General features: G+C 57.4%; 2 protein-coding genes and 3 long non-coding RNA genes across 15 annotated transcripts in view; 1 reads left to right on the top strand and 4 right to left on the bottom strand.

The window, feature by feature from the left end:
• Positions 1 to 966: 966 nt before the first annotated feature.
• On the bottom strand, positions 967 to 3,967 carry LOC309857754. Its single transcript, XR_014307894.1, has 3 exons — positions 3,415 to 3,967; positions 3,053 to 3,185; positions 967 to 2,405 (listed from the first exon to the last, which is right to left on the bottom strand). It is a non-coding gene; the product is annotated as an uncharacterized lncRNA (long non-coding RNA).
• A 27,250-nt stretch (positions 3,968 to 31,217) lies between these two features.
• On the bottom strand, positions 31,218 to 36,499 carry LOC309857752. The gene is made up of 2 exons (XR_014307892.1): positions 31,762 to 36,499; positions 31,218 to 31,437 (listed from the first exon to the last, which is right to left on the bottom strand). It is a non-coding gene; the product is annotated as an uncharacterized lncRNA (long non-coding RNA).
• A 140-nt stretch (positions 36,500 to 36,639) lies between these two features.
• On the top strand, positions 36,640 to 119,910 carry LOC309857750 (trinucleotide repeat-containing gene 18 protein-like). 11 transcript variants are annotated; one of them, XM_082750500.1, is made up of 30 exons: positions 36,652 to 36,982; positions 38,962 to 39,394; positions 58,558 to 58,713; positions 60,809 to 60,934; positions 61,379 to 63,085; positions 69,835 to 69,937; positions 70,242 to 70,447; positions 70,889 to 71,035; positions 71,485 to 71,675; positions 73,012 to 73,438; positions 74,780 to 75,778; positions 80,933 to 81,108; positions 81,639 to 81,775; positions 82,001 to 82,129; positions 83,795 to 83,966; positions 85,383 to 85,743; positions 89,424 to 89,696; positions 94,339 to 94,587; positions 104,290 to 104,720; positions 108,351 to 108,503; positions 108,876 to 109,017; positions 110,681 to 110,798; positions 111,168 to 111,243; positions 111,330 to 111,438; positions 113,425 to 113,541; positions 114,122 to 114,286; positions 114,676 to 116,006; positions 117,583 to 117,819; positions 117,932 to 118,006; positions 118,306 to 119,910. In XM_082750500.1, the coding sequence occupies exons 2-30, from the start codon at positions 39,208 to 39,210 to the stop codon at positions 118,510 to 118,512; spliced, it is 8,907 nt and encodes a 2,968-aa protein (XP_082606626.1). In that variant the 5' UTR covers positions 36,652 to 36,982; positions 38,962 to 39,207; the 3' UTR covers positions 118,513 to 119,910. The 11 variants fall into 11 exon arrangements, with proteins under 11 accessions (XP_082606625.1, XP_082606633.1, XP_082606632.1 ...); XM_082750501.1 differs by having other exon boundaries at positions 74,780 to 75,790; XM_082750498.1 differs by having other exon boundaries at positions 73,009 to 73,438; positions 74,780 to 75,790.
• Positions 51,981 to 58,551, bottom strand: LOC309857753. The gene is made up of 3 exons (XR_014307893.1): positions 57,397 to 58,551; positions 55,032 to 55,169; positions 51,981 to 52,371 (listed from the first exon to the last, which is right to left on the bottom strand). It is a non-coding gene; the product is annotated as an uncharacterized lncRNA (long non-coding RNA).
• Positions 119,911 to 121,137: 1,227 nt separating the features above from the next.
• Positions 121,138 to 124,034, bottom strand: part of LOC309857759 (equilibrative nucleoside transporter 4-like) — a 5,894-nt gene continuing 2,997 nt past the window's right edge. The window contains exons 5-6 of the mRNA XM_082750514.1: positions 123,185 to 123,425; positions 121,138 to 122,189 (exon numbers count right to left, since the gene is read on the bottom strand). Of these exons, the coding sequence (XP_082606640.1) occupies positions 122,050 to 122,189; positions 123,185 to 123,425 (381 nt within the window). The 3' untranslated portion in view covers positions 121,138 to 122,049. The remainder of the gene's footprint in view (positions 122,190 to 123,184; positions 123,426 to 124,034) is intronic.

Here is a 124,034-nt window from a genome sequence, read left to right as displayed (position 1 = left end):
CGTGCTTCAGACACCACTGTGACCTGTGGTCAGGGTGACAGGTAAGTGGTGGGGGGATGCAGCCAGGGCTGGGAAACCACGGGAGAAGGCCACTGCTGCTGTCCTACAAGCCAACCCCTACATCACGGTGTGGACGAGAAAGTGGGAGACACTCCTGGCTTTCAGGAGGCAGGTGTTTGGACTGGGCACAGCGTGGTGTCTTGCCTCAGCTCCGTGATATCTAGACCTCTTCTGGGGGCTGGAATCTTCTGGAAGTGTCTTCACTCAGGTGACGGTGGTTGGTGCTAGCTCTCCACCAGGACCTCAGCCGGAATGCTGCAGCCGGAATGCCTGCGTGTGGCCTCTCCCTGTGGTCTGTCCATGTGGCCTAGTTGGGTCTCCTCAGAGCATGGTGACTGTGTCTCAGGAAAACCCCAGGGATACGCCTTAGCCTTGGACGTCCCATAGCGTCACCTCCACACATTGGGTTGATTGAGAAAGTCACAGGTCAGCCACGTTCAAGGGAAGGGGACAGAGGCCTGCTCAACCCCCACTCCCAGCCCCCTGGGGGTCCTGTCGAGGGAGGTCCCACTGTGGAGAGTGCGTGGAATGGGAATTAGCACTGTGGCGTTTTTAGCAAGTGCCTCGCGGTCCGAGAAGAGCCCCTGCATATGGGGAAATGCGTAGGGCCCGGCACTGTGCCGGAAAGACCGGGCCACGCACTTGGCGTTGACTTGACTTGGAATTGACTGGGAGGCAGCCTGGACTTTGTCAATAGGCTGAGCCTCCAAGAAAGCCATTCTTTGTGGCGGAGATGACAGCGCAGGAGTCCTGTGTGTGGAGGGTCTGTGTTAGAAGCCCCGACGGCTGGCAGTCGAGGCTGGAGGCGGGGGAGGGAGGGCGCGGATGACAAGCTTGGACTGTCGCCAGGCGCCTTGCGTAGGACTTATTTGTCCCCAGCTTACCCCTCCTGGCAGTGGAGGAAAGCGTCGCAGAACCCTGACCTTGGAGAGCTGAGGGCCTCCTGGGAGCTCCTGGGCCGCGTTTGGCCCTGCAGCGGTCGGGTGGTGAGTGAGTGAGCCACTGAGTGTGTCTCCCACTGCAGAGCCCAGGCCAGAGGTCGCTGGTGTCATCGAAGCTACTTTCCCTAGGACCTTTCCTGTCTGGAGCCGTATGAGGTTGCTGGGAGCGACTGCAGCCCCTTGTACCCAGCTTCAGAGACCCTACCCAGCGCCGCACACAGTCCTCAGCGAAGCCCTGAGGACCTCCCACCCCAGTGACGAAGGGGATGGGGCCCTGCATGGGGGGGGCAACCTGGGAAGCCCCCCGGCCCGTGGATTCCTGCCCTCCCTCCCCCCACAGCCCCTCCTGCTCCCGCTTCCACACACCCTCATGAGCACAAGCTCAGATTCACACGGACATACACACACACACACACGAGCACACACTCACTGGCTCGCACGCGACCCCTCGCACGCAGATAATCCCCACATTGTACACATGCTTACACACGCGCACACACATTCCTGCACACCTACCCTACACACCCGCGTCACGGTGCATGCCTGCACCCTCAGCGGTCATACTCCGTGTGTTCACACCAGCACTCACACCCACCCACCCCGCCACGCTTCACACCCACGCGCTTCCACATTCCCATTCAGGCCCTCACACTACTATTGTGGGCGCGTACCCTCGCACTCACACGCTCGCACGAAGGACTGGGTACTTTGACACCCCAGTTACTGAATACAACCGGTTCAATGCAAGGTAAACTTTTCTAGTATGTTTATCCCAGAAAGTCGGACGATTTCAGAGAAGTAGAGCAAAGGGGAAGAGCAGTGGCCCACATTCTCGGCAGCCGCCGCGAGCTTCTGTTGATATTTTAGTGAATGTCCTTGGAGTCCCCGTTCCGTGCTTTTAAAAAATGTCCTTTGGCTGCGCTCATCCCACTTGTGAGTGAAAAGCAGGATCCTGACGATAACACGATCCTGTGTCCTTCCTGGCTCGTCAGGCTAACGATGTGGTTCGCTGTCACACGGACGCTGGTCCCCCGTCGTTGGACAATTAGGTTGTCTCTAATTAGCCACTCTTCCAGAGAAAGCCGCTCTGATACCCTTGTGCTGGAGCGTTTTTTTCTATATTTAGAATTCTTTCCTTAGGAGAGACTCTCATTAGTGAAATTTCTGGGTCTACGTATGAATTTTTTAAGGCTGAGAGGCGCCTTTAGGGGACTGTGGAAGTGGAGTGGTATTTTGGGGTGTGGGCTGAGCCTCTTTCTACAGGATGATCTGGCTCGCATGTCAGTCCCTGGCTTCGGAGCTCCGAGGTCACCTCCCAGTTGCGAAGTTCCTTGATTCCAAATGAACTAATTACCCGGGACGTTGATGATTATCAAAGCATGTGAAGTAGCAAATGAAGAGAAACTGAAATGAATTAATGTCAGAGGATGTCAATCCTACCAAAGGGTGATACCCCACGACCCTCCAGGTTTGCTTTTGTGTCTAGGGGAGCCCTAACCTCCAGCTGGGCATTCCCGAATTTGCGGGGTGTGGTGGCAGCCAGAGTCCCAGGAGGGGACGCCCACGTGGGGCTTGGTCTGGGGTCTGGCAGCATCCCGCAGGCCATTTGTGGAGGTAGAATAAGGCCCCCCAAAGGTGTCTATGGCCGAATCCCCAGATCCCGTGACCGTGTTAGGGTCCACGGCAAAGCGAAGGTAAGTTTGCCCATCAGCAGGCTTCAGGATGGGGAGACTAGCCCCATGTAATTGCAAGCATCCTAGAAAGCAGAGGAGGGAGAGCCTGCAGCATTGCTGGAGGGAGGGACCAGGACCCGAGGAATGCGGTGGCCTTCCTGGTGCCTCCTGTCGCTGGGAAAGCCAAGGAGACGGGATCTTCCCTCGAGCCTCTGGGACGAGCCAGAGCCAGGTCTGGTGAGACCAGGAGTTTGGCCAGTGAGATTCGGGTCACACTCCTGACCTCCAGGACCGTATGAACATTAACTCGTGTCCTTGACCACGGTGTTGGCAGTGGGCAAGGAACTCCCCCTGCCTCTCTCCCCTGCAACCCCTGACCTGTCCTCCCTGCGCACAGAGCAGCTGGCCAAGGCATTTCCACCAAAGGGAAGGATTTCTGGTGACTTTGTTTCTTTCAGTTCTTTTCGGTCCTTTTCCAGATTCTCCACAATGGTCATGGAGGAGCTTAATTCTGAAATGTAAACAAGATAAGATACACACAGGGAAACAAAGTGAACAAAAATAATTTCACGAGAAACATAGTATGGAGCTCTTAACCAGAGCAGCTCGGGTCTCTGTGCCCTAAAAGGAGGGATTAGTCACAGGACACTCATCCCAAAGGCAGGTTTGGGGGGCGCGGTGCCACACAGCTGTGGTAACAAGATCAGGGTAAGTTTGTGCAGAGTAAAACCTGGGCTCACACAGTTACACGCTAGCCTTTGGTGGCGGGGTCTCGGGGGTCGAGGAACCCCTCTCTGGGTCCAGGAGGTGGGACCCGTTCATAGAGCCTTGGTGGGCTCTGCGGAAGTCCTTCTAAGGCACCAGCTGGGTTTTCTTCTGTCTCTGTAATCTGACCACTCCTGGGGCCTCCTAGAAGAGGAATCATTCAGTGCAATGGTCTCTTTGTATCCCCCCACCAAATCCACGTGTTGAAATCCCGCCCCCTACTATGATGATATAAAGGAGGTGGAGCCTTTGGAAGGTGATGAGGAACCCTTAGTGCCCTGTTAAAGGGACCCCAGGGTCCCTTCCCCACCAAAGATGGAAGATCGGACTCTGTAAGAGCTTCTCAAAGCCCCTATGAACCTTTCAGACCCCCGCTTTTCCTTTTGGACTGGTCTACTATTTATTTATCTATAATTTTGGTTAGTCTGGTGTTTGCGCCGACTGTGAATTGTTTAAGGTGCTGCACTACACTGAAGCACTTGTTTCGTAACTATTTTCAACAAATGCCCCCCGCCCTCCCCGGGAGAGGCTTTTTTTTTTTTTTTTTTTTTTAAGATTTTATTTATTTATTTGAGAGAGAGAGAGACAGTGAGAGAGAGCATGAGCGAGGAGAAGGTCAGAGGGAGAAGCAGACTCCCCATGGAGCTGGGAGCCCGATGCGGGACTCGATCCCGGGACTCCGGGATCACGACCTGAGCCGAAGGCAGTCGTCCAACCAACTGAGCCACCCAGGCGTCCCATCCGGGAGAGGCTTTTAGCAGGATGTGAGCTCTGAGTCAGGTCAAATAAAGAGAATTTCTCCAACGGGGACTCCAGGGAGGCAGCAACCGTATCCAAGGATGCCGGATTTTTGGAGAACGAGGCTTTGGAGTACCCTCCATTCCTCCCGGCTCCTCCGGGACTGGGAACATGGGCCGCTGGTTTTCAAGGCCACTGCTGAGCTGCCAAATGAGAGATGGGATGAGGCAGTCAAAACCCCACAAAATGCTGAACCTACCAAGATTCGTCACTTTTCTGGAATAAACATTCCCCCGGTTGCTACAGGCCTCTGGTTGATTTCCAGAGTTCTGGAAAAGTTGATTCTAATCATTTTGTGGGGGCCAGTTTTTTCCATTGCTTCTATGAGGGGTGAGTTTTAAAGGTTCCCACTTGGCCATTATTCCTCCCGTGACCCCTGTCACTTTAGACGGCTGTGTAATATTCTGCGGGTGCTGTATACTGTATTAGGACCTCAGCTTATCCCCTGTGGCTAAATTTTTGATGGTTTTCAGTCTTCTGCTCTTCCATACGATGCTGCAAATTAAGAATAGCGCTTGACTATTACTTTACACGTGTGGAAGGGTCTGTAACAAATTCCCGGGAAGTAAGTGCCCGCTCGGAGAGCATGTGCCTTTGTAATTAGAAAGGCACCGCCCGCGTCATCCTCCACAGAGATGGGTTGAACCAACTTACATTTCCACTAACAGTGTCCAAGAATCTCTGCTTCCCACCGTCTTGCCAATAGAGGATGTTCACTAGCTTTTGAATTTTGCCCATCGGGTGGGTGAAAAATAGTACTGAAGTGAGATTTCACTGAGCATTTCTTCTATGAGCAAAGTTGAGCTTCTTTTTACTTATTTTAAAGGCCATTGAGAGTCTCCATTCTATGTTACTTTTTTCTTTAAATATTTATCTGAGACAGAGAGCGAGAGAGCGTGCATACTTGCACAAGCAGAGGGGAGGGGCGGAGGGAGAGGGAGAGAATGTTAAGCAGGCTCCCCGCTGAGTGTGGAGCCTGATGCTGGGCTCAATCCCAGGACCCTGAGATCGTGACCTGAGCCAAAACCAAGTGTCGGCCGCTCAGCCGACAGCGCCCTCAAGGCACCCTTATGTTATTTTTTTCTTACTGGTTTATAGACACCCTATCTATAAGGAAGATGAGAGCCTTTGTTTTTTTTATTTTTTAAATTTTTAAAAAATATTTTATTTCTTTATTTGACAGAAAGAGATCACAAGTAAGCAGAGAGGCAGGCAGAGGTGGTTGGCGGGGCGGGGGGGGGGGCAGGCTCCCCAGTGAGCAGAGAGCTGGAAGCGGGGCTTAATCCCAGGACTCTGGGATCATGACTTGAGCTGGAGGCAGAGGCTTGAACCCACTGAGCCACCCAGGCTCCCCAGCTTTTGTTTTATATCCTTAAGAAGTGCTTCATTCCATTTCTTTCTGCTCCTACGGCTTGCTCTCTAGGGACCTGGAGACCGTGGGAGCACAGACTCCGTAAGTAGCCCCTGACCTCTGGGGACAAGCCCCCAGCCCTGGGCCCTCCTGGGGGCTTCGGCTGTCTGACAAGCCAGCCTCAGGGACCCACCAGGTGTCTCCTGCCCATTCCTGTGCTGCTCCCTCCACTTCAGTGCCCTGTTCAGTGACTGTGGAAACCCCCACCCCCCGCCTGCCGTGTCCCTCAACATGCAGCTGCCTTTGATGTTAGCCTCCTAGGGAGCTCTCCCCCTGGTCCGGGCCCTTCCAGACAGAAGCAACCCCCTCTTGTCCTGCACAAGACAGTGCAGGTGCCTCGCGCAGACATCACTGCGAATGGCCGTTATTGTCCTGCCTTTGGCTTTGGAAGCCGTCTTTCTTTCCTAATACAATAAAGCTCATTTGAGAAACAGCCAGTATAAGCAACGGAACACGAAAGTAATCCCAACACTAATATTTCAGCGCGCATCCTTCCAGCCTTTGTCTTTGGGCTGCGGAGATGTGTGCGTAGGTTTCGAAGAGATTAAAACGGGATTATATTCCACAAATGACTTCGCCCAGAGCTCTTTTCGCTTCCTGTGTACGTGGTGCACACGTTCCTGCCCCCCGTGGTCTGATACACGGTGACTTGTGATGGCTTTACTTACCAGACTTATTTAACTGATCCCCCATGGTTGGGCAGTCAGGTCACTTCCAGTTTTGTTGTTTCTGGAAACAGCTGCAGTGAGTGTTCTTATAAACGGACTATGTGTGTGTGTTTCTTTCTTTAGAACAGAAGGCGTTCCTAGAAATCCAATTTTAGGGTCCAAAGGTGTTTAGAATTTGAGGTGTCTGTACAGCAGGGACCGTCTCCCCCCCAGTAGCAAATAGAGTGTGGTTCCTCTCCTACAGCTCATCTGTTCCCTCCGTGGACGAGGACCTTCCCCAGGGAAGATGCTGGCCCGTCTCCCCTGCGCAAGCACCCGGTCTGGGCGCAGGCTTGGACCGGCTGTTGGAATGTTCGGTGACATGAACTCATTCCAACAAGAGAGAGACTCTTCAGTCTGGTTCGGTCCAGGTCGGTCTGTGCGGAATGCTTGTGTCTGCAAAAACCAAAACCAAAACAAAACAAACAACAACAAAAAAACTGACGCTAAGGACTTTTGTTCCTAAAATGTGTTTAAAGCCCTAAATGTTAAAACAAACCAATAACCAACAGCAGCAGCGAACCCTAGACGGGTTAGTGCAGTCGTCCTGGTCTTGGCAAGGTTGTAGGTCCTTCCGGGAGGAGGCGGCCAGGTCAGCTGTGAGCCACAGACCCTGTGGGGTGGCTGAGAAGAGAAAAGGTCTGGTCCCAGCAGTGCTGATCGCCACCCCCAACCCCAGCAAAGACAGGGCTGGTGCAGGGCCCCCAACCCAGGCCCCTCTCGTCCATTTGCCCTTGACCCCCGAAGCAGTCTAAGCTCCTTTTAGAACTCCCAGGGCCCAGCCGATGGGGGGTTGTCAGCGACCGTGTGACGCTGGGGCTGGCGACCCCATGTGTGTGGTCTCCTCCAGGAGGACTCTCGACCCCTCTTTGGGCTGATGAAACCGAGGCCCGGAGCAGGCCAAGGGGCGTGCATGTCCAGCTGCTAGGGCCAAACTCCTGCGGGGACAGAACGGTCCCCGGGAGAGAGGTGGGCCGAGGACAGCCTCATGCGAGGGGCAATTCACGCACAAACAGTACTCGCGTGTGGAGGAAGAATCGTTTCTTTGGACAAACAAGACTTTTGGCTCTGTTTCCCAGAAGCACCGTAGCTCGGAGCAGCGCTGCTCCCGCAAAAGAAAGAAAAGATATAGTGAGAGAGGAGAAAAAGCCTTTCAGTGGCCGAACAGCTGCTCTGAGGCAGAGGGCATCGGGCAGAGGGTAGGGGTGGTGTGGAAGGGCAGGCGGCTGCCCTTCTGCCTCTGCCGTCAGACTGGGCAGGCCCTGCTGCAGGGACTTCAAGCCCCCGACAGACTCCTCTGCTGACAAGGACCAGGCCAGGGACACCGACTGTCATGCTGGAATCTGCCACTCTGGCCCAACAGGCTGTTCTGAAGCAGACACAGACCACCCCCCGCTCAACCCCTGGCCAACAAAAAACCCACTAAACATGCATGCACGCACACACAGAGTCCTATCCGTAGCCGTCCCGACACACACGACGTGGGAGTAAAAAGCACACTTCCTTGTGTGGCCACCTGTCCCCTCCCTGACCTGTCAGCCACGGTACCACAGGTCTCTGTGAGCCCCAGAGGTGCCCCGTGTGCCCAGCTGGCCACACTCACCATCCGGTCAGTTTCCCCCGGGGCTGCAGCCCCTGCTGGTCCCATGTGTCCCCCTTCCCTCGTGTCCCCAAGCTGGGCACAGGGTCTGGCACGTGAGGACAGCCACCACGGTGCTGGGACTCGAGTGTGCCCTGCCCTCTGCTCCGGTTCCTGGCAGTGGCCCCCGGTGACTTGGCTGGGCCTGGCGGCTCAGAGTGAGGCCCGCCGTCGCCACAGGCACTGGCTCTAGAGGAGACGTGGGTGGGTCTGGACACCCTTCCCAGGCGTCTGTCCCTTCCATCTGTGCATATGGGTCCCAGGGTCTGATGGCCAGCAGGGGGCTCAGCGGGCCCAGGGCAGAGCTTCTGAGGGTCCCGGTCCTGACCTCTGCCTGCTCAGAAAACACCCTCAACAAGGTGTGCCCACCGCCAGGCCTGCCGTGCACGCTTCTTTGGGGTCCTCGCTGGGGCTCAGTCGTCTTACTCCTCATCCAGTGGCCGGAAACCTCCTAGGCCTTACCTCCGCCGCTTGCCCCATTCAGCGTTCGGGGCCCGGCCCAGGCCAGCTCACAGCGCCCTCCTCCAGCTGGGCAGTGGGATTGTGGGAGAGCCTAATGGAGACACTGCTCCCACTGAGCTTAGGGGCACCATCCCCTCCGAGGTGTGCCCTGCCTATAGTCTCCTTTACTGCTGGGCGTCTGTGGGGCACCAAGAGCTTCAGGACACCATGGCGGACAGACTGCGGACACCTGCTGGGGCGTGGCCACACATGTTCGCCTCCTCCTTCTGGCACACCCACAGGGAGCCCCCCATGACCCCCACCTCGTGTTTGTGACATTTTTTTCCTCCTGGGCCCCCAGTAAGACTGTACTTTACATCATAACCTAGAATGGAGAACACAGGCATAGTACCCCAAACTAGGCGGTCGGGAAGCGGTGGGCGCCCTAAGTGAGAGGGACGCACGCTGATACTTGACCTTGTCTTCTCCTGTCCTGTTGTTTTGTCCTGTGTTGGAAAACTAAACTTCAGTTGGACGGAACCCACTAAGTGGCTTTCATGGCTTCCTGGTGAGTTTTCCACATTGGCTTTTGGGAAGGACAGTTTACCGCGTGGGGTGACGTCTTACGTCTTTGGGACATTAGCTTCCCCGGCTCCCCCCCCCAACCTGCCAACTCCGTGCTCAATGCCAGGGATGCCTCATGTACCAGCAAATCAAAGCCCCCAAACATTTCCAGATGCCCCCCTGGTGTGTGGTATCGCCTCTGACCCCATGAGCGGAGGGTCGGCAGCCGGTCTTCAGGCTCCTTGGGTTGTCCAACATCCTCGCCAGCCCTTGGTTTGGTCAGTCTTTCGTTTTGGCCTGGTGGTGTGTGTGTGTGTGTGTGTGTGTGTGTGTGTGAGATATTGTTCATCCATCCACCGAGTAACTTCTGCCTTGTATTGCCATCTATGCTGCTATGAACATGTGCATTCACATCTCTCTTCGGGTCCCTTCTTTCCATCTTCTTTGCTGGATTTTAGGGTAGTTCTGTGTCGAAAAAAACTTTTTTCAAGTACACTCCACACCCAACATGGGGCTTGAACCCATGACCTTGAGATCCAGAGTCCTCTGCTCTACCAGATGAGCAAGCTAAGCACCTGGTGTGTTGAATTTCCGAGGAGCCGATGTACTGTCCTCCGTGGTGAAGGCACCATTTGTGTTCCCACCAGCAGGGAGATTCCGGTTTCTCCAGGTCCCCAGCAGCCCTGTCCAGATGGGTATGAAGTGGCTGCCCCTTCCGTTTGAACTTCCCCGATGATGAGAGATGCTGAGCATCTTTTCACGCGTTTATTGGCCATCGGTATGTTTCCCTGGAGAAATGGCCATTCGAGTTCATTCTCAATGTTTGGGTTAAGATGTCTGCTGTTGGGGCGCCTGGGTGGCTCAGTGGGTTAAAGCCTCTGCTTTCCGCTCAGGTCATGATCCCAGGGTCCTGGGATCGAGCCCCGCATCGGGCTCTCCGCTCAGCAAGGAGCCTGCTTCCTCCTCTCTCTCTGCCTGCCTCTCTGCCTACTTGTGATCTCTGTCTGTCAAATAAATAAATAAAATCTTAAAAAAAAAAAAAGATGTCTGCCGTTGTCGGGGTGGTGATCCTTTCTTAGTCTCACGCCTCACCACCCCCAGCTGTCTGGCTCCCCAAAACCATGTCTGGCTGAGTGCTAGGCCAGTGACCCCTCTTGGAAGGGGAGCCTCAGGCCGAGTTGAGCCTTTTGATGGCTGAAGCCCCAGCCAGCAGCTCGACTGTCATCTTGAAGGAGAGCCTGAGTCACAGCCACTGGGTTAAGGGGCTTCTAGTTACGCACCCCCCTCCCCCGCAAGCAGCATGAGACCGTGCATGCTTGTTGCGTAGAGCTGCTGAATTTAACACAAAACCCAGGCAGGTGTCTCTAGAAATAGCCGTCCACAGGGAGGCAGTGGTGAAGACGGACAAGGAAGTCCTTATAGGATCTGAGTTTCGGAAGGACGGAGATTTCGACACACAAGAATCAGGGGAGGTTTTGTGACAGAGGGGAGATCGCTAACCACCCCAAAGCCAAGGACAGCAGCGTCACGGGGAGGAGGGAGAAAGGTGGGTGGGGACACTGGAGAGGACAGGGGCCTGCAAGTGATGGATGTCACCCCATGTGTGCCTTCGGCTCTCAGCCTTTTCATTTTAGGACCGTTCTTTCTTTTCTTTTCTTTTTTTTTTTTCAGGTTTTATTTATTGATTTATTTAAGAGGGAGAGAGTGAGAGAGAGCATGAGAGCTGAGAAGGTCAGAAGGAGAAGCAGACTCCCCGGTGGAGTCGGGAGCCCTATGCGGGACTCGATCCTGGAATTCCGAGATCATGACCTGAGCTGAAGGCAGTTGCTTAACCAACCGAGTCATGCAGGCCCCCTTGTTCTTAATGACTATATTACATTCACACATTGTTATTGGAAGGACAGCAGTAATAGCTTGTGTTTGCGGGGGTCCTCACTGCGGACCACACGCTCTTTGAAGCCCTCTCTCCATGAAGTGCGTTAGCTCAACCGCACAGCCTGGGAAGTGGGTGGCGTCATGTCCGCCGCCCTGACCAGCTGACCACCAGCTCACACAGTCACACAGCCCACCCGACACGGAGCGTCCTGGCGGGGTTTCGTTGCGTTGGGTTGGGTTCGGTTGGGTTGGGGGTGGTGATCAAGTGAAAATTGTTTTGTTTTGTTTTGTTTTGTTTCTCCCTGTCTCTCCCGGCTTTTTGGATCAGCTGTACATTTCATCAGACAATTTCTATACCCTGTGCCACTTACCGAGGAATTCGTGGACCAGAGCTGGGTCAAGGCCGGGCCCTGTTGGCCTGAGGTCTACCAGCAGCCCTCCCAGTCGGAGTTCCCAGGCCCGATGTGCATTTCCCTTTGACTGCTTTCAGTGCACCAGGCCCCCGCCCCCAGGGGCAGTCGTTGTTGGCTTTCCTGCCCTAGTGACACATTGTCTCATGCCATTTCTGCACAGGCAGGTTCCTCCATTCTGCTCCTCATCCCTCTGGGCTCCCAAATACTTAGGGATGAAACCTCTCTAGAATGAGAAAGGCCTTACTGAGCCCTGGGCCTGCTCGTGCCCAGCTCTTTGGGGGCAGTGGGGGTGCCCCAGAAACGCCGGGCACTTCTCCCCAGCGGTTCGCTACCATGTTGCCTGGCAACAGGCTTCTCCTTATCAGCTCCGAGACAAACTCCAGCCAGATCCTAAAACGGTCCCACCTGTTTTTCAGTTTGCGGTTTGGTTTTCGTTTTTTGGGTTTTTTTGTGTTTTTTTTTTTTTTTTTTTTTTTTTAAATTTTAGGAAGTGAAATGAACAACACTCATTCTGGAAGGGGAAGATAAGGCTCGGATCTGCCGGAGCGATGTCTGCTGGAAAGAAATCTCTTTTAACTTGTGGGCAATTTTCCAGTGTGGCTCAGGTGGCGGGGAAGCTGGCGGCACAGTCATGGAGAGACTTGGACAGCAGGCTGTGGGCACAGGCCAGCCAGACACGGTAGCTGGGGTGGCATTTTCGTCAGGACCTGACTTGGAGATCCGCTGAGCAAGGGGGCCTGGATCCCATCACCAAGCCAGCCACCTACATCCTCCCCCCGCTCGCCCACTCGGAGCATTGCAGGCCTTTGCTGTCCAAGGGTTAAATTTCCCAGACCTTTTGTTGCTTTTTAAAATGCAGCTTGATCCTCCTTGACACTGGAGAGGCATTCCTTGCTTTATTGCCATCTGGAAACTGTTCTGTCTGGCTTCTGAGGTGGCCTCGTTGCTACCTTGAGTCTCTGGGAGAACACATTCCCGGGATGTGTTTGGAAGCAAATTCTAGAGGATAATAGAAAACTTAGTGCAAAATGGCTTAATAATAAAGGGAATTTATTTCAGTTAAGAACCAGTAGGGATGACTTCAGGTCAGGATCGATCCAGCAGCTTAGTAATAGTGTCTCCAAGGACTCCGTTTAGGATGGTGACTGGCCAACTGGGCTATGGGATTCCTTGTTTATTCCTACCCCTGAACCAATTCTTATGACCGGGGAGATGAGAACACCCTGATGTGCTAGGTCCAATTAGGGTCCACCCAAACCATGGGGGAGACTACAGAATGGGGGTGGGATAGATTGAATTTTATGGAGCACACAGTGTCTACTAGATCCTTTTCTGATACACAAGTATGATGACTGTCGTGGATCTGACCTGAACTGATCTGATTTGAGTTGTTCTCTGTCAACCTGCAAGTCTGTTCTTAGAGGGGATGGCCCTGGTCTGAGTCTCAGTGGTGCTGTCCCTTCCCTGTCTCATGTTCTTGCCTCTGTATGCTCTACTATCTGCATGCCTGTCTCCCTTTTGAGCCCTCTGTTGCTCTGTGCTTGGTCTACCACAGGGCCTTTGCACAGGTTGTTCCCACTGCCTGGAGTGCCAGAGACAGAGCAAGACAGAGAAGCAGAGAGAAATCAGAGGAATAGATGAGCAGGGGGCAGTCCTAGAACATACCACTCTTGATCTTGGGCTTATAAGTTTAAGCCCCACGCTGGGTGGAGAGATGACTTAAGATCTTTAAAACAAACCCAAACCCAACAGACTGATGTGGATGGAGAGAGGCCCACAGAGAGAGAGGTTAGAGGTGTTTTGGGAGGCAAGGTTGATCTACTGACCAGCCCATGGGGCCTCCCCTGACCCAACACATAGCTTCTGGTCACCACGGCCATGGCTATGGCCAGACTTGGCCAATATGCCCTGACTTTCTGGGCACGGATATATAGTGGCTGCCACCAGCTTTCTGGGTGCAAGACTGGGAGCAGGTGCTGGACCAAACCCCCAGACTGACTGGGTACCCAGGGTGTGGTGGGCATCTGGGAAGGACTGGTCTCCCCCTCAGCCATCAGGGTCTGGGGCATCACCAAGTTGTCTGAACCAGATGGGTCCAATCTGTTGAATACCGATGGGGACACTGAGGCCCTGGAGGTGGGGACCAACCAAAGATCCCCGACCACCTTAGGGCAAGACCAGGGCTCTCTTAGTCCTTCTGGCCCACTGCCCAATCTTAAGGGACCAATAGAGAAGGTGGCCCAATGTCCCATCACCAGGCCCCACCACTGAGTGGCCGGCTCAGAAGGCTTCCAGAAGGGTCACTGCAGCTCTCCGTTTCTGTGTACTGAGGTCCAGTGCAAGGTTCTGGGGGCAGGGAGCCCCAGGTGGGCTGTGCTGGGCGTGAGGGCTCAGACTTGTCTCATCTCAAAGGGCATGGTCAGCAGGGGTGGGAAAGGCCAGGAGGCACCCAAGTCAAAAAATGCTTCTCAGTGCCGGTGCTGGGCTTAGCCCAGGCATGATGGGGACCCCACAATCATAGCAGTGTCACTGGGGCACCATCGCGGGGGGGACACAATCCCCAGGTAAGGGCAGGGCCCAGAGAGGTCAGAGCTGGTAGAATGTCCTGGAAGGTTTTGCTGAACAGAGAGAGAGGGAGCTGGGAAAACCATTCTGGGAAGTGGGAATAGGATGCTTCAAGCCCCCATCTGGGAACAGCAGGCCTGTGTGGTCTGAGGGAGGATCTGGGACTTTCCCCATGGGACGCACACACGCACACACGCACACACACACACACTCATGACTTTGGGGATTACAGAAGAGCAAGGGCCTGGGCCTGGGGTATGACAGCCACCTGCATGAGGGGTGACAGACACCCAGGTGAGGGGGTAACAGCCGCCCAGGTGAGAGGTGACAGGCACACAGGTGAGGGGTGGCTGGCCCGGGCCCAGGCACAGAGGAGGAGGCAGGCCAGCAGTATGGAGGAGGGAAACCCGAGGAGCTGGGGTTGGGGGGAGGCACCCCCTGCCTGCCTTCTGGTGGCCCCAGTGGGGAGGGAAGGTTCATGGTGCCCGTCATGGGAACCCCTGAAGTCTGCACCCTGGGCAAGTCCTGTGGTGAGGACTGGGGGCTGGACGGAAGACCCTGGCTCCGGGGTCTTTGGGGCGGTGGGGTGTGGAGGAAGGGGAGATATGTAGCCAGGCAGGGTGGGGGCACAGCATTTTGTGGGACTCATGGGAAGCTGCCCCTGGAGTTGGCCTGCCATTCCTGGTGGGCCCCACGCTTGCGGGCCCACACTGCTCCATCCGCCAGGAGCCACCCCTACCCCATCCGCTCCTTGCTGGGGGGTTGGGAGGCAGGGTCCAGGTTGCTATGGTGATGGGACGCCTGGCCAGCAGGGGTCAGCAGAGCCTGCGAAATCTGGAGGAGTAGGTGTGGCTGCATGGGGGGTGCCCTTGGCACCTCTCCTGGGGCTTTCTCCAGCCCTGCCAGGCCCTAGGGTGGGGGAAGCTCAGAGCCACCCCTGCCAGGAGCCTTGGGCAGCTCCGGCCGTGGAGTGCACAAGCAGGGAAGGCAGGGCCCTGGGGTGGGGCCCTGGGCGGCTGCGAGGAGTTTCTACCCTCAGGAGGCCAGTGAGAACCCAGGCTCCATCACTGCGGGCTCTAGGGTGGGGCCGGCCTCTTTCTGAGCTTTGGCCTCCCGCTCTGTAGCTTTGTGCCCCGGAGAGCCGTCAGGGACTGGCATGGAGTAGGGGGCTCATGAAGAGAATCTGCCCTTGCTGACCCCTCCGATCTGGAAGCCTCTGTGTGCCAGGAGTCCTAGGGCACGCCGGGCACACCCCCACGTTCCCACGCGCCTGTAGACCTGGCTGCACCTCACTTAAGGGTCAGTGACCCAGGAATCACATTGTACAGGATGGTCACTGAGGGCCAGGGAGGCAGGAGCCTGGGGCAGCCCTGGCTTTGGCGTGCCGGCTGTCCCTTCTCTCTGAGCTTCGAGGGTGGGCCCAGGTCTCCATGGAAGGGGCCTTTCAGGTCTGCTCAGGCCACAGGACCGAGGAGGCTGCGGGACTCAGAGCTGGGGGGCCGGAGGCCGGCTGGGCCTCTGCTGGGTGGTGGAGGCAGCGGCTGAGGGCATGATGCCACACAGGAATGAGATGAATGCACATGCTCCCTCCTCCCCCTCCTCCTCCCCCTCCTCCTCCCCCTCCCCCTCCCAGGCATGCTGCCAGCGCCCGGGAAATGCTGAGGCCTGCTCTTTTTTAAACAAAGTCTCCGCTGCCTCCCTTAGCTTATTTTCTGCACAAACAAATTAAAGATGCTGCAAAGGGGCTGAGTTTGGGAGGGGGGGGGGAGCTGCTTCCGCCGAGTCCCTGCCGCTCTCCGCGTGGGTGCCTCCGGCCCGGGTGGTCTTTGCGGCCTCCCGGGACCATGTGGGGCCCCATCTGGGGCAGGGAGGCCCCAGCCTGTGTAGATCAGCTTGTAGATCCCAAGCCTGCAGGAAGCCCTCTCTTCCCCGGCCCCACTGGAGGGCTGATAGCCTGGGGGTCACAGGCTCCTAGCGGTTACCTGCCTGGAGTACCCCTCCCACCGCCTCCCTCCCCAGTGCCCAGCATTCATTACGGGGTTTGGGGGAGCAACGGGGTGACAGGAAGGAGAACCAAGCACTGGTCACTGCGTCCTGCCCATCCTGGGGAACCTGCTTCCTCCCTCTCTGCTCACCTGCCCCTGGCTCCCTGATCTCAGAGCCTCCCCCCCGTGGGGGGGGGCAGGAACCCACTTTCAGGCGCCCTTACCCCCATGTTCATTTGAGAAAAATCAGGAAGGACAGAGAATGCCAGGAAAAAAAAAGAAAAAAGGAAAAACCCTCAACAAAACCCAGAACCTCCTCCTCCCCCTATACTCTCCACCCTGAGAGTCTGGGCCTTCTCCTCCAGATGCTTTCCTTGGGTGAGAAAAATGAAATTCGGTTCAAAAGAGTGTTTATGGAAAACAGATCCTGTGCCCAGTGCGGGAGCGGCGGCAGGAACTTAGCCCTCGGGAGCTGGGAGCCGCGGTGGGGCTGGGCCTGGGGTGGAGGCAGCAAGCCCCCTTCCCCGTGTCCACCCTTCGGGGCCTGGCTAGGGCTTCCAGCACGGAGGTCTGTGACCCAGGTGTTGGCCGGTCCGTTCCTTCTGGAGGCTTCGACACGGCATCTGCTCCAGGCCTTTGCCACATTCTGGTGGCTCTGGCTCTCCTTGAAAGTCGGTGTTCCCTGGCTGGAGGGGGGGGGTCTCCCTCCGACCTCTGTTCCCCCCCCCCCCCCCCCGCACACACCGTGTGTGTGTGTGTGTGTGTGTGTGTGTGTGTGTGTGTGTGTGTCTGTTAACCGTATCTGCAAAAACTGTTTCCAAATAAGGTCATATCCTGAGGTTCCTGGAGAAGGTGTCTTTTGGGGGGAACACTGCTTAACCCACCACATCACTTGGCTCTGGTGGCAGGTGGACTGTGGGCTGGGCCGAGAGGCTGCCTGGACCCAAGACCTTCAGCGATCGAAGAGGGACAGCCTTGGGCCAGCGGGAGGCTCCACCACACTGGCACTGAGTGGAGGTCTGAGTGGGGGGATTCTGCCCCGTTGGTGGCTGGGCCGCTGGGTGCCCAGCAGCCCCTCCTGGAGAGGAGCGGTGTCCACCCACCTGGCACAGTTGTGGGTGCCCACCCCCCACAGGAACGGGCTGCTGATGGGGCTGTGGAGGCTCGGAAGGCCCCTGGGCCCAGAGCGGGCACATGTCTCTTGTCCCTGTGGGCACAGCGAGGGAGGCTTGGGACTTTGGGAACCTCCTGCTCAGGGCTAAAAATGCTCCAATTAAAATGGGAAGCTGGCATTGCCTCAGGCCAGGAGCTGGCCTCTTCCTTGACAAGTTGGAGACTTTAAAATCCCCAGAAGGGATTAGGTCTCCAGGGACGATCTGGTTCTGGGAGGAAAGGAGGAAAATGAAAGTCCCCACAGTGCCCTGGCCAGGTGGCTGGATTCCCCCAGGAGCGGAATCCGTCCCCATCCCCAACGCCCTGGGCCCCGTTCAGGGACGTCGGGCACAGTCCCCCTCTTTCATCTTCCCGAACTGAAACTCTGTCACCATTATACGTGCTTCTTACCCCTCTCCCTCTGCCTGGTCGCCTCCAGCCTACTTAGGACTCTGACCTGGCGTCTGACCTTAGATCTGTTTGACACCTGGCCTTTCTCAGAGGCCAGCCCTGGGGTCCCTGGGGCTGCCTCGTGGGTGTGGCAGAGCCTGAGCCAGATCCCTGAAAAGAATCCCTTACCTCGGGGCAACCCTGAGCCATGACGGGCTCACCCTAGCTCGGCCTCTCCCCCTGTCCCCTCGCGGGTACTGTGGGGGACCCTCCCTTAATGAGCCGGGTCAGGTCCCCAAAGAGCATAGTCACTCCTCTCAACACCCTGATGGCTGCCACGGCCCACGCAGCCAAGTCAAGCTCCCGAGCCCTGACCTCCAGAGCCCCCAGAGCCCCCAGAACACCAGGCGACAGGCCAAGGGGTCTTGGGAGGCTATAGAGCTCCAGAGACTGGCCAGTGAGCCTGAGGGTGTGTGAGTGGATACGAGGTAGGGGCTAGGGCTGCCCACCTGTCGTGTGTGATGTTTAGCAGCCTACCCTCTGCAGCGCCTCATTTGGACAACAACGCTGCTACCTCATCAAGCCCAGCCTCCTCTGGGGGGAGGCTCTGCCCCCTTCCTGGGTGGTGGGTGGCTGGTGGCAGGCACTCCAGGCATGGCGGGGGGTGGGGTGCTGTGTCCTGCAGCTGCTCCCTGCAGACCATGGCCCCGGGAGGGGAAGGACAAGAGGGTCCTGCCCCCCCGCCCCCCCGCTGCGCACCCCCCAATCCCCAGGGTGAGAAGAGGAGCTTGACGCATATTTGCTGTGTGGGACAGACCCCAGAATTTTCTCTGCTGTCAGGTGGTCCTCCTTCTCTTGTCCCCGCTTACAGATGGGGACACTGAGGCCCAGAGCCGACCTGCCGCTGAGCAAGGGTTGTGTAGCCCAAGCAGGAGCCTGAGGGTGGAATTTCAGGAACGAGAGAGGGCCACTGAAAGGCATTTTTAGAGGGAGGAGGAAGGGAAGGGGCGGGGTGAAGGAGAGGGGAGGGGGAGGGGAAGGAGAGGAACCTTGGTGCCCCTCAAGGCAGCTCAGGCCCCTCTACCTGCCCTAGCTGGCTGAGTCATCAGCAACCCCCAGGGGCCCCCCCTCTATTTCAGCGAGGCACCCACTCCTCCCCTGTCCGTTCCTCGGGCTGGAGACCTGGAGAAGTGCCTTTGAATCCCCTGGTTTCAAGCCCGGGGGTGGGGGCCTCTGTTTGAAAAGCCACAGGATTCGGGATCTTTAATGAGCACGTTCAGATCTCGGTGGAGATGGGGAGACCACGCAGACCTGGGTCTGGCCCGGCCAAGGAAGGTGCATCCTGGAACTGGCGGGGTACAGGGCCTGGGGACGGAGGCGGGGAGAGGGGCAGGTATTGGATGGACTTGATGGGGGGGGCTCAGCCTGCTGGAGCACGCATACAAGAGGTGCTCAATGTGTGTGTGTTTCCTTCCCAGTTTGTGCCACCCTCTTAAATGCTCACTGCCCCTCTCAGGGAGGAGGCTGGGCAGGTGAGAAGGAAGGAGGAACCAGCTAGTTCTGTTGTCAAAAAGCAGGCATTGACTGGGCTGTGGCAGCTGGCTTCAACGGACCCCTGAGGGCGCCGGGGGGGCAGAGGGGGTGGGAAGGGCAGGCAGTCTCTCTCCCTGCTCCCCTGAATCACCTCGTGTCAGCAGCGTTTCCTGCGTGCCCACCATGGGCTGTCAGTGTCTTCAGCCCCACCGCAGATGAAACGATCGGGCCCCGGGGGACCCGTGGTGGAGCTGGGCCCGATGCCCAGCGCTCCTCCCGCGGCCCCGGCCGTCCTTCTCGGGGACAGCTTGCAGAGCGGGGCCGGCTGCATCGTTCAGAGGTCAGCGTGCATGCGAGCACATGTGCGTGTGTGCGCGCCTGTGTGCACAGGCCTCTGCTGTCTTTGGGTGGGCTCAGGGGCTCTGCGCCGTGTTTAAATACCAATGTCAAGGCCGACTGAGAGGGGCCAGACGGGCAGAGCTGCTGCACAGCAGACACAATAAAGGCGTGGTGGCTGTGTTGTCACCAGGGGCCCCTCCGCCCTGTGTCTGGGACGCTGTGGGTAGAGCAGATATTTGTGCAGACAGCCGTCTGCGGGGGGCCACCGGGCCCTTGGCTCCCAATGGGGCCCTGCGGGTAGGGGGGCTCTCTCTCCCACAAGCAGCAGCCACGGGCAGCCACGGGAGACCCTCCCAGCAGGCCATGGGCCGTGGCCAGCTTCCCTTCTGTGTGGGGCAGGCCCGCCAGCGGGAGGTGCAAGGTGTTCTGTCGGGCCCGTCCGGGCAGCCCTGCACCCCATTGTAAGCCTTAACCACACCAGCCCCTGTGGCTGTTCTAGTTACTACTGCTGTGTAACAAATTGGGATGACGCGCAGCCACTCAGTACCAGCTTTTTTTTTTTTTTTTTTAAGATTTTATTTATTCATTTGACAGAGAGAGAGAGATCACAAGTAGGCAGAGCAGCAGGCAGAGAGAGAGGAAGGGAAGCAGGCTCCCTGCTGAGCAAGGAGCTTGATGTGGGGCTCGATCCCAGGACCCTGGGACCATGACCTGAGCTGAAGGCAGAGGCTTTAACCACTGAGCCACCCAGGTGCCCCAGTACCAGCTTTTTTTTAGCTCAGGATTTTGCGGGTCAGGAAATCAGGAAGGTGCTCAGCCCTGCTCCCGCCGGTGGTCTGTCACGTGGTCACAGTGGGCTCCGCGGTGGTCAGCACAGAGTGCGGCAGGCCTGGACCCAGGGAGGCTGGTGGCACGGGCAAGTGACCCAGTGACAGCGACAGGTGTGGGGATGCCAGTCAGGGCGCCGCCTGGTGGCCTCCTTGCAACGTGATGGTCCTAGGCTATGGGACCCTAGACTTGGTGGCCCTCCTTAGCCGCGCGCACGGAGAACCAGGGGGAAGTTACACTGGACCACAGCCTTTCCTGGCCAAGCCCCCGACGTCCTGTGCAGCACTCTGGCCCCATTCTTGTGGTCCAAGCCTTCCCAGGCCTGCCTTGGTTCAGGGGGTAGGGTCTCGGGGACCCTCTTGATGGGGATGTGTAAAGAAGGACGGGTTCCGGAACTGTCCGTGTCCGGAAAGAACATTCACTCCACGAGTCGATGGCCACGTGCGCCCAGTTCTTTGTGCGGCTGGGGCCCTGGGGGGACCCTGGATGCCTGGGTTCCTAGAGCTGCCCTAGCAAATCGCCACACACACTCAGTGGCTGAGAGATGGATTTTCCCATAGTTCCAGAAGCCAGAAGTCCTAGATTACACGCTCCCTATCCTGCCTCCCTCCCAGCAGCTGGTGGTGGCTGCCTGGTTTGTGCACCCCAGCCCCACGTCTGTCTCTGTGGTCACACGGCCCCTTTCCTCAAGGTGGGTGTCTGTATCCAAAGCTCCCAGTTCTTATAAGAATAGTAGTCATCGGATTAGGGCCTACTCCAAAAATCCAGTGTGTAAGTAAATAATAAATAAAATAAGATATAAAAGTGGGGTGTCTGGGTGGCTCAGTTGGGTGGGTGCCTGCTTTCAGCTCAGGTCGTGATCCCTGCACCCTGGGATCGAGTCCCATGTCAGGCTCCCTGCTTAGCAGAGAGCCAAGCAGAGAGCTTCTCCCTCTGTCTGCTGCCCCCCCACCGCTTGTGCGCGCTCTTTCTCTCTGTGCATCTTAACCATGTTTCAGTTGTAATCATCTTTTTTTTAAAAGATTGATTGATTGATTTGAGAGAGAGAGAGCATGGGAGGGAGGGGCTGAGGAAAGGGGAGAGAATTTCAGGCAGACTCCTCATTGAGCGTGGATCCCGACTTGGGACTCGATCTCACGACCCTGGGTTCATGACCTGAACCCAAACCAAGAGTGAGTCAGACACCCAACCTACGGAGCCACCCAGGTGCCCCTCAGTTGTCATCATCTTTGTGCCATCTACAAAGACCCTGTTTCCCGAGAAGGTCCCATTCTGAGGCTCTGCAGACGTGAATTTTGGGGAGAAGCTTCTCAACCCAGGACGGAGCTAAGGTGTTCTCCACACTGTGGCCCCGGGAAGACGACCGACCCGGTTCCCAACTCTAGGCTTTTCTTGAGCCCCGCCTCAGCAGCATCAGACAAGTCTCGCTGCCCAGTTCCTGGCTGAGTCGCTTCCCCCGAGCAGCCTCGGTCTGGGGCTCTGTCCAGGCTGGTTCCTCCACCTGGAGGGGCTGAGCTGTGTCCCTCCAAGCCCATGTGTTGGCATCCTAACCCCCTGTACCTCGGAAAACAGAGCTGGGACCGCAGGGGAGGGCCTTTGGAGGGGAGTTCAGGTAAAGGAACTTGTGAGCTGACCACCGCAGGGAGGCCCACAGGGCAAGTCTGGGCAATGGGTACACAGGGGGCGTTGGGCCCCCACGGGAGGCGTATGTGACGTAGCCTACGAAGTTATTTTCAACTGAACCTCATGTTTTACTTAAGCCACCCCAGTACTGATGGCCCCAGAACAATGACAGTCATTTATTTTGCTTGTGACTCCGCCGTGGGAGGGGTCTCGGCAAGGACAGTGCCTCTTGCTCCCCACGGTGCAACCCGCCCCCCCCCAGGGTTCCAAGGTGACACCACGCCCACACGTGCATGCAGGCTGGTGACAGGGCCCCCCTCTGTGTGGCCTTCTCCACGGGCCTGCTTGGGCTTCCTCGCAGCATGGCGACTGGGCTCAAGGAGTGTCACCCCCAAGACATAGGAAGCAGGAGGTGCCAGTTGGGGGAGACCTAGCTCAGACACAGCACCCTTGGTTCACTCCCATTCTGTCGAGAGGCCAGCTTCAACAGGGTGGCGGAAACCCCACCTTTCAGTAGGAGGCCCTGCTCGGGCCATGTTCTCACATCAGCCCCCTAGAGCAGCGGAGGCTGACCCTTCTGTGTTCATTTCTTGTTTCCTTTGGCATCTCTTCCCCCCTCTTTAGGCCTTACAGAGGGCCCCCTGCATGTGTCACACAGCTGGGCATGGGTGACAACCTGTGTGGAAAGCAGCATGGACAGTCTCCATGACAGACTTCCGTCAACACCCATTTTTCATATGGGAAGACTGAGGCCCATCAGGCTAAAGGAGGGAAAAGGGACAGAGGTGGGATTTGTTCCCCGATCACCCCCCTTGTATCCCTTCCCCGACCCCTGGCCCTAGTGACTCAGGGGACCATGATCTGCTCAGGCCCCTGCTCCCTCTAGCCAGACTTGGCTTCTAGAACATTCTGAGCCTCCTTTTCTTGGTGCTTGAGGTAGCCTCTGATTGACGGTGAATTGAACTGACAGATAATTTGTACCTTGTGTACAAAGACGCGGTCATTGCCAGAAGAGAACCGAAACCAGCCATGAATAATTCCTGGGCTTTCAACGAAAACACCAATAACATGCAAGTTTGAATAAATAGTGCTCGAGCCACCCAGGCGTGAAGGGGAAAAGAGATACCTAGAATCACTGAAGCTGGGCTCCTGGGCGCAGAGGCGCTGGGGCCCTGCTCCGTGTGGAGGCTGGATGGGCCTTGGCTTAGGTTAGGAAGTCGGCAGGGTGGCCTGTCAACCTGTGTTAACCTGGGGTGGCCAGTCACCTGGGATGGGTGCAGGGGGTGGGGTATGCCTGGCTCAGCATGCTACCAGGGAGCCACATAGGCCCTGCTGGGAGGTCTCTAGGCCTCAGCACAGACTGACTGTTCCTTTAGCCAGGAATGTCTGTCTCTGCCTTCTTTGCCTAGTGAACTCCTATTCATCCTTCAAAACCCTACCGGGATTATGTCATTTCATTTGTTCACTGGGTGGACATCTACTGAGGTCTACTGGGTTGAACATGGGGGAGAAGATGATAAAGCAGAGGGCCTCTGGTGTGGGCTGTATTATGGACTGAATGTTTGTATTCCCCCCAGATTCGTATGCTGAGATCCTAACCTCCAATGTGATGGTATTAGGAGGTGAGGCTTTTGGGAGGTGATTAATTCCTGAGGATGGAGCCCTCCTGAATGGGATTAGTATCCTCATAAAAGAGATCCCAGAGAGTCCTCTGGCCCTTCCACCATGTGAGGACACAGTGAGGACACGTGAACCAGGACAGAGGTTCTCACCAAACACTGAGTCTGCTGCTGGCTTGATCGTGGACTTCCAGCCTCCAGAAATGTGATAGGTACATGCCTGTTGTTTAGGACCCTCAGGCTCTGGGTTTTTGTTATAGGAGCCCAAACAGGCTGAGTTATGTTCCCCGGAATGCGTATGTTGAAGTTCTAGCCCCTAAGGCCTCAGAACGTATTTGCATTTGGAGATGGGGCCTTGAAGGAGGTAATTAAGTTAAAAGGGGGTCACTAGGGTAGGCCGTCAGCCAATAGGACTGGTATGCTTATGAGAAGAGGGGGTTGGGACACAGACATGCCCAGGGGGATGACCATGGAGAAGACAGGGAAAGGACAGTGTCCACACGCCATGGAGGGACGCCGCAGGAGAAGCCCGTGCTGGGTGCGCTTTGATCTCGGACTTACCGCGGCCTGAGCAGACTGACCTGGGCTCCCCTGCTTGTAGGCTGACTTACCGTGGGCAGTTGTGAGAGGGGTGCAGGGGCCTCTGGGAGGAATCAGCCAGGTCAGGAGGATTGGGGTTCAAGACCTTCTCATCGCCAGCCCGCCATGTGATCTCGGACAAGTCACTTGCCCCACCGGGGCCTCTGTTCCTGCATTATGGCAACACCCCCGGAAAGGAGAGGGAGTTGTACGAACAGGTGTACAGGCCGTACAGGCGGAACTCTGGTCCAGGCATCCCGGGTCTGAGCCCTGCCTCTGCCAGGGCCCTTGCAGGGTGTGGGACGTGAGGGTGGAGGACGACTTGACTGGACACAGTCACTGGCCGAGGGTTGCCCGGGTCCCTGGGCCTCCCTAGTCGAAGCCCCTGGAGCCACAGTGGCTTTGGGCTGGATCCCTCCAGTCGGGGCACGTGCCAGGGAATGTGTGCCTCAGGGAGGTGGGTACACGAGGAGGCCTCAGTCTCCCCCTCTGCTTCACAGAAGGCTGGAGGACCCCACGCCTTCTGAGGGAGGGGCTTCCGTTGTGTTCTGGTGGCAGGATGAGGCCGAGGGGCAAGGGCCCCCGGGTCGGGGTGGCGGATTGAATTGCGTGCCCCAGAAAGACACGTTCAAGCGTGTGGCCTTATTTGGAGACAGGGTCACTGCAGATGTGATTGAGGAAGATGAGGGCCCACTGGGGTACAGCAGACCTTTCATCAACTATGACTGTTGTCCTTGTAAGAAGGGGAGAAGGGGCACGGAGACTGACCCACGCAGAGTGGAGGGCGCCACATGAAGACAGACCCAGCGGGGAGGCCGCCGTGTGACGGAAGGGACAGAGGCCAGAGGGGCTCCTGCTCAAGCCCAGGAGGGCCCAGGAGCATGGTCATTCCAGCAGCCACAAAGAAGGGCAGTCTGGGGGCAGGGTGAGCAAACCGCACTGGGTTCCAGCCCCTGCTCGGCCACCCGCCCGCCCTGTGTGTGATCTGAGCCGTCACAGTCCCCAAGCCTCACTCATGCAGCTCTGAGGAGGCTCCTTCTTCTCACCTGCATTAGTCGGTGCTGGCGGGTGGCGGGACCTCACCAGGCTGTCCCCTGGAGAGACGACTCAGGGCCTCAGCATGGGGGAGGGGTTTATAGCTTGGTGGCCTTGGGCAATCCAGCTTCTCACCTCCTGGCTCACCACCACGTGAGCCTCTTAACATACAAGGGCGACCTGGCAGTCTTCTCTTCTGACCTGACCTCGGAAGCCATGCGGTGTCACTTTCGCGCCTCTTGTTATAGGCAACGCCACCTTGGATGGGAGGAATGTCAAGGTCACGCTGCAGCAAGGAGATACCGCGTGTGGCCATTGTCCGAGGTTACAAGGGATCGTGACTGGCGCTTTGGGAAGGCCGGGACCGTGCCCTATAGTGTGGCATGTTTTCACCTGGAGCTGGGATTGTGACCTGGTGTGCGGGTGGGTGGGGTGTGCAGAGACACAGGGAGGGCAGGAGAGACAGGTCAACAGGAGACAGGGAGGTGACTCTGCAAATGTCATGGGTCTAGCAGGTGGCCGAGTCAGAACTTGAACCCCTGAGGGGGAGACGGAGGGGGAGAGGGGGAGGAGAAGGAACACAGGGCTGGTGGCTACTGCAAGCCCCGTGGTGACTTTCTGTCTCCTTAGCAAGTCTCCATGGGGGGATCTGTCCCTCCGGCATCTCTCCGGTCTGATTTGATCTTGCCCTCAGAGAAGGGCTTGATGGGTAGAGAGCTGAGTAGGGTCTTCCTGCCTGGCGTTCTTCCTTTTACTACCAACTCTCCCTGTGTCCCTTTGGGGAGGTTCCTTTTTCTTGCTGCAGATCTGGCGTTGGCCAGGCCCTCCTGCACCACTGATGCTCCAGGGAGAGATTAAGGCCAGTAGAAGCGGGGGGAGAATGGAAGGGTTGGGGGAGAGGGAGGGTCCATCCGTCCCCACGGGTGTTCGGTTTCTGGGCTTTTTAGCTGTGGGCCCCAGGATTCCTTTTATTTAAGGAGGTTGATAACGGACTCCTTCCAATACCTCTTTCCTCCTTGCGGACAGAGGGCCTGCCTGGTCTGTCCTGCACCCCGCTCCCAGGCCCTCCGCTCCTCCTCGTCTGCACTCGCCACCCTCCCTGTAGGCCAAACTGTCCCACTCATTGGACCGCAGGCTCCCTGAGGACAGGACTCTGGGCCACTCTGTACCACTTAATCAGGGCTCGACCCTGTGAGTATTTGTGAAACAGACAGGAGGGTGTAAATGCAAGGACATGAGTGTGCGGACCTTTAGGAGTGTCCTGACAACTGGAGTGGTCTGAGCAGAACCTCCCTGAGGCTTGCAAACCCAGGACCCTCCGGTGGCCCACTCCAGTGTTCCAGTTTGGTGATCACAGTGTTAAAAACAGGGCCGAAGACGGAAAACAAAACAACAATTCAAAACATTAAAAATGAAAAAAACAGGAACAAAAACAACAACATTAAAAATGGGCAAACTTGTGCAGACTCTTCTCTAATGAAGATCTACAAATGGCTAACGAGCAAACCAAAAGGTGATCAACGTCACTGGTCCTCAGGGAAACGCCAATCAAAACCACAATGAGATACCAACTCCCCTACGTCGAATGGCAAGTGTTGGCGAGGATGTGGAGAAACTGGAACACTTGTGCCCGGAAAACAGCATGGACGTACCTCAAAAAATGAGACATAAAAATGCCACAGGATGGGGCGTCTGGGTGGCTCAGTCGTTAAGCATCTGCTTTCAGCTCAGGTCTTTTTTTTTTTTTTTTTAAGATTAATTTTAATTTTTTTTTTTTTTTTAGAGATTTTATTTATTTATTTGACAGAGAGAGATACAAGCAGGCAGAGAGGCAGGCAGAGAGAGAGGAGGAAGCAGGCTCCCTGCTGAGCAGAGAGCCTGATGCGGGGCTCGATCCCAGGACCCTGAGATCATGACCTGAGCTGAAGGCAGCAGCTTAACCCACTGAGCCACCCAGGCGCCCCAAAGATTTATTTTATTTATTTATTTGACAGACCGAGATCACAAGTCAGCAAGAGACAGGCAGAGAGAGAGGAGGAAGCAGGCTCTCCACAGAGCAGAGAGCCTGATCCAGGGCTCGATCCCAGGACCCTGGGATCATGACCTGAGCTGAAGGCATCGGCTTAATCCACTGAGCCACCCAGGCGCCCCTCAGCTCAGGTTTTGATCCTAGGGTCCTGGGATCGAGCCCCGGATCAGGCTCCCTGCTCGGCAGGATGCCTGCTTCTCCCTCTCCCACTCCCCCTGCTTGTGTTCCCTCTCTCGCTGTGTCTCTTTCTGTCAAATAAATAAATAAAATCTTCAAAGAAATAAAAATGCCACAGGCTCGGGCCATTCCAATTCTGCGTAGAGACCCCGAAGACTTGGAGGGTTATCTGTTCCCAGCGGCGTTCTTCACAGGGGCTATAAGGTGGGGGCAGCCCGAGTGTCCAGCAACAGACGCACGGATAAACAAAATGCGGTCCTGCCACACAATGGCACATTAATCAGCCTTAAAAAGGAAGGACGTTCTGCACCTGCTCCAACATGGGTGAAACCTTGAAGACATTACTCGAAGTGAAATAAGCCGGACACAAAAGGGACAGATCCTGTAGGATTCCACTTCCGTCGCGGTATTGAGAGGAGTCCCGTTGATGGGGACACGAAGCAGAAGGGTGGGTGTCGGAGGCACCGAGGGAGGGGGTGGGAGCTGCTTCTGGGGGACGGGGTTTCAGTTTGAGATGATGGAAAAGTCCTAGAGACGGACGGTGGGGCTGCCGGCACGGAAATGGGAACAGACTTGGTGTCGTGAAACGGTGCGCTCAGAAATGGTTACGATGGCAAATTGTATGTTATGTGTATTTTGCCACAATTTTTAAGAAAAGTGCCAAGGTCGGGGAGCGGGGGGCCTGGCTGGCTCAGCCTAGAGCACGAGACCCTTGGTCTTGGGTTGCGAGTTTGAGCCCTGTGTTGGATGTAGAGATTACTTAAAATCTTAGGTTCTTCTGTCCTTCCTGGGCACGGGGCGGGGCTGGGGGCGACCCCCCCCCTTCTAGCACTGTTTCATTGGGTGTGGCCACATGATTGGTGAGTGCAAGTGACCTACCACTTCTGGGCTCTGGCGGTTGAACCCCCACCCCCCACTGCCCCCGCCCCAGGACGGAGATCTTCCCTTCCCTGTGATGGTCTCCCGTCAAGGTCCACAACTCGGGTGCCCGTAAGTGGCTAGGGTGCCGTGACGCGTCGCCTGGGCTCAGAGCAGACAACGTGTCAGGGAGAATACATTTTTATGTGTTGGGCTAAGCCTTTGAGACGTTGGGGCATTTCTGTCCCCGCAGGAGAACAACAGACATTTACTGCCTCTCAGTCCTGAAGGCCAGAAGCCCATACAGTGTGAGCAGGGTGGGCTCCTTCAGGGGCTGTGGGGGGAGTCTGGTTCTCGCCTCTCCCTTTGTCTCCTACAGGGCCGTCTCTGTCTCTGTCTTTTCAGGCTTCCTCCTGTATCTGTCAGTGCCCCCCTTTCATAAGGGCCCGGTCATATTGGATTAGGGGCCCGTCCTACTCCAGTATGACCTCCCCTTAACCAATGACATCTGACGCTGTTTCCAAAGGAGGTCACACTTTGAGGTCCAGGGGTTAGGACTTGAGTATCTGCATTTTGTGGGTATTCCATCTACAACAGGCAGCCTCCCAGAGGAGAGGGCTGGGAAGAGCAGGGCTGGAAAGGGGAGTGGGAGGAAGAACCCAGACACTTCCAGCAGGAGGAACTGAGTGAGCAGGCCTTTCTGGCACGGGCAGCTCTGGAAGGTTCTTAAGAGACTCCCCGTGGCCACAGAAGGTGTGGGAGTGCATTTGTGCCTGTGCTGGGGGGCTCCCTCCTGTTCATCTCCAGGGTGGAGACAGGCTAAGACATGCAGGCAAAGGAGATGGATGCAGGAAGGGGGGGGGGTGGGCTGTCAGGTTTGATCTTCAGGATTTGTTTTTGACTTTCTGCTGACTCTAGAAATGGATCCACATGGGGGTGGGGGCGGGAGAAAGGCAGAGCGAAGAGGGAAGCTTTCAAAGCTGTAGCCATGGGAAATGTTTTTATTTTCTGCTTGAAAGAAAATGGCAAAGAAGAATAAAAAAAAAAAAAAAAGAGGTGAACAGAGAGACACACATTGTGTGTGTCTACGCATGCACACATGTGCGAGAGACAGACACAGAGGTCCTGGGAGCCTGAGGGTGTGGGAGGCTCCCAGGTCCCCGCTCTCAAGATGCCCCTGTGGGCCCTGATGTCACAGTGAGGAGCGCAGAAGGTGGAGGGCTGGGCAGAAACAGGGCTGGGGTTGCTTGCCTGCCACCCAGGCTGGGCGACCTTAGGAAGACCAGCCCATTTCTCTGGGTCACAGGGATCCTTGTGACCAGTGTATCTATGACAGGGGCACAGAGGCACAGGACAGATAGCCTGTCCTACGTGTGCAAATAGCAGCACAGCAACAGGCACACTTACAAGACCACTCAGAGATTGTGTGTGTGTGTGTGTGTGTGTTGTGTGTTAGACACCAGAAGACCCCCAGGGAGATGGAAAAGGTCTTTGTCCAGGTGTGTTCTGAGCCGGTATCTACAGCGGGTGTGGGGGAGCCCGGGGGTCTGCTCTCCTGAAAACTTCTCCTTCCGGCCCTGGAGTATGGAATTCGGGTCCTACTCTCAGGGAAGACCTGACCTCACCCACCCATACCTCAGGCCCAAAGGATGCTGGGCTCTACATTTGTCCCCTTGCTTGGCGTAGTTGAGGGTATATGGTGCTACGCCTGAGCTGTGCGAACTTGTCACTTCCCCTTGGGCTTCTCGTCTGTCCAATGGGCACTATGGTACCCAAGCCAGAGGACTGTCAGAGCTGGCACGAAGCAGGAGCCAGTTTGCATTAAAAGAAAAAGCCAGCCTGGAAAAGAAGAAACTGGGAGTTGTGTGCCATGGATGGGGAAGGGCTTGGGTGTGCAGAGGCACAGGGGTCAGGGTAGTGGGAGGGGACAGAGGTAGGTCCGGGGGGTGGGGGGCAGGGCTGGGGTGCACTTTGCTCCAGAAATCTGAGCACACACAGGCCTGCCAGGGGGTGCTCAGAGGTCCAGACAGAGCAGGGGCCAGGCGGCCAGAGAAGTGAGCCCCTAAAGGCCAGGCAGGAGGCAGCCTCCTCCTGGAGCCCTGACTCCCCACCTAGGTGCAGCCCCCTCCTCCCCCAACACACGTGCTGCCAAGCCCTCCATTAGTCACCCTGGCACTGACATTCATAAATCCCATTAGTCACACCCGCACAAACTCGCCTGCAGAGCACACCCAGTACACCCAGACAAAGAAGGAGGCCCCTGAAGAGGCCTTGTACATCCTAGAACTGTGTGGGCACCCCAGGCACTTAATAGACATGGGGCCCGCCTCCCCCAAAGCAGGCAGCTCCTACAATCACCCCTACCAGCCAGGCACTCCCAGCTCCCCCAAATAACCACCGCCCCTCAATTCCAAACCTTCCCCGCACCCTCTGGGCACACAAGGGCCACGGTAACGCCCACGAATGCCCTTGGCCTCCCCCATCTCCTGCCTCTCTCGGGAGTATGGCACCGTGGCCCTCTCCCCCTCGGGACCCGGCCTCGGTGGGGGTCTAACCAGGAAAACCATTCCCCAAGGTCAGCAGAGCTCTTCAGCGGGCAGCCCCGGGAGCTGATTTATTGGCGGTTTATTTGGAGAAACGCTATCGCTATCGCTCTTGGATTCCGGAGAGGGGAAAAGAAAAAAAAAAACAAAAAAACCAACACACAGGCTCGTGGTGGACTTTAACCTTGGGCTGAAACCGCAGCCTTTGTTTTCCGAGAGGCTTCCTGGGGCGCCGTGGCGGGGCTGGGGCCAGGGTGGGAGGCAGGGCCGGAATGCGGCCCTGCAGGCTCTTGGATCCCAGACGGCGAAGCCAGGGCTCCACTTCCTCCGGGCCCCGCAGAGCCCTCACAGTCTCTCCAAAGAGGCTTCGAGAAATTCTAGGAAGGAGCCGAGGCTCCCACAGAAAGATCATCTGGGGGCCAGGTTTACCAAACCTGCCTCCGGCCTCTGTCGCGGGCCGTTGCAGCAGTGTGTCACTGGCACGGGTTGGGGGAGGCGCCTCCGAGGGGTGAATGCCTCGCCTTTCCACGGCCGTCTCCATCGGAGTCCCGAGCAAAGAGCAAAGACCGTTTGGAGGTGCCTGTCCCCGATCGCGCACAGCCTGTGCGGCTTCTGAGAGGTGCCCGCGTAGAGGCCTGTTCCCTGCCCCTCTGGCAAAGAGATGCACGAGGCTGGTGACATTAAGAGTTATTATTGCAAATGCACCTTCTCTGGGTCTGTCCCCCAGATGCTCCGTGACTGTTCAGGTAGAAAGACCACCGCCCCTACCAGGTGGCCACTAGCGCCCCGCCGATCACCGCTCTCCCCATGGTTGGGCTATTTGCGCCAAAGCCGAAAGCTGGTGGCTGATGTGGGAGCCGACTCGGGGCTGATAGGCGAAAAGTCCGGAGTATGCCTGGCATAGAGGGAGGGATGGGCTGGTGTGGGGTGGGGAGCTGGATGAGCCCCCGCCTCCCAGCATGGCTCCCAGAGACACCCGGCATGGTCCTCATCACACGGGGGGGGGGGGGGGGGAATAAAGGGGGAAAAGCCCACCTCCCTATATCCCACACCGGAGGACGACTCAGGGCAGAACGATGGGGTGGCATTAAAGCAGGGTCAACAGAGAAGTGGGGCTGGCTGAACTCTGAAAAGATGATCTAACCCCAGTGTCACCCCATAATGGCGGTGCAATTGGGCTCAAGCAGGTGGCCGTGCGCCCATTCCAGCCTCACCGAACCTTCTTAGGAGCTAGTGCCTGGCCGGTGGCCCTTCCCCAGGCTGCGATCTGGTGAGGCCCGGGCTGGCTGGGGTCCGCCGACTCCAGGTATGGAAGGTGATGGCACTGAATGGGTGAGTCCGTTTCTCTCTTTGGTGAACGGGGAAGCTCCTGGCTTGATTCCCTGCACCGTCCCAGGGACCCCAGGCTGTGACCGGGAGAGCAGGGCGGATGGGAGGCCGGCCAGGAGCACCAGCGTGTGAGCAGCGGGAAAGGAGGTCCTGCATAGAGATTTATGGCTGCATCCGGCCCCCTGTGCACCCAGCACGTCTCTGACCTCTCCGAGCCAAACAGTGGAATGGAAGACCCGACCCGGGGCCGGGGAAAGGGGCCAAGGCCGGAGGCGGAGCTGAGACACATCGGGATCTGCTGCAGCCGAGCCTGGTGCTTCAGCCGCGGCTCTGCCCACCGAATGAGCACTCTTGTCCCTTTGGCGTTCCGGCTTTGGCGCTGCATCCTCTGGCTTTCTGGAGGGTTGGGACCCCTCGTGGCCAGGCTGGCTGAACCCCAGCTCCGCTGAATATGGCTGAGCCAGTCGCAGAAAACGGAGGGCGAGAAGGATGTCCCGGGTGCAGCCTCTCCGGGTTTTCGAGGTGCCCGGGTCTGGAGCTCCCTGGTTGCCAGACCAGGGACCTGGAAACAGGCTCTTTTAAGCCCCAGATCCGGCCAGGGCTTCCTGAGCGGGCAGCAGAGGCCGGTGAACGCTCGGGGTCCCCTTCACCAAGAAGCCAGCACAGCGTGGGGACATAGGTCCGTCCTCACCCCCCCAGACGGTTTGGGGCGACGGGTGGAGGTGGCTCAGGTGTCCTTGCTTACCAAAAAAATGCCACTTTTCTCTGGGAGAAGGGGAGAATGTATGCAGGTGGCCAGCAACACCAGGGTTCCAGAAAGCGCTGGGTTCTGCCCGAATAGGGAATAGGGCAGCGTTGGCTGAGGCTCAGGGCAGAGCCGCCGTGACAAAGCCACCACCGGGGAGAACCAGGCTCCAAGTTGGCCTGTTCTTTTTAAAAATTATTTTAAAAGATTTTATTTATCTATTTGACAGAGATCACAAGTAGGCAGAGAACAAACAGAGGGGGTGGGGAGCAGGCTCCCCGCCGGGCAGAGAGCCCCATGCAGGACTCAGTCCCAGGACCCCGAAATCATGACCCGAGCGGAAGGTAGAGGCTTAACCCACTGAGCCACCCAGGCGCCCCTGTTCTTTGGTTTTAAAACAAAGGGGAATAATTTTGTCAGTCGGTTCCCGTGCACAGAGCCCGACGCCTAGAACACACAAAAGGGCTCTCGGCTCCGCAGCCCAGGGTGGCCGCCGACGACTGCGCGGGCCTGGGCGCGTTCTCCAGGAGCTAAGGTTTGGGTTTCGAGGCGGTTCTCCCCGCCCCCCCCATCCCAGCCGATTTTCTGCCCAGTCAGTACAAAACACACACATATACACACACTGCGTCAACCCACTTTTTGGCCGCAGACCCCGCCGGGTAAACAGAAGTATGTTGGGGGGGGGAAGATGGCGGCCAGACCCGGGCGGACCGCGGACCGGGCGCCTCCACTCCGCCCCGCATAGGGTGCCCAGGCCTGGCTCTGACATCGCAGTATGGTCCGCCAGGGCGGGAAGAGTGCTTCCCCAGCCCCCGAAGCTCAGCAAGGGATCCCCAGGGGTGCCCTACGAATGGCAGGGGTCTCTAAAAGGAGCCCGGGCAGCGCCCACCCCTGGGCCTGGGATCTGTCCCTCCCCCCGCCCCAAGATGGCTCCCGGACGCTGTTTACCCCGCGACTGCGGGGGCACCGGGGCGCGGGCCCAGCGGCGAGGGGTGGGGGACGTGCAAGGACCAGGGTGCGCACAGGTCGGCCGCGGCGGGCAGCCCCTCGGCGGGACCCGCTGCGCTCCCACGCACGCTGCGCTCGGAGAGCCGGCGCGGGCAGGCCGCCCTGGGCACCGCGCCGCCAGGCCCCGGGAGCAGCCGCGGCGTCCCCAGGTCCTGCGCCGGGGCCGGGCTCCGGCGGTGACTAGCGCGGCCGCGGGCGTGAGTGTGTGCCGAGAGGGGGCCTGGGGCCCACAAAGGCCCAGGAGGAGGAGGTTGGGGGAGGGGGGTCTCGCCTGCCCCGAACCGCGACCCTAATGAAATGCAGGCTCGGTTCGCCACGCAGACAAGGCACATACTTGGAAAATGCAAACGCCATTGGCAAATGCAGGGCAAACAGGCAGAATTTTTATTAGCAACTAAATGATTTATGGCGCACATACTCCGCCATCACAATTACGGCGTCTTGGAGCATCCAGGGGTGAAAACATTAAACATTTATAAAAATAGGTCTTCCCCCCCCAACCCTCAAGTCCTTTGTATTCCCCACCTCAACTTTGTCAAGATACATATTTTTTTTGCCTGAGCTATGCGAAAATTAAATAAGAAAAAAAACACCCCCCCCCCAAAAAAACCCCATTCCAGATCCAGGGCGGGGATAATGGGGTGGGGGAATAGGGTCTGGGCTCCGAATATTGGAGGGCAACCAGGGGGGTGGGGAAACGATGGGGGCTCAGGCGTGGGAGGGCCTTTTAGGAACCCACAAAGGCCTTCGGATAAGGCTCAAGGATGCTCGGCGCCTACCGGGGCTGCGCCCCTACGCACAGACCCTTCCCCTGCTTCGGCCTCCAGCAGCCCCACGCAGCTCAACTGCACTTATTTCTGCAGTCAACCCCCTCCCCCAAGGCACACAAAACACAATACCTCCTTTTTCTAACCCCCCTCTCCTCTCCGTCTTTGCTGCTGGCCGTCCCGGGGCCGCACCGGGAACCTCCCGCCGCCCCAGCCGCCACTGAGACCTGCGCGCCCTGCTCCAAGCGCGGACACCGCCGCTGTTCCCCTCGGCTCCGGCTATTTTCGTTCCTTTCTTTACTTCTCACTCCTCCCTCCTCCCACTGCGGAGCTCTAGCTTCCAAAAGAGGGCAGCCTCGAAACCAGCGCAGAGGCTCCTGGAAGGGCAACTTGAAACTGCCCTCAAGAGGCTGAACTTTTTTTCCTCAAATTTATACTAGAATTAAATTAGACACCCCCAGTTCGCTTTCTCCAAGCCTATCCCCCCTCCCCGTTTTCTTCTAAAAGTGGAGAAAAGAAAATAGAACAAACGGGCGCTAACTAGCTCATTTTTCCCCCTCCAGAAAAGTTGCTTAAAAATGGATTAAAAAAAAAAAAAAAAGACCCAGCGATGCGAAAACGCTGAGTCCGCAGCGCGGGGCGAAAGAGCGGGCTTCTCTTGTTTTAATTAAAATCTAATCACCGCGGTTGCTCTCCGAGGCAGGATCGGCAAGGATTTCTGCCCCTCCAAGCTTCCATTTGAGGGTACGTAATGCCCAGCCGGGCATGGGTCCCTGCGGGGCTGTAGAGAGGGTACGGGGTCCCAGGGCGGCCCCTCCGACCGCGTCCGCAGTCCTAGCGCCCGCAGCCAAGTAGGTTGCCGCGGGCAGCTCCCGGCGACTCAACCCAGAAAGGATTTTGCTGAAAGCGCAAAATAAAAGTACAAAGTCTGGGGGATTGGGGCTCCCCTCCCCCTCCCGCCGCCGCGGCCAGCCAAGCACTTTTTGGGCTTGGCTTCTGCTTCCTCTGAGCTCAACAGATTTTTTTTTTTTTTTTTCCCGGTCTCGCCCTCCCTGGAGGGGGCGCGGCGGATGGAAGGCGAGAGAGGACCCCAGCCAAGAGGTTTTTAATATTACACTTTAATAGGTTTCAGAAGGCCCCGTGGAGAAATGCTAATAGGCTGAAATGTCAGAATCGAGAGGGAGTCAGTTCGCGCTCAGCCGATCTAATCCTTTTTTCTGCTCTGATTTTGGGGGGGGGGGGTAAGGGGAGGGGAGCGCCCACGCAAAGAAAGGCTTTGGGGAAGGGCGCGCGGTGCAAAGCTCCGCGGCCCCGGTCGGGGCCGAGCGGGGGGCGCGCCCGGCCCGCGTTTCTATAGGAACCCCTTTTAGAAGATTAGAGACTCACCCGCTACCCGCCGCCGCGGCCTCTCCAAAATATTAATCAGTAACCATCTGACACCGCGTTTCAGGGAGGGACCCGCAGGCCGAGGCTAGGAAAACGGCCTTCACGCCTGCCCATCCCACCCAACCGCGCAGCCGGGGGAAAAGGAATGAATCGCTGCTTTGTTTTAAAAGGGGGAGTTAAAAAGGGAAAAAGCAGCCCTTGTCTGTTTTGGCGTCTCCAGCGCGCGTTCTGGAAGGCGCGCCCCAGGGGAGGTAGGGGGCCAGGGCCCGGGCGCGGGGTGCAGCTCGCCGGGCCCCAGGCCCTTCCCGGCTCGCTCGGCTTGTCACCTCCTCCTGCGAGCAGGAAGCTGACAGGCGGCCCATTAAACCGCGCCTTGCAAAGCCCTGGATTGCGGCGACAACCATCTTCCTCTATTTTGATCACTCAGCCTAGACGCCGAGGGAGGGGGTAGGAAGAGGGAGGAGAGGGAGGAAAGGGGGGGGTCCGAGCTGGTGGAGGGGGAGGGCTGCCTAGAAACGGCCGGGAAAAATTCTCACCACCAGTTTTGATCATTCAGCCCCGCCGTGGGGAGCCTGGAAACTGCTGGAGCCCCTTGGTCCGTAATTGGTTTTATAGGAATGGCTGAGGGCCAAGGTGTTTACATGCGCGTGATTGGCGGTGGGCGCGGCCAATAGATGGAGGCCGGGGGCCGGCCTGGAGGGGGAGGCGGGCACCCGGGAACAATGCGTGTTTCTTCGCTGGAGAGTACTCCCCTCCCCCAGCCGCCCCCTCCCCCCTCCCGCTGGCTTTTTTTTTTTTTTTTTTTTTTTTTAGATCCAGCGAGAGGAACTTGAAAGGGGGGTTGTGTAATGTACCTTTTCCAATCCCGGGCTGTATATGGAGATTTGGGATTCTTTAAACCGGCGCTACCTGGATTTTATTAAAAAGCGGGGAGCTCCGCGGGAGGAAAGCTGGCTTTTCCGGGGGCTGCGGGAGCCGGGCCGCGGGAGGGCGGAGGAGTTGGCGCGCCGAGCGCTCGGCCCAGGGAGCGGTTTTCTACCAAAAAAAGGAAAGGCGGGCAAAAAGTGTGAGGCGGCTGCGGGTGGCGAAGGGGAGCAGCAGCCGCGGGATGGCGGGCAGCACGGGCGCCTAGCCACGCCGGGAGCCGGGGCCACCACCGGAGTCGCAGTCACCGGAGCCCAGAACCGGGAGCCCCGCCGCGCCAGGTACGCCGCCGGGCCGCCCGTCCGTCCCTGGCCGGGCGCGACGGTCTCCAAACTTCTCCGGCTGACCCCCCCAACCCGCCGCCCCCTCGGGGAGCGCGGGGGGATCCCCGCAGCTCTCCGGCCCCCAAGAGCTGGATCGGGGACCGGCGTCGGGGAGGTGGGGGCACCCTGGGAAGGGTGGGGGCGGGCCACGGTGCCTCGGGCGCCCACCTGAGCCCTCAGCCCCGCTCCAGCCCGCCCAGCCGAGCTGAGGGGCGTCGGTTCCCTTCTCGGTTCCCGGCAGGCGGCGGGGGAGCCAGGGACGCCGAGACGTTTTCGATTATAGGCTGTTTTTAATTAAAAGCCGGAATTCAGCCATTTTAACTGCATTTAAGAGGGGGAGAAAAGTAGAGAGAACGCAGCGGAGCCCGCAGATGGCCGAGCCAGCTTCTCGACCAGAGCGAGGGTGTTCCGGGGGCCTTCACCTCGACTTCCCCAAAGTGGGGCGTCGGGGCAGCCTCCGAAGCGCTAGCTTTTAAAAAGAAAGCTACACAAAGAACATTAAAAAAAAAAAATCACGGAAAGCTCATCGCCTCCTTAAGACATGTATCCTCGGATGTGGCGATCTTAGATTTTTCCAAAGTAAACGCGGATCTGGTAACCAGAGCCTGATGGGAGTGAGCGAGGGAGGGAGGGAAGGGGGTGTTTGTAACTAAAACCGGGTTAAAATAAGTACCCTTAGCGAAGTTGGGGAGGGAGGCTGGAGAAGGAGACCGGGGGGGGTTTGCGGCGGAGGGGTCTGCAGTTCGGGGGGCTGGGAGCCGGTCGCGGGGCTCAGGGCGGGCACCCGGAGCTGGTGGCTTTGGCGTGGATCGGCGGCTCTAGGAGCGCCCGGGCCTCCCAGAATCTGGAATCCGAGCTGCTGCGGGCAGACGGAGAGCGAGGGCACGGTTGGCTCCAAGACCCCCTCCCGCCCCCATGGGAATCGGCAAAGGACAAATCTTTTAAACAAACAGCTTTAAACTGGAGCTACAGGGGGATTTACCCAACGCTGGGGGAGGCGCCCATTGGTCTGCCCGCGTTGCAAAGGTTTTCTTTGTAGATTATTTTTGGGTTGGGGGTGGTAAGCTAGGGTAGGAGCAAGACCCTAGAGCCCCATGCTTCCACTCTGACCGCCCCCCTCCCCCCCAGATCCCCCGCGCCAGGCCACGTCCTCGGGCCGCAGGATTCCCAGGCCAAGGCGTTGGAAAATGAAACCAAAGCTTGTTTTGAAGGATTCTTTCCAGTCCTCGGGCGAGAATGCCACGTCTCGGGTCCTCGTACTCAGACTCTGCGACTCAGTGGCCCGAGGGGGGCGGCGGGAGGAGGCACGAAGTCTCTTTAAAAATAATAAACTGGCTTTGCACATTCTCTCCCGAAAAAAACCAAACCAAACCAAACCAAAACAACAACAACAACAACAAAAAACGCTAATTGGTGGCTCAGGGCGAGCTTAGGGAAAGCAGACTCAAAATAGGCAGGCCAGGGGCCAAGAAGGTTAAATATTAAACTTGCCGGATCAGATAGTGACACAGGGTTTAGGGAGAGATTTCGAACTGCTCGTGGAAAAAGGTTTCGCGGTTTGAAACCCTCCAGCATGTGACGGCCAGGAATCAGTCCCACTTGGGAGGTTTTGTATTTATGCAGCCGGGGCGCGGCTGAGGGGCCTTTCCCACTTTCGGGAGGACCCGTGAGCCGCCGAGCCAGTCTGGGCTGGGGCGCAGCGCGCCGCCGGCCACTTACCGAGCCAAGTGCCGGGGAGCCTGAAGCCGCTGGAGAAGGAGCATGGATTTTTACTTTTTATGGAAAAGGGGTTACCCCCGATTTCATTTCTGGCCACCCGATCCGCAGTACCCGACCCCGAACGGCAAGACGACTTTCTGAAACTTTGTTTTTCCCCCCCTCCTTTTTCCTCCCCCCCACCCCGTTTCTTCTGCGGCCCATCTCCTCTCCCTTCCAAGACGCCGTGTGCGCCGCCTCGCGCAGCTCCGCCTGGCCGCCCGGAGGGGCCCCACCGCCGGCCGCCTGTGCGCCCCGGGCCGCGGGCCCGCAGCCGAGCGCAAGCCCCGCTGGCCGCCGCCGCCATGCACGCCGCGGAGCCCCCGCTGCCCGAGGACTCTGGGACTACGCCGAGGCCGAACTTTTAGGTCCCACTGAGCGAGGCCCGCGGGCCGGGTGGGGGGCTGGCTGCGGCACTCCCGCGGAGGATGGATGGCCGAGACTTCGGGCCCCCGCGGTCCGTGCACGGCCCCCCGCCGCCGCTGCTGTCCGGCCTGGCTATGGACAGCCACCGCGTGGGCACCGCTGCGGCCGGACGCCTGCCCGCTTCTGGCTTGCCCGGCCCGCTGCCGCCCGGGAAGTACATGGCCGGCCTCAATCTCCACCCGCACCCGGGTAAGTGCCCCGCGCTGTGGCCGCCTCCTCCGGCCCCGCGGGATCCTGGGGAGGGAGGCCCGGGAAAAACTGCTCGGCCTGTTCCTGGGCATTCTCGGCAGGGACGCGGCACCTTCCTTTCCCTCGGCGGGTCCACGGGAGTGAGGACAGGCTCAGCTCCCCGGGCCCGGGACAAAGGCCAGTCCCGAGGACCCGGGGAAAGGGGTGCGCGGCTCGGTTGCTTTCCCCTTTCCCCGGTGCGCCGGTGCCCTCCCAGAGCACACGCGTCTGCCGAAATCCGAGCCACCGGGGCGAAATCCCGGGGCCCTTGCGGCTCCAGCCCAGGCTGGGGGTTTCAAAATCTGAGCAAGAAAAGAATAAGCCAGCTCCACACCCTTTGAGACATCCGTTCCCCGAGCTCGGATCCTTTTCTTGGCAAACGCCCTTGCCCGGCGCCCGTGGGCCCCGGTTCCGTTCCAGCTCCTCCGTTCGCACTGCGCGTGGTCTCCGGGCACCCCTCAGCAGTGGGGCTGTGGGGAGGGCGGAGATCTCGGCCTCCAGCCGGCGGGCGGACACTTGCGGGAGGAGAGCGGCTGTCCCAGAACTCACACCCCGTCAGGAGCGCAGCAGCTCCGACACCAGGAACCCGGTGTTCTCCGGCGGGCGCGCGGCGCGGTGGGGCGCAGAAACTGGGCCACCGCCATCCCGGAGCTAGGGGAAGGAAGCGGCGTGGGAGCGGATCTGGCCGGCCCGAGCCGCGTAGGGAAAACCTTGGGTCTGACATGGAACCGCGGGAGGAGGTGGCGGAGAGGGCCCGGAGGCCTCTGCCATTTTCCGAGAGGGCTGCTCAGGCTCGCTAGGGATGGCACCCGGGCAGGAGAAGCTTGTCTGGAGCTGGACGCGGCTGCTGCAGTCGGGAAGGGAGACCAGGGGACCTCTAGACCTGCCGCGGAAGGACACCCGGTCCCTCCCCTGGCTGCCTCCAGCTTCTTCGCCAGGCGTCCTACGCTTCACTTAAAAAAAAAAAAAAAAAAAAAAAAATCCATCTCTTCCACTTCCAGAGTGTAGACTGGGAGGCTTGCGATTTCTCCGGGAAGCCACCGACTGCGCCCTCTGCGTTGGAAGGGACGCCTCTGGCCTCCCTGGCCCTGTCCCACCGATCCTGCCCGCTCTAGCCGAGGCCGTGCTCGCCGGGTTTTGCCTCTCTTTGATTTTTCTCATGGAACTTTTCAGGAACCGGAGTCCCGGGGCTCGGCGGGACAAAGGGCCTTTGTGAAGCGCTGGGCCGGGGAGGGGCACTCATGGGGCAGCAAGCGCATACATCCCCGCCCGCGGGGGCGCAAGGACTGGGTCTTGGCTTCGGGGCCTGCGTGTGCGCCCCCCCCCCTCCCGGAGCTGCGGCCACATTTCCGCCCAGGGGTCCATGACCAGGGCTACGATTTTCTCTCAAATGTGTGCTGTGGGTGAGGGAGGGGTGCAGGGATTCTAGAGGAGGGGTCTGGGCTGTCCTGGGGTACAAAGGGCCGCTGGGGCCATCCCCTTTTGCGCGCCCCCAGAGGCCACGGTAATTTTTGTGTTCCCGTGTCTTTCGAGCTCATGGGGTCACTCAGTCCTGAGCAAGGACCAAGTTCTTCAGCCTGGGAGTCAGAGCCTGGATTTTCCTGGCTGGCCTTCTGCCTTCCCCCAGTCAGGGAGTCTGGTTCCTGCCTGACCAGAGGCCAAAAGCCCTAATGAGCAACAGTGCAAACAGCCCCTATCAAGGGGGTTCCTGGGTCTGCCTGCAGCAAGCCAGAGCCCCGCGGCAGACCACGTAACACCCATGGGGTCGATGGGGAGGCTGAGGCAGGAGGTTACTAGCAGGCAGGAGGAGAAAGTCCAGTTGGATGTGGCTGCAAAGGCCCGTCTTCTGGGCCTCCTGCTTTTGGAGCTGCCTGACTTCTGCGTGCTTGGCCGCTGAGGTCATGGAGGAAGTAGCAGGCAGGCTCTGGGAAGAGCTGACAGGCCTGTGTTCACCTGGGAAGGAAGGCCCGGAGGGCGCTGGTGCTCCCCCTTACTCCTCCCACCGTGAGTGGCCGCTGGGAGACCCTGGACCCTAGGCCAACGCCTAGAGCCCAGCCCTGTGCTAATCCCATTAGCCTGGAGGTGGAGAGCTGCTTCCCATTCATTGCTTGGGTGGGGTGGATTACAAATTCCTCAACCCAGCACCCCTCCCCCTTCCTTTGCTGGGTGCAGGTGCTAAATTTTCTCTTTGAGGCGCTTCTCCTACTTGGCTGTCAGCAACTTAGGTCTGGCCAGCGTTATCAGCCCTATCTTTGTTTGTTTGTTTTTGTTCTGGGAACCGGGGAGAGACTGAGCCTTGTGCCCTGGGTCACACAGCAAGGCAGTGAGAGGCCGGGTTATCTCTGGACCCCTTCCCAGTCTGCTCAGGCCGAGTAGGTGGGAGTGCTTGTGAATCCAGCCCTCCTAGGCAGAGGGAGTTGCCCCAGAGCTCTGGGCTGGGCTGTGACCCCATGCAAGCAGGTGTTGATGGGGGTTGTGGTGAGTGAAGATGTCCAGGAGAAGATGCTTTTCCTGTATCATGGGTCTAGGCTGAGGGGTTGTGCCCTTTCCTGGGCAGAAGAGGAGGTAGGTCAAGAATGAAAGCTTTGGTTAGCCATTATTTTTCCCATAACCTTGAGTATTGTTGTAGCCAGTGAGTCCTTAAATGTTAGCAGGAGTCAGTGAAATGGACAAGTAAGTGACAAGCACCTGGTAGGCTTGCCTTTCTGCTCTGGGGTTGGGAGGCCTGGACTCCAGGTCCTCCTCAGGCTGCAATTAAAGACCTATTAGCAGGATTTTGTACTTGGATGTTTATTCTCCCTGCCCCCATTCCTGGGGCTGGCTGGGCCCTGGAAGATACATGAATGGGGGGTGGAACCCAGGGATCAGTGTGGAGAGAGAGGCCATGCACTTTGGACTGGCCAGTGGACAATAGGGAGGGGGCCACGGGCCTTTTCCCGGGCGCATCAGCTCTATCTCTGGAATCCAGCCCGTCGGCCTACTGGGATTGATTTAAAGAGATTAATCAGTGGGACTGGCTGGTGGAGTGATGCGATCAAGAGATAAAGGAGATGTGCTGGGTGCTTCCTCCTCCAGCCGAAGCGTGGCAGAGGCCTGGGGGAGGTTCTGGACTCCAGAGGGGTCTCCCCAGCCCACTGGCTCTCTGAGCCTGCCGGTTCTTTGGCTCTCCATCCAGGCGCTTCCTTTCTTGTTCACATGGTTCGGCAAACCATTTCCAAGTGCGTCCGGCAGGCCAGGCACTGCTCTGGCAATGACCAGACAAAAATCTTTGCCCTCCTTGGAGCTCCCATCCTAGTGTGGGGGCTGGGCAGCGAGCACACAAATCAGCGAAGGAAATAATTTTTAAATAGAGGTACAGGCTGTGAAGGAAAGAGTGTGCCGAGGTCTGTTTGAGCTGGAGTGAGGGGCTCCCAGGAGTGAGTGTGGATAGGAGCAGGGCAGTGGGTGGGGGTGGGGGGGTGACGAGCTGGGGGTAGGGCAGGAAGGGGACCCTGCAGGTCCCCGAAGGCCAGTATTGAGGTCTTGGGATTTCACGCTGAGGAATTGAGAAGGCAGTTCAGGGTTTTAAAAGGAGGTAGTGATTCGAAGTGAGGAACGTTTTACAGAAAGGGTCTGGACTCTTTAAAAAAAAAAAAAAAAAGTGTCTGTGGCATACAAGACAAAGGCAGGCCAGGAAATGTTCCTGATTAAAAGACAGAAAAAAATGTGACAGCAAAAGGCAACGTATGGCCTGCGATTGGATCTTGGATCAAGGAAGAAATTGCTCTAAAGGACATCCTGGGGGCAATTGATGAAATTGGAGTATGGGCTGTAGATTAGCTGATAGTATCAGATCAATAGTAGGTCTCATGAAGTTGATAACTGTACAGTGCTTTTGGAAGAGAATGTCCTTGCTTTTTGGAAGTAAGAACGCTGACATGCTTAGGGACAGGGGATGCGATGGCCACCGCTGACTCAGGAGTGGCTCGGGAAGAGAAAAAGTAGTATCTGTAATTTATCTATACGTATGGGAGACACGGATACATCACGGACGCTGGGTAACGTAGAGGGTGAGAGAGTTCACGAGGGCTGGACCTGGGAGGGTCATGTGACGGGTCATTGTGCTACTTCCAACTTCTCTTGGAGTTTGAAATTATTTCAGAATAAGCATTTCACAGAATTAGTCTGGGTTGCCAGCTGGAGGCTGTCTGGTAGATAGTGGTGAGGAGGCGGTTGGGGAGGTGACGGTGGCCGGGGAAGGAGGTTGGAGGCAGCCAGGGTTTGGGGGCCTGGGAGAGGCTTGGGCTGCACGGATGGATCCAGAAGGGCGAAAAGGTGGAGAAAAGCTGGGGGGGGGGGGAGATGTGCAGGAACAGAACTGGGGAGAAGGTGGTGATTTTAAGCATTCTTGATTTGGAAGTGACCAGCTCGGGGGTGGGAGCAAACTTAGCTCCCTTCTGGTCACATGGAGCCCTGTCTTCCACCCCTGTCCTGGACTTCCCAGCCCAGCTTTAGTGGGGCGGCGGCGTGGGAACTGGTGTCCAAGACAGGTCTTGGGCCTCCCCAGAGGCTGCAGGGAGCCCTGGCCCCGTAGTCAGTCCTCATGAGTTAGTGAACATGAACAAAACACCCTCGCGGTGCACCCTCACAATCTGGCACATTCTGGGCCCTCACAAGCCATCTAAAGATTCCCCCCGGCAGTCTCCAGGTTGGCCTAGGGAGGGGCTGAGGTTAGATTGGAGTCTGCCATCTAACTTCTCTGCACGTTCTGGGTGTGCAATCATTCTCTAAGCCTTGACTTTCTCATCTGTAAGATGGGGCCATTCGTGGTACTAAACGTGTTCCGCGGTTGTGACGTTTGATCGAGCAGGTCCCTTCCAGGTGCCTAGCTTAGGCCTGGCACTCTGCAAAAGTTACAGTAAAAGTGATTGCTGTAATTACTGTTATCGTTAACTGATGACTCAAGCCATCAGGCTAACAAGTTAATTCCTTGTTCTAGTCCGGTCCTCTCCAGGGGCCTCTGGAATCGTGTATATGGCCCTTGGGCTCCTGGGGCTCCCAAGGTCCCAACCTGAACCCATCAATTTAATCTCTCTCTCTCTCTCTCTTTTTTTTTTTTTTGGTGTAACAGATACACTGTAATACGCTTCAATTGGGAGTGTTGAGAACATTGCATATTTCCAAAATGAGAACACCCATGTAACTACCAACAAGCTCAAGGTCAGGATGGTTCCAGCGTCCAGAAGAAGGCTCCCTCATGTTTCCCCCTAGGGACTATCAGCCCTGCCTCCAATATCATTCTTATTTCTGCTACCTTAGATTCGTTTTACCTATTTTTGAACTTCTATCAGTGGAATCACACAGCAAGCCCTCTTCTATTTCTGGTTGGTCTCGCTCAGTGTTTTATGTGTGAAATTCATCCATCTTTGGGTGTGTGCGGTAACTGATCTCTTGTTGTAGAGTATGATACATAAAAATAGCACCATTTATCCACGCCTGTCGATGGACACTTAGATTGTTTCCAGTGTTTGCAACACTGGGGTTATGAACATGGCCTTTTGGTGCACGTACGTACACACTTACTGTTTGGAAATAATATCTAGGAGCAGATTGCCGGGTCACAGGGTGTACGTTCAGTCTTAATAGTTGTGAATTTCCTAGTGGTTTGCACCATTGTCCATTCTAAGTGGTAGTGTTCTGGTGCCTCCGTGTCTTTGCCCATAGTAAGACATTGTCTGTTTCTTCAGCTTCTGTTCATGCTGGGGGTTGTGTGTTAGCATCTCATTGTGTGTGCCTTTTAAACATTTCTCCTCTTTTATTTTATTTTATTATTTTTTAAAGATTTTATTTATTTATTTGACAGAGAGAGATCATAAGTAGGCAGAGAGTCTGATGCGGGACTCGATCCCAGGATCCTGTGATTATGACCTGAGCCGAAGGCAGAGGCTTAACCCACTGAGCCACCCAGGTGCCCACCTCTCTTATTTTTTTAACTTTTATTGGGAAATAGTCTTCCTACTATAAAGCTCCGCCCCCCCTTGACAGTGTGCAGTTCTGCTTTATGCTTAATATAAACCTTAGAGTAAAAGTTCCGCCTAATTTTAAGTAAGTGTTACAAGGATTATGAAAAAAACTAGCCATCCCCTGCTTCCTATCTCCCTAGTCTTGATTCCCTAATTTAAGTCTTTTGGCTATTTCTTGCGGCCTTTTCATCCCTATTTCTATGTAATAACTTGCTTCTGCTGCTGGTTATGTTTCTCTGTTGACTTGTGTGGATGATGAAGGTTTCCAACGGGCTGTCCGAGTCTGAGTCTTTTCTTGACTGTCCCATTTATTAGTGTGAGACCGTGGGCAAGTTTCTTTACTTCTCTGTACCTTAATTTTCTCATCTGTAATATGAGGGAAAACAGTAGTTTCTATTTCATGAGATTTTTGTGAGGATTTAAGGGTGAAGAACATGAAAAACATTTAAAACAGTATCTGTAATATAGGAAGCACTTAGTGGGGGCTCAGTCTTTAAGCATCTGTCTTTGGCTCAGGTCACGATTCCAGGGTCCTGGGATCGAGCCCCTCATCAGGCTCCCTGCTCAGTGGGAAGCCTGCTTCTCCCTCTCCCCCTCCCCGTGCTTGTGTTCCCTCTCTCACTGTGTCTCTCTCTGTCAAATAAAAAAATAAAATCTTAAAGAAAAAAAGAAGCACTTAGTAAATATTAATCTTGTTTTATCACACCCCCCACCACGTTTATTTTCCCTATACAGTTGTGTTTAAACCAGGTGTACTATTATGGCTTTGGCCTTGTAAATATTGTCCACATTTGAGCCAGGCTATAGTATAGTGAAAATCACTTTTTTATTTCCTGGAGTTATTAATTGCCTTTAAAAAATTTTTTCTGGAATATCTCAGAATCTCTTTCTTCCAGTTTCTTAGAGCACTTTTCATTTGGTCAGATCTGTGTGAGCTGCTGCTTTTCTTGGAGGTTTCTTTCCTAGAGTTTTCCATCTTCCTGTTCCAGTGTGGTTTGCTTGATACTTGGGCCTGTTGCGGAGCCAATGTCCTTGAGACTCCCTTTACCTTTTTGCTGTGTTAGACCTCCTGTTTCTTGACTCCCTTGCCTGCCTTTTTTTCTGCCTTACTTTCTTGTTTTGGTCGATCACATCCTTCAGTAGTCTTCTGTGAAAGAATCAATCTACAGAAGGCAAGTTTTTTGGAGATGTAATATGCCTGAGAATGCCTTTAATGCGACCATCATACTTGACTGGCATTTTGTAAATAATTTGCCTCTAATATTTTGAAGGAATTAAAGGTTTTATTTATTTATTTGACAGAGAGAGAGATCACAAGTAGGCAGAGAGAGAGGAGGAAGCAGGCTCCCCGCTGAGCAGAGAGCCTGATGCGGGGCTCGATCTCAGGACCCTGAAATCATGACCTGAGCCGAAGGCAGAGGCTTTAACTCACTGAGCCACCCAGGCACCCTTGCAATATCACCTTTTCAAAATTCCAGTGTTGGGGCGCCTGGGTGGCTCAGTGGGTTAAAGCCTCTGCCTTCGGCTCAGGTCATGATCCCAGGGTCCTGGGATGGAGCCCTGCATCAGGCTCTCTGCTCAGCGGGGAGCCTGCTTCCTCCTTGCTCTCTGCGTGCTTTGCTTCTCTGCCTACTTGTGATCTTCGTCTGTCAAATAAATAAAAACTTAAAAAAAAATAAAAATTCCAGTGTTACTGAAGTGTGATGCTATTTTGATTCTTGACCTTCATTTGTGAACTTTTTTTTTTTTAATTTAAATTCTTTTCTAAATGCTTAAAATCTTTTAGAACTACTGAAATTCGTGCTTCACCGCTTACTGGCCATGTGGTCTTGGACATGCTTTAGGGGTGTGTGTGTGTGTGTAATGAGGAATAGTGCCTACCTTTTCTATGAAGATTGAAAGGGCTTATACACATAAAGGCCAAAACATTATTTGGCACAAAATAAGCCTGGTAGGTAGTTAACATTGTTACTCCTTTTTTTTTTTTTTTTTACTGTAACTTTTCTTTTCATCACGGGTGTTCTGACGTTGAGCATGGATGTGCCTTACTCTGGATTCCTTTGCCATTTGCTCTCTTGGGTACTCCATAGGCCATACTGATCTGGAAACAGGTCCCTCAGGGTGAATTCTTTTTTGTAATTTTTTGGTATTAACATTAATTCTGTCAGTATTTTGTAATTCCCTTCCCACCACATTTTTCTTTTCTTTTTTTATAATTTTTTTTTTTAATAATTAAACAAAGTTAATTGGGGCATCCGGGTGGCTCAGTGGGTTAAAGCCTCTGCCTTCAGCTCATGTCATGATCCTGGGGTCCTGGGATCAAGCCCTGCATCGGGCTCTCTGCTCGGCAGGGAGCCGGCTTCCCCTTCCCTCTCTCTCTGCCTGCCTCTGCCTACTTGCGATCTCTGTCAAATAAATTAAAAATCTTTAAAAAAAAGTAAAAAAAGTTTATTTATTTCAGAGAGAGAAAGAGCATGTAGAGGGAGAATGAGAGGGGGAAGCAGGCTCCCCGCTGAGCAGAGAGCCCGATGCGGGACTCGATCCCGCGACTCCAGGATCATGACCTGAGCCGAAGGCAGTCACCCAACCAACTGAGCCACCCAGGCACCCATTTTTTTCTTTTTTAAAGACTAACACCTATGGGTGAGTGGAGGGGAGGGTTAGAGGGTGAGGGAGCAAGAGTGTTGAGCCAACTCCACGCCCAGCATGGAGTGTGATTTTTGTGGGGTGGGGGGTTTGAGATCATGAGATCTCATGAGATCATGAGATCATGACCTGAGCCGAAAATCAAGAGTCAGGTGCTCAACCGACTGAGCCACCTGGTGAGGGTGGTCTCCTTTCCATTCCTGTCTTGTTTTCTTTTCTCTCCATTGTAAACCGCATGGCTGTCATTCCCATGAAATTCTGGCATTTGGGAAAGGGTTTGTCGTGACCAATCTATATTGTCCGGGCTTTTGGGATCCAGCCCACTCCCTTTCCCCTTCCCCTGGCCCAGGTGCCCGCATTCCTTGGCTCCTACCATTTCCACTCAACAGGACTCCTAACTTTCGGCCCTGGGGTCCTAGAAGGCCTTAGACCTCGGTGAAAGGGAGGGGAAAAATCAGCAAGGAAGTCCTCTGTAATTGGTGTGGAAGTGAGAAGGGCGGGAGCCCTGACACCCCCCCCCACCCCCCCTCCCCATGGGGGAGATGCATTTGGCATATCACCGTGAGGGCTGGGCCTTGACCCCTCTGGGCTGCTTTGCGATTCCCTTGATTTCAACTTGAGTACCTACTTTGTGGGCTGGGCTTCTGGTTGGGGCCAGGCAAAGTCCCAGCCTGCCGGGGGTCCTTGGAAGTGGGACTGGAGTTCAAGCCAGATCGGCCTTCTCTGGTGGCGGGGAGCTGGAGAATGCCTGCTGTGGTCTGACCTCCTGGGTGTGTGTGTGTATGTGTGTGTGTGTGTGTGTCTGTGTGTGTGTGCCTTCTCTGGTGGCGGGGAGCTGGAGAATGCCTGCTGGGGTCTGACCTCCTGGGTGTGTGTGTGTCTGTGTGTGTGTCGGGGTTGGCTCCCAGCAGAACAGGGAGGGAGGCCTGGTAGGCGGTGACTCAGAGAGGGAGCTGGAGGAACAGAACCCAGTAGCTGGAGCTGCAGGGGAAGGCAGCTGGGGAGGGAAGGTGGGGCGGGCCCAGCAGGACTCCTCCCCTCCCGGGAAGGCCCTGCTGGAGCTGGTTGATCTGGCCTGGTGGCTCCTGCTGCTCCCAGACCTCTGCTTGGTTGGGGGGAACCTCCACCGCTGCCTCCCGTCACACTGATGGGAGCCCGGGGACAATGGCAGTGGCCCAGCCACAGATCAAGACAATGTAGAGAAAGCTGTCCGCCCACCATCCCAGCCTGGAGCTCTGTCCGTCCGTCTTGCTTACTCACGTCCCAGCCCTGCAGTCACGGCTTCTTTCCTGTCCCGCTGCCTTCATTTTACTTTAGAGGAAAGTAAGGCCCAGAGAGGTTGTGGTACCCCCTCGAGGCCACACAGCTGGGAAGCCAGGGGATCTAGCAGTGAGGCCTGAGCTCTCTGCTGCCAAGCTCAGGGTTGAGGAGAACTAGGTCCTGGGTAGGAATTTTTCTTTCTCTTTCCTTTTTCCTCTCCTGCCTCATTTTCATTTATGAACTGTACGGCTGTTAATATTTTTCCCACAGCCCCCCCACCTCCGCCTACATAACCCTGGGTCATTTCCCCCTTCCCTGTCCCCAGGTGACCCCATCGAAGCCCTAGAGATTTGAGTTGTCTGTCCACACACTTCATGTGCAGTATGAGGAAGTGTGCAGTGTATGGTCTCGCGTGTGTCTTTTATAGTGAGACTTTTCCGTGGCCCTGCTCTTTGGGGGGGGGGTTGTCTTGCTGGAGGCGTTCCTCCCGTGGCGATGTCACCGTGTGCTTATCCAGCTGGTGATGGACGTTTGGATTGTTTCCAGATTTCAACTGCTACCCTTGGTTAGCCTCTTAAATTTGGACCAGCTCTGTTCATTCCTGCGCCTCACCCTTGGGTGTATCCCCGTGGGGGCAGGTTTCCATGTTCTGCCAAACTGTTCTCCAGAGTAGCTGGACTGTTTACGCCTCCTCCCCACGTGTATTAATGTTTAATATTGTCCCACATTCCTTATGGACCTTAACCCCTCTTAATTCACATCTCCTCCCCGGTTTGAGAGGCGGAGTACCAGGGCCCTGGGAGCACGTGACTTGTAATGTTGGGATCATGGGTTCGAGCTCCATGTTGGGTGTAGGGATTACTGAAAAATAATAAACTTAAAAAACCCCAGAGAGGCAGAGTAGTCATTTTCCTGGCTATTTGGACAAATTTGCCACCTTCCCGGTGCCCATTTCTATGTTCTGTTGTTTTTCTCTTCCTTGTTGTGGGGGTTCTTTATATATTCTGGATACAGACCCTCCCCTGGTGACGGGATGCACAGATCTATTTCCACTACGGGGTGGCTCGCCTTTTCCTTCTCTCAATGGTGTCCTGGGATGAATAGACACTTCTCATTTTTTAAAAGTTTCTATCTTCAGATATAAGACCAGAGCAAGCAGGCTGAGGGGCAGAAGGGGGAGAGAGAGAATCTCAAGCAGGCTCCCCATTGAATCCTGAGCCCAGCGCAGGGCCAGACCAGGGCCAGACCCTGAGACCATGACCGTGAACCGAACTCTGAGTCAGACGCTTAACTTCAGAGCCGCGCAGGCACCCCTGGACATTTCTCGTTGTAGTGCAGTTCCGTATAGCAATCTCAGCCTTTTGGTTTGTGTTTTCTTACGGTTTGTAAGAAACCTTTGTTTGCCTTCCAGATGTGAAGGTATTTTCCAGTGTGGTTCTTCTGGAGGCTTTCCTGTTTTTGCCTTTTGGGTGGAGACCCACCGTCCACCTAGAACTGGTGTTGACGTGCCGTGTGAAGTTAGGGGCTCTATCATGGCTTTTCCCGCACAGATGTCCAGGCTGACCAGCCGCGTGTATTGACGGCACCATCTTTTCTCTGCTTGTGTACTTGTGGGGCTGTTTGTGGACCGGCCTGTCTCAGGTCTGCTCGGGTACCCCTGTGCCGATGGCACTCAGGCCTCCCTCGGGTGGGTGTTCTACTTTTGGGTGTTTGATAGCAAAGACCTCCCACGTTGTTTTCCATCCTTAAGTCAAGGTCGCCTTGGCTCTTTTTGACCCTTTCTCTGTGTGTGTGTGTGTGTGTGTGTTGTTGTTTGTTTGTTTTAAGATTTTATTTATTTGAGGGAGAGCGAGAAAGCACAAGCAGAAGGGGCAGAGGGAGCGACAGAGGGAGGGGAGACGCAGACTCCCTGCTGAGCAGGGAGCCAGAGGTGGGACTCGACCCCAGGACCCTGGCACCTGCCCCTCCACTTTCTGTCTCTGTGAACTTGGCGACCCCAGGGACTTCATAGAAGAGGTCTCCAACTTTTGTCTCGGTGTTTGTCGTTCTGTGTCTGGCTTATTTCCACTTAGCGTAACATCCTCAAGATTCGTCCGTGTTGGAGCACGTGTCAGAGCTCCCTTTCTTTTTAAGGCTGAATCATGTCCGGTTGCATGGTTGGGGCACATTCTGTTTATCCAGCGGATCCCTGGGAGGCTCCCACTTTTTGGCTCTTGTGAATAATGTTCCAGGGAATATGGGTGTGCACAGACAGACCACTCCCAGATTCTGCTTTCCATTTGTATGTAACATTTGGGGACTGTGCAGGCGGGTATGTGTGTGTGCGCGCGTGCGCGGGGGTGCACACACACACACACACACACACACACACAGCTGTCGGAATTTGGATTGGAGTGCACTGAAACTCTCCATCTATTTGGCCACAGTGAGCATCCTAGTAAGTGCATCTGGTGGTTTCCTCGGGAGGGACCCCCAAAAGTGGGTCTGTGCCTTTTCCCAGCCTTGAAGAGTTCTGCTGATTTGCTTTCCAAAAGCTGGGGATAGGTTGGCCCTCTGCTTACCCGCCCCTGGCTGCTTCCCGCCTCGCCCCCTCCTTCCCCACAACCAAACCCCACATGTGCTCATTCGATACAGGAAAATGACATCATCCCGTTTTAATACTTCTTTGTAATCCTAACGACAAATTTTCACCGGATTCAGCCATTTACTGTCGTTGGTGATTTGCTTAGGATTCTTACTGAATGATAAGACTCTTTATACAGCGAGGGCGGCAACCCCCCCCTTCTGGCTCAGATATTACAGAAGTCCCAGCGTCTCAGGATCAGTGGGAGTCTGAAGGTCATTTTATCCGGAGGGTCCTCACACTATTTTCAGCTGCTGTCATAGAAACGCCTGAGTCACATGTCCGTGCTCGGGGCTGGAATGAGCTCTTTTCTGGGCGATCACCCTGATTTGATCTTGCTGATGAGATGTTCTGATAGCCTTTGGTGAGACCGTCAAGGATGCAGGCTCTTTTTCCGAGGCCAGAACCTTTTAAACAGAAAGGGACAGTGTGTGTGTTTCTGTTGTGGTTCAGGGGAGGGGCCATGGGGAGGAAAAATAAGAAAATAGAGTCCGGGGTCCGGGTCGTGTGGCTGAGTGCTAGAGTGTAGATTTTGGAATTAGAGCCTCAGTTCTTCATCTGCGAAAGGGTTCAGAACTCCCCCGCACCACCCTCCAGCAGGGTGGAGGGGGTTGGGGAGACAGAATGAAGCAAAGGCTTGAAGCCTTTTAGCAAGCCTTATGCTGGCTGAAAGCACCCCCCTTCTTCCCTCAGCCCTGGCTGATCCTGACCTTGCCCATCCCTCCCATCCGTAAATCCGAACTGAGCAGCTACTGTGTGTGCAGTGTAGGGCGCACTTGGGGTGGAGTGAAGCCACATTTTAACGCAGGGGCCTGCAAACTGGCCAGATTAGGTCCATCTCCTGTTTGCTTTTTGTTCCCCTTAAAGATTTTATTTATTTAGGGTGCTGGTAGGGGGAGGGGCAGAGGGAGCCAGAGAATCTCAAGCCGACTCCATGCTGAGGCAGAACCCTATGGGGGTTCAAGCTCACGTCCCTGAAGTCATGACCTGAGCCGAAATCAAGGAGTTAGCCGCTCAGCAGACTGAGCCACCCAGGCGCCCCACCTCCTGTCTTTGTAAATAAAGTTTTATTGGAACAAAGCCCAATAGTTGAAGTGGTGTCCGAGGCTGCTTTCCCTGCAGCAGGCAGAAGAGGCCCCCGGTGCGTGAATGATTTATTGTCTGGCGCTGGCAAGAAAAAGCTTGCCGACTCCTGCGCCAGTGGGTGGAGGGGGACAGTAAGTAAACAAGGAGCTACAATAAAGGAGGGACTAATGTGTATTTGGTATGATCAGTGGTGATAAGCACTATGGAGAAAAATAATTCAGGAAAGGGTGTGGGGGTGGGGTGGGTCACAGTCTAAAATAGTGTGGTTAGCAAAATAAATAAAACAGCAGGGTTAGGGAAGGCTGAATTCATCAAGTGTGACTTGAGATGTTAGAGAGGGGAGTGATATATATATATACACATACACACATACACACAGATGGGAGTTTACAGACGATCTGCCGTATCTGCAGGGAGGAATGGATTCCAGGCTGAGGTGCAAAGGCCCTGGGGTGCAGCCGGTGCAGCTTTGCTGTTCCATGTTCCAGCCCAGCCCATTTGCAGTGATAAAGTCCTTCAGTATTTACTAAACCTTTGTACCCACCCTGATCTCACCGAGTACCCTTCCCTGCTCCCACCGGTGAAGACTTCAGGTGCCCATTTTATATAGTCAGCTTCTAGAGGGGTTCTCAGTGACTCCCATTGGTTACAGTGGTGGGAGGCCCCCAGCCAGCTGAGGTGGCCTCACTGTTACTCCGGGTGGGGGGGGGGTTCTGCTAGCGGATGGAAGGGCACAGCCCCTTTACATAATACATCTGGGTCGACTTCATTCCCCAGCCCCTAGCATACAGTAGCCCTACATAAGCATTGAGGGAGGGATGGATGGATGGACCAGATGCATGGACAGACAGAAGGGTGGACCTTGTCTGGATTCGAGTTTTGCCTTCTGGTGATCTTGGCCAGCCTCAGTGGCAGCAAAACCCTGACACCCTTCCTGTGTTCCAGGTATCTGAGAGGGGGTGGCGATGCCTGAAAGCAGGCTAGCCAGCACCCCCCAGCTCTTGGCTCCCTCCTGTTCCTGAGGTCCTTGTCCATGGCCAGCAGGATGTGGGGTGGGAGGGGCAGGGATGTTGGTGGGTCTCAGCTTGGGGAGGGCAGGAAGCGGGCTAAGGTCCCCTTGCCCAGCTCCCTGCTGCTTATGCTCCCAGAGGGACCCTGAACCCCTCCCCCAGACAGTGGAGGGGGCCCACTACACGTAGCTGGGCCTCTGTGCCTCCTTTCTTGCCCCCCCCCAGGGTGCCCTTGCCTTCTCCCTGGGGCACTGGGGGCCAGAGAGGGAAAAGACCACTTTCTAAGTACCTCCCGTGGGGGCTTCCCTTCTCTCAGGGTCCAAGTAGCAGTGGCTGGCTAGAGCTAAGGGCCCACCACAGTGGGATTCCCAAGCTGAGGGCTTGGAGTAGCATTGCCTAAACAACATGGTCCCCCATGCACCAACCCCTGAGCCTCAGTTTCTCAGTCTGTAAAATGAGGATGAGAAGGTTCCTGCGGCCCCAGGGCTGTGGGAGGTTGAGCCGGGATGGGTGACTGCTTTGGGCATTGGGGCACCGTGGGCAGGGAGGCTGGTCGATGGGTCAAGCCTGGCCCCCTGGGGGACACTGTACTGCTGGCATCAGACGTCGAGAGTAGAGCTTACCTGTGGCTGCTTGTTCAGTTCAAGGTGAAATTCAAACCCTGCACAATGAGCCGTTTGAAAGTATGTGATGCAGTCGTAGTCAGTGCATTTATAATGGGCAGTCACCAGTTCTCTGGTTTCTAAATTAAAAATTGATTTTAGGGGGTGCCTGGGTGGCTCAGTTCCTTTGGCTCAGGCTCAGGGTCTCAGGGTCCTGGGATCGAGCCCTGCATCGGGCTCTCTGCTCAGCGGGGAGCCTGCTCCCCCCCACCCACCCCGTCACCGCCTGCCTCTCTGCCTACTTGTGATCTCTGTCAAATAGAATCTTAAAAAAAAAATTGATTTTAGGGGTGCCTGGGTGAGACTCACTCTGAAGTGTCCGAGTCTTGGCTTTCCTCTCAGGACGTGGTCCTCACTGTCAATGGATCAAGCCGCTCGTGGGGTTCTGTGCTCAGTGCAGAGTTGGCTTCCGATTCTCTCTCCCTCTCCCACCTGTGCGTTCTCGCCCTCGAATAAATGAATAAATATATAGAAAGTAAAACTTAAAAAAAATTAATAAAAGTAAACTTAGATTTTAAGGAGGGGCAGGTGGAATTTGGGTAGAGGAAGCTGCCCTACTCAGACCCTGACCTTGAGCATTTGCTTTACTTCTCTGAGCCCCAGGGTTTGTCCTGGTACAGAGTGAAAACTTTGGGCCAGCATTGCCGGGGTCTTCACAGAAGCATTCCACAAATCACCTTTTACTCTGTGATCCACTTTGCACAGCCTGGAGATGAGGTGAAAGCCTGCCCAGAGTCCCAGAGCAAATGGGCAGTGGAACTAGGGTTGGTCTTCCTGTCATCCCTGGGGACCCCTCTGTCACCTCCCTTCCCAGGCTTGTCAGAGGCCCCATGCCTGTCCCCACTCCTGTTTGGACCGTAAATGAAGTCTAAATTAATTAAGATTTAATAAAATTAAAGATGTGTTTCCTCACCAGCTACACGTCCCTGCTCTGCAGCCACAAGTACTGGTGGCTCCTGTAGGGTCCGCACAGATAGCGTGCATCCGACATGGTTGGCTGTGGGCCCGGTTGCCTGGTCTGTTGTGACTGGCAAGCTGGGCACTTGGCGGGAACCCTCTGACGGGTACCCTAGTGGGCTCCGGGGTCCAGCTCTGCTCCTGGCCGGGGGCACCACCATGACTTGAGACTGTTGGCTGTCCTCAGACCCGTGAGAAGATTCCAGAAACGACCCGTGGGGCAGTGAAGTGGTTTAGGCACGTGTGATGCCAGGTTCCTGTCCGTGTTAGTAGGGTGTTTGCTGTTACTCTTCCGAAGGATGATCAAGGATAATCATGGTCTGTTGTGGGTGGCTGGCATTAGTTTCCCCGGACGTCCGGAGCAGGTGGCATGTCTAGCCACCAGGGGGCAGCCTGGGATCAGGGTGGGAGCTGGCCTGGCGCTCTGCCCGGGGTGGGTGTGAGTGAGATCGGAGGATTTCCAGCCAAGTCTAGGGAGAGTCCAGTGGGTCCCCAGGGGTGGGTGTGAGGAGCAGCAGGGGTGCATAGCTAGATTTCGAGTAGAGCACCAGTTTTGCTGGGGTGGGGGGTGGGGCCTTCAGGAGATGGAGCCAGATGGCCTGCGATGGCACATGGTGTCCTTGGGGGTCAGAGGGTATACCTACCCTCTCTCCTAATCCTGACATGTCTACTGCTTTTGCCCCGAGGGCATTAGAAACTGTTCCCGTCGGCTGTCCAAAAAGTGACACTTGCTACGTGCTGGGCAGGTCCCGGGCACTGGATGTGGCCGGGAGGGAGGATGACGGAGGGGTCTGTGTTGTAACCAGGTGTCACTGGTGGAGGCTTGATTGTGGTGGCCGGGGGGCCCCTGGGAGGGGTCTTCAGGGCGACCCGGGGGCTGGTTTGACGTGGGGCTGGCGTGTCCATTGGACATGGTTGTGATCCTGTGGTCTGGGAGGGGTGTGCACTGGCCCGTGGTTTTTCCGGGGCGCCAGCATCCTGGCCGGACCCAGGGAAGGGAGTTGGGGCACCGTTGAGCCCCTGTGGCGGGTGGGAGCCGTTGGTGGCATCCGGGCACCAACGCCCCACCAGGCCTTGGGAGCCGCTGGGCGGGTTTCACAAGCCTGGGCAGGGGCAGGCCTGGGCCACCCGGCTTCCGCGCGGCCCGAGGCAGGAAGAGTTGGTGGCTGATGTAAGCCCTTGCGCAAACCTCTGGTTGCCGGCTTCCGGAGCCTTCTACCCGCCTGCCTGCCTGCCTGCCAAGGAGGAAGCCTGGGGCCTAGCGGGGCCCAGAGGCCCTGCTGCCCAGGCTGGGGCCACATGGGTGTACTGATCGGCCACCATGGCCCTCGGTCCGGAAGGCTTGGCTCTGGAGTCTGGTGAGGGGGCTGGGCGAGGCTGGGCTGGAGCATGGGGGGCTCCCCAGATGCGGGGTGCTGGATGGCACATGTGGCCAGAAGGTGTCCTCCCCCTGCCTGCTGCTGTCTGCCCTCTGGAGGACCAAGGCGGAAGCCCTGCCCCTGCAGCCTTGGTTTCCCCACGTGCCCCCCAAAGGGAGTGGGATGGACGTTCTGGCATCCTGTGCACCCGGGAGGCAGCGAGTGAGCACCTGTTGTATACAGACCCTGCATACGGGGCTGCGGGAGACCCAGAGGTGGGACAGGGCTCTGGGAACCCCCTGTGGCCTGGGGCCTGGGGCCCCCCTGGAGTCACTTCTCTGGGTCATTGCAGACAGTACCTGCTTCCGGGGATGCGGAGACTAGCTTCTGCTGGATGCTTGGTGATCCTCCGGCTCAGCTCTGTATACAGGCCTCTGCCCCTCCTCCTGGGGGCGTTGGGGGAGGGTTCGGGATCCCCACAGACTGGGTGCTGCCGCTGCGTTGTTACTCTTGTTCAGGTCACGCTTCCCTCTTAAGGGAGACGTTAGTGTTCCCATTTTGTCGATGAGCGAACTGAGGTCAGGGGAGGGCAGTCCCTTGCCCAAGTGTCCTAGGCTCCCTCTGGCCCATGACCTGGAGGCCTGCTGGGATCTTCTCCTGAGGGGTGGGGTGTATGGATCCCGAGGGCCAGTGCTCCTCGGGGCGGCAGTGAGGGGGTGTCCCTCCTGGCATGGGCCTGGCCAAGTGGGGTGTGACAGCGCCCGGTGCTTTCCACCCAGGCCCCCTGCGCATTATTCCCCAAGCGGCATCTGGCCACGGCATGCCCCATCTGAGGGACGTCGGGTGGGACGTCTGGGGCTCTCCTTCCTGTGCTGTTTCTCTCGCTGACTGGCTGTAGTCCTGGGATGTTTGCTGGGTGTGTGGCCCCGGCGGCGGGTCCCTGGCTGAGGGACCAGGCACTCCCCCCCCCCCCCCCCCCCGCCAACCCCTAGTATCAGCTTCCTCATGCCTTAAATGGGTGCACAGTTCCTCCCTCACCAGGCTGGCTCAGAGCTCCTCAGAGGAGGGTCCTTACCGGTGAGGTAGGGGGTGGGATCCTTCCTGAACTGGGAGCTCTATATGTCATGTAGACCCTGAGCCCCCACCCCCACCCCCCACCTATTCTCGCTGTTGCCTCAGGAGGTCCCTGCCCCCAGCCGTGCCTCAGCTTTCATGGGCAGGTTGGGGGGACTGTCCTCTCCTGCCGAGCACTGGGTGTCTCGGAGGTGAGGGCCTTCCGTGGTAGTGGGCTTCCTTCTGGCCTGTTCCTCTGGGGCTGTGTGTGCAGGTTTTTCAAATACTGGGTATGTGAGGGGACAGGCCTGTCCTGAGCCCAAGGGTCTGGGGCAGGCCAGGAAGGTTTCTTTGGTGTTCCTGCCAGTGTCAGCTCTGAGAAACGGGGGAGACATGGGGAACTCGGGGTGTTGGGCCGGGCAGTGGGGGCCTGGTGGGTGCCTGACAGCCCCCCCTTCTCTCTGCAGGCGAGGCCTTCTTGGGCAGCTTTGTGGCCAGCGGGATGGGGCCCTCAGCCTCATCCCATGGGAGCCCCGTGCCCCTGCCCTCTGACCTCTCCTTCCGCTCCCCTACCCCCAGCAACCTGCCTATGGTACAGCTGTGGGCCGCTCACGCCCATGAAGGTAAGGAGTGTGCCAGGTGGGCGGGGCTGAGGGCTGTGGGCTGCTGTCCCTTCCACCTCCGGTCATCTCTCCTGCGGTGGCTGGGGGTGGGGGGCAAGCCCTGGTCATTCAGCCTCCCTGCTGGTTTTCAAACGCTCAGTGCTTCCTCTGCTCCCTGCCGCAGGGCCTTTGCACAAGCCAGTTCCCTCTGCTGTAGCCCCTAACTCACCCACTGTTCATCCTGTAGGACTCAGCGGACTCCCCTCCCCTGGTGCACCTCTCACTTGTGAAGACAGATATTTTCTTACCAGAGTGAGCTCTGAGGGCAGGACCTAGTTTGTTCTGCTCATCACTGACTCCTGGGGTCCCTCAATAATCACTGTTGGAGCAGTGGGACCAGGGCCAGAGGGCTCTCCTGTGGCAGTTCCTCAGTGGCACTCCAAGCTGTGGGCATCTGGGAGCCCTGCAAATCCTGGATCCCCCTGGGGCCACACTTCCCCTCTGTCGGTGAAGAGATGGGTCTGGGGGGACCCTGAGCTCCTTCCCCGCCTCTGATGGACTTTGGATGCTGGGTCCTAGGAGCATCTGCTGCAGGCTGAGGGCTTTCCTGGGCTTTTCACGGCTCACTGTCTGCCCACGTCCTCTGCCAGAGTCTCACCAAGTCCCTGTCATCATCTGTACCCCCTGTGGGGTGGGGGTGGTCCTGCTTCTCCAGGCCTGGGATGGTGGGCAGTCCTTTGGGACTGGGGTCTCATTTGAGCCTCCCACTTCAGCCAGCCAGGGCAGGGGGTGGGGGGAGGCCTGGAGAGCAGAGAGGCTGCCTGGTGTCTCCGTGGTGCCAGTTTGTACCACTAACCTTCTTGACTCCTTTTTCTCCCGTGTCGCAAACACTAGTCATGTAGAAATGGTTACAGACCTGTGCATGCACTGCACAGCTGAACTTAACCGTATCCCCCACCCCCGACCAGCTGTGAGAGAGGGACTGCTAGGTCTCTTTCCCAGATGAGAAGGCAAGGGGGGATCCCATGTGGTGTTTCAGGGGCAGAAAGAGATCATGAGCATTAGGTGGTCTTGATTATTCTGTGATTGTTGTTAACGTGCCATTATCCATGAACGCCATTATTAAGGGCACTGTGGGAGGAGCGTGGTTTCTCTGCGGCCAGGGTCAGGCCTTGGATCTCTGGTCTTCTGGGGGCAGCTGGGAGCATGTGGGACCGGCGTCTCAAGGATCTCTGATAGGCCTGTGGTCCAAGAGGACCCCCAGCCCAGGCAGAGCCTCAGGACCTTCCCCTAGTGCCCAGTGCCCGCCAGCCCACCAGTCTGCCTGACTTTCTGGGCCCTGCTGAGCTGCTCTTGGGCCTTCGTTCTCCGTGGGCCCTCGGAGGAGTCTGCTTTCTCTGTGGCTACCCTCCCAACTTCTCTGTCTCACAGAGCCCCGATTTTGGGCAGCCCTGGTGGGGGGAAGACTGGGAGGATTCTCCCCAGGAGGCATTGACCGACAGCTGCAGATGCAGTGTCGGCTGATAATTTAGATCAGGTGAGTGACCTGCTCGGGGTCACACAGCAGAGAACGGACTGATTAAACCAGTAAACCGCTCCACGGGTCTGTGCTAGGCTGAGGTGAACAGTCCCAGTGATTTCCATTGAACTTCAGGCTCCTCTATACTGGGCGACTTTAGCCAGGGGTCCTCTCTGAGCCTCTGTTTTCTCATCTATAAAGTGAGGATCCTACCTGCTTCACAGAGTTTCGTTGCAGTTTCTGTGAGAATAACAAAGGCAGAGCTGTTGGCAGTGTTGGGCCTGTGGTTAGGGCTACTATCAGCGTCATCACCACAGTCCCCTGCCTGGTTGCATCCATTTGATTCCTCTTCTCGGGGGTTTTGAGAGCCTGAGCCCCTTGGGGCTGCCTGGGCCTGGAGGGAGGGCTGAAGTGCCACAGTCTGGGGGTGGGGTGGGGCGGGCAAGCCTGCCCTGGGGAGCTGGCCGTCCATCTCAGGACTCCGTGAATAAACCAGGCTAAAATATTTTATTTTCAAGAAAAAGAGAGGGATGGAAGGAAGTTTCTCGTGGGAGTACGTGTGGTGGGACAGTTCAGCTTTTCTCTTCTCTTTTCCAGGCTTCTCCCATCTGCCCAGCGGGCTGTACCCATCCTACCTCCACCTGAACCACCTGGAGCCCCCCAGCAGCGGGAGCCCCCTCCTCAGCCAGCTGGGCCAGCCCAGCATCTTCGATACCCAGAAAGGTATGATGAGGGGGGCAGGAGAAGTGAGACTGGGCTTGGGGGGTAACTTCTGAGGGGCTTGGGGCCCCCACCACTACCCAATATTGTTCTCTGAGACCCTGTCCCTAAGCTTCCCCCCCCCCCGCCCCCCCACCCCGCAGCCTTCTGGTGCCTTCTGGTTATGCTGTGCTCTCCCAGTCCCCTTAGGCCCTTAAAACAATCCTGGCCTCCGCCCCTTTCACAGGTGAGACTGAGTTTCGGGAAGGTCCGTCAGCAGCCAAGGCGAGATTGGGAACTCAGTACCCTTCATTTCCAGAGTCTCCCCTCCCAAAGGCTGCTCCGAGCACCAACCTCCTTCGTAACCTGGGTGTTACGGAGCGCCCCTCAGGGACCCCGCTTCTGCCTGGCTGGAGGGAGGATACACCCTCACGCCCACACCCTCTCTCCCCCCTCTCTCCCCCGCAGACGGCTTCTACCTGCCCGCCCCGGGGGCTCCGGGCGCCCTGCACTCCCACGCGCCCTCCTCCAGGACCCCGGGCGGCCACTCCTCCAGCGCCCCGGCCAAAGGCTCTTCGCGAGAAGGTCCAGCCAAGGAGCGGGCGGGCCGCGGCGGGGAGCCGCCCCCGCTGTTCGGCAAGAAGGACCCGAGGGCCCGCGAGGAGGCTGCGGGGCCGCGCGGCGTGGTGGACCTGACCCAGGAGGCGCGGGCGGAGGGGCGCCAGGACCGCGGGCCCCCGCGCCTCGCCGAGCGCCTATCGCCCTTCCTGGCCGAACTGGGGCCGCCGCGCGGGCCGGGCGCCGCCGCCGAGTGCAAGGGCAAGAACCCACCACCGCCGCCGCCACCCCCCGCGCTGAGCCTCTGCAACGGCGCGGGCGACGCAGGGCTCCCCGCGCTGGTGGCCAAGGAGGCGGCGCGCCAGGACGAGAGCGCGCGGCTCCGGCGCGCAGAGGCCCTGCTGCCCGGGCCGTGCCCTTGCCCCTCGCCGCTCCCGCCGCCGCCCAAGGGCCCGCCCGCGCCCCCCACCGCCCCGGCGGGGGCCTTCGCCGCGCCGCAGCCCGCGTCCGCCGGCGTCTACACCATCTTCCCAGCGGCGGCGGCGGCGGCGCGCGAGCCGGGCCGCGAGCACCGCGTGGTGGCGCCCACCTTCGTGCCTTCCGTGGAGGCCTTCGACGAGCGCCCGGGGCCCATCCAGATCGCGTCGCAGGCGCGCGACGCCCGGGCCCGGGAGCGCGAGGCGGGCAGGCCCGGCGTCCTGCAGGCGCCGCCCGGGTCCCCGCGGCCGCCCCCCGAGCGGCCCGAGGCGCTCCGCGAGAAGAACTCGGTCATCCGCTCGCTCAAGCGGCCGCCACCCGCCGAGGCCCCGCCGGCGCGGGCCGCGCGCGCCTCCCCGGACGCCCGGGCCTACCTCCCCGCCAAGGAGCTGCTCAAGCCCGAGGCCGAGCCGCGGGCCTGCGAGCGCGCCCCCCGCGGCCCCGCCGCCGCCCCCCAGCAGGCCGCCAAGCTGTTCGGCCTGGAGCCCGCGCGGCCACCGCCGCCGCCCGCCGGCCCTGAGCCCAAGTGGAAGCCTTTCGAGCTGGGCAACTTCGCCACCACGCAGATGGCCGTGCTGGCCGCGCAGCACCATCACGCCAGCCGCGCCGAGGAGGAGGCGGCCGCCTCCAAGAAGGCCTACCTGGACCCCGGGGGCGCGCTGCCCCGCGCCGCGGCCGCCTGCGCCAGGCCCGGCGCCGACGTGCACGCCGCGGCCCACGGGCCGGGGGAGGCGTCCGCCATGCAGAGCCTCATCAAGTACAGTGGCAGCTTCACCCGCGAGGCCGTGGCCGTGCGCCCTGGCGGCTGCGGCAAGAAGAGCCCTTTCGGAGGCCTGGGCACCATGAAACCCGAGCCTGCCCCCACCACCGCGGGCGCACCGCGCACCCAGGCCCGCCTGCCACACCCTGGCGGCCCTGCAGCCGGTGGAGGCCGGCAGTTGAAGCGGGACCCGGAGAGGCCCGAGAGCGCCAAGGCTTTCGGGCGTGAGGGCTCTGGGGCCCAGGGAGAGGCAGAGGTGCGACACCCGCCCGTGGGCATTGCGGTGGCCGTAGCCCGGCAGAAGGACAGTGGCGGCAGTGGCCGGCTGGGGCCTGGGCTGGCAGACCAGGAGCGCTCCCTGTCGCTGAGCAACGTCAAAGGTGGGTCTCGGGTCCCACCTCTCACCATCTCCAGGCTTCACCCTCGCCTTCCAAATCCTGGCCACCTTTGCTTCCCATCTAGCTGTCTCAGGCTCGTTTTGACCTCTGCTCCCCACTCTCCTGCTACCGTTTGTCCTTGATTCACTTGTGGGCTGCAGCTGCTCTTTTGAAGCTGACTGCTTTTTCCATTATGCACGTAGAAAAACATGTAAAACGGAAAGGATGAAGGACAGAGATGACTCCCATTTTCCCAACACCCTGAACACTTCCCAATGATTCCCTGTTGTTGCACCTGCAGGGTTCCTAGACTACACCCAGTGCCTGTCCCTGCATTCTTCATGCTTACCGTGTGGCTTTTTTCCTCTCCCTGTTGGGAAATCATTATAAAAATGTTTCACGGCCTTCACTGTCCTGTCTAGAGCACACACCATAGTTCAGCTAACCATTCCTCTCGTGGGCTCCCCCCCCCTTCTCTGATGTTTTTGTGCTTGTAATGCTGTATTGAATATTTCTGTGTGTTTCACCTTCTTGGTATTTTGAGTCATTTTCTAAGAATAGGTTCCTAGGAGCAGGCTGGTTTTAAGTCTGGGAGTAACTGCCTTACCTAGTTCATTGTTCCCCAGACCTAGTGTGGGATCTGGTGCATAGTAGGTGTTTGATAAATGAGTGAATGAGTGACCGAGGGTGATGGATAGAAACTGGGTCCCTGTGTTCTCATGGTACCTCAGTGCCTAAAAAAAGGCTGTTGCTAATTTCGGTGGGCAAGAGTGGTGCGTTTCTTTTAGGTATTGGTGAAGCCGAGTCTTTTTCTGGGATTTGGTCCGATGTGTTTTTTTGTCCCTTGTATATGCACTGTTGGAATGGGGTTTTGGAGGGTTGATGTTTGTGGCATTTTTGTTGGAACTGTGGACTTGATCTGCCCATTGTGGAGCCGAGGATGCTTTCTACAGGTTGGGTGGGCGCTAGGCTGTACCCCGTACCTGGATGGTGTCTAGTGTGTTGTGATGTGGCGTTTGAGACTGTTTCCCACTGTCCTTGCTCTTGTGACTTCTCAATAGCTGGCCCGGATTTCTTCCCCGTGCCTCTGTTTCCAGTGTCCGGCCAGCTTCCCTTACGCAGCTGGTACCTAGCTTAGACCTTAACCCTTGTCCTGGGCCCCTGTCTCTGGCATCCATGTGGCCCCCTTTCCTATACCTCCCAGACTTTACTCCTGGAGGCTATGTAGGCATCTTGGGTGAATGTCTTTTGGGACCTGCTCCCTATCTTGGTCTGGCCCACCTCTGCTAACTTCTGGACTTTGGCCTCAGTCCATGGCGCCTAGCCACCGTCCTGTCCCTGCTGTCTTAGCCCTGCTCTCCCAGGTGCGCCCAGGAAGGCACAGGGTTGCTGGCCCTCGCCCCAGCCGTTGGCATGCACACAGTAGCTGCCGGGGATCTTTATCCAGCCTAGAGTGAGAGACACTCCATGGATGTTTGTGGAATGACTGTGTCCATGGTTCTTTCTGGAGCCTGAGTGAAGGAAGCCTGTTCCCTGACCCAGGCGGCTGGCCCGAGGCACTGCCTCATTCTGGGATTGAAGGAGCTGATGACAACTCTGGGTCAGTGGTGGCTGGCTTGGTGGGGGATGAGCCCTTCTGCTAGGACAGAGGTTTGCATCCGGGGAACCTTTTGGGAGGCCCGAGATCTTTTTGGGTCCTTTCTCTGAAGGAATGGTCATGTGACATGGTATTTCACCCCTGTTGAGGGCTCACAGTCCTGAGGATCTGCCCAGGTCCAAGGGACATGTGTCTGTGGGGACCTGTGAGAGAGAGAGAGAGAGTGTTTGAGTATGTGTGAGAGAAAATGTATGTTTTTGAGAGAAGACCTATGAGAGTGCGCCCGTGAACATGCGTGAGACGGTGTGCGAGTGCATGTGCGTGTGACAGTGTGACAGGGTATGTGTGTGTGTGAGAGAATGTGTGATGGTATGACACTGTGGGACTGAGAATTTGTGATGCTGTGACAGTGCGTGTGACTGCATACAACAGTGCGTGTGACTGTAGCGGTCCGAGTATGGGTATGAGTGTGGGAGAGAACTGTGTGTGAGACAGGGTGTGTGTGAGGGTGTGTGTGAGAAAGGCAGTGTGACTGTGGCAGGGCGTGTGACTGGCAGTGACTGTGGCAGCACGAGACTGTAGTAGGAATGTGAGACAAACGTGTGTGACGTTATATGTGACCACGCGTGTGACTGAATGAGTGTGACCCTGACACTGTGACTGTGTGTGAATGAATGTGTGAGTGTGACAGTGTGATAGTGTGAAAGTGACAACGTGTGTGATGTGACGGTGTGACAGCATGTGACAGCATGTGACAGTGCATGTATGTGTAACAGTGTACGTGTGTGACAGAATGTGGGGACGGAGGGAGGAAGGAGGACCTCCCTGATGGGCTTGGGATGAGTCGTTCAGGCGATGGTCTGTCACTGGCAGCCATTGAAAAGTAGGCAGCTGGGTTCTTTCCCTTAACACAGTTCCCATCAGAAGTAGTGGTTTTTCCCAATACTGGCACACTTGGGGAAGGGCAGGAATTAGGGGCACCCCGGCCAAGTGGGGGGTAGTCAGCCTATGTCTCCTGGTCTCTTCTTACCTTCCCTGTCTCTTGAATTTTTGGAGAGGGCCTTCTGCTGGTCAGTGGGTTCAAAGCCGGTCTTTGCCTCATCAGGTGTGTGACCTTAACACAGGAGGCCCGAGCCTTCTGGGCCCTGGTGTCCGCACTGACCATGCAGCTGCTGGGCACACAGTAGGTGTGTCATAACCAGGCCTGCCCTTTCTTGGCACATATTCAGCGTTTGGGGGTCTGAGAGCTTGTGACAGCGCCTATGAGTTCTAGATCTTTTGGAGAAATGCCCCTGGCGGCCCATACAGGCCCGGAGATGGGGTAAGGACAGGCATGACCTATGGCCATGAGCCCTAGTGACAGGTGCTATGTCCCCGGATACCCTACACAGCCACTGTCATTCAGCGGGTGGCCCCGGGAGACCCTGGTCATTAGGTGGAACCAGCCCAGGCCCCCAGCAACCCCTGGCAGGAGGATCTGTTGCTCTCTTGGCTTCCCCTTCAGGGAGAGGGGCCCTGAGGAGGTGAAGGGAGTGGCCCAGGGTCCCTGGGCTGGAAGGGGCAGGCTGAGCTTGAACAAACCTTGGCCCAGGTTTACGGCTCCTATGTGTTCTTCTTGCCTGTTGGTGTCACCGCTGTGGTGGAGGCATGGGGATGGGGACTCTGGCAGGAGGGGCTGTGGGGGTGCTCCCGCGTCACCCCAGGCAGAGCTGGGGTCGTGTGGGTGTCAGCAGCAGTGATGGCCCTGGATCCTAGAGAGGGCTCGGTCAGCCTGAGCCAGCAGCAGCCGCACCACATCTGCCAGAGGGACACCGGGATGGGGTTGCCGTGGGAACCAGGCCTCAGTCCTGGCCTCTACTGGGATTGGAGAGGCTGTGGCCTCGCAGTCCCGGTCCTGGGCCCTGGGGCGGGGCTGCAAATGCGTGATAACAGCTGTGTTGCCGTGTCCCCAGCACCTTGCCGTGCAGCTCCTCAGCGGCCGGGAAGACACTCCGATGCCAATCCCAGCCAGAGAAGCCGCCTTGTCAGTCCGGGGTATGACCTGGGCAGGTTGCTTGGCCTTCCTGTGCCTCAGTTTCCTAATCTAGAGTGGGTTGAGTTCTGGGTCCCATGTCCTGGGTTGATGACCCCTGAGTGAGTGGATGCACAGAGAAGATCTAGGGTCCTTCTGGGCAGAGAAGGGCTGGGGTGAGGTTTGTGTTTCTGGGCCCTGCCCCACATGCCTGGCTCATGGAGGAGGAGCTGGTCTCCCACCGGCCTGGGACTCAGCGTGGAGGAGTGATTGGGCCCTCCGGTTCACTCTTCCTCTGGCTTCCCTCCCACCTTGAACAAAATCTAAACCACGTTCCCTTCCACAGCCTCCAGGACCCAGTAGGTTGTACCCACCTCTTCTGTTATCCCAACTCCAGGCACCTCTCTTGCTTATAAGTCTCTCTAGCCACCATGGTCTCCTTGATGTTCTCTGGCACGCTTCTGCCCCAGGGCCTTTGTACTTGCTATTCCTGCTACATAGCTCGTTTTTTCTGTAGATATCTGTAGGGTTCCTTCTTTTTTTCCTCCCTTCCTCCCTCCCTCCCTTCTTTCTTTCCTTCCTTTCCTGCATATTTATTGAGTAGCTCCCTCAGTGCCAGGTGTTGTGTTGGGAAGAGGTACACAGCCAGGAGCGGGACTCCTTGAACCAGAGCAGTACATAGGGTTATGGAGGAAGCAAATGGCAAATCATCAGCAAGCAGGGTAGTAGCATAATTGTGGTCACTGATGGGAGGGAGACAAATAGGGAGCTTCGTGGAGGAGAAATGGTCTGGGAGGGCTTCCTGGAGGAGGTGGCTTTTAAGCCGAGCTCTGACAGGACAGCCTAAGCAGTCTTGGGGAAGGGCACTCTGGGTAGAGGGAACAGCATGTATGGCCCTGAGGTGACTGGAGTGCAGGAAGCCAAGGTCATAGGGGCATGGTTCTATGGGGCTGGCGTTCTGCGGGAGGGACAGGTGTGAGTAAGGGCGGTAGAGGTGACAGGTTGACATGGGAGGAGGAGGGTAGATCTGTAGTACAGCCAAGCCTGGGTAGTGTGGGCATGTCGTATTTCTTCAGAGACCATCCGAATTTGGAGAGAGCTGCTCTGGGGCTCTGACTTGGGGTTGGTGGGTCCCCCAAGGTGGGTGGGGCTGCAGACAGGTTTGCGGTGGGAGGTAGGGCCAGAGATGGGAAGCCGCTGACATCCTGAGTGATTGGTGACAGTCACAGCAATGGAGAGGCATCGGGCCAGAGGACAAGGGACTTGGAGTCAGGATACCCTGCGGGCACTTGTCCCTTTTGGGGACTTCAGGAATTAGTGCAAAGCCTGTGCCTGAGTCCAGGGTGGCCCAGGGAGTGGGAGGCCATCTCCTCTGGGAGAAGGAAGCTGGGCGCACATGCTGACTTCCCAGCCCAGTCACAGGCCTCTGGGTGGCCGTCCACATGTTGGCCCTGCCTGCAGACCGGGCTGCCCTTCTGGCCCTCCCTACCTCGGGGGATCCCTGAACAGGGCCCCTTCCAGTCCTTAATGAAGTGGGAGAGTGGGCTTAGGCTCCCTTTGGATACGGGAGCCACATTGATTGACGCCGGAGGCAAGGGGCACCCTGGCTGGGTCTCAGCCCAACCTGGCTGTGGCACTGCGTTCCCATGGAGGGCCTCTCCCCTCCCTGCCTGGGGCCCGGAGGGGTTGCAGTGACGTTGAGCTGGCATACACGGCATCTGCTCAGTGCCTTTGCTGACCATGGCCTTGCTGAATGGTTGAGCAGGTGGCCAGGGATGTACCTCGGTGTCCCCCGGGGCAGGCTGTGAAGCCACAGTCTCCCTTGTCCGCCCGCACTCCTGCCAGGCTGCCGGATGCCCTCGTCGTTGGCGCTGATCCGCCAAATGCTCCCTGCGCTCCCCTGTTGGCCCCGCCCACCTCCGGCATTTGCGGTGCTCTCACTGTCCCAGTGTCTCTAGCTGCTTCTGGGTCCCGTTCTTTCCCCAGTGCTAGGCTGCTGGCTGTCCCTCTGTGCACTTGGTCCATGGGCACATGGGCTTGGGTCTCTGGCGTGCTCTCTCAGGGCTCTTGCCCTTGGTCTTGGGGCTGGCAGGCTCCGGCCTTCCCCAGAGGACGGGGAGATGCCCTGGCACCCCTGAACCTCTCCTGGGGGCTCTGTTCTTTGCGAGCTCCTGGTTTTGGGGGTACGGGGGGGACTAAGGAGACGGCAGCATTCCTAGTGAGGTTCTTTCCCACGAGGGTGGGGGCTGCTGCCGGAGCAGTGACACCTGCGTGCTGGGGGGGACTGGGAGCGGCCTCCTCCCCGAGCATGAATCCCAGCCCCAGTGGGTTTCCCTTTTGACGAAAGTCTCCGGGGCTTTCTGTGTGGTCTCTTGCTGCCTCCCATGCCCTAGTGTCCCCTGGACTGCCACATGTGTCCCGAGTTCCAGCTCGTGGTGTAGAAAACGCCTAGGAGGAGGGGCTGGGACAGAGTGGGAGGAAGGTGGCAGGCCGAGGAGGGACAGAGGGCCCTCCATAGGGTCCTGCCCCGCCCCCCCCCTCGATTAACTGGCTGAGTGCCAGGCTGGACTTGGGAACATGCCTTCTCTGCTCTGAGGGGTCTCTGGGGGCCGGGCAGCTCATAGGAGGTGTGGTGGTACTAGCCTGGGTGGGTGGCGCGTGCTGGGCAAGGGCGGGGACAGGGGAGCCCCAGTGGCAGCTCCCGCATTTTCTGCTCACCCCCATGTGGATCATCTTGTCTCTGGTTTTATTCTCCTGTCTCGGTTTTAGAAAGATGAGCTGCATGTCTGCAGCAGCCAGCACCCCGATGAGACTTCGTGAGGCTTGAGGGTGGTGGCGGATTCCCGGGGACCTGGGTCTGGCTGTGCTGCTTTTTTGGCTTGAGGTCCTCCTTCCAGTCCTACCCATCCCGCCCCCAGATTCTGCCCTCCCAGCCCCAAAGTAGCAGAGCTGCGACAGTGAATGTACTTGGCCTTCTCGCGGGATCCGTCTTAACAGCATGCTGGGTGGCTCCCCGTGGGAGTGCGGGAGTTATAGACCGGCCCTCCGTGGGGTGTGGAAGGGCCTGGCACCAAGGACATCTGGCCGGGAGTGGGGCTCGCTGGGGCTCTGGACTGGGGGTCACCACCTGTCTACTCCCCTCAGGGCACAGCCGAGCCGATGGTGACTGTGGGGATGAGAGGACCAGGCACCGGGAGGAGCGGCTGTTGGGGGCGCGGCTGGACCGAGACCAGGAGAAGCTCCTCAGGTGAGGGCTTGGGGGCTACCCAGGGGCCGGGACGCATGACCCTAGTGGGTGTGGCCTCTTGTCTTGGGAGCTGGAGCTATCCTGGCCCACGACCTGGATCCTAGGCCAGATGGCCCCACAGTCCCTCTCCAGGGAGTGTGTGTCGCCCCTCCTGGGGGAGGTCCTGGGGGGCCATTCTTTTCTGAGCCAGAGCTGGTTCCTCTTCATGCTGGGTGTCCGCTGGGTATTCGGGGGGATAACCATCCTCTCCCCCATCCCCTCCCCAGGCCCACGGGGCTGTTGCCAATGCCTGTTTCCCTTTCAGAGAAAGTAAGGAGCTGGCTGACCTGGCCCGCTTGCACCCCACCAGCTGTGCTGCTAATGGCCTGAACCCTAACCTCATGGTGACCGGTGGCCCATCGCTGGCAGGCTCCGGGCGCTGGTCCGCCGACCCCGCAGCCCACCTGGGCACTCATCCCTGGCTGCCCCGCTCGGGTAGCACGTCCATGTGGCTCGCCGGGCACCCCTACGGTGGGTGTGGGGTGCGCGAGTCCCCCTTATCTGGTGCTTGAGGATAGAGTGGGCCCCACATGTTCTTGCCTGGAGCCCAGGGCTGGTGCGGGGGCATGACTGTGGGTGGAGGGGAGTTGCTCGTGGGACCCACGCCCAGAGCGGCCTCCTGTCTTCTGTGGCCAGGGCCTGGGCCTCGCATCCTCTCCCTGCACTTGAGCTCCCTCATGAGTCCGAGGAAGGTGGTCACTAAGACACCCGCCTGGGGGTCTCTCTGCTGAGCCCATTAGAAGCTGGTGCCCAGGGGTGGGTGGCTGTGGACATGCTTGCAGCCTGTTACCCCTCAGCTTCCTGCCTGGAGGCCCGAGGAGGTGGGAGTCTGGGGAGCAGACAGCAAGGGCGTGGGCCTGTCCCCCCCCACCCCCCGGCTCTTGGCCTTGACTCGGTTCTGGGTCCTCCTAGGCTTGGGCCCACCTCCTCTGCACCAGGGCATGGCGCCCGCCTTCCCACCTGGCCTGGGGGGCTCCCTGCCATCAGCTTACCAGTTCGTGAGGGACCCCCAGTCGGGCCAGCTGGTGGTCATTCCCAGCGACCACCTGCCTCACTTTGGTAAGTGGTGGCCTTTGGGTGGAGGGCTCATGGGTAGGAGGCAGACCGGGGCTTCGAGGATGTTCTGATGTCCATGGCTTCCCCGTGTCAAAAATCCATAGGCGTCTTGGTTTTAATGTTCTCCTACCCAGAACCAAAGCAGGTTTTCCTTTCTGGGGCCTGCACACCCCTCCCCCCTGGCCCTGGTGCCTCCCATCCCTCAGGAGTCAGCTTGGCAGACCACTGGGTGTGGTGGGGAGGAAGCGATTGGAGACCCCCTGTTGGCATGCTCCTGCCCTAAGAGTCCCGGGACATCCCACCTGGGGTGTGGATGGAGCTCTTGGGTCTGGGCCCTGGGCCAGGGAGGTGGGTGCAGAGGGAGGCTCCGGGCCAGCCCTGCCCCGCCTCCAGAGGGGGTGGCTGGGGGCGCTGGGGGGCGGATGCAGCCTCACTGTGCGTCCTGCCTCTAGCGGAGCTGATGGAGCGGGCCGCGGCGCCCCCGCTCTGGGCTGCCCTGTACCCACCAGGCCGCGGCCCCCTGCACCACGCCCAGCAGCTGCAGCTCTTCTCCCAGCAGCGCTTCCTGCGGCAGCAGGAGCTCCTGTACCTGCAGCAGCAGGCGGCCCAGGCCCTGGAACTGCAGAGGAGCGCCCAGCTCGTGGTGAGTGGGGGGGGTGGTGGTGACGGGGCGGGGAGCCCGCCGCAGCCCCCCAGGGATCGAGAGGCAGATGGCTCCACAGGCAGGAGCTCAGCAGTTAAGAGCTGTGAGGGAGAAAAGAGGGCAGGGGCTGGTGGTCAGGGAGGGCCACCTGGAGGAGGAGGAAGCGTCAGCCCACAGACCCAAGGAGTTGACCATGGACAAGCCCTTCAGGCACAGGGAACAACGTGAGCAAGGCCCAGAGGTGGATGGAGACTGGCAGGGTACAGGGTGCAGCAGGGAAACTGAGGCAGGCGAGGCAGCCTGCTGGACTGGGGAAGTTTGCATTGGATGCTTTCTGAGCCCAGGCTGACCACCTCCTTGAGCTCCCCCGGCCGGGCTGCCAGCTCCATGGTCCAGGCTCCCTTCTCAGGCCAGGGCTGGCCTCTGACCATCGTGTTGATTGATCGCAAGAGCTGGGAGACGAGGGGTTCCCCACGTGGGTGGGCTCCCAGAAGTCCACAGCCTTCCTGCCTCCTCCTGCCTCCTTCCAGGACATCTATCTGCTGCTTGGCCTGTCCCTTTTCCTTCAGGCAGTGGCCACTCTAGGGAAGTCCACCGAGGTGGCCCAAGCAGCAGGCAGGGCAGTGGACAGGGCCAGGGCCTGGGGTTTGACCCTCAGCTCTGGCGTATCTGGCTCTGTGCCCTTGAGTGAATGACTTAACGTCTCCGGGCTTAGGTTTCCTACTCTGGAGAGTACTAGTAACTGCGTCATCAGGATTATCAGTGAGATTTAATAATCAGGAGAGTGGCTGGTGCTGGGAGCATTTCTTCCCAGTATGTTTTCTGTGACTGCCTGGCTCCCTGCCCCCCTCACCTCCCCCATGAGCACTGGCTGTCCTTCCATTGCCTCAAAGAGCATCAAATGCAGGAAGAGACCCCCCCCCCCCCGCCACAACAGGCATTTTGAGACCCAAAGGTGATAAGGCAGGAGCATACTCAGTAGGTAGTGAGTTCCCTGTGAGGGTAGCTATTCTAATGCCATCAAAGTGTGGGGAGTGGGGTGTCTCCTTTAACATCAGGAGCCTCATGCCTCCGCCCTGCCCTCCTTGTCCTGACAGCAGGTTCCCAGCAGGGCCAGGCTGGAGGCGCCCCCCCCCTCCCCACACCAGTCCTGTCTGGGGTTCCACAAGGAACGCTGTGCTTGTTACACGCGAGTCAGGATGGAATGTCCATAGCAGGCCGGGAGGGTGGGCAGCCTGCACCCTGGACCCCGCTTGAGGGGCCCCCGGGGATTGGGGAGGTGCTGGGTGATGCCTCCTGCTGTGCTCACCCTGCGTGCCGGCCGCCTCCCCAGCAGGAACGGCTGAAGGCCCAGGAACATCGGGTGGAGATGGAGGAGAAGGTGAGCAAGCGGAGCCTCGAGGCTGCAGGCAAGGCCGGCCTGGCTGCCCCAGGCCCTGGGCTGCTGCCACGGAAGCCCCCCGGCCTGGCTGCTGGCCCCACGGGCACCTACGGCAAGGCCATGAGCCCGCCACCATCTCCCCGCGCTTCCCCTGTGGCTGCCCTGAAGGCCAAGGTCATCCAGAAACTGGAGGATGTGTCCAAGGCACCCACCTATGCCTACCCCGCCACGCCCAGCTCCCACCCCAGCAGCCCGCCGCCCGCCTCCCCGCCGCCCACTCCTGGCATCACCCGCAAGGAGGAGGCGCCTGAGAATGTCGTGGAGAAGAAGGACTTGGAGTTGGAGAAGGAAGCCCCCAGCCCCTTCCAGGCCTTGTTCTCGGGTAGGAGTGAGGCTCAGACCCCCGGGGGCCGCGTGATGCTCAGACTGGAGGGGGCTTGGGTTCTGGCAGAGCTGTCCCCCGCTGCCGGTCCATGTACCCTCCATGGGTCCAGCCCTTCCTTCCTTCCTCTGTCTGCTGGGTGCCTGCCCTGTGCCGGGTCTGCTTCCAGGCTCTGGAATGAACGCATGAGCATGGGGGCTCGGCCTTTCTCGGGCCCCACTTCGGGAGCACAGTTACGTTTGAACCTACCTTGGGGTGCCTGGGTGGCTCCATCTGTAAGGTGTCTGACCCTTGATCTCGGGGTCATGAGTTCAGGCCCCACGGTGGGTCCCACGGTGGGTTCCACGGCGGGTTCCACGGCGGGTTCCACGGCAGGCACAGAAGCTATGGTATAAAAAAACAAAATAACCCAACTGTTTCTGAAGGACTCATTCTGAGGATCAAGCAAAGCTTAGAACTGTAAGGCACACTGTAGCTGGCCCACGGGAGCTGCTGAGTGGGCACAGTGAGAACAGTAGCATGGGGATCCCCATTCTGGGGGTGCCCCCTCCCCGCTGTCAGCACAGTGTTCTTCCCCACCCTGGCCTGGGTCAGTGGGATGTGCAGCGGTGGCCTGAATGGCATGCCTCCTCCCTGGTGGCCCTTACGAGTGTGAGAGCATGGCCGGGAGGATGTGAGTTCAAGTTCAGATTCTGCCACCAGAATGCTGTGTGACCTTGGGGCAGGTGGCTGCCCCTCTCTGGGGAGATTGCTCATGTCTGGCACAGAGTACGTGCCTGGGCCCCGGGAGGTGCTGTGTGCGCCCATCTCCCCCTGGTCAGCCCAGGGAGCACTGTGGAGATCCGCCTGCAGACCGTCCTGCTCTTGGAGAAGACGCTTCGATGGGGGAAGCATAGAGTAGGAAGGTCGGGGGGAGGGCAACACTGCAACAACCTGGGTGCCCCAGCTCTGCTCTTAACGGGATGGGGCGGGAATGGTGGACTGGAGATGTCCTGGGTGGGTGAGGACCGTGGGCGGTCTGCTGAGTGTTTGCTTCTGGGCTAGCCTCGTGCTGGATCCTGTGGGGTTAGGGCTGGGGAGAGAAAGCAAGCTGATGATGATTTCTGCTTCTGAGACCTGAAGCCCCTTGGGGACAGGATGGTGGCTGACTTTTCTCTCTCTGGTCTGGACATGCCGATGTCCCCAGATGCTGCCGGGAAGAGGTCACAGCTCCGTAGGCTGGCCGGGACAGGAGGGTGGCCACAGGGTCTCTGTCTTGGCTGGTGGGTGGATGTGCATGAGGACATGAGGGATGTCAGATGTGACAGAGCGCCACTGCTGACTTCTCCATGTCCTCGGCAGATATCCCACCCAGGTACCCGTTTCAAACCCTGCCGCCGCACTACGGGAGGCCCTACCCGTTCCTGCTGCAGCCCACAGCGGCCTCCGATGCCGACGGCCGGGCCCCTGATGTGCCGCTCCCGGCCGATGGGCCCGAGCGCCTGGCGCTGTCGCCTGAAGACAAGCCTATCCGCTTGTCCCCCTCCAAGATCCCAGAGCCTCTGCGCGAGGGTCCCAACGAAGAGCCGCTGGTAGAACGGGAGGTGAAGGCCGAGGTGGAGGACGTGGACGATGGCCCTGCAGAGGTGCCCTCCTTGGAGTCTCCCCTGACATTGGCTCCCGAGGAAGCCCTGGCAGCCCCAAGCCCCGTGGCTGGCTGTGGAAGTGGTCTGTTGGAGGCCCAGGCGCTGAGCGCCAGCGGGCAGGGGGGCATGGAGCCCCCCGGGGGCCCGGACTTCGCGGAGGGGGCCGAAGCGCGGGTCGATTCCCCAGGCCGGACAGAACCGTGCACAGCCACCCCGGACCTGGGGGTGCGACTGACACCAGAGACACTGGTCGAGGCCAAGGAGGAGCCCGTGGAGGTGCCCGTCGATATGCCCATGGCTGTGTCCATGGCGGAGGCGGTGCCTGAGGAGGCCCTAGCACAGGCAGCCCCGAGCGAGCCCCGGCCCAGCCTGGAGTTGGCAGACTGTGACATGCCCGCCGGGGACGGGGAGTGCCTGAGTCTGGAGGCCAGGGAGGCCGCACCTGTGCCCAGCGGCTCCTGCTTCCTGGAGGAAGAAGGCTCCGACCAGTTTCTGCCCGGCCTGGAGGACCCACTGGCTGGTATGAACGCTCTGGCGGCGGCTGCGGAACTGCCCCAGGCCAGGCCTCTGCCCTCCCCGGGCCCCGGCACCCAGGCCCTGGAGAAGCTGGAGGCAGCGCAGAGCCTGGTCCTGGAGCAGAGTTTCTTGCACGGGATCACCCTGCTGAGCGAGATCGCCGAGCTGGAGCTGGAGAAGAGGAGCCAGGAGGTGGGAGGTGAGCCACAAGGTGTGCTTGGTTTCTGGGGCTTTTTTTTTTTTTTTTTTTTACATTTTTAAATTCTTTTGTAAGAATTTAACAATTTTGAAAATCCTCAGGAAATGGCTTATTTGTGTCTGTTTTTTATTTTTTTTAAGTGGAGGCAAAATCCACATAATGAAATTGACCATTTCAGTTGGTTACAGGTCAGTAGTGTTCCAAGCGCCTTCATGTTACCATGCAGCCGGATCTACGGGTTTCTTAGTGATGACGTTTCTCCTTGTTCTGTCAGTGCTGGGCTTTTTACTGGCACCATTCTTGGTGTTGTAGGGGACAGGAACTCTCCTTTGAACTTAGAAAATGGTGGGGTAAATTGATTGGCTCTTGGAACCCAAGTACAGTGATAATTAGTAAGTTTCAGCTATGGCTGGATCTGGGTGTTTCAATTAGCAATAATCGCGCCTTGGATAAACCTCATTGGCTACGATACTGCCATTGCGCAAAGCTTGGATCTGGGCGTTTCAAGTTGTCAGGAGTTTCTTTCCCTATATACCCCTTCCCCATCTCTCTCTCCAGCTGCTCCATTTTCCTGTCTGTTGGCCTCATTCACAGCAGGCCCACTGCCCCCATGGGGGTCACCAGCACTTCCTTGCAGGCCTACAGGCCTACCTGATTCTGCAGACTCTAAAAAGAGGCCACCGCTTTCTTGGGTACCTCTGGCAAATGAACTTTGATTCATTCTCATTGGCTCCCTGGGGTTCATGCTCTCTGCAGAAGCAAGGGGTGGCTGGGGAGCTGGGAAGGAACAGGCTGATTGTTCACTGCCCCTCACGGGGCTCTCTCTTCTGGAGGGCAGGGGAGGGTAGCCCTCAGAAGGAAACAGGTACTGTCAGCAGAAGGGCAGTGAATTCTGGGCTAGGCACAAACCCACTGGTGTTCAACACAGAAACTCGGGGCGTTCCAAGAAATGTGTACAGAAGGAGCTGTGGGCCAGGCGAGCCTCACCACCCCACGCTCGGCCCAGAACTGGCATGAAGGGCCCAGGCGACAGCTGTCAGGGTGGTAATGTGTTGCTAGTGTTTTGGTGCATTTTTTCTAGAACTTTTTCTGTACACACACCACTTCTAAAATTAAGATCGTTTTGTAAACAATGTTCTGTGAGCCGCCCTTTTCACTTAGCATATCTCTATGAAATATTTTTCAGAGCTGTGTGTCTTGGCAATTTTTTTTAGGGACAGTCAAGTTTTCTAGCTCGTGGAGGGCCCAGCCTTCAGTAACCTAGTCCTAGATGGTACTGCCCTCTGTTTTGTTTTGTTTTGTTTTGCTGTTGTACGTAATATGATGGTTATGCCTGAAGAAAAATCCTTGGCCGTCCCTCTGATTTTCCTGGGGGTCTGTTCCCCGGGAAAATGGCTAGGTCAGAACCAAGGCCACATTTTCAAGGCCTGTTCATTGCCATGGTCCTGTGGCCCCCTGGAAGCCTGGACGGGTGCCGCCCACTCCCCCACAGGGGTCTGTTGTTTGGTTCTTCTTCTTCTTCTTTTTTTTTTTTTTAAGATTTTATTTATTTATTCGACAGACAAAGAGCACAAGTAGGCAGAGAGGCAGGCAGAGAGAGGAGGAAGCAGGCTCCACGGGGCTCAATCCCAGGACTCGGGGATCATGACCTGAGCCGAAAGCAGAGGCTTTAACCCACTGAGCCACCCAGGTGCCCCTGTTGTTGGGTTCTTGTTGTCAAAAAGTTCATGACTTCTTTTCTCTCGTTTAAATAGTTCCATACAGGGGCACCTGCGTGGCTCAGTGGTTTAAGCCTCTGCCTTCGGCTCAGGTCATGATCTCAGGATCCTGGGATCGAGTCCTACATCGGGCTCTCTGCTCAGAGTGGAGCCTGCTTCCTTCTCTCTCTCTCTGCCTGCCTCTCTGCCTACTTGTGATCTCTCTCTCTGTCAAATAAATACATTTAAAAAAAAATTAAAAAAAAATAGTTCCATACAAAAAATTATTTTTCAGAAGAAAATGAAAATCCTCTTGGAGTCCTGCCAGCAGGTGCTGGGTTTTCAGTGGGGGCTGCAGAGGGCCCAGCTGGGAAGGAGGGGCTGAAGATGGGTTGCCCATGGGGCATGGGGACTGCTGCCCACCGTTGCTCCTTTGCACGCCCCTGCCTCATTTTCTGTTTGGGAGTCCTACTTGCCCTCACTTAACTGTGTGCCGGCACGGTTTTTAGACAAGGCTGTCCATGTGCAGCCCTTGGCACTGTTGGGTGGTGACAGGCAGTAATAGGTGGACACAGTGGGAAGGGGACAGGGTGGAGGCGAGAAGGCCAGGGATCCTCTTCTTGATTAAAGTGACCCGAGGAAGGTCAGGGAGGAACTCTTCTGGGGGAAACATTCCAGGCTGACAGAACAGTAGGTGCAAAGGCCCTGAGGTGAATGGTGGGTGTGGCTCTGTGTGTGGCACATTGGAACCGGAGCCAGGAGGCTGGGAGTAGAGTGGAGTGGAAGGAGGAAAGTGGTGGCCACAAGGAGCTTGGCGGGTTGGGCAGGGGATGGGGTCCCCGGGCCCTCCTGGAAGAGGGTTTGGAGTTCCAGTGATAGGATCAGATTTCAGTAGGGTCATTTGGGGGCTGTGTGCATAATTGATGCTGAGACAGGGGTGGATGCAGGGAGACCCAGGAGGAGGCTCCAGGCCCTGGAGGTGGGGCGGGGCAGGTGGAGGTGTGGAGCGGGAGGATTCTGAGTGGAAGTTAAGGTGCAGCCAGTGGGCTTTTGCCAGACTCTGGGTGGGTGTAAGAGCAAGTCCAAGGTTCCTGGCCTGACCTGTGGAAGAGCACTTTTCAGGAGGTGGGGAGTTGGGGATTGGGGGGGGGGAGACTTTGTGACCTGCAGGTGGTTTCTGCTGAGGAGGTGTGGTCCAGGGCTGGCTGGGTGGCCCTGGGCTGGATCTGTGGCCCTGGGCTGGCTAGTGCACTTGGGAGGTGCTGGTGTGTAGGGGTTGTGTGTGCTGAAGGTTCTGGTAGCCCTTTTCTCTTCCCAGCAGCTGCTGACAGGATACAGAGCATCAGTCCTCCACAAAAGGCCCCAGGTGGCACTTAGAGCTTCCCCATGGCCCATGGGTCACATCCGTGCTTGTACCTCCACAAGGCTGGTGTGTTGGTTAGCTGGGGCTGCTGTCACAGACACCACAGACTGCGGGACTCAGAGATCAGAAACGTGTTGTCTCCTAGTTGGGTGAGGGGGCGAAGTTCTAGACCTGGGGCAAGCAGGGCTGGGTCCTGTGGAGGTCTCTCCTGTGTCCTCGCCTGGTTGCCCCTTTGTGCCTGTGTCCAGAGTTCCCTTTCCCTTAGGGACACAGTCCTCCTGGATTAGGGTTCCTCTAATAATTTGACTTTAGCTTGATTTCCTCTTTAGAGGTTCTCAAAATAAGGTCACTTTCTGAGGTCCTGGGGTCAGGACTTCGGCGTGTGGATTTGGCAGGGGACACAGTTCATCCCGTAGCAGCTGGGATCATCCCGGCTTCCCTGGGCTGTCAGTCGTGAGAGCCCCAGCAGGACTGGTTTGGAGGGCGAAGGAGGAGACAAAGGTGCACCTTGGTCCCCTCCTCTGTAACAGGGTGGCCCTCTCCTGCCTTACCCAGCAGCTGACTCTGATGGCTTGGAGGACCTTGTGAGCCCCGCACCAGCCCCCGTTGTGAGCTGACGGGGTTCACTGGGTTGCTTCCTCAGTTTCTGCAAGGATATGGAAGAGCAGAACCCGCGGCTCTTAGTCGGTGGTGACACTCCTGGTTGTCACTGCTCGGGGGAGTACTGCTGACATCTAGTGGGCAAAGGCAGGAGATGCCACTGCAGCAACTGTAGCGCATGCCCAGGACAGCCACAACTTTGGGGTGGGGGGGCCGAGGAGGAGCTGAGCCAACTTGGATGGCGCCAAGGTCGAGAAGCCCTGAGCCACGCGAGAAAAGTCACTGATGTTGATTTTATGGAGCTATACGCATCGGTAGTAAAGAATATACTTTTTTCTTTGGTGCACGTGAAAAACTAGCACCTCAGGTACACTCACAAAACCCGATCACACGTTAGATCACTGAGAAAACACCAGTTTAAAATAAAAAAGAAAAGAAAAGAAAGAAAACTTATTTAACTTTGGGAAAGACTGGAGGGGAGATGACCTCCCATGAGCCACTGCTGAGATGCTGGGTTGGTGCGCCCTTTCTGGAGGTGGCTGGAATATTTGTCAGAGAAATGTACGTACCTCGATTATGTTACTCACACAGGTGGGAATTCTCCTAGAATACGCATGTCCTGACTGTGTGCCTATCCACCCACTACCAAAAAAAAAAAATTTAGAAATGACTAAAATGTCCTATTAGTAGAGAGTTAGTTATTTAGATTGATTAAATCTCCGCAGTGCCAGAGAATTTTAGGCACCTGTTACTGGGTCTGGCCATGTAAAGTTGCTGTTATTATGGTGTCTTTGATCTGCAGAGGTGTCAGTGTTGTAAGTTTCAGGCTCATAACATGTGGTAGACATTCGTTTTGCCATGCTGCGTAGAGAGGTGAGGTGTTCTTCCATGTTTATAAAGGATGCCCATGGACATTGCTTGTGTTCGACTATGGGCACATGTTTCTGGGGTCTTCTACCAGAATGTCTCCTTCGGCACTTCTGGTGGCAGGGGCAACTCTCTTGGGGAGGGGAAGATGTTCTTTCTTCACCCCTTTCTGCCAGGTTTGTGTTTCTTGTGTTCTCATATTAGCTTTACAGTTTATAAAACTTAACTTGGGCTCCTGTTTTTCTGGAAGTGAAAAGCGTGCATATTCCTCATGGAAAATGTAAAGGGCAGATAAGCGGAAAGAGGCACACTCCAGAAAGTACGACGACTTTGTGTAGCAGTGGACATTTGTAACGGGGTCATGCTGTGTGCTCCCCAGCTCTCGCTCGTTCTCATTTAGCACCATGCACCATTTCTTGCTTCTTGGAAAGGCTGCGGTGTAGTCAGCATCTTTGGGGCCACCATGTGGCCTTAGGCAAGCCCTGAGCTGGTCCTGGGCCTCATTCTCCTCCCTCTTTGGGGTCGGGCTGGCTGCTGAGTCCAGGATTCCTGCCCCCAGGCAACGCCTAGAATCCTCCCCCAAGGGCAGGCATAGACGCATGGGCTCACCTGCCTCCCAATGTGCAGGTGCAGAGCGGGGCCCAGCGGTGCGGCCCTCGCTGGAGAGCCTGCTGGCAGCCAGCAGCCACATGCTGAAGGAGGTGTTGGACAGCCCCTTCGTGGACCCACTTAAGAACCTGCGGCTTCCGCGGGAGCTGAACCCCAACAAGAAGTACAGCTGGATGCAGAAGAAGGAGGAACGGGTGAGGTGTCCCGGAGTGTTTTTGCCTGCCTGTGGGCTCTGGGGTGGATCCCCCAGAGATGCCATCTTGCTGGGGACATGGCTGGCTTTGGAGTTGGAAGGGCCTGATCTGAGTCCAGCTTCTGCCACTGACTTGCTGTGCAGTCCTGGGCGAACTCTTTCCCCTTTCTGGGTCTCAGTTTATCCGTGGGACAATGGGCGACTGCCTGATGGGTTGGGAAGAGTAGCCCTGGCTGTGCCCCTCGCTGCCTGTGGGCCCCGGGCAAGCACCTCACGTTTCTGAGCCTCCATCTATAAATGATGGGTAACGCGACAGGCCATGCTGCTTAAGCAGCTGTCCGGGGCCACACAGCCCTTGCTCAGTCTTTTGGACTTGGGTTTTGATCCCTATTCTGCGTTCTGCCCACGGCCTTGGTTAATAAGTGGCAGAGACGGGGTTCGAGCTAGGGCCCTGTCACCATCAAGCCTCGCCACTCCTGCGGGTGGTAGGAGCTGGTGGGTGTCGGCGTTCTCACCCCGCTCTCCCCGCAGATGTATGCCATGAAGTCGTCCTTGGAAAGCATGGACGCCATGGAGCTGGACTTCCGGATGCGGCTGGCCGAGGTCCAGCGGCGGTACAAGGAGAAGCAGCGAGAGCTGGTGAAGCTGCAGAGACGCCGCGACCCCGAGTGAGTGTGCCCCCAGCCGCATCCCACGGTCCCGGCCGGCCCGGTGACAAGGCCGCAGCAGGCGAAGGCCTGCTTGGGCTCTCATAGGCGTTGGTGCTCAGTAGGTTGGCTGTGGTAGGCCATTAGAGGTGTGTGTGGACCTGAGTGACGTGTGCGTATCGTGTGTCCTCCTCCGCGCCCCCTCTACCCCCCAGGTTCACAGCCAAGCGTGTGATTCTTTTTAAGGGACAGGCGCGAGGAACCCCATAGAAGCTTGGCACGCAGAGGCCCTGGCAGGCCGAGGAAACGGACCCACGCCCTGAGCGCCCTGTCGCCCCCCCGCAAGAGAGGGAAGAGCCGCAACAGTAGCGGAAAGTAAGGCTGGCCCCTCGGTGGGTCGGGAACTGGCATAGAGCTCGGAGGGGAGGAGCACAGGCCCGCATAGGGCCTGCGTCTGGGCACCGGGGACCTCGAGTCCCTCGGACTCTGACCCGCCTGGTTGGTAGCTCTCAGGGAGCACAGTGTGCGCTGCCCGGGCCAGGAGGGTGAGCCAGGCGAGTGGCGAATGGACAGGCAGACTCATCCCCCCAGCAGTGAATGGCAGATGAGCCCAGGGAGAGAGGTGTCCGTGCTGTCAGCCAAGCCCTTCCCCCACCTTCCTGCCACACCTGCTTCCTTCAGGGTTAGGGACGAATTCCTGCCCTTCTCCATGTACCTCCTCCCTACGGAGGGATTCGCTGAACTTTCAGCCCCGCCAGGACGGGCTCTGACTTGTGCTGTCACTTGGTTCCCTGTGTGACTGACAGTGTTATTCCTGTCCTCCTGGCCTGACCCGTTGGCTTGTTGCACCTGAGCCTGTGACCCAGGGGTGCTCCCTTGTGTGTTCCTTGAGTGGTAGCAGAAACTGCGTGTGGCACCTCTGGAGGTTTTCTTGAATGGTGGCTGGAATGAGAGCTCTTCCTCCGGCCTGGGCTAGGGGGTGATGCTCCGATCTTCTGGGTGTCGGGAGTAGCATGAGCTGAATGAGGCCCATCAGAGCAGCGGGGTTGGAATGCACCTTGGCCTGGGTTATTGGGGCAGGGCAGACACTAGGCAGCCTGGTGCTTGGCTTGAGGAAGCAGAGGGGGCCGCAGGGTGGCTTCCGAAGGCACAGGAGAGGCAGTGGGTTGGCCATGGGCCTCCCCAAGGGCCCCCATGAATTGCATTTACCCTTCTCGGATGTTCCTGTTGGAGGAGAGGATGAAGACCAGAAGAAATTCCCTACAGCTGGCCAAAGGAGGGTAGGGAAGCAGTTCCTGAAGACAGCAGAGGTTGGGGTCGCCAGCAGGCAGCCCCTGCGTCGGAGCACGGCCCCCTGAGATGGGCACGCTTTCCTGCTTTTGCGTCACACCTGCATCCAGTGTTTATTGTGACCTTGGGCTGTGTGCTAGCTTTTTGGAGCCTGTTTCCCCCTGTGTGAAGAAACCAGCATGTAGAACATTGTTGTGGTTGGAATATAAAGCCCTGGCCTGGGAAAAAGCACATAGTAAGCACCAAGTAAATATTAGTTGCTTTTATTACTTGTGAAGGTTTAGCTTAAAGTAGGTAAGAGAAGCCTTCAACCTGGGACTGTATTCTTGACTGCGTTAATCCCAGGGGTGCAGGAGACCAGCTGGAGACCCTTAATCCCCCTCCCGTTCTGGGAGTTCTTTGACATTTCTGATCCTTGTTCTTGGCACGTTTTGATAAGGGGTGTGCATGTGTGTGTGAGTGAGTGTATGTATGAAGAAGCACGAGCGAGAAAGAGGCCAGCAGAGGATACTGCCGTGGAGAAGTGTTTCTTCTTTCCTGTTAAACTCATTCTGCCCCATTCACAAATAGAATCCCAGCACCATAGCTTTGCAGGATCTGTTTCCCCAGATTCGTCACTCTGCCATCACTGTCTGTGCTTCGACATCCGGAGTCCAGCCTTCAGGGCCGTGAGGGCGGACCCCACCCCTACCCCCACCCCTTGAGTCTTTGCTGGCCAGGGTGTTGACCAGCTGTGCATCTGGGTTTCAGGCTGAGCAGCAAGCCTCTGCTGACGTCGGAGGAGTACGAGCTTGGAGCAGGCATGAGGAAGAGGCACAAGGGACCTGAGGAGGAACATGATGGCCTTGTTGCCACGGGGAAAGCCAGGGGCAGGAGCCAGCCTTGGGACGAACACGAATCCTCATCAGATTTCATGAGTCAGGTCAGTAAGCTGCCATCCTAGGGTAGAAGGTCTGGAAGGTGTGCCAGAGTTCACACTCCCTCTATAGGTCTGTTGATCATCCTAGTCCTGCACAGAAACTGTAGAAATAATTGCTCTAGTGCCAGAGGGAATGTCCTCCAGTTTTATTGGGCTGGGGGGTGGGGTGGGGCATGGATCAAGGCCCAGAGGAAGTCAGAAACTTAGAAGTAGCACAGCTTCATGTAGAGCTGGGACTGAAAGCCACACCCCCTGTGTGTGCTCCATGACCCTTTGCTGAAGCCACGGAGAGAGGCTGCAAGTTCTTAACCAAATAATGCAATTACTGTTGTTTAACAGTGTAACTGTCTAATGAGCAGCTTCACTGTTCCGTAGTTTTGAGAAACAAGGGCTTGATGCCATTGTAATTTCCTCGTGAACTCTCCAGGGGTAATGGGGTGAGAGCCAACTCCTTGATTTTTCTTATTTCTGCAGAGCATTGAAATCGTCCACTTAAGGCCCGTGTCTCTAAATACTAATGTACCTTGTCATCCCTCCTCATAAAGCTCCGCAGAAGGGAACTCTTTTCGTTGATTTGGCCATCAGAGGGAAATACATAAGGGAGACTGGATCCAGGAGGAGTTAACAGAACCAGTCTGTATGTCAGGATCCTTTATTTGCAAATCGTGAGGGATGCTTCTTGGCTGTTCAAATGACCCTATCCCTCCTTTCTCACCCGTATGATACGTTAACCGATTCAAGAAAATACAGCTAAAGTGTTCAAACGAGGGGCGTTAATGGCTTTGTAACTGCACATTTCCTTTTGATAGCAAACAACTACAGCAGACATGGCAACCAGGAATTTAATCTGAGAACTCGAATCTGCTGTTGACTGCTTCGGGCATCCGAGGCACACCCGAGGCATTCTCTTGTCAGCTCCCGCCTATTCACTTGGATGGGCCAGTTTAGGATGTGCTGTAGTCTTCCTGGGCTGCTTCAGGTGGTCAAGTTAAATGGATGAACCGTGCTAGGATTTGAGGTTTCTGTCTTGGTTGCATGCCTCCTCCTCCCCCTCCCCCGCCTCCTGGAGTATCAGCAGGGCCGCTTGCTTGAAGGGCTTCCCTAGGAGGCATGAGAGCGTCGGGGAGAGCCAGTGGCAGTGCCAGCATTAGCGATCGCTGCACCCAGGGTAACAGCACTGTGATAAGAGCTTCACGGGCCTCATCTCAGGTCACTTTCACGACAACCCCAAGAGGCCTGCCTGTAATTCTCCCCATTTTCCGGATCGGGGAGAACAGAGGCTCAGAGGGGTTGAGCAACTTGCTGGAGGCCATGGAGGCAAGGGAGAAGGGCCCGGAGCCCCGCTTCATCAGAGCCCGTGCGCTGAAGCCCACTCTCGTCCTTTCGCCAAACGTCTTAACCCGTGACTTCCCTCTACAGCTGAAGATTAAAAAGAAAAAGATGGCCAGTGACCAGGAGCAGCTGGCCAGCAAGCTGGACAAGGCCCTGTCGCTCACAAAGCAGGACAAGCTCAAGTCGCCCTTCAAGTTCTCGGACAGCTCTGGGGGCAAGTCCAAAGCAAGCGGGGGCTGCGGCAGGTACTTGACGCCCTACGACAGCCTGCTGGGCAAGGACAGGAAGGCGCTGGCCAAAGGCCTCAGTCTGTCCCTCAAAGCCTCCAGAGAAGGTAAACACAAAAGGGCCGCCAAAGCCAGGAAGATGGAGGTGGGCTTCAAGGCCAGAGGCCAGCCCAAGTCGGCCCACTCCCCGTTCGCCTCGGAAGTGAGCAGCTACTCCTACAGTAAGTAGCAGACGCCGCCCCGCCCCGGGCCGCTTCCTCTCTCTCATGGGCGCTCGAAGGTGTCTCCTGCTTCTGCCCGGGCTTTAGGCCGGAAGTGTGGTGGGGTGTGGGGGGGGCGGAGGGTATGGAAAGCGGAAGTGCCTGTGATTGGTGGGTGGGAGGGGAAGTCCGCGGGCTTGTGGCGGTCCTTCGCGCCTTTGCCAGAGAAGAGGCGGTGCGGAGGCCTTTGCGCGAGGGAGTCAGCGGCTGCTCAGCCTCGAGCGGCTGTTTGTGACGACCGACGGTAGAGTGGAGCCTGCGCCCTCCGCCCACAGGCGGCTCTCAGTCCCCTGGCGGGGCGTTCGGAGGAACACCCCAGCGTCTGTTCGCAGAGCGCACGCCGTGCCGGGCGGTGCTGGGCAGCGCACTGTGAGGGCTGTGCGGGCTGTGTTTGCGTCTGTGTTTCCCAAAGCACTCCAGGTGGCTGCCCTACGTTGTGCCCTGGGGGTGGACCGCCCGGGTGGGGAGCGTAGAACCGGGAAGCGCAAATGTTGCTGGACTGAGGGGGCTGCTCGTCCTCTCACTGGCTGGAGCCTGCTGCATGGGAGCTCCTTCCCTGGGCCCTCGGGAACGCGGCTTTCCTGAGCCGGGGTCCCCAGACTTGGGCCTGGGGCCTCCTCCTGTGGCGTGTAGTAGGTGCTCCTGGGTGTGCGTGCGCGCCTGCGCAATGGTTGGCCTTTCACGGCCTTGGGTGGTGCATAGTAGGTGCGCCTGGGTGTCCGTGCGCGCGGGCAGATGGCTGGCCCTTCACAGCCTTCAGTGGCGCGTAGTAGGTGCTCTGAGTCCGCGCGTGTGCGTGCGCGCTGGTAGATGGCTGGCCCTTCAGTGGCGCATAGTAGGTGCGCCTGGGTGTGAGTGTGCGTGTGTGCATGTGTGCCTGAGCAGAAGGCTGGCTCTTCACGGCCTTCAGTGGTGTGTAGTAGGTGTGTAGGGTGTGTGTGTGTGTGCGCGGGCGTGTGCACAGGCAGATGGCTGGCCCTTCACAGCCTTCAGTGACCCATAATAGGTGCTCCCGGGTCTGTGTGCAGTCTCTGCTGGCTCTGGGACGCTATGTGGCAGATGCTGTGTGTGCAGATGGCTGGTCTTCCATGGGCCTGTGGTGGTGGGTAGTAGGTGCTCCTTGGTGTGTGTGTGAGTGGAGCCCCAAATGCCCAGAACCCAGGCATACAAAGCCAGTGGCTGCTGTAGAAAGGCCTGGAGGGGCTTCGCATGCAGCTCCCACCAGTCCTCAGCAGGGTCTGTTGCGGGAGTCCCCATGCCCTGACTCAGGTGGAGGGCTTTTTTGTTTGGACTGCCTGGATGTGGGTATCTGGGCTTTTGATCGGCTCTTCTTGGTTTATAGGAAGAGTGGTTGGATGTGAAGTGCAGGAAGGTAGACACCTGTAATGCTATTAAAGTTTGTTTTCTTGAGGAAAGGAAATAAAGTGTTTATGGACTTGGAGTTAAATTCTTGTTGCCCTCACAGGACTGTTGTGAGCTCTAGTGAGTTCACGTTGGTAAAAGCTGGCTGTGGCATAAGTTTAAGCTGCTGCTGTTGTTGGTGTCTTTTGTTTTTGTTTTTGTTTTTTTCTTTTAACATTTGTATGTTTGGTTACTCAGGACTAATGGGTCTCTAGGGCTGACGTAGAGACAAATATGTGAGGTAAACAGCTCCTTTGTGCCTTATGTGTTGAGGACATGCTTGATTGCCATAGCTTTTGTGGCCCTCAGCTTTGGATGGGTATGATACGACTAGGTCCATGGCTACCATGAGCTCATCTCAGAACTCATAGTCCCAGAGGAGGAGGAAAGAAGGACTCTCTGATATTTTCATCTCTGGGTTTTAGAATGTTGGAGGGAATGGGGAGTTGCTGTCTTGACTGCAAGAAGCATCCTGTCCTTGTGCATCTGGAGGCCAGAAATGAGCTCAGTTTCCGAGGTCTTTGGCGTGTTCTGAGCCAGTGAGTCCCCTGTGTGCAAATGTTTGCACGCACAAAGCCATATTCGGATTGCTTGTCTATTACACCGGTGTCGAAAATTCCACTGTCCAGGTGAGAGAAGGGAGTTAAAGTTGCAGCAGAGCGATCAGATCTGTGTCCAACTAGATGCTGGCTATAGTAGGTAGCTGGCTCTGAGGAGAGTTCCTCGTTTGTTTAAGTAAGCTGCATGCCCAGTGCAGAGCCCAAGGTGGGGCTCGATCTCATGACCCTGAGTTCCAGACCTGAGCTGAGATCAAGAGCCGGCCGCTTAACCAGCTAAGCCACTCAGGCATCCCTCGTTTGTATTTTTCACGTAGGCTTTTCTGTAGGTAGATGAGAGGACGCAGTCACAAAGAAGCCAAGAGTGTTTTCTAGCACAGAGATGGGTGGCAGGATACAGGAAGAGAGAAAACAGCTTTGTTTTTCAACTTTGGGTTGTTGGGGTTGGGAGACATGCATGCCTGGTGGGAAGCCAGCTCGGTCATCATCACCCTCAGTGTTGCCAGCCGGGGATGTGGGCTTGGGAAGGATGGACAGGCGTGATGGGGTTTGTCTGTGTTACCCCTGCCTAGAGTTCTGAGGCCATCCTGGAGTTGGGGTCTTAGTTGGAGTGGAAAGCATAGGTAGGTATAGGCGGAGGCAGCCAGAGGACGGAAACTGCCTCTGCCTCTGCCTCACTCCCGCACCCGACACGTGCCCGTGCCCATGTAGTTTCTTGTGGGCATGGAGATGGTAGGTGCTGCCAGAGCTTAGCTCTGGTCCGTTACTGTTCCTCGTGTTCAGCGTGGATTTTATCAGATCACGGGATTACAGTCTTTGGCTGTGGAGCTGTTTTTTCCAATGAGATCTTGCTGGACAGCCCAGCCCCATTTATAAAACGGATCAAAATGGCATGAGAACGTTTGGGTTGAGGTTGGAAGGGGCCAGAGCTGTGCCCGCTTGATGGTCCCCTTTCCCTAAAGCTGGGTGATCCTCTCCCCGGAAAGCTTGGGAACCCTGGCCTTCCCGCGCTGTGCAGGAAGGCAGGAGACTTGGGGGAAGCCAGCAGCAGTGTGCTGGTAATGACGCCCTTTGATAGGAATTCTTGAGTTGGAACATCACTTGCCAGTTTCCTTGGTGTGACTGCGTTCGGTGGCCATTACGATGCTGCTGGGCGGGGAGTTGGGATGCGTGTGTGTGTGTGTGTGTGTGTGTGTATGTGTGTAACTGCTCCCCAGTCTGCCTGCGCCGCCCAGCACGCCACCGCAAACTGCTCTTCTGGAGTAGAAGAGCTTTACCCGAGCCCTTCTTTTCTTGTGTCTTGTCTCTCCTCAAAAGGAGCCGTGGGCTGGGTTTAGTGACCTCCATGGCCCTGGCTCAGGCCTTCCTGAAAGTAGGGCTCTTGCCTGCCCTGGGGCCCGGAAAGGCTGTTGGCAGAGGTGGCTGCGTGGTGGGTCTGGAAAGGACGAGCTCTATGAGGCCTGTGGCCCGGGGGCCTCCCAGGCGAGAGTCGAGTTCCAGGCCAGGGAGAAGAGGTCTAGGCGGTGGGACATGGCCTGTTGCACGGCCGGTAGGCACTCGGAGCTTTCTGCCCCGGCGCGCCAGGGCGTTCTCAGAGCCACTGAGAGTGACGAGGGACGCCAGCCCCTCCGTCTCCTCCCAGCGCTCCATGACTTACTTTATTAAAAACTACTTTGACTGCAGATACGGACTCAGAGGAAGACGAAGAATTCCTGAAGGACGAGTGGTCTGCCCAAGGCCCGTCCAGCTCCAAACTGACGTCTTCCATCCTGTGTGGCATGGTGGCAAAGAACAAGCCCCCCGGAGGCCCCAAGCTGACCAAGAGGGGCCTGGCGGCCGCCCGGACTCTGAAACCCAAGCCGGCCACCGGCAGGAAGCAGCCCTTTTGTTTGCTGCTTCAAGAGGTCGAGGCCCGTTCCTCCTTCAGCGATTCCTCGGAGGACTCGTTTGACCAAGGTTACTAGCTCCAAACACAAAGTACCTTCCGTGTTTTCTAGCGAGAGAGAGAGTGAGTGAGAGAGAGCGCGAGAGAGCGAGCGAGCAGGAGATGGCAGGAGATGGCGGGCAGAGGTGGCCCACCTGGGACGCCTCGGGAAGGGCGGCCATCTTGGTTCTTGGCAGCGTAGCCTGCTGTATCCGCCTGAGTCCTTCTATTTTTGTTGTTATTTGTACCTGTATCGTTGTGATAACGCCACGGCCTGGCTCTTTTTGAGCCTTTATACGGACTGTTTTTAGTCTCCCCCTCCTCCGCGCTCCCCCTCTGCCCCCCTCCTCGCCTCCTCTGCCCCCCTAGACCGCAGGCCTGGGTCGGGTTCTCTCGGAGGCCTCCCGGGGGGACATTTTGTAAATGGAATTCTGTCGTGTGGGCGTGTGACTTGATGTTTGTACCGCGATTTTGGTAATACCAAGCTTTATTAAACATACCGAGTTCATTTTTAACTAAACCCGTGTGCCTTGTCTCTCTTGCTGTGTCCTTACTAGACCATTAGGTTGCCGCTCCCCTCATTCGTTCCTCCTTCCCCTCCCCCTGCCTCCCGCACCCCTACCTCCCCCAAGGGCTAGAGCTGGAAGAGGCCGTCTGCCACTCTTCTCTGTTACTCAAATATCCCTGGTAGCTGTTGGCATGCGTTCATTTCTCAGGCTTAAAGTCAGCTGTGCTCACCTCCAGCTTCATCTTTTGTTTTTGTTTTGTTTTGTTTTTTAGCTGCCTGTTTGTTTTTTTATTTTCTTAAAGCTCTATTCCTGTGTAACAGCGGTTTAAAAATATAAACACTTGTTTTCTAACACGTATTTCTGTTTTAAAGGGCGTGTAGGCAGTGCAGGGTCAAGACCATTTGCCGCCCCGAGTTTTGTTGTGAGATTGGAAAGCGTGGGCTTCATTGCCACGTTGAGCGGCGGGGGGCCCGGGGCTTCGGAGAGAGCACTGGCCACTGAGCCCACAGGCCTGGTCAGCTGGCAGCACCCCCCAGCCCATCTGCCTCACCTGTGAGGAGAGGGTGTGGTTCTGTGATCCCGGTGGACATCCTGGTTTTGTCGTCCCAGGGACAAGTGGGAGAGCCAGGGGATTCTTAAGTGTTTCCTCACCCTGGTTTAGGGATTTGCTTCTGGGTGGAGCCCCTTCAGGGATTCCCAGAGTCTAGACCTCGTGCCCCCCTGGGGTGGGGCCCGGGCATGCAGGGGCCCACCTGGACGGGAACTGGCTCAGGCCCTGGGACCAGAGGCTACCCTGACTCCAGCTGTGCTCCCGTTCCTGGTCTGCTTTCTCCCTGCCCGCACCCCCATCCTGACTTGTCCAGATCCATTTGGGTGACCAGGAAATGGCACAGCAGGGAGCCAGATGCCCTTGGGACCCATGTTCTCTTGGGCTGCTGCGAGAGAATGGAGTTTGGGCCAAGGAAGTGGGGAATTCACTAACTCACCAGTCAGCCTCCTTTGCCCCCGAGTCCTGGCCTCTGGACCAGTCTGGCTGGTTCACAGTTCTCTTTCCTCCCTCCCTGACCTGCTCCTCTCCCCTCTTGGCTCCTCCCCTTTAAAGCCAGAGTTCCAGCTTCTGTGAGTTGAAGCTCTCCTGCCCCAGCCCCGACCCCATAGAGAAGCAGGCAGCCCCTTCAGATGTCTTGGCACAGAGTGGGCAGAGGGAGCCAGAGGCCCCTCAGAGCAGGCCAGACGTGGCAGCGGAGAGAGCCCAGATAGGGGAGGCGAGGGGCCCTGCCGCACGCGTACACAGACACAGACACACACACACACGCGCGCACACACACACACACACACACACAACGCTGGTCAGGTCTTGACAGGGATATTTGGGTAATAGGGTCTTCCTGACATCCGGTACTAAAACACCTGACTGCTTGGCTTTCTAGTGTCTGCTCTCTCCCCCCCAGCAGCTTGACCATACCCTCCCCCTTGATCCCTGCCCATGATGCTTTGAATGTCTGTTTTGGTCTCTTGCATTTGCTCTCACGCTGCACTCTGGACGCAAAGCGAAGGCTGGGAGTAGGGCAGACGGCGCAGCGGGTCACTGAGCTTGGGTCCGAGCCTGGCTCGTTGCTCCGTAGGTAGGCAAAACCCTTTTCTTTGTGTCCCCCTGCACCTCCCCTCCTCGGGGTTTGCCCCCATCGGCTATGGCAGCAGCGGATTGCTTTGGCATTTATCGATCGGGTTTTAGAAAACCAAACCGAACCAAGCTACACCAGACGACCCCACATACCGAGCCAAGAGTTTTTTTGGTTTTGGTTTTTGTAAGAAAAAGTTTTTCTGTATTACCTTGGGCTGCTTTGTTGGGACTTTTCCTACCTCTGCCCTTGGTAGGCTCTCTCGCCTCAGGTGTGGACAGCTCCAGAAAGGCTTCCTTGGTCCGGAGATACCCCCTCACCCCCGCCACTGCTCCCCCTGCCCCGCATACCCCAGCCTGAGCAGACCAGCCACCATGGGAAGCAGCCAGTGGGGGCTTCTCAGGCTCATAGCAGCCGGAGGTGGGGAGGGTCTCCAGAGACCACCAATCTTGCTTTGTGGGAAGCGAACCCTGGTTTTGGGTTTTTCCTTCCAAGTACTTTTTCCACGTCGAGGTGCGGGGATTGGGCTGCTGCTGGCTGACTGGTATCCAATATAGACATTCCAGGCATCCAGAAACCCAGAGCCAGCCCTCCCCCACTGTACGTTGCTGGTGGGGAATCTTTCTGGATGGGGGAGAGTTCTGGAGTCTCCACACCTGAGCCGCCAGGGAAGGCGTTCTCTAGAAGGGAAAACTGGCCACACGTCTGATTCTGTGCCCCCACCCCAGCCAGCCACCGCCCACCCCCCCCGCCCGCCACCCTGCTCAAATTGGCCGACCCCAGGGAGGCCTGATGTGGGGGACCCAGGCGCTGCCGAAAGTCTGCCTACACTTAGCCTGCTTTGCCGCTGTGGCCCACTGGGGCGGAGACAACCATGTGATGTCCGCAATGTGGATGGATCGCAAGTGTGCACTGCCTGCTTGCCGCCTGCCTGCCCCGCTGGCCTCCATCCTGCTTCATCCATTGCTCTGGGAGCCGGGCCTCCCCCACTTCCTCTCCCTCTTCCCTCTCCTCCCCATCCTCCTCTTCCTCTTAACAACCCTCTGTCTCTGCCTCCTTCCTTTCTCAACACCCTTCAGGGATTCCTGCAGCTCACATCCACCTCCCTCACCCCAGAGACCCAGGCTCCCTTGGAAAGTTGGGTAGGCAGACCCCCTGCCGCCCTTGGTGCACCCGGGGCCACCACTTGGGGCTGCTGGTTGCACCCAAGCAAGCAGAGGTGGCTCGGGGTGTGGCAGGAGAACATGGAGTTGGCTGGCTGTGTCTGCCCCTCTCCATTCCCTTAGCCCAGGCATTCCCTGCCCAAGATAGAGTGGGGGGTGGGGGGGGGTATGGGCCACCTTATCTGCTGCAGAGAGTCGCCTCTGGCCTTGCCTGGCCCTGCCCTGGGCTAGTGGCCCCCAGAGCCACCATCACGTGCCCAGCACTCCAGGCAGAGGTAGCGGGTGTCCCTGGGCAGTTAGCCCCCAGTGCCCTCGCCTGCCCACTCTGGCGGTGTAAGGCTGTCTCCCTGGGAAGGTCAGGAGCAAGGTTGTAATCTCCCTGCAGTCTCTGTTCTTGGTGGAGAGCTTGGTTCACGTGCAGGGAACACCCCCTTCTAGGAGACACTGGGTGACAAGACACCCAAGGAGCCCTGGGTTTGAGTTCTGCCCGAGTGCTCGGCCACGCCAAGCCTCAGTCCCCTGGCGCAGAGTGAGGAGAGCTGACCTGCGTGCCCTCCCTCCCTGGCTCCTCGTAGATCAGGAGGCATAGCCAGCTTGTGGCTCCCTTGGCCCTGGGGACAGCAGTTTCTTTTTGTACAACAGGCTGGTCCTGTTTCTGTTTGGTCCTTGTTCAGCCTGCAAAGTGCTTTCTCCTTAGCTGGGTGCGTGGCTTGGGAGGGCCGGCCCATGCCACAGATGAGCAAAAGTGCTCCCAAAGGGCCAGGATTTACCCCAGGCTCCCCAGCTCAGGGGAATCGCTGGGAGTCAACTTTGGACCCCAGAGCCTGCTCAAGAAGAGATAGAACTCTACCTTCTCCTGTCACTAGCCTCAGAACCCATGCCCCGCCACCCCCACCAGGCCCCTGAGTCCCTGGCACCCTCACCCCACCCCCTCTCCGCCCCTCCCTGGCCTCCTCTTTTCTCTTCTCCTGCCTCCTTTCTCAGCCTTCATGTTGTACGTCGGGGCGTGTGTGTGCGTGTGTGCGTGAGATGGTGGAGAGAGCTGTCTCCAGTCCTTGTCCGTGTGTCTGTCCCCCTCCCCACGGCACAGGTGCATGTTCGTGTTCCCCCTTACAGAAACCCTCTGATTCCCAAAGCTGCTGCCCACCTCTGGGCTGTCCAGGATGCCCGCATCTTGGGCTTGCTTTGATGGGGGCACTGGGCCATTGGCAGGGGTGGGGGGATCTGTGGGCTGGTATCGGAACCACCCCCGGCTGATGAGGAGTGAGGTGCTAGGCTGGAGCCGTGCACCTCTCGCTGGTGCTCCGGCTGAGTCGGGGCGGTGGGGGGCGGTACCTGCTGAGGCCAAGGCTCTGACTCGCCCCCTGTTTTCTGCACCAGATGAGAGCTCCGAGGAGGAGGACGAGGAGGATGAGCTGGAGGAGGAGGAGGAGGAGGCCGCCGGCGGCTATAGGCTGGGGGCCCGAGAGCGGGCCCTGTCGCCAGGCCTGGAGGAGAGTGGGCTGGGCCTGCTGGCTCGCTTTGCAGCCAGCGCCCTCCCCAGCCCCACAGTGGGGCCATCGCTATCAGTGGTGCAGCTGGAGGCCAAGCAGAAGGCCCGGAAGAAGGAAGAGCGGCAGAACCTGATGGGTAAGTACGTACCCGCAGGTGGCACACAGGGACACCACTGTCCCATCCTGCAGGCCGGAAACAGGCTCGGAGAAGGGTAGGGGCAGAGCTGGGGGTTGGGGGAGCCCTGCCTTGTGGGCCAGCCCCATATGAGCAGAGTGGTACTGGTACTTGCCTCAGGAGGTGGTTCCAGAGCTATGCAGACTGACCTTCACTGTTCATGCCCCTGACTTGCCCTGTCATAGCCTGACTCCCCCATTTTAGGTGCCTGGTGATAGGTAGCTCCAGGAAGCAGAGAGGCCTCAGGTCTGCACCGTGGGGGGCTGTAGAAGCCCAAGGAGGCTGCTCCAGGCAGGGAATACCTAGGCTGACCCATGAGAGAGAGATGGGAATCGGCTAAGCATACTTAGAACTAGAGGTACAGGCCCGCTAAGTCTGGGCATTCGAGGCAATTCACTTGGTGAGATGGGCATGAGGCTTGGGGTTGGGGCCTGGAAAAGGTCATCACTGGGGGTGGTCACGTGCCCTGTTACTGTTAGCTGTGATTACCCTCCCATTTCCCTGATGGGCAGATGGAGACAGCAGGAGGCTAGGCCTTGTCCTGGCCCTACTTCCTTCCTCTTTACATCCCCAGCCTTCTTGAGACAAACAGGGGACCACCTTCTAGGCCCACCCCCATTCTCGCCTGGCCAAGTATCCCCTCATGGGGTTCTGGGGAACATGGGTGTGCAGGGTGTGCACTCACCTGGCCTCAGCCTGGTTAAGTCCTCGGCCTGGCCTTCCTGCCCTTTTCTGAACCTCCGGGGTCCATGTGAGGCCCTCTGGCAGGGGCTGTGACAGGGAGAATGAGCACTAGGATGCTAGCCTGTTCTACCCCCTGGATCTCCCCCAGTGCCCCTGGCTTCATGTCCTGCCCGCTATAGGATAAAAGCTCATTCCTTTTAAAAAAAAAAAAAAAAAGCTCATTCCTATGGTCTGTACCACGTCATGGGACCTCATCTCTGGAGCAGCCTCACAGTCTTCAGGCCCTGACCTTGCCTCTTTCAGCTCTTCGTTCTCCCTCCCTTTCACCCCCACCATGTCCTGCCATTGTTCCCTGGGGGATTTGGGCCTGGCTCTTCTGGGCAGTGGCGCTGGCTTCCCTTCTGCATACTCCTCTTGGGTATTTTTCGTACATAAGCGGCTGGAGGGCTCTTAAAGCTCAAACTTGACCAGACCACTTCCCCTGCTGAGAACCTCTGACTGGTTCCCTGATGTCCCGTGGTCACATGCCACCTGTCTGACCCCTTCCCCATTAGGCTTGTGGCTACCCAGACAGCAGCATCCTGTCCACAGCCCCTGTCCTCATCCCTGAATGCATCAGCCATCTTAGAATTTGCAGGCTTCTGTGTTTTATCCCGGTTCTCAACTGTATTGGCAAAGAGTTTCCCTTTTTACACTTTAAAGTCTGAGGGGTCTGTAGTGATGTCTCCTTTTTCATTGTCAAACCAGATAATTTGTTTCTGCTGTTTCTTGATCAGCATGACTGGAAGTTATCAATTTCACCAATTTCTGCTCTTTCTTATTTCCTTCCTTCTCTTTCAGTGTGTTTCCAACCACTTCCTATTTTTTAACATGCAGGCTTAGGTAATCAGCTTGGGACGTTTTCTTGTGGAGACCTTCGAAGTTCTCTCTGAAGCTTTCTTTAGCTGCATCTCTCATGTTGTCTGTTGTCCTTTTTTCATTATTACTCTCAGTTCAACACATTTCTTAACTTGTGATTTCTACTTTTCATTCAGTGATTAGTTAGAAGTATTATTTTCCAAATATTGGTGGGGGTTACCTGGCTATTACATTACTGATTTCTAATGTCATTCCATCTTGGTTAGAGAAAAGACTCTGTAATTGCAGTCTTTTAAAACTAAAACTTTGAGGCCATATGGTATTTCATAGTAAATGTATCATGTGCACTTAAAGAATGTGTATTCTGGGGCATCTGGGTGGCTCAGTGGTTAAGTGTCTGCCTTTGGCTCAGGTCATGATCCCAGGGTCCTGGGATCGAGTCCCGCATCAGGCTCCCTGCTCAGCCAGAAGCCTGGTTCTCCCTCTCCCACTCCCCTTGCTTGTGTTCCCTCTCTCATTGTCTCTCTCTCTGTTAAATAAATAAATAAAATCTTAAAAAAAAGAATGCGTATCCTGATGCCATTATATACAGTGCTCTGTAAATCATTCAATTCTATCAGGCAAGGCAGTGTGATTGGAGGTGTTAAGATCTTGTGAATCTTTGCTGGTTTTTGTCTAGTGTTATCAGTTGCTTACAGATGGGTATAAAACCTCCACCTGTGATTGCAGGATTTTCTTTCTCCTTGTAATTTAATCCTATAGATGTTTGCTTCCTCTATTTGAAGCTCTATTAGGTACATATATACATTTATGATTTCCTGTTTTCCTGTTAAATTGGTCTTTTTATCATTACAAAGTGTTCTTTTCTATCTCTTAGTATGTTTTGTTTCGAAATCCCTTTTATGTGGTAGTAAACAGTCACTACACCTGTCTTAAGCTTCCTATTTGCATGGTATATCTTTTCCCGGTCAGTTACTGTCATCTTATCTTTATCTTCATATTTATTTATTTATTTAAAAGATTTTATTTATTTATTTGACAGACAGAGATCACAAGTAGGCAGAGAGGCAGGCAGAGAGAGAGGAAGGAAAGCAGGCTCCTTGCTGAGCAGAGAGCCTGATGCGGTGCCCAATCCCAAGACCCTGGGATCACAACCCGAGCCGAAGGCGGTGGCTTTAACCCACTGAGCCACCCAGGTGCCCCTCATCTTCATATTTAAAGTGAGTCTCTTATAGACAGCTTAACAGTTGGGTCCTTTTCCTTTTTTTTTTTTTTTTTAAGATTTTATTTATTTATTTGTCAGAGAGAGAAAGAGAGGGGGAGAGAGAGAGCACACACAAGCAGGCAGAGTGGCAAAGGCAGAGGAGGCAGAGAGAGAAGCAGGCTCCCCACGGAGCAAGGAGCCCGATTCGGGACTGGATCCCAGGACCCTGGAATCATGACGTGAGCCAAAGGCAGCTGCTTAACAGACTGAGCCACCCAGGCACCCCAGGGGAGTTTTAGGTTCATAGCAAAATTGAGAGGAAGATACAGAGATTTCTCTATGCCCCCTGCCTCCCCACCACATGCACAGCCTCCCCCATTATCAACATTCTCCCTCCCAGTGGTTTCGCTTGTTACCACTGAGGAACCTGCAGGCCACAGACGTGTCACTGTCACCCAGAATCTGTAGTTTACATTAGGATTCGCTCCTGGTGTTGTACAATTTTTGGGTTTGGGCAGACATATGTAGGCACCATTGTACTGTCCTACAGAGTAGTTTCACTGCCTAAAAGTCCTTCGTACCCCACCCCTTCATCTGTCCAAAGCTGCTATAAACATCTGTATACAGTTTTTTTGCATGTGGATGTAAGTTTTCAGCTCCTTTGGGTAAATATCAAGGAGTGTGACTGCTGGGTCACATGGTAGGAGTCCTTTTGGTTTTATAAGAAATTGCTGTAATTGTCTTATGTGGTGGCTGCCCCGTCTTTTTTTTCTTTTTTAAGATTTTATTTATTTATTTGACAGAGAGATTTATCACAAGTAGGTGGAGAGGCAGGCGGGGCTGGTGCGGGGGCGGGGGGGGGGAAGCAGGCTCCCCGCTCAGCAGAGAGCCGGATGTGGGGCTCCATCCCAGGACCCTGATATCATGACCTGAGCCGAAGGCAGAGGCCTAACCACTGAGCCACCCAGGCACCTGTGTGATGGTATCTTGTTTGAATTTGCCTCTCCCTAGGAACATGACGTGGGACATCTTTTTGTTTGCTTATTTGCCATCTGTGTAACTTGCAGTGACATGTCTTTTAGGATTTTTGACCCACTTTTTAAATTGGGTTGTTTTCTTAATGTTGGATTTTAAGAGTTCTTTATCTGGTTTTGGAAAACAGTCCTTTATCAGGTGTGTCTTTTGCAAGTATTTTCTCCTAGGCTGTGGCTTGTCTTTTCATTCTCTTTATAGTGTCTTAAACAGAGCAGAAATGTAAAATTTTAGGAAGTCCAGCTTCTGTGGATTGGTCCTTTGGTGGTGGTGTATCTAAGGGTTCACTGCAAGACTCAAGGTCATCTAAATTTCTCCTACATTATCTTCGAGGAGATTTTGAATTTTGCGTGTTACCTTTAGGCCTGTGATCCGTTTGGAGTTAATTTTTTTTTTTTCATTTTGAGTTAATTTTTTTTTTTTCACTTTGAGTTAATTTGTAAAGGGTGTAAGATTTGTTACATTTTCTTTTTTGCCTGTGCATCTCCACTGGTTCCAATACCATTTGTTGAAAAGACATCCTTTTCTCCATTGTATTGCCTTTACTCTGTTGTGAAAGATTATTTGACTATATTAATGGGAGTCCATTATGGAGCTCTCTTCTGTTCCATTAATCTGGTTGTCTTGTCTTTTGCTGATAACTCGATAACTCGCTGTCATGATCATTGTAGCTTTATAGTAAGCCTCGCAGCTGGGTTCTTCTAGTCTCAGACTTTGTTCTTCTTCTTCCATCTTGAGCTGGCCATTCTGGGTGTCTTGGGTCTCCATGTAAACTTTGACATTAGTAGGCTTGGTATCCACTTTTGGGATGTTGTGCAGAATTGTATTGAATCCATAGCCCAAATTGGGAAGAATGAACATTTTGACAGTATCAGGTCTTCTTCTCCTTGAGTGTGGAAATGATTTTTCATCAGGACTTTGTAGTTTTCATCCCATAGATCTTGTGCATATTTCGTTAGATTTAACCTAAGTATTTCATTTTGGGGAGTGCTAACGCAAACAGTATCGTGTTCTAAATTCCAAATTCAACTGATTAATTTCTAGTATGTAGGAAAGTGAGCGACTTTATATACATGAAGGTTGTAAAATGTGTCCTTGCTGTAATGGCTTATCAGATCCAGGAGATTTTTTGGTTGATTGTGTGAGGTTTTCTACATAGACTCTTAATGTCGTCTGTGAACAAAGGCAGCTTTCTATCTTCCTTCCCTGTCAATATACTTTCTTTCCCTTGTCTTACTCCATTAGCTAGGACTTGTAGCAGTATGATACTGAAAACAAGTGGTAACTGGGGCATCCTTGCCTTGTTCCTGATCTTAGTGGGAAATCCTCTAGTTTTTCTCAATAAGTATGATGGAGGGTTTATATGGTTCTTCTTTATCAAGTTCAGGAAGTTCTCCTCTATTCCTGGTTTAGTGAGAGTTTTTATTATGAATTTGGGCTGGATTTTGTCAAATGCTTTCTATTAATATGATGAGATTTTTTTCTTCTTTGGGCTGTTGATGTAATGGATTACAGTAATTGATTTTTGGATGTTGAACAATAAATCTCACCTAGTTGTGGTGTATAATTTTTTTTCATACCTTGTTGGATTTCACTTGCTAATATTTTGTTGAGTATTTTTTGCATTTATGTTCATGAGAGATACTGGTCTGTAGTTTTCTTATACTGTCATCTTCTGGTTTAATACTTCTGGTATTAGAGTAATTCTGGCCTCCTAGAATGAGTCGGAAGTATTCCCTCTGCTTCTATCCTCTGGAAGAGATTGTAGAGAAATGGCTTAATTTCTTCCTTAAATGTTTGGTTAAATTCAGCAGTGACCTCATCTGGGCGTGGCATTTTCTGTTTTAAAGGTTATTAATTATTGATTCAATCGCTTTAATAGATAAAGGTCTACTCAGATTGTTTCTTCTTGTGTGACTTAAGACCTTATGGCTGGATAATACTGCATTTTATGAATGTACCACATTTGGTTTATCTACTTAATGGGTTTTGTTTCCTTTTTTGGGCTGTCATGAATAATGCAGCTGGGAACATTGGTGTATACGTTTTTGTGTGGACGTGTGTTCAGTTGTGGCTACAGATCTAAGGGTGCATGCACTTGCTGGGTTATCTGGTAACTTGGTATTTAACCTTTTGAGGAAATGCCAAACTTTTCCAAAGTGGCTGTACCACTTATATTTCCCCCAGCACTCTGTGAGGGTTCCCATTTCCTCCCCAGTTCCTCCCCAATACCTGTTAATATGTGTCTTTTTTGATGATACCTTATTTCTTGGGGAGGAAGCCATTCTAGTGGGTGTGCTGTGGTCTTTCATTGTGGTTTTGATTTGGATTTCTCGTGGTGATAGGAGGACCCTTTCTTATATTTAGCAGACCTTTGTGCAGAAATGCCTATTTAAACCCTTGGCTGACTTCTTAATTGGGTTGTCATCTTGTCATTGAGTAAGAGTTCTTTGTATATTTACCTATAACGCTCTAATTAGAAACATGGTTTTGCAAGTATTTTTTCTCCCATTCTGTAAGTTGTCTAAAGTTTTAAATTTTGATGGTGACCAAAGCTATCACTTGTACTTCTGGCGTTTGCATCTTTAAAAAAAAAAAAGGATTGCCCAACCCAAGGCCAAGACTCAGTCCTGTTTGCTCCTAAGATTATGGTTTGTGACTTACATTTCGGGCTGTGATCCATTTTGAGTTAATTTTTGTGTATGGAGGGATGGAGGGGTCTTTGCCTGTGGACAGCATTGTCCCCGAATCTTTGTGTTAAGAAGTCAGTTCTCTCCACATTGAATGGTCTGGGTGCCCTAGTGGAAGAAAGATCGACAGAACATAAATATGAAGGATCATTTCTAGACCCTCTGTTCTAGTCCATCAGTGTAGATGTCTGTTCTTAGACCAGCAGCACAGTCTAGATTACCACAGGAATCTTTCTTTGTAGGAGGCTTTGCAATTGGAAAATACGAGTCCTCCATACTTGTTCTTTTTCAAGACTGTCTTTCTGCCTCAGAGACCCTTGCATTCCATATGGATTTTATGATTAGCTTGTGAATTCCTGCAAAAAAAGCCCACTGGGATTATGAATAGGAATTGTGTTAAATCAATAGGTCGTATTGGGGAGTACTGGCATCTTAACAGTGTAAATTTTTTGATCCATGAACATGGGATGTCTTTCCCTTTATTTATGTGCTTAATTTTTTCCAGCAGTGTTTATAGTTTTTACTGTACAAGTCTTGCACTAATTTTAATTTGTGAGTATTTTTTGATGCTGTTGTAAATCGAATTCATCTTTGCAGTGTTCATTGCTAGTGTATAGAAATAGAGGTGATTTTTGCATATCAATTTTGTATCCTGCAATCTTGCTGAACTCATTTGTTCTAGTAGGTTTTTAGTAGTAGTTTCTATAATACAAGATCATGTCATCTGCAAATAGAGATAGTTTTATTTTTTCCTTTCAGATGTGTATACCTTTTATTTATTTTTCTAACCTAATTGCCTAGGTTAGAATCTTCTGTATAATGTCGAATAGAAGTGGGAAGAACAGGTATCTTTGTCGTCTAATCGTCAAGGAAGAACATTCATTCTTTCACCATTAAACGTCATGTCAGCAGTGAATTTTTATGGATGTCTTTATCAGGTTGAGAACATTTCCTTCTGTTCCTGGTTTGAGTGATTTTATCATGAAAGAGTGTTGGGTTTTGTCCGTTACTTCTTCTATGTCTGTTGAGGTTGTTTGTGTGGTTTTTTGTCCTTTATTAATATGGTACATTACATTGATTTTCTTATATGTCGAAGCAACTTTCTGTTCCTGGAATAAATTTCTCTTGGTCATGGTGTATAATCTTTTTTTGTATGCTTCCCGATTATGTTCATCTCTGTTTATAAATTGTATCTTCTAAGGGACTGACCATTTAATCATTTAAATATGTTCTCCTTGGGGCACCTGGGTGGCTCAGTGGGTTAAGCCTCTGCCTTTGGCTCAGGTCATGATCCCAGGGTCCTGGGATCGAGCCCCGCATTGGGCTCTCTGCTCTGTAGGGAGCCTGCTTCCTCCCTCTCTCTCTGCCTGCCTCTCTGCCTACTTGTGATCTCTGTCAGATAAATAAAGAAAAAATCTTTAAAAAAAAAAATGTTCTCCTCTAACAATTTTTATTGTAAAGTCAGTTTTGTCTGATACTTAGTGGAGCACGTTCAGCTCTTCAGTTGCCGTTAGTGTGGTTTATATTCTTTCCATCATTTGACTTTTAGTCTCTTTGTGTCTTACCCTTCTGTTTTATATCTCTAGTGCTTTGTCGGGTCTGTTCCTCCTTTACCGCCTTATTTCTTGGGGAGGGGGTAGGAGCACAGGACTCCGGGTGGAAGTCAAGGGCACGGACTCAACTCCCTGCTGTGTCACCATGCGGCCTTGAGGCCTGGGCACGTGCTCCTGCTCTCTGGGCTTCTTGCCTGTCCCCACCCCAGGGCCCTCCGGAGAACACGCCACCACCCCCACCACGCACCGTTCTTGCTGCCCCACTGGCCTTGTCAAGTATTTAACCTCCAACCTTACTCATGCGGTCCCTCTTCCTCTTCCAAGCACGTGTCCACTGTCCATCACTGCCCTGTCCACCCGGCAGTCCCGCGCCCTAGGTGTCGTCCCTGAAGTGTTGGATGGGGTCTAGGTTTTCCAATGGGGTTCTGTCGGAGGCTGCCGTGAGACAGGGCCTCATTCCGTTACACCCAACAGCAGAAATCCAGCCTGTGTTTTATGGCCTGCACCCCTAATCAGCCATGAAAGCCCCCAGCTGCCTCCCTGTGCAGTGGGAAGTCTGTTAACAAAAGATTAATTAGTGGCATCGGTAAGCTTTGCCGGTGGCTCCCTCCCACGGAGTGTGTCCCCTCGCAGCCCAGCCCACTGCCCTGGCTGCCTCTGTTGGGTGATGGGGCTGGGCCTCCCAGAGGAGCCCTGGAGGGCAGGCTGCCAGCTGCCCTGGGGTCAGTAGGCCTGGGGTAGTGAAATTAGGGATCTGTTTCTGTGGGGCCGAGCAGGACAGGTTAGACAGATCAGTGGGCTGTGTGCCTGTGGCGATGAAGTGTGGACAGAGGACTCCCCAGGGTGCCAAGTGGACCTTCTCAGATAGGAGGCTGCAGGTGTCCAAGTAGAGGCCCGGAGAGACATGGCGGTCCAGGGCCCAGCAGTAGCTCAGGTGCTGGTTTGAAGGGCTGAAGAACAGCGGGGCATCGGGAGAGGTTTGTGTGTAGAGGAGCCCAGCAGCTCCAGGGCCTGGATTGAGTCCTGCCCCTTGTCTCTGGGAAGGGCCGAGCTTCAGGTGTGACAGGAGGGGGCCAGGCCCCAGAGCTGCACGAGTTCTGGCAGGGCCTCTCCTCTAAAAGGGAGTGGGTGCCAGGGACCTCCCCCTCTCTGAGAAGCGGCTCCAGGAAGCTGAGAGAGGCCCCGTGGGGCTCGGGGATTTCATGTGGGCTTTCCAGCTGCTTCCCTGCGGGCGTCAGGCCCTCTCTGGCCTGCCCTGGCTTCTGGGATTCCCACGGGGCGTATAGGAGGCAGAGGAGAAGCTCCTGTGGGGCCAAGCAGGAATCTTCATGGTCCCTGATGATGTTCTTGTGGGGGTTGTGGGGGTGAGGAGGAGGGAGCAGAGTCTGGGCAGCCACGGTGGGGGGAGGGGTCAGTTCGGGATAGCAGTGGGGCCAGCAGGGCCTGCCACTCAGAGGCTTGTGGCCCCGTGAGTCCTCCCCCTCCTCCTCCTCTGGGCCTCAGGTTCTCCTGGAAATGAGAAGCCTCCCTTGGAGGAGGTTGGGACCGTGGCCTTCTGCTGGCAGCCAGCGTGTCTGGGTGGGTGGGAAGTGGGGATGCCGGGAGCCCCTGTCCACAGCCGCTGCCCTCGTCCCGCATGCAGGCACGGAGTTCGAGTACACGGACTCGGAGAGTGAGGTCAAGGTGCGGAAGCGGTCGCCTACCGGGCTGCTGCGGCCCAAGAAGGGACTAGGGGAGCCCGGGCCCTCCCTGGCCTCCCCTGCACCCAGCGCCCGGGGCCCTGGTCCCACCAGCCCCGACAAGGCCAAGCTGGCGGCAGAGAAGGGGCGCAAGACCCGCAAGCTGCGGGGCGCCAAGGAGCCCGGCTTTGAGGCGGGGCCCGAGGCCAGCGACGACGACCTGTGGACTCGGCGGCGGAGCGAGCGCATCTTCCTGCATGACGCCTCAGCCGCCGCCCCAGCCCCCAGCAGCGCCGCCCCTGCTGCCACCAAGCCCAGCCGCTGCGGCAAGGGTGGCCCGCTGAGCCCCCGCAAGGACACCAGCCGTGCCAAGGACAGGAAGGACCCCAGGAAGGTAGGTGCTCCGTGCAGGGCCTGGGGGGTGGGGCGCGGCAGGAAGGGACCTGGCCTCACCCCTCCCTTACAGGGGCGGGCTCCCTCCCCTCCCGTCTCAGGGGAACACCCTCCTGTGGGAGCGAGGTGCAGGGACCCCAAAGGAGAGCACTGCCGAATCCCCCATCCCCACTTGTGATAGGGAGGCACTCGGCGTGCTTCTCGAGCAAGGGCTCTGGTAAGAGTGCCCGTCTCCGGGTTGGAGTAAGGGCCGTCACTCCCGTGAGGAGCTTGAACCATAGATCAGGGTCTCTGCGGTCACGGTTATGTGCTACATGGCTGATTGTGCCGCAGAGTCTGACTCTGTCGGTCCTCCTGTGGCGTGTGGCTCCCCCCGACCGCCTGCGGGATTCTTCCTGAATTGTCTGCCTGGGCTCCCCAGCCGGAGGATGCTTGCTTTCTGAGCTCTCTAGGACAGGCGTACTGCTCCCGTCCTTGCGCAGGCTGTTAGGAAGCTCCTGGCCCGCTGTCTCCCCACCCCCGTTTGTGTGGTTGTGTTCAGGCCTAGCAGCCGGCAGTTCAGCAGTGGCCTCTGACTCCGGCCTCCCCATCCCCAACCCCGATGGAGGGTGATCTCTTGGATAACGGTGACATTCTACAGGATGTCATGTTGAGGGATGAGATTTGGCACTGATTTCCTGTAACGGCCCGGGGAGGCAGGTGCAGTGTTCTTGGATCCTTGGCGGTGATTGTGCTCACCTGTCTGTCTACGGCTGAAGACCCGTTAGCCTTCCCCAGGCCTTGGAGGGAAGGTGCTGGATACTACAGCGTGCTCGTGGTGGTCTCACCAGATGGTCCGCCGTAGGGCTCAGGTGGCCTCTCACCCCTTTACCACTTTGTACGTCCTTTATCAGCAAAGGGAAACTGCTGTCCGCTCATGACCCTTCTAGCACACACTCCCTGGAGTTGGCGGAGGGCCGCGTCCCACAGGACTGCCCCCCAGCCCAGCCCCGCTTCTCACGCCCGTCCCAGGCTTCAGCTTGGCTCCGCGCTTCTGGCGGCAGCACTGGCCGTGTCGCGGGGGTTCCCCGGACCCGCAGCTCAGGGTCGATGATTCCCCAGAGAGATGCCCAGAACCCAGGGGGCGTTTTCCTTACTGTGACGGTTCATCAGGAGGCATACAGTGCAGCCACAGATGGGAGAGAGGCCCGGGGCAGGGGAGGACGTGGCACTTCCTGCCCTCTGCAGGTGCTCCCGACCCAGAAGCTCCCTGAACCCCTCACGTAGGGTTTATCTGGGGACTTCTTCACTTAACTCAGTCTCTGGACCCTCTCCACTCTCCCCTCTGTGGTGGATGTGGGGGGTGTGGGTTGAACTCAAGAGTTCCTGGCTCCTCCACCTGGCTTGGTGTTGCTGGCAACTGGCACCCATCCCAAGGCTAGCGGGGGGCTAACCCGCAGTCTCCTCATCAGGACAAAAGGTGCTCCGATGATCCGGGACGTCCCAAGGGGCTTAGGAGCCCTGGATCAGGAGCCAGGGGCAGAGACCAAGTTTGTATTTCTTCCCACGTTCGCGTATCACTGGACCCTGTGAAACAGGTTACGCGTATTAACTGGACTTCACAGGTGGCTTTGCTCTTCGCCAAGGTCATGGCTGCTAATGATCACCCAGGCTGAGCTTTGAATACCCCCTGGGCCACACTGGCCCCTGGGTCCTTGGCCAGGACGTGGCACCCTGTGTTGGGGAGGAGCGCAGGGGCTCACTGATCCCAGCCTTCTGATGGCACAGTGAAGGCCTGGAACAGAGCAGCCAGTGCTCGTAGCTTTGGGAGATGCGCTTCCATATCCTTCTGAGATTTGTACATTGCTGTTTGCCATCAGCCTTATTTTACCCTTCTTAAAAGCATTATTTATTTATTTATTTATTTTGCGGGGGGAGGGGCAGAGAGGGAATCCCAAGCAGACTCCCTGCTGAGCACAGAGCCCGACTTGGGGCTCGAACTCAGGACCCTGAGATCGCAACCTGATCCCAAACCAAGAGTCAGATGGATGTTCAACTGACCGGTCACCCCGGTTCCCCGGGAGTTCTTTTCTTACTTAAAAAAAAGAAGGTTCCCAGGAAGGGACTTTCTGGCCAGCGGGAAAGAAACCGTTGTCAGTGTTGTCTGATTAGAACTGTGGTGTGGAGGTCGCAGGAAAGAAAGAAAGTACAAGTCCACCCAGAGCCCGTTTTGCTGTCCACCCCTCCCCACCACCCCTGCATGCACAGCTGCAGAGACGGTCACCTTGGGGTGAGCTACTTACAACAGATGTTTGGGGGAAAAGTCAACAGAACCACATTACAGACGGTCCTTTGATCCCCGGGATGCCTAACGATTTCCGAAATGTGAACGGTGAAGGCGTGCATCCGAAACAAGAAAATGTAATTCTGTCTCATCCCCATGCAAGTGGGGAGCCACACCGAATACTTTCTGTCCCCGTACCGACATCTGCTCTGTCCCTTAGAATGCCACGTGCTGTGGATGTCACTTGTCTATTGGGAAGCCATGACGTCTGCAGTGGTCTTTTTAGTATTCGCTCGGGATTTTCTCTTTATGTTTCTTCATTTCCCACATCCTCTGGTCCATGATCTTGATTGGTTGTTTCAGGAATGTGTCTTTTAAAAAGGTGACCCCCCATTGTGCCCAATCCTGCCGCCTGCCCATCTCCCCTGGGTCGTGCAGGCCCTTAGCCTGAGCTGGCTCCTAGCATCAAGTACCCCCACATTGTTCTTTCCACCGTCACCGCTGGCCTAAAAGCTTGTAACTGGATCTGTGATGCGCCAGCGTTTCCCTAAGGTCCCGGGACAGCCGGGTGCTGGTGCCTGATGCCTGAAGCCGGTGGGTGTGCTCTCGGTGCTCTGATTCCGGTTTCCACACCGTGGGCACAGGTGGTGGGGGGCGGAGGGGCAGCTCATCCCACTCCCCATCCCTGGGGGGGGCTTGGAGTGTGTTGGACTTGGCTCTCCCCTCACTGCTGGGGTGCCCCAGAGGTAGTTGGAAGGGTTTTGCCTGCTCCTTCTGGCACGTGCCTGTGGAACTCACCTGTATTGTCCTGTTTTTGTGGCATCCCTTGGAAGTGGAGACCCCTGTGCCTCCATCGCTGCAGGGGGTTAAATGACCTGCACCCCGCCCCCCCTCAACACACACACACACACACACACACACACATCACGTCACGAGCAGCGGCTGACGTGACGCAGTCTCCGTGTTTATCAGATAAACTTTGGGGAGGAGGAGTTGTAAGGCAGGACTTTTGGTAAATTCCCCTCTGTGTTTAAAAAAAGAAGAAGAACACCATGTGTGTGCAGCCTGTGTGTTTAGGTGGTTGTACGAGCTGGTGGAAGGTTCTGGAAGGATGCGCCAGGCAGCCACTGGTGATTCTAATTAGTGCTGTGGAGTTGATGGGCCGCACTGGAGAGGAAGTTACACTTACATGCACTTGGGTACTTTTTTTTTTCTTTTTACAGTAAGTAACATAGTAGTAATAAAACAATTAGGATTAAGAAAAAACACGCTTGTGGGAAGGAGGGGAGGTGTTTTTTTCCTCTCCCTGGAGGGTGAGTGGCGGGGGTGGGCGGCCTCTGATGGCACCTGTGATGCTTCCTCACCCAGAAGAAGAAGGGGAAGGAGGCTGGCTCAGGGGCTGCGCTGCCCCCACCCCGTGTTCCCGCCCTGCCCCCCGACGCCCGGGCTCCCCACACCGGCTCCCCGGCCGCTGCCAAGAGGAGCAAGGCCAAGGCCAAAGGGAAGGAGGTGAAGAAGGAGGTAAGGCCTGCTGTGCCCAAGAATGAGGTCCCCATGAGCCCCTGCAGACAGGGGTGAGCCTGGGTGTGCCCAGCCCCCGTGCCCTCCAGTCCCTGGCTGGGCTGTTCATCCTCAGACCCACTGTGTCTGAAGGTGCTGCGGCAGCACTTGTGGGCTTGACCATCCGACGTGTGGCCCCAATTTGCCCTCCCTCAGGCCTGTGGGCTGAGGCCAGCTGGACCCCTGCTGCACCTGTGGCAGGTGTCCTTGCTGCACCTGTGGCAGGTGTCCCTGCTGCCGGACGTGTGACCCTGGGTGTCTAGGGAGGGTCCTAAGCAGCAGAGCTTGGGATGGTGCGTCCTCAGGCACTGGCCTGCTGTGCTCTGTCCCCAGAATCGGGGGAAGGGGGGAGCTGTGAGCAAGCTGATGGAGAGCATGGCTGCCGAGGAGGACTTCGAGCCCAACCAGGACTCCAGCTTCTCCGAGGATGAGCACCTGCCCCGCGGCGGGGCCGTGGAGCGGCCGCTAACTCCGGGTGAGTACCGCAAGGCCGTGGGGGCTCTAGCCGGCAGTGGCGGCCCCAGGAGGGTACCTGGGGAGATGGGGGGCTGGGGGCCTGGTGTCCATGGTGAACCGAGAGAGGCCAGCTGGACTCTGGTTTGGTGAGCTCACGGGGTAGTGGGGAGGCACGGGGTCGGGGGCCGCAGAGGCCGATGGCTGAGTCTCGCAGGCCACAGGGAGAGTGTGGTCTTTGCCCTGTGGAAACAAGACCCTGTCAGTTTGTCTAAGTCCGTGAGGCCGGAGCGGTTTGGAAAGTGCTTCCTGACTGCTTTGTCAGGGACGGATTTGGGGGGGGTCCAGAGGGGGGACGGGGAGTCTGGGTGGGAGGCCCCGTGAGGATCCTGGTGAGCAGCTGTGGGCTGCAGCGCGGTGGGGCAGCATGGACGGAGGCGGGGTGGTTTGAGGGAGATGGGGTGGGGTTGGGCACGTTGTGGGGCGGCGTGTGGATGGGTGAGAAGGGGTGCGGACGGGTAGTCGTAGGCGCGGAGGGAGTAGGGGCAGTCCTGTGCCGTGCTCTGCTGGCTGGAGTGTGAGGAGCCCGGAGGATGACCCCGGGAAGCGACGTATGCCTGGCACGTGGCCCCCGGGGTCTGGGGCTCGGAGGGGTGGCAGAGGATGTGAGTTGGGTGGGGCAGCTGGGAGCAAGAGGAGGAGCAGGGCTGTGGGCCTTCCGCCCAGCCGGAGTCAGTTGTGGTGTGTGACAGCCTCTCAGTGGTGGATGGCGGGAGGTGTCCGCCCTCCCCTGTCTGCGGGCCAGCTGGGCTCGTTCCAGCAGCAGGAGGGCTCAAGGGACTGCTCGGCACGATGGCCGTGCTGCCAGAGGCTCCTGAGGGCAAGTGGGAGCTCCTCCCTTGTGCCACTGGCCAGAGGAAGTCACGTGGCCACGCTGGGCATGGAGGGGTGGGCAGTCCACGCGCCCACGGTGAGGCTGTGGCGTGGGTGCAGGTGGCGATGGCCAGGTGGGTGGGCCATTCTGTGTGGCCCGGTGACCTGTGCGGCCTTGTCTAGCCTGATCGCAGCCGGGTGGAGCCAGGCTCATGGTCCCATGGGGCAGGAGAGTGGGCCTGAGTGTCGGAAGCAGTGTGACCCAGCCTGGAGGAGGAAAACTGAGGCGCATCTGGATTTGGGGTGCCAGGAGCAGGTGGCCTTCAAGCCGAAGGGCAGAGGCAGCTTCAGGATGAGAACAGGCTCAGAGGTGGTTCAAGGGGCCAGTGAGGGCTGACAGCCTTGCTGGCAAGTTTGGAGTTTGGCTTCTGCCGGGACCAGTTACATTCTCAGTGGAACGTCCTGGACGTTTGGCTGAAGGGGTAGCCAGCCCATCAGGGGTACAATGACCTGGAGCTTCTCGCCCAGGTCCCAGCAGCCGTGGTCTCTAGGGTAGAGGAGGGCCAGCACGAGCAGGCTGTCACGCCTGGTTCCTCCCTGCTTGGAAGCTTTCCAGAGGCCTGGGTCAGGACAGGAGAGGCTGCTCATGGCTCCGCCGTGTGTCTCTGCACAAAGCCTGTCCGGCACACGGGTGGGCACACGCGTGTACACACACAGCCTGCAGGGGTGGGGGATGGGGAGCTTGGGGCAGGGAGAGTGGGTCTCCGGCTGCCCCCCGGCTCCAACCCTGCCTCGCCACTGCCCCCCTGCAGCCCCGCGCTCCTGCGTCATCGACAAGGACGAGCTGAAGGACGGCCTGCGCGTGCTCATCCCCATGGACGACAAGCTGCTGTACGCGGGCCACGTGCAGACGGTGCACTCTCCCGACATGTGAGTGGGGCCCTGGGGGGCTGCGTGGGTCGCGGCGCTGGGCTCAGGGCCCGAGGACCCTCCGCTGGTCCCATGTCCAGGGTGCCGGGCCCCTGGGGGCAGGCGGCTTTGCTTCTCGGAGCTGGGTGAATGGTCCCGGAAGCCCCAGGGATGTGCTGGCCTCTCTTGGACCCGGAACCCCTTTCCATCCAGGGGAGGAAACAGACCCAGGAGGGGAAAGACTTGCCCTAGGTTTATACAGGGTGTCTACAGCCCCCCAGGCTCCAGTGTCCCACCTGGGAGGTCTGGGAGGCAGAGCTGGTGCTTGGGGGAGGGCAGGAGGGTCCACGGGGTCCGTCCTATCAGCGCGCCCGTGCTGTGGCCTTGCAGATACCGTGTGGTGGTGGAGGGTGAACGTGGGAACCGGCCCCACATCTACTGTTTGGAGCAGCTGCTGCAGGAGGCGGTGAGGGCCGGGCTGGCGACCGGCGGGGTGGGCGGGGGCTGGGGCCGTTCCTGGTCGACCCGGTGCTCAGTCCCTGGTTTTTCCAGATCAACGATGTGAGGCCGGCCTCCACCCGCTTCCTGCCGCAGGGGACCAGGATCGCGGCTTACTGGAGCCAGCAGTACCGCTGCCTGTACCCGGGCACCGTGGTCCGAGGTGGGTCCCCCGGTGTCTTCCCGGTGTCCCCCGTTCCCCCATTCGGTCGGGCCTCAACCCCAGTGGGCACAGATGCGAGTGACTTACCAGGCCTCTGGGCTGGCCACAGCCTCAGGCCCTCGGGCCCTCTGGCTTCACATCAGCCCCTCGGGGGTCCTGCCATCGGGGGAGCCCTCTTGATCCCTGATCCCCATTTAAGTCCTGGGATGGAGCTCCGGTCACACGGGTGTCACTGACTGCCGCGGGTCTCACCCGGAACACTCATGAGCGACATTGGCTTTCTGATTCCACATGTGGACTGACAAGAGGGGATGGTGGCCCCCCGGACAGTTGGGGTGCTGTTAGCAGAGTAAGAGATTGGGGAGCTAGACCGATGAAAGTCATAGGAGCTGAACAGCACGCCCCGTAGCCATCACAGACCGCACACACTTCCGGGAGACGGGGGTGTGGATGTCCATTACCTTACCAAAAACACTACCCCCGACCCGCTGCCCAGGACAGGACAGCCCGCGGCCATCTAGCTTCTGTGTAGACACGGGATGGTGTGGGAGTGCTGGGCAGGAGGTCTCAGTGGTCACGGTTCATCGTGATTCAGCTCCCCCGGAGTTTTCTGTGCCCTGGGCCACGGTGGGGTCACTCTAGGGACTCCCCAGTCATCCCTCTGAGAATTGGATTTCTCCTGGAGAGTCTCTGCGTAGCTTTCTGAGAAAGCCTGTGGGAGGTAAATCCTTCCACTAGGTGCGCGCCTGATCGCCGTTCCAGTCTGTGCTTCGATATATGGCTGAGCTGGGCATCAGGCCTGGGTTGGAAATGATTTTCTGTCCCCGCCTCAGGGGCACCAGGCCATTGTCACCCGGCTTCCGATGTCTGAGAAGTTCAGTGCCGTGATTACTGTCAGGGCTTTGTAGGAGGCTTGCGTTTGCTCTCTGGAAACTGTTGGGATGTTGTCAGTATTCCTGGAGCTGGGAGAGAGAGAGAGAGAGAGAGAGTGAGAGTGAGTGTGTGTGTGTATGTGTGAGTGTGCGTGCGCGCGCATTGCTGGAGACTTGGGGGCGGAGGGCTCCGTGAAGCAGGTGTCCTCTGTCCCCAGCCGCCGGCGCTGCCCCCGTGAGCCGGTCCCTGGGACATGCACTCCCGAGCTGGGCCGCTGGTGGCACTTCTAGCTTTTTCTTTTTGGTTGTCTGTTTCTTCCCCTGTTTGTTCCGCTTCCCGGGGAGGACCCGCCGCTAACCGCGCTCTTCTGGCCCTTCCGATCTCTTGAGTTTCTGAAATTCCTGCTGTCACGGGAGAAATTCCCAAGAGATTTTTATTTTCTGAATCAATCCTTCCCTCTCCTCATCTCTTCTTTCCTTTTTGAACGTTTGTGTTCTGTCTTCATGGTTTTTTAAAAAAATTATTTTGTTTCATATCTTGTTGCTTGTATCCATGTTACCGTTTTTTTAAACTTCCCCGAGAATCTACGGTTTCCCTGTGGGGCTTCTCCAGCTCCCTTGTCTCCTGAGCCCCTCTTCCTCCCACGTAGGGGCTCCTGTGCTCACTCTTTGGCCTCCCCTTTGACCTCTCTGGTCCACATCTGCCTCTCCTGGGAGGCTGTCCTTTTGGCCCTGCTGGTCCCTAGGAAGCAGATCGGAAACTGTGTGGGAACAGACCTGTGTTGTGGGGACCCCAGGTCTCAGCAGCCGGGGTGCACCAGCTGCAGGCCGGCACCCTGCCCACGGCCCTGGCCTTGGGGTCTGGCGGGGCTTTTGCATGTGGGAGCAGCTCTGCTGTGCCCTAGGCGTACATTCTTAGCCTGTCCGGGGTTGTGGTCCCCTGACCCTGGGCTCCTGCTGGGACCACATGCCCTGAAGCTCACATTCTGCACCACTGTAGACCTGTACTCGCACAGGTCAAGCCCAGGGCCGCTCACTGGCTGGTGTCTGCTCCCCCTGTGCCCCTCAGAGAGCAGGTCCATGGGCCTTCCTCACTCTGCCCCTCTGCCAACAGGCTTGCTCGGCCTCGAGGATGATGGGGATTTGATCACCGTGGAGTTTGATGATGGGGACACGGGGAGGATCCCCCTCTCCCACATCCGTCTCCTGCCTCCCGACTATAAGATCCAGTGTGAGTGCTGGCTCTGCTGCCCAGGGATGGGGCGGGGGTGACCCTCACGTCCACACCTGGCTCCCCGCTGAGCCCGACTCTGGGCTCTGGCCACGTTCGGACCATTCACACCCTTAGGGTGGCCCTGGCAGGAGCCGTGGGTCGGGCTCCCCAAGTCAGCATCAGGAAGGGGCTCCTCGGGCTCCCCAGGCCAGTCACTGGTACCAGATGTTCCATGTTCCCGGTGTCCACGAGAGCATGGAGTTCCTGCCTCGGCCCTGTGTGTGATACGAAGCTCGGGTCCCCTGGCCGGGCTCCCTGACTTCTAGGGCTCAGTGGTTTTGAGCTTCCTCCGTGTTTTTGATGGGGCAGTCTTGGCTCAGCTGCACCCATGAGGAGCCCCATGGAGCTTCCTGTGCGTGCAGACACCTGACTGCACCCCTGCAGATGGGGCCGCTCTCCCCAGCCGTGCAGCCCCTGCAGGCAGGCCATGTGGGGTCAGCCACGGGGTCGTCCAGCCCCTGTCCCCCACGACAGATAATACTTGGGTGGCCAGGAGAGCAGAGAGCTGGGCCTGAGCCCCCGTCTGTGTGCCCTGCAGGTGCGGAGCCCTCCCCAGCTCTCCTGGTGCCAAGTGCCAAGCGCCGCAGCCGGAAGACCAGCAAAGACACTGGGGACAGCAAAGATGGTGGCACCCTGGGGACGGAGGAGCCCGGCGCCAAGGCACGAGGGCGTGGGCGGAAACCCAGCACCAAAGCCAAGAGTGGTATGTCGGTCCTAGCTCGGACTTGGCCGAGGCCCAGGGGCAGGTGTGGGAACGGGTGGGCACGGGCCACACGCCTCTGTGGGGACTTGGTCTCGGGGTACTTGGACTGTGTGACAGATTGGGAGCCCGAGGCCCTGGGAGGCACGCTGGTCTGTTGGGGGCAGAGTGGAGGTTCAGTCAGGTGGTTCACTCCAGCATCCGGGGACAAGTGCTTGGAGCCAAGACAGCTGGGGACCACATTGGGGTCACCACCTATAGGATGACAGTGATTGTGGAGCCCAGACTGGGTGCTGCTTGGGGGCACACAGAGCTGGGCTTGAAACAGGGCTTTCTGGTTCGGGAAGCCCCTGGCCCCAGCCTCACAGAAGCTTTTTTCTTCTCTCTTCTAGATAGAGCTGCTGTCCTGGAGGAGGGGGGCCCAACAGAGGAGGTCCCCAGTACCCCGTTGGCCCTGGAGCCCCTCAGCACCCCGAATTCCAAGAAGAGCCCCCCAGAATCTGCGGACAAGCGGGCCAAAGCCCCCAAGGCCCGCCCAGCGCCCCCCCAGCCCAGCCCGGCACCATCCACCTTCACCAGCTGTCCGGCTCCCGAGCCCTTCGGGGAGCTGCCGGCCCCCACCACGGTCCTGGCCCCCGCGCCCCTCGTCGCCATGCCCATCACCATGCCCGCCACCCGGCCCAAGCCCAAGAAAGCGCGGGCTGCTGAGGAGGCGGCCCCCAAGGGCCCTCGGAGGCCTGGGGAGGAGGCCGAGCTGCTTGTCAAGCTGGACCACGAGGGCGTGACGTCGCCCAAAAGCAAGAAGGCCAAAGAGGCCCTGCTGCTGCGAGAGGACACGGGGGCGGGGGCCTGGCAGGAGCCCAAGGGCCTCCTGACCCTGGGCGGCTACCCCTCGGCCGCGGGCGGCGGCGAGCCCAAGGCTGCCCGGCCCAAGGCCGCGGACGGCGAGCTGGCCCAGGAGCCCGGGGCCGGGCTCGAGTTCGAGAGCTCGGGCCACCCCAAGAGCCCGGACAAGGGCCAGGCGGAGCAGGACGGGGCCGAGGAGTCGGAGAGCGGCGGCAGCAGCAGCGACAGCGGCGGCAGCAGCAGCAGCAGCTCCGAGACCGAGGGGGAGGAGGAGGCCCAGGGCGGCGGCGGTCGGAACTGCAGCGCCTCCAGCTCCCGGGCGTCCTCGTCCTCGTCCTCCTCGTCCTCGTCCTCGTCGTCCTCCTCCTCCTCCTCGTCCTCCTCGTCCTCGTCTTCGTCGTCCTCGTCCTCCTCGTCCTCGTCTTCGTCGTCCTCGTCGTCGTCCTCGTCGTCGTCCTCCTCCTCGTCCTCGTCGTCCTCGTCGTCGTCCTCGTCGTCCACCACCGACGACTCCTCCTGCAGCTCCGACGACGAGGCGGCGCCCGCCCCCGCCGCCGGCCCGTCCGCCGCCCCGGCTCTCCCCAGCAAGACGCCCAAGCCGGCGGGCAAGGGGCGCTCCTCGGCCCACTCCCAGGGCAAGAAGGCGCCCGCGCCCCCGCCCCAGGCGCCCCCGCCCCAGCCCCCGCAGCCCCTGCCGGCCAAGGCTCAGGCCGGGGCAGGGGCCAAGAGCCGACCCAAGAAGAGGGAGGGCGTCCACCTCCCGACCACCAAGGAGCTGGCCAAGCGGCAGCGCCTGCCGTCCGTGGAGAACCGGCCCAAGATCGCCGCCTTCCTGCCTGCCCGGCAGCTCTGGAAGTGGTTCGGCAAGCCCACCCAGGTACCTGAGGGCCGGGGGGGAGGTGTCTGCCGCCGTGGGCCCCGCCTCCCATCTCCTCCGGTCCGCTGAGACCCGGGGCGGGGCCGGGGGGCTTGGGATGAGCCGTGGGAGGCGATCCCACGTTGTGCTCGTGGCCCCCGGATCTGGTGTCCAAAGCCACGTCCTCCCCACCCACCCCCAGCAGTGCTGCGTGTGATGTGGGGCCCAGACCTGCCCCTCTGCGGAACACAGGCCAGGAAGCAGGCAGGGATGGGCGCCCAGGGCGGGCATCCAGGCACCATGCAGAGGGGCTCTCAGAACCCCACAGACTCTCGGTGTGGGCTTCGTGCTTAGCTGTCCTCGGGGGGCGGGGGGCATGTGACCCCAGCAGGAGGCGCAGCTTTCGCTGTGGGGGCTCATCGGGTGCCCGCCCACCCGTGATCGAAGGGAGCAGGTGCTGGCTGCCCAGGTCTAGGGTCACTTGGCCTTGTCGTAGATGCCCCCCCCGGGGGGGAGCCTAGTGGCCGGAGGAGGGAGGGAGTGGCCACAGGTGGCGGGAAGCCTGGGGGCTGCCAGAGACAGGTTGGTGTAGGAACCGTAGCCGCCCACTTCAGCTCGAATTTATTTTCAGCCTTGAGCGGAGAAGAACTTCAGCGGTGTTGAGGACCTATATAGGGTTCAGTGACAAGGCACTGAGAAAGTCTGTTCCCACTGGGGTCCAAGGAATTAAAAGTAGGAAAAGGGCATGCCGCAGCAGGTTGGAAATGAGCGTGTCGGTCTCCGCTGTTCAGGCAAACTGGCCGAGTCCCCCGGCTGAGGGAGTTTCAGATCTGAGTTTGGGATCGCACTGCTTCCGTGGGGGGCTTAGCTTTGCTGAGGTCCGATCCGTGGGGGAATGGTTGCCCCAGAGCTACTTGGGGCTGTGGTGGGTTTTGGCGTTTTGGTGTGTTCCGTCTTTGGACCCGCATGTCTGTCTCTGTGCCAGTCTATGAAGTGTTTGTTGAGTGACTAAGAGAAACCCAGCACGCTCTGGGGGCCTGGCCGATGTGTGCCTTGTGCTGGATCATGCGGGCCCAGGGCTGACCTTAGTCAGGAATGTCCCCGGGGGGTGGATGTGGTCCAGGACAGCACCTGATCAGGCCACCTGGGCGGCCGACTCCCAGCCCCACGCTGCCAGCGGGGGTGTAAGAATGGGGCTGTGTAGCCGGTGACCTGAAGGCGGTCACAGGGTTCACAGTGTGATCGCTGTGGGGGTGGGATGCTGCTAGAGCTGGAAGCCTGCCCTGTCCCCTTGATGGGGCTCACTGTCCTTCTCTGGGCACGGCTCCACGAGCCTTCTGGACAGTGGGTACGGGGTCTGCGGGCCCTCCCAGGCGCCCGTGCCAGCACCGCTCTGGCACAGGGAACAGAAGCCCCTCCTAGTGGCGCGCTGATCGCGTCAGGTGCTCCGTGTGCGGAGGGGTGAGGAAGGCTCCCCAGCTAGAGTGAGCAGGGGGTCGGCTCCCTCCCAGCCCGCCCCCCCCCCCGCAGGATGCCCCGAGCTCAGGGAACGGGGGCGGGCTGGCCAGGGCCCCCTGACCCATAGCGTGTCCCGCAGCGCCGCGGCATGAAGGGCAAGGCCCGCAAGCTCTTCTACAAGGCCATCGTGCGTGGCAAGGAGATGATCCGCATCGGGGACTGCGCCGTGTTCCTGTCCGCCGGCCGCCCCAACCTGCCCTACATCGGCCGCATCCAGAGCATGTGGGAGTCGTGGGGCAGCAACATGGTGGTCCGCGTCAAGTGGTTCTACCACCCCGAGGAGACCAGCCCGGGCAAGCGCCTCCACGAGGGCCAGGTGAGGCGGGGCGGGGCTGAGCAGCCCAGAGGTGGGGGCCAGGGGTCTGGGCTCCGGGGTCGGGCAGGGCTGTGCGGGGCTCACAGCCTCCCTCTGTCCGACCCACACGCAGCACTGGGACCAGAAGTCCGGCCGCAGCCTCCCTGCTGCCCTGCGGGCCTCCAGCCAGAGGAAGGACTTCATGGAGGTAGGGACTCGGGTGGAGGCCAAGCCCCACAGGCTCTCCGCACCCAGCATGGACGGGGTGCATCCGGGCCCTCAGCCCCAGCCCTGTGTCTGGCTCGGTGCTGTCGCTGCGCTGTCTCCCTGCACTTTGGGGCCCTTAGGCCTTCGGGCCTTTGTGTTGGTCTGTGTGTCTGTCGGATCTCTCTTGTGCTCTGTGTTTGAGCCCTGGCCTCGGCCTCTCGGGGGTGGGGCGGAGGGGTCTTTCTCTGTCTCTGCCCTCAGGGGCCCCCCAGCCCTGACGCCCGCCCGCCGTGCCCGCAGCGCGCCCTCTACCAGTCCTCCCACGTGGACGAGAACGACGTGCAGACCGTGTCGCACAAGTGCCTGGTGGTGGGCCTGGAGCAGTACGAGCAGATGCTCAAGACCAAGAAGTACCAGGACAGCGAGGGTCTGTACTACCTCGCGGGCACCTACGAGCCCACCACGGGCATGATCTTCTCCACCGACGGCGTGCCCGTGCTCTGCTGAGCGCCCCGCGCCCTGCCGGCTGCCTCGCGCCCCGAGCGCCGACGGGGGCCCCTCACCATCACTGCCACGTCTCGGGGACCACGCGCGTTGGTTGTGTGCATGCAAGTGTGCCCTCGGACGGCCCGGCGTACGTGAGTGTGTACATGTGTGTGCCTGTATGCATGCACGTGCGTGCACGCGTGTGCACACGTCCCCAGCCCCCTCCCCACGCCCCCCGGGCGCCCCTCCCGCCGGGGCTCCTCTCTGCTATCAGGGTATGGCTCTGCTGGGCCCTGGGCTGGGGCCGCCCCTCCAGCACCTTGTAAGCACTTGGCCGGGCGGGGCCCCCAGGACTTAGGACCCAAGCGCCTCCAGGCTGAGGCCAAGGCCCAGCAGGGATGCAGCGGGGAGGGGGTTTCCGAGGAACCAAACTGACACTCGCTCTGGGGTTCCTGCTGCTTGAGGGCCCTCCCCGGGGCTCTTAGGGCCCAGCCCCCCTCAGCACGGAGCTGCACCCCAAGCCTCCAGCCGTGAGATGGGGTGGGGGGGCCAGACGCCTGCCCTCTCACCGGCCAGGCCAGGGCTGCTCGGGGCTCCGGCCAGGAGCCCGGCCTCTGCCCTCTCAGGATGGCCTGGACTCCGGTGCAAGAGCCAGGTGCCAGGTTGGGGGAGGCTGCTCACCCTGAGGCCCGGGGGAGACCCACTCCTCCCGGCCTGGTCCCGTACACTACACACAACCCCAATGGTGCTGAAGCCCCGGCCCCGGCCGCCTGGAGGGAGCGGCAGCTCTCTAACCTGTACAGTTCTATTGTACCAAGACAAGAGACTCTCCCCGCCCCTGTATCATACGCCTTTAAATGGAGTCAACTTTTTAATTATATATATAAAGATAAATATATATAAATATATATAAATATAAACTTTTTAAAACTGTGAAAAAATAGCTATGAAATTATAAAAAAAGCGAACACATTCTGACGTGCAGAATATTATTTTTTGTTTCCTATTAGATTGTGAGTGTCTAGCACCCAGCTTCACGGGCCTCCTTTGTCCTGAGCACACCCACCCCACCCCCCACCCGGCCCAGGTGTACTGTACTCGTCCCCAGAACAGAGAAGCAGTTAGGGAGAGCAGAGGCGGAGGGAGGGAGAGGGGGCCGGCCGGGCGCAGCGGCCCTGCTCCCCACCCCGCTCGGCCCCAAGAGCACTTACCAGCCCCTGCGCCTTCCAGGGGGACGGGAGGCCTCGTCCAGACAATCTTAAGGGAAGGAAAAGCCAGACTTCGGTTTTGTTTTTTGGGGGACTGTTTTCCTTTTTTTTTTTTTTTTTTTTAAGTTTCTTTTGGAATTTTGTTGGCGAATTCTGTGTGATCTTTTTCATAAAAAAAGAAAACAAAAGAGAAAAAGCTATAATCGGAGAACTGCTGTTGTCTGGAGTGGTTCATTTCGGGTCTGGGGGGGTACCCTCTAACTTTCCAGGGCCAGGATGGGGGCGCGGGGGGCGGGGCGCCCCCCTCATGCGGGGCTGTTTACACCCAAGCTCCCGTCAGTGAAGGGAAATGAAGGGTTTCTCAATGGCCCTGGCCACATCAAAAGCCAGAAGTGGCCATGCTGGGTGGCTGAAATAGGGGACAGCACCATTGGTGCCAAAAGCACTCTTGGCCAGTCCGAAGCTGGAGGTCTTGCGCTCCCAGCCACGCCCACATCTGCAGACCCCAGAACAAGGCCAAGTGCAGTGGTTTCAGGGATCCTGGGTGGGGATGCGGGACGCACCCCTGCAGGGTTGGGGGAGGCTGGGCCCTGTGCTGCCACCCCCCCTCCTGCCCTGTCAGCTCTCAAGCTGACCCCACAGGTACTTGCCCAGCGACCTGCCAAGGGAAGGACCCTGGTGGGCCTTTTGATCAGAGAAACCAAGTCACCGGCTCCCTGGCGGCCACACCCACCTGGAGCAGTGTGCTGGCGCCACCTGGTGGCCCCTTGCGATATTGCCTTCAGTTCTTGGCTCCCATGGCTGCCCAGGGCGCCCATCTGGTGGAGTGGGGTGGAGGGAGCGGTGATAACCTGCCCAGGGGGTCCCGGTGGGTGGGTCCCCGAGGCTGCAGGCCTGGACCACAGCCCCTCTGATGGCCAGCCCCTCTGTGTAACCCTTTTCCAAGGGACTCTACACCAAAAAGTGGACCAACACCACTGCTTGGGGAAACTAAGACACCAAACCATACAGAAAGTTGTTCGTATCCCACGAATCAGCAGCATGAGCAAGACTGGAGCCCAGCACCCTCAGCCTCCAGTCCTAGCTCCATCCTTTGTCTTTTTCCCTGTTCAAAAGCATGGGGTGCAGCCCTTCTCCCTGACCCGAGAGCCAAAGGAGCACCAAGGTGCCCTACGCACCCCAGATGCTTCCAGTGCCCATGCCACTGTCCACCGCCTGGCTGGTGCGTGGAGATCCTCCCGCTACAGGACTGGTTCACCCCTGCCCCCCGCCTAGGAACTTCAGGCCTGGGTACGGACAAGGCCACTTGGCAGATGGGAAAACTGAGGGCCCAGCCATGTGGGTGGCCCCATCCCGCCAGGACCCCTTCCCCAACCCCCAGTGAACGAGGTGGCGGGGACAGCCCCCACCCACACAGATGCTACTCAGAGGCCGCAGCTGAGCAGGTCTCTGCCTTCATCTTTTAATGGCCAGTGCGGTACAGTTAGTGGACAGACAGGGGACAGGACACAGGGGCGGGTGCTCACAGGGGTGCCATGGGCGTGGCAGGGCAGGCTCTCCTCCCCTGGAAAAGCCTGTCTTTGGCAAAACACTCTAGGATTCCCTCAGTTCGAGGGTCCTGGCTGGGCAGGGACCCCACACCCCTCCCTCGGCACAGGGACTCACGTCCCTCCTCGGGCCTCGCTGAATGAAGGTCAAGGACTGACGCAGGCCAGGACTTCCGCCGGAGTGTGTCCCTTGTAGCAGAGGGTGGAGCAGCCAGAGACGTGGTGGGGGTCCCCAGGCAGGTGCAGACCGCCAGGCCGGTGGCATCAGGTGGGTGCCCGGGTGCACGGCAGCAGGGGGAGGGGGCACCCAGGCCAGTGCAGAAGCTGTGGTCGTGGAGAGGCCAGTGGAGACCATGGTCTGAGGCCACCGGGACCCAAGGCTACTGTTCCTTCATGGCAAATGGATTTTGCTTGGGAGAACCAGTGTTTGGGAATGGGGGGGAGTGGGGAGCCCTTCTCCTTGAGGACCTCTTCTGTCCATGAGGGCTCCCTGGTACAGGAGGGCTGGGGTCGGGGGGCCACGGGTGGGGCGGTCTGCTCTCCAGGCCGGGGATGGCCGCGACCCCAGGAGGCACTGCACACACACACGGGGAAGGGCAGGTGTGAGACAGAACAGGGAGCACAGTGCTGGGTGGCCTGGGGTGGCCGATGGCTCAGCAGAACCCTGGGGCCGGAGTGACGGGCGTGACTGTCACCGGAGGAGGCCGGGGTCCCGCAGGCACTGTAGGCAGGGGGGTGGGAGGGGGCCTCGGGCCTCGGGTCAGGGGCTGTGGTGCGGGGGACGGGGGGTGCCCAGGCCTGGTTCAGAGGCCGGAGGGGAAGGAGAAGTTGGCGGACGTGCGGAGACAGCTGCTGGGAGTGTCCCGGGTGAGGCTGTAGGTGCAGTAGGCCACCGCGGAGCCCAGCGTCAGCCCCGTCATGTAGGACACGGTCATTGTGTTCCCTGTGGACGACACTGGACCTGAGGCGGCGGGCAGGGGAGGGCGCTAGAGGACCAGCCCGGCGGCCCCGAGTCCATGCTGCGGCTCCTTGGGCGTGGAGCAGGCGGCCAGCCGGGGACCGTTGGGCCCCAGTGGATTCACGGGGTCCCCAGGCCCTGCTGCTTTACTTGTCTCCTGCCCCCCCCCCCACCGACTCCACATCCCTCCTTGTCATGGACAATCCAGGATGTCTAAGAGCTTCTCGAACCACCGTGCCCAGAACACCACTGCAGGACCGCGCGCCCTCAACCCCCCTTCCCTTCCATCTCAGTGGGCGGCGATCCTGGAACAGCCCCAGCCTGGGGACTCCCTCTTGACCCCCGATTCCTGTGTCACGTCTGCTCTCCCAACCCGCCGGCCCTGTGGGCTCTACCATCAAAACCTGCCACTTTCTTGCAAAGACGTGGCACCCGCCCTCTCAGAGCCCCTGTCCCCTATGGTCTGGATGAGCTGACCCTCCCTCCTCCCTCCCACCCCACCCCTGCTGTTCCCTCCAACCGTGGGATGGGCTGTTCCCTTGCATTGCCCCACGGCTGGCTCCCTCCCCACTTCCTCCAGCTCTTTGCTCAAAACTCACCTCCCCGGGGAGGCCTTCCCTGACTGCCCCGCTTACATTTTAAATTCGCCAGCCCGACAGCCCCCCCCCATCCCTTTGCTCTGCTTGGCTTTTCTCTGTCATGCTTCTGTCCACCACTCGTCATGCTGCATGTACTATCATGCGTCACCTTGAGACCGTCAGCCTCACAAGCACAGGGATCACTGCCCCAGGTCCCCGGTGCCTGGAATCGGGCCCGACCCAGTCAGGACTCAAGAGTAGTTGTGCGATGCCCAGAGGAATAAGTGAGTGATGCACGTTCCGCCCCTCTGAGCTCCCTGAGCTCGACTTGACCTTGGAACCCCGACGCACCTGTTGGCTACCTGGCCTTGGTTTCCGTGGGCCTCCGTTTCCCTGCCTTACCTGCCAGCTCGCGCTGCTTGGGGCTCACTTTGCCCGCCGCCAGGATCATGGGCACGCTGCCAAAGTAGCCGCTGCTGACACCCATGAGCAGAGAGAAGACGCAGGGCCAGGCCGGGTGGCGCAGGGTCGGCGCGCCGCTGGGGTAGACGCACAGGATGAAGAGGGGAATAAAGGCCACGCGCAGGCAGGAGCAGGCCAGCAGGTGGGGGCCCCGCCAGTCCACGGGCAGAGCCGCCAGGATCTGTGGGGAGCCGGGCACGCTCACGGTCTCTCCGGAGCCCACTGCCCCTCCCTACTGCGGCCCCCAGACCCGGTCCCTGTCCCTGTCCCTGGGTGCTCCCATGTGTCCCTGTTCTCTGTCAGCTGTGACCACTCAGTCCATCAAATCCCTTGTTACAGCAACGCACAGTCCTTGCTACACTCTGCTTCCGTCTGAGCACTGCATGGGTTTCCCAGGGTGCAGACCTCCAGGCTCCTGACCCTGCCTGAGAAACGAGACCCTGAGGGTCTGGTGCGCCTGCAACAGTTTGCGGAGCAGGAAGTAGCCGGATTAGGGGTCAAGCTCACTAACTCAGCCTTGCTCCCTCGTGAACCAGATTCCTTTCTCGGACTGCGCTGCTGTGTGACCTCAGGCAAAGGGCTTTACTTCTCTGAGCCTCATGTTCCTTCACCAGAAGAAGGCCCACATCAGGCCTGCCCTCGAGATGACAATCTTGAGCTTACCCTAAACCTGGCCTCTAACCCTGCCCTTCACTTGTAGTTCAGGGAGCTGTGCCCACGTTTTCCTGGCCCCTTGGGACCTGCTCCCTGGTAGTACTTTCTGTGCTGTCTGTGGAGGCCCCTTAGCTAG

This window comes from Mustela nivalis (genome assembly GCF_964662115.1).
Source record: "Mustela nivalis genome assembly, contig: HAP1_SCAFFOLD_1172, whole genome shotgun sequence".
NCBI lineage: Eukaryota > Metazoa > Chordata > Mammalia > Carnivora > Mustelidae > Mustela > Mustela nivalis.
Note: the sequence above shows the minus strand (reverse complement) of the source record. Positions and strands in the feature narration are given on the sequence as shown.

Excerpts from the sequence above, each read along its gene's own strand:
- LOC309857750 (XM_082750498.1), top strand. The coding sequence starts at position 39,208 with ATGGATGGCCGAGACTTCGGGCCCCCGCGGTCCGTGCACGGCCCCCCG. Across the intron at positions 39,395-58,557 it reads CAATCTCCACCCGCACCCGG|GCGAGGCCTTCTTGGGCAGC; the intron begins GTAAGTGCCCCG and ends TTCTCTCTGCAG. Across the intron at positions 75,791-80,932 it reads GGTGGGAGGTGAGCCACAAG|GTGCAGAGCGGGGCCCAGCG; the intron begins GTGTGCTTGGTT and ends CCCAATGTGCAG.